The sequence below is a fragment of the Sprattus sprattus genome (genome assembly GCF_963457725.1).
Source record: "Sprattus sprattus genome assembly, chromosome: 9".
In the NCBI taxonomy this organism is placed as follows: Eukaryota; Metazoa; Chordata; class Actinopteri; order Clupeiformes; family Clupeidae; genus Sprattus; species Sprattus sprattus.
The window spans coordinates 16,250,909-16,365,908 of NC_137928.1; the positions used below are offsets into that span (position 1 = coordinate 16,250,909).

The 115,000-nt window shown below is 43.0% G+C and overlaps 6 protein-coding genes and 2 long non-coding RNA genes across 9 annotated transcripts in view; 2 read left to right on the forward strand and 6 right to left on the reverse strand.

Moving 5' to 3' along the window:
• sptbn4b (spectrin, beta, non-erythrocytic 4b) overlaps positions 1 to 7,242 on the reverse strand; it is a gene marked incomplete at both ends in the record, with an annotated part of 75,309 nt that extends 68,067 nt beyond the window's left edge. Inside the window, 3 exons of the mRNA XM_080844978.1 lie at positions 4,416 to 4,589; positions 5,209 to 5,360; positions 7,098 to 7,242. Coding sequence (XP_080701104.1) covers positions 4,416 to 4,589; positions 5,209 to 5,360; positions 7,098 to 7,242 — 471 coding nt within the window. The remainder of the gene's footprint in view (positions 1 to 4,415; positions 4,590 to 5,208; positions 5,361 to 7,097) is intronic.
• Positions 7,243 to 20,770: 13,528 nt separating this feature from the next.
• On the forward strand, positions 20,771 to 24,580 carry blvrb (biliverdin reductase B). The gene is made up of 5 exons (XM_080844328.1): positions 20,771 to 20,946; positions 22,181 to 22,342; positions 23,293 to 23,382; positions 23,602 to 23,733; positions 23,975 to 24,580. The coding sequence occupies exons 1-5, from the start codon at positions 20,862 to 20,864 to the stop codon at positions 24,127 to 24,129; spliced, it is 624 nt and encodes a 207-aa protein (XP_080700454.1). The 5' UTR covers positions 20,771 to 20,861; the 3' UTR covers positions 24,130 to 24,580.
• Positions 24,581 to 26,303: 1,723 nt separating this feature from the next.
• sertad3 (SERTA domain containing 3) lies at positions 26,304 to 27,149 on the forward strand (the record flags this gene model as incomplete). Its single annotated transcript, XM_080845274.1, has 1 exon — positions 26,304 to 27,149. The coding sequence occupies one exon, from the start codon at positions 26,304 to 26,306 to the stop codon at positions 27,147 to 27,149; it is 846 nt and encodes a 281-aa protein (XP_080701400.1).
• Positions 27,150 to 30,773: 3,624 nt separating this feature from the next.
• Positions 30,774 to 40,720, reverse strand: kcnk6 (potassium channel, subfamily K, member 6). Its single transcript, XM_080844459.1, has 3 exons — positions 40,386 to 40,720; positions 36,326 to 36,721; positions 30,774 to 32,049 (listed from the first exon to the last, which is right to left on the reverse strand). Exons 1-3 carry the CDS (start codon positions 40,699 to 40,701, stop codon positions 31,823 to 31,825), a joined length of 939 nt encoding a protein of 312 aa, XP_080700585.1. The 5' UTR covers positions 40,702 to 40,720; the 3' UTR covers positions 30,774 to 31,822.
• A 1,687-nt stretch (positions 40,721 to 42,407) lies between these two features.
• Positions 42,408 to 44,529, reverse strand: LOC308370048. The gene is made up of 3 exons (XR_013968771.1): positions 44,421 to 44,529; positions 43,335 to 43,458; positions 42,408 to 42,858 (listed from the first exon to the last, which is right to left on the reverse strand). It is a non-coding gene; the product is annotated as an uncharacterized lncRNA (long non-coding RNA).
• Positions 44,530 to 51,886: 7,357 nt separating this feature from the next.
• On the reverse strand, positions 51,887 to 81,258 carry prx (periaxin). Its single transcript, XM_080845145.1, has 7 exons — positions 81,113 to 81,258; positions 71,333 to 71,388; positions 70,634 to 70,741; positions 68,819 to 68,944; positions 67,963 to 68,119; positions 67,553 to 67,746; positions 51,887 to 67,433 (listed from the first exon to the last, which is right to left on the reverse strand). Exons 4-7 carry the CDS (start codon positions 68,849 to 68,851, stop codon positions 52,935 to 52,937), a joined length of 14,883 nt encoding a protein of 4,960 aa, XP_080701271.1. The 5' UTR covers positions 68,852 to 68,944; positions 70,634 to 70,741; positions 71,333 to 71,388; positions 81,113 to 81,258; the 3' UTR covers positions 51,887 to 52,934.
• A 4,941-nt stretch (positions 81,259 to 86,199) lies between these two features.
• LOC308369757 lies at positions 86,200 to 89,598 on the reverse strand. Of its 2 annotated transcripts, none has more exons than XR_013968763.1 (4): positions 89,563 to 89,598; positions 87,939 to 88,173; positions 87,356 to 87,487; positions 86,200 to 86,673 (listed from the first exon to the last, which is right to left on the reverse strand). It is a non-coding gene; the product is annotated as an uncharacterized lncRNA (long non-coding RNA). The 2 variants fall into 2 exon arrangements; XR_013968764.1 differs by having other exon boundaries at positions 87,939 to 88,170; positions 89,563 to 89,575.
• Positions 89,599 to 92,847: 3,249 nt separating this feature from the next.
• pld3 (phospholipase D family member 3) lies at positions 92,848 to 102,813 on the reverse strand. Its single transcript, XM_080845395.1, has 12 exons — positions 102,691 to 102,813; positions 100,040 to 100,120; positions 99,767 to 99,817; positions 99,098 to 99,249; positions 97,609 to 97,789; positions 97,067 to 97,184; positions 96,590 to 96,717; positions 96,004 to 96,201; positions 95,349 to 95,488; positions 94,871 to 95,033; positions 94,499 to 94,598; positions 92,848 to 94,379 (listed from the first exon to the last, which is right to left on the reverse strand). Exons 2-12 carry the CDS (start codon positions 100,064 to 100,066, stop codon positions 94,180 to 94,182), a joined length of 1,458 nt encoding a protein of 485 aa, XP_080701521.1. The 5' UTR covers positions 100,067 to 100,120; positions 102,691 to 102,813; the 3' UTR covers positions 92,848 to 94,179.
• Between the last annotated feature and the right edge of the window lie 12,187 nt (positions 102,814 to 115,000).

The following is a 115,000-nucleotide window of genomic DNA, read 5'->3' on the forward strand; positions in this document are numbered from 1 at the left end:
TCCAGATACACTTGCGCAGTTTTTGAAGGAACACGGCTGGTAAATTGTTCCAAACATCTTAGAGAACTAACCACAGATCTTCTGTGGATGTAGGCTTCCTAAAATTCTTCTGTCTCTTCATGTAAACCCAGACAGACTCGATGATGTAGAGATTAGGGCTCTGTGGGGGTCATACCATCACTTGCAGGACTTTCTGTTCTTCTTTAAGCTGAAGATAGTTGTTAATGACATTGGCTGTATGTTTGGGGTTATGTTCCTGCTGCAGAATACATTTGGTGCCAATCATACGCCTCCCTGATGGTATTGCATGATGGATTAGTATCTGCCTGTATTTCTCAGCATTGAGGACACCATTCATCCTGACCAAATCTCCAACTCCACTTGCAGAAATGCAGCCCCAAACTGGAAAGGAACCTCTACCATGCTTCACTGTTGCCTGCAGACTCTCATTATTGTACCTCTCTCCAGCCTCCAGCGAACAAACTGCCTTCTTCTACAGCCAAATATTTCTAATTTTGACTCATCAGTCCAGAGCACCTTCTGCCATGTTTCTGCACCCTAGTTTCTATGTTTACGTGCTTAGTTCAGTCACTTGGCCTTGTTTCCTTGTCGGGGTAGAGCTTTTTGGCTGCAACTCTTCCATGAAGACCACTTCTGGCCAGACTTCCCCGGACAGTAAATGTCTGTACCTGGGTGCCACTGGTTTCTGCCAGTTCTGAGCTGATGCCACTGCTTGAAATCTTCCGATTTCGAAGGTAAATAAGCTTGATGTGTTTTTCATCAGCTGCATTAAGTTTCCTTGGCTGAACACTGCGTCTACGATCCTCAACGTCTTCTTCAAAAGAGCTGGAACTGCACATTTTGAAACCCCTGTCTGCTTTGAAATCTTTGTCTGGGAGAGTCCCTGCTGATGCAGTATAACTACGTTGTGTCTTGTTGCTGTGCTCAGTCTTACCATGTAAATGGATAAAAAATAAACATTTATTGTTTACATTTTTCAAAGCATTCTTAGTTCATAGCATTTTTTCACACCTGCCTAAAACTTTTGCACAGTACTGTATTTATTACTGGTTGTAATTTCCCTGTACATCCTGCTGGTATCACTGATGATCCCAGTAAGAAGCCCCTGTTAGGAAGCCCTTACGACTAGGTCGGAGCACATATAAATCTGCAAATGTTTACAACTGCTACTTAAGAACTATATGCAACTCTGAACAAGTCTACCTGCAGCTCTGATCGTGCCTACTATTATGCTCAAAACGACTCCGGTGGGACTCATACTTAGACTATGTCCTGGTCCGAACGTGCCAACTAATGGCTCAAAAGCCACTCTGGTGGGACTCGAACCCACAACCTTTGAATTGCTACAACATATTCTTAGAAGTCCAATGCGCTATCCATTGCGCCACGGAGCCCATACTATTATCTGACTTTCACCCTGAAACACACACGCACGCACGCGCGCACGCACGCACGCACCTCCAATACACAAAACAAAAGAGCTGGATTTTTGTGTCAGCTTCTATGCAGACCTTCCCCTGATTGAAGTACAGCAAAGACCAGAAGGAGGGGACGGCACCCATACCTGGAAGCGGAGAATGATGGTCCACATAAGGCCAAGGGTCAGGCGGTGGTTGCCGTCGACAATGTTGTGGGATCCATAGTTTATTTATATTTGGAGTGAGTTTAAACTATTTTAATTATTTTAAAAAGCTAAAAGGCAAGGTGATTGATTACAATATAATATAATAAAGGATGAGAACATAACTATTGCAATAACACTGATATATTTATTACTGGTTGTAATTCCCTGTACATCCTGCTGGTATCACTGATGATCCCAGTAAGAAACCCCTGTTAGGAAGCCCTTAGGACAACATACATCTACAAACGTTTCCAAGTGCTACTTAAGAAGTATATGCAACTCTGAACAAGTCTACCTGCAGCTCTGAATGTGCCTACTATTATGCTGAAAAGCGACTCTGGTGGGACTTGAACCCACAACCTTTGAATTGCTACAACAGTTTCTTAGAAGTCCAATGCGCTATCCATTGCGCCACGGAGCCAACGCACGCCTTGTACTTAGACTATGTGCAGTTCTCAACGTGCCAACTAATGGCTCAAAAGCGACTCGAACCCACAACCTTTGAATTGCTACAACAGATTCTTAGAAGTCCAATCGATATCCATTGCGCCACGGAGCCAACGCACGCCTTATACTTAGACTATCTCCTGGTCCGAACGTGCCAACTAATGGCTCAAAAGCGACTCCGGTGGGACTCGAACCCACAACCTTTGAATTGCTACAACAGATTCCTAGAAGTCCAATGCGCTATCCATTGCGCCACGGAGCCCATACTAACTTTGGACTTTGACCCTCGAACACGCACGCACTCACGCAAGGACACACCTCCAAAACAAGAAAAGAGCTAGATTTTTGTGTCAGCTTCTCTGCAGACCTTCCCCTGATTGAAGTACAGCAAAGACCAGAAGGAGGGGACGGCACCCATACCTGGAAGCGGAGGATGATAGTCCACATAAGGCCAAGGGTCAGGCGGTGGTTGCCGTCGACAATGTCGTGGGATCCATAGTATATTTATATTTGGAGTGAGTTTAAACTATTTTAATTCTTTTAAAAAGCTAAAAGGCAAGGTGATTGATTACAATATAAAATAATAAAGGATGAGAACATACCTATTGCAAAAACACTGATATATTTATTACTGGTTGTAATTTCCCTGTACATCCTGCTGGTATCACTGATGATGCCAGTAAGAAGCCCCTGTTAGGAAGCCCTTAGGACAACGTCGGAGTACACATACATCTACAAACGTTTCCAAGTGCTACTTAAGAACTATATGCAACTCTGAACAAGTCTACCTGCAGCCCTGAACGTGCCTACTATTATGCTGAAAAGCGACTCTGGTGGGACTTGAACACACAACCTTTGAATTGCTACAACAGTTTCTTAGAAGTCCAATGCGCTATCCATTGCGCCAGGAGCCAACGCAAGCCTTGTACTTAGACTATGCGCAGTTCTCAACGTGCCAACTAATGGCTCAAAAGCGACTCGAACCCACAACCTTTGAATTGCTACAATAGATTCTTAGAAGTCCAATCGATATCCATTGCGCCACGGAGCCAACGCACGCCTTATACTTAGACTATCTCCTGGTCCGAACGTGCCAACTAATGGCTCAAAAGCGCCTACGGTGGGACTCGAACCCACAACCTTTGAATTGCTACAACAGATTCCTAGAAGTCCAATGCGCTATCCATTGCGCCAAGGAGCCCATACTAACTTTGGACTTTGACCCTGGAACACGCACGCACTCACGCAAGGACACACCTCCAAAACAAGAAAAGAGCTAGATTTTTGTGTCAGCTTCTCTGCAGACCTTCCCCTGATTGAAGTACAGCAAAGACCAGAAGGAGGGGACGGCACCCATACCTGGAAGCGGAGGATGATGGTCCACATAAGGCCAAGGGTCAGGCGGTGGTTGCCGTCGACAATGTCGTGGGATCCATAGTATATTTATATTTGGAGTGAGTTTAAACTATTTTAAGTCTTTTAAAAAGCTAAAAGGCAAGGTGATTGATTACAATATAAAATAATAAAGGATGAGAACATACCTATTGCAAAAACACTGATATATTTCTTACTGGTTGTAATTTCCCTGTACATCCTGCTGGTATCACTGATGATGCCAGTAAGAAGCCCCTGTTAGGAAGCCCTTAGGACAACGTCGGAGTACACATACATCTACAAACGTTTCCAAGTGCTACTTAAGAACTATATGCAACTCTGAACAAGTCTACCTGCAGCTCTGAACGTGCCTACTATTATGCTGAAAAGCGACTATGGTGGGACTTGAACCCACAACCTTTGAATTGCTACAACAGTTTATTAGAAGTCCAATGCGCTATCCATTGCGCCACGGAGCCAACGCAAGCCTTGTACTTAGACTATGTGCAGTTCTCAACGTGCCAACTAATGGCTCAAAAGCGACTCGAACCCACAACCTTTGAATTGCTACAACAGATTCTTAGAAGTCCAATCGATATCCATTGCGCCACGGAGCCAACGCACGCCTTATACTTAGACTATCTCCTGGTCCGAACGTGCCAACTAATGGCTCAAAAGCGACTCCGGTGGGACTCGAACCCACAACCTTTGAATTACTACAACAGATTCCTAGAAGTCCAATGCGCTATCCATTGCGCCACGGAGCCCATACTAACTTTGGACTTTGATCCTGAAACACGCACGCACTCACTCATACACTCATGCACGCACGCACGCAAGGACACACCTCCAAAACAAGAAAAGAGCTAGATTTTTGTGTCAGCTTCTCTGCAGACCTTCCCCTGACTGAAGTACAGCAAAGACCAGAAGGAGGGGACGGCACCCATACCTGGAAGCGGAGGATGATGGTCCACATAAGGCCAAGGGTCAGGCGGTGGTTTCCGTCGACGATGTCGTGGGAGCCGACGTTCTCAAGGTGGACCCGCTGTTCTTTGAGGAACTGCAGAGCTTTGTCCACGTTCTCCAGGCAGTGGATACGCATGCGGCCGCGAGTGGGCCGTGGCTGATGGAACACAGGAGAAGGGGAACCGTTAGAGTTCTATAGATCCTCACAGTGTTACTCCTTCAGGAGTCCTGCAGACTTGATATGATCCCTGTTTGGATTTGCCTTGTCCTGTGCATGGGAAGTGTATGCTGATTCAGCCTTTTTGAAGCTATGAGCATGTCGCTTAGGACAAAACCGTATTGCTCCACCTATTAACTATTGATAATCTATTGATAACTAACTGATTGCTCTACCTAGCACTTATTGATAACCTATTGATAACTACCAGATGCAACTTCATGGCATTTTGTAAGGGTACCCAAAGGATGTTTATGTTGTACATGTGTGTGTGTGTGTGTGTGTGTGTGTGTGTGTGTGTGTGTGTGTGTGTGTGTGTGTGTGTGTATGTGTGTGTGTGTATGTGTGTGTGTGTTTGTGTTTGTGTGTCTTAAGTGTATACATATGTGTGTATATTAAGTGTGTGTATACTGTATATGTATATGTGTGTGTGTGTGTGTGTGTGTGTGTGTGTGTGTGTGTGAGTGAGTGTGAGTGTGTGTGTGTGTGTGTGTGTGTGTGTGTGTGTGTGTGTGTGTGTATATTAAGTGCAATATGTGTATTAAGTGCAGTGACCAACCAGCATTTCTCCCGACAGCACCTCCAGGAGCCTGGTGAGCATGTAGCCGTCTCTCAGGTCATTGTACAGGTCAGCGATCCTGCAGGACACCCGCGCCAGGTGGGAGTTCACCCACTTAGTGAAGGTCTTCTTCTGCACTGCGTCTCTCTCATCTGCGCAGACAGAGTAATTGTAATTTATTTTTTCAAGACAGGAACAGTGCACAATAAAATATGAATCTTGTACAACAAGAGAATATGCATTGTGCCAGGTTCTAGCAGATGGCCTTTTTCCAGATTGCTATTTTCCACCTGTAGTCCCTGGACAAGAGTGATGGTGCACTCAGCAAATAGACATCTCAGAATCAGAATCAAGTTTATTGGCCACGTTTTTTAAGTCAGTTTGCACAAACAGTGAATTTGACTCCGGGTTAAGTGGCTGTCAGTGAACAACACAACATAACACAATACAACACAACAGCACAAAATATGTTGATCTGATTTGATCTTCTGGGACTGAGTTTGTGAGGATTAATGGGTTGACTAACCACTCATGATTTCCTCACATGCTAACCTCACATGCTAACTTGCTGTTCCACTGCAAACTATTCCAAAGTTAAAAAAATGTGAGCTGTGACACTGAGTGTAAAAGAGAAGAACTGCACATCTGGTTAGTTAGGGTTGAGGTGTATATACATTTTATAAAATTGAATTGAATTGAATTGAATTGAATTGAATTGAATTGAATTGAATTGAATTGAATTGAATTGAATTGAATTGAATTGAATTGAATTGAACTGAACTTAATTGAATTGAATTGAATTGAATTGAATTGAATTGAATTGAATTGAATTGAATTGAATTGAATTGAATTGAATTTAAAAACCTCCATAACGTATCCAACCCATTTTTTAATGCACATTTTCTCTATGCGAATATTTAATCCTGGTTGGAAACGTGTGCGATGCGCATTAACTTCCCCAATGCGCATAGAAATTCGCAAGAGGGAGGTGGTTTAACAAGTTATTCAAATTTAGTTAAAGTGCTTAACGTATATGGAAACAGTTTATTTGAGCGATTCACGTAATTTGTATTTATATTTATATTTGGAGTTGGATTGTAGACTACATCATGTTGCAGTGAGAGACAACCGTGCTGCTGGCTGCGCCGAATGTGATGTTCCTCTACTGCTTCTCAAACTGCCAGCTAATATACCACACCTCATGCAGCATGCAGTTGCTGTTTTATACTAGTATAATATATCTATGGTTACTGTGTGTTGTTTCCCCTCATTGCCCATGGACACCTAGTTTATTGTAGGCTAACCGATGAACTTGATTTACGTGCAAACTTTAAAGGTATATTGTTTAACTGTAGCCTACTTCATACAAAACTCTATGGCCAGTAGTCTTGCTTATGCAAAAAGTATTCTGCGCATGTTGCAAGTTTATAAAGTGCTATAGCACTGCGCTCGTCTGTGGGGACAGGCTTTCAGCAGCAAACACTTGCAGGCGACACAGCAGGGCCTATCAGTTGCCACAATTCTTCGAATCCTGACCTGGTTAGCCTGAAGTTTTCTACTCACCACTGATAGTGAAGTGGGCCTTCACCAAATTAAATAACTCCCTAGACCGCGCTCGTTCCCAGATGTACGGAGGTCTGTGTGGGTATGGAATTCGCTGCTATAGTGCGTAAAATATGTAATCTTTCTATGCCTCCTTCTAGCAGCTGCTCTTAAATGTACAGTTGACAAATCCTGTTTTCAAAAGAAAATGTTCCTGCACCTAAAACAACAAGGTTTACTTTGATTGAGCGAGTGTTTAGATAACACACTCTTATCATCCTATGTGTGCCTTCTCTTTTGCACCCCACATTTCTACCCCCCTGATCTACACCACTGTTCTTTCCCACCTGCTAGCGCTTTGATGCGGGAGCACTCAAAGAGCTTGGAGCTGGTGGTCTCAGCCTCCCAGTGTCCTGTGCTGACGGGACGATTGTTATTGTTGAGCTGCCGCTGGGCCTCCGCATTGTCCAGGTCCGTGGAGGCATTGGCCATGTCGCCGGATTCCCCGCTTCACCCTGCAGGACAGACCAGGAGAGGGGGAGAAAGGGGGGATATGGAGAGAAAGGAGAGAGATGAAAGGAGGACAAAAGGAGAAGGAGAGGTGAGAGGGAGACGGGGACAGGAGGGTTATTAGAGTGCTGGACTTTTTGAGTTCAGCTGGGTTGTTCAATCGCAATCTCTCAAGGACATAAACAGTTGTATTCACAAAAGCACTTCACTAGATTCATCACCTTGTTCTTTTTACACAGTGCCCTGGTGCCAACAAAAGAACATTTATCTCTGAGGACTTGCGTCCCTCACATGCCCTTTAACCTTCACATAAAACAACTCACACGGCAGCGATTTAATTAAATGCACAACAAATGGCCTACTCTGAGCCAAAGGTGTGTGAATCAATGAGGTGCATCACTGCACCACCTCTTTTTAAATTTCCCTTGTATTCATGAACCTGATGCCCCACAAAAACTGCAAAGAAAACTGAATTCTTACATTCTCATTCTAGAACCAGGAGCAATGCCCTACATTCTAACTGAGTCCAGACTGAGGATATTATTTACATTAATCGACTCCTACATTTCAGACCCCCCTTTCTGTTTTGGTGGTCTCCTCCCCTCTCCATTCCAAGCCTTGGAGCAGTTTTCTTTGTTTATCATCTAATGACTTCAGGGAAATATTCATTCCTATTTATTCCTTAATAATCAGTAGACAACAGGAGAACAACCACAGCTATGAAACTCATTGTCTTTTCAAAGACAATTCTGTATAGTTCCATGTGTCTGTCTGTCTGTTTCATTCAAATGTATTTCTTTCATTGTCCACAGATCCCCCCGACTCTACCCTTCCCCCACTCGGGTACCCCTTCACTGCCTCTGGGGTTCCCCTCCCATCCCCCAACATTGGGCAGACAGATACACTCATCTGGCCAGCACGCTTGGGTTTCTATACAATACATTCACCCATTCACCAATACCCTCATACACGCCTTCACCAATACACTCATACACTCATACATTCATTCACCCATACACTCATACACACATACACAATTCACCCTTACACCCATACACCCTTACACTCATACACTCATACATGCCTTCACCAATACACTCATACATTCATTCACCCATACACACATACACAATTCACCCTTACACCCATACACCCATACACTCATACACTCATACACACAGGCACTCACAGACACAGATCCATCCATGGATCGTACATACTTAGTCTTAGAGAGTCAAAGAATAAGATATATCCTAATTCCCTTGTATTTCGCCAGTTGTATTTGATGGTATTTGACACAGCTTGAAATATGAAATCTACAAATGGCCTTGTTGTGTGATTATGACAATACCGAAGCACCAAAATGCCTTAGTGCTTCACCAATATTACACACTTGTGTAACACTTACACACTACTAACCCCTACCTTAAGAACATCATGGAGCATGTATTTATATAACAAGAACAAGAACACTGCACTAATTAATTAATTAAGCATTAAGTACATGATACCCAAGGCTACGTGAAATAAAGTCAGACACCTGTAGTAGTAATGCAATAATCACACACACAGACGAGGGCTGAGCTTGGAGAAACACATGGCTAAGGCACATCTGATGTGCATATGTCAGAATTCACAGAATAACATATGCGCTACAAATGTACGCCACGGCAGCGATTTCATTGTGGACTCAAAGCAAATGTCAGAGTAGCCTCTCAGACAAGCAGAGCAGCCAGAGAAAGAGAGATAGAGAGAGAGAGAGGAGAGATGAAGAGAGAGAAGTGGAGAGAGAGATGGAGAGAGAGAGGAGAGATGGAGAGAGAGAGGAGGAGAGATGGAGAGAGAGGAGAGATGGAAAGAGTCAGGAGGAGAGAGAGAGATGAGGAGAGAGAGAGAGGAGAAGAGATGGAGAGAGAGAGGACGAGAGATGGAGGGAGAGAGCTGAGAGAGAGAGGAGGAGAGGTGGAGGGAGAGAGGAGGAGAGATGGAGGGAGAGAGCTGAGAGAAAAGCATGCGCTTTGTTCAAGCCCTTTGGGATCGTCTCAGCTCTCTGATAAAGTTTTTTCAACAGAACTCTAAGAAAAACACTAATTTGAGAACATTTAGTCACTACATCAAAAGCAGGACGCCTGTTTATGCCCCAAACTCTACATCTCCCAACTAGGTTGTTAAATAACAGAGCTTTAGCAATGTTAGCTGATCAGAGACTGAGGCACAGTCTATGAGGGACCGCTGCATTGTTCCAGATATTCTCAGCTCTACTGTTTTCAACTGAGGTTGTACTTTGTGTTGTGACTTATCCTGCTTGAGACAAATATCATGTTACTGTGTGATCGTATCATTTAAGTCAGCGAGTGTAACATTGTGTATGCCTCTTTGCAGACATATACGTGCAAGGTGTGCATGGGTGTGTATGTTTGTCAGTGTGTGTGTCTCTGTGTATGTACTTGTGTGAGTGTATGCATGTGCTTGTGCTTGTGCCTGTGCTTGTGCGAGTCTGAAGAAGAGAGGGTGTGTAGTGAAGCATGAATATGATATTCCACAGCTCAACGCGTTCTGGTGGGTTCAATCTCATCCCCCCACATCACTCGGGGAGATGGGGAGGCACCACAGATGTCAGGGGATTTGGACCAGATCAAGTTCAGACGCGGGCCAGTCCCGGCTGCTGTGTGCCCCAGCTGTGCTAGACGAGCTTGAGAGGAGCAGGGGGATTCCCATCATCAGCTCCGTGCCCCGAGGAGCTTTAGCAGGGTGGCGGAGACCTTTCTCCAGTAGAGTCCACCACAGTAGTACATAGCGATCTTATCAGCCGGGCATACATTCATGCAAACACACGCACACACACAGAGGCTATGTCTCACACACACACACAGACTATGTCCTACACACTCAAACACACACACACAGATGCAGAAACACAGATACACACACACACAAAAGGACATGGATGCACATGTCGCTATTCATACGCGTAGGGAAGATAGGTCCCAGATAGAGGCTGACTATGGAATGGATCTGGTCTTAGTCTGGTCCTGGTCTGGCCCTGATCTGGTTTTAGGCTGGTCCTGGTCTAGCCCTGATCTGGTCTCAGGCTGGTCCTGGTCTGGCCCTGATCTGGTTTTAGGCTGGTCCTGGTCTAGCCCTGATCTGGTCTCAGGCTGGTCCTGGTCTGGCCCTGATCTGGTCTTAGTCTGGCTCTGTTCTAGCCCATCTGATCTAGACTCAGCTGCTACTGTGGCTCCAGGTGGCAGGGTGTTTTCATTTCGCTGGGCAGTGGTGATACTGATTCCACTTAACACCTTTCTTCAAACCCATCATCTCTGAACGAGGAAGGAAAACACAGACACACACACACACACACACACACACACACACACACACACACACACACACACACACACACACACACACACACACACACACACACACACACACACACAAACCCAACAGCTCTGAAGGAGGAAGGAAAACACAGTTTGTCCTTCATCTGCTGCCCTTATCAAGCCTCCCCTTTTCTATTCTTTTTTTAAACCCATCTGGCACCTGGTGTCTGCTTGTGTGACAGGGCGTTTGGCTTGAGGTTGCCTATGACATGTGATGTGGCCTGTTTAGGGATAAACAAACACAGCTGTCCATGAAGCAGTCCGCCTCTGGCTTTCGCACAAGGGAGAGGAGAGGGACGGTAAGTACAGAATTATCGCGGTTCGGCCTGCGGGTATATTCCTGGCCACATGCCCTGGTGGGAAGACATGACGGCTAAGGGTGAACCCAGAAAGTAGCTTATTGTTGAATGGTTTTGGTTCTGATTCCTGGACTTGGACCTGACAGATCGGGTCTATGCTTAGCTGATACCAAGGAGAGAACTATGATGCTCGTATAGCTCACTGCTGAAGCAACTTTTGATAAAAGACTGTGGTTCAAAGCAATTGCTATAGTTTTACATTTCAGTTCTACGCAATCAATATAGATATCACTACCATTCATTGTTCCTTCAATTGTACCTTCCACATGACCTAATGCATGTAAATGTAGGTGTATTTGTGTAGGTAAGTGTTATAATTACATTTTGTTAATTATACAATTAAGTATAATTACAATTGGTATCATATAATATTGTAAAGTAATGTACTTGTGCATTAATCACACAATAGATCTAATTTATAACTAAAATTGAAGTTCAGTGGGGTTTGGAACAGAGCTCTATCAAACAACTGGAACTAAGATCTCATGATCAGAAGAGCAGTAGTTCCACAGAGGAATCTCAAGGCTTTTTATCTTTAAGTGACTGTCTGGTGCAAGGAACCCTGTCCGTTTCCCAGTGATAAAACCAGCGTTGTGTGTCAGCTCAGAGTTTAATCCCATGAATCTCCTCTGGGTAAAAATCACTTGTCTTTACGTGACTGTGATCATGAAAAGTCACTACCATTGATGAGTGACTCACTCTTCCCAAGGGTCAGTACAAAGTCAGCATGAAAATCTGCTCAAGGTTTCATATACTTCTTTTCAGAATTAAAGCAGTTCCTTTGAATCTATACGAAGCACGTAAATATGGGTGTGTTGGCCAAGAAGTTGTTCACTTTAACTTTTCAAACACTTGAATATGCATTGATGGTTTGTGCAATCAGATAAACACACACACACACACACACAAAGAAACACACACACACACACACACACACACACACACATGCAGAAGCAGACTTACACCACTGACTATCAGCCCTGATAATCTCACAATAAATAGTTTGTAGCTATAACTCCCACCCATAGGGTACGAACGGGGGTGATGTCTTTGCCCTTGCTCTCTGCACACTCTTGAAGTGTTCACACGCTCATCCCGTGTGTGTGTGGAGAAGAGGACCTGAGGGAGGACATGCCATGCCACATTAATCTGACTTTCAGTTTGCTCGCCTGAAGGATAAGAAGTCATCTCTGCACCAAATAGTCTCCTCTTTCTCCTGTGATTCTGCCACCAATCTGTCGTGTTACTGAGTGAAACCTGCACCTCTCGATCTCCGATCCGCCGGGTTGTTTTGATGTTGAAGTTGTAAGCAACTCACATTACCAATGTAATCAAGATGGGGAAACAGAAGAGTAACATGAGTGACCTGCAGCAATGGCTGCCTTGAGCAAAGAACATTCATATTTCAAAGGAGGTCTTGTATTGATTAGAGCCATGTTGTACGCTCAGCACACACAAAAAGGTGCATATGAGTAGCCCACTAGCTCTGGAAATTACATTTGGTTGAGCTCTTGCCGTAAGCAAGGGGATCAGCTGTGTCTGGATGTGGGAATGTGTTGAAAGGGACATAAAAGATATTTTTAAAAGAGGCTATTTTTGGGCTTGTCATTTGTTTAATAGTCTACAGTCTAACAGGATGCAACTAGCAGTGGGGCTTTATGTTTGCTGAGGTGCTCACATGCACACTTTAACGTAAATCCATCTGAATCGATTACTTTTCTCATTCTAGCTGCAGTTACAATGTCTGTGTGTATCAAAATGTGAGGCTCCAATAACTGCATTTTAATTGTATTTCAAAAAATATAAATCAAATGAAATAAATAATGTTACAGAATGGACAACCAAAGCATTTTACCTAAATGCCATTTTCCAGCATAATCATAAAATATGCCAGACATATGTGAGAGGGGGGCCAACATATGATGTGTAGGCCTGTTATTGCCCCAGCTTACATGTAGAAAACAGGCACTCATAACACAGTCTGCATACATACGGTTACACGCAAGATAAGACTGCTAATGGTAAGACTGTTAATGGTTAATGGTGTTTCATAAAATCAGATGAACACCAAAAATAAAAGCCGTTTGAGGCAAAGGAGACAAGCGAGTACATGTTTTAGTCGGACTTGAATTAGCAAGCTATGTGTCAGGTCAATTGAAGTTAGCCGGACACAACAAATAAATGTAGGTATCAAATGATATAAGAACCATGGACAGCAGCGTGCGTCTGACGTCACAGTACGCATCTGCTTTGATATTGATCGTTTGTGTCATTCAAGACTGCACACATCCGTAAAGCTATCCCATTCTGACATATCTGGAAACGCGATGGCCTGTAACAACCAATAAAGGTGCTATTTCAAGTTACAGGCGTCGTTTCGCTGTCGTTATGGTTCACCGGCGGGTTTTCCCACAAGCTAAAGCATCAAAAGCTCAATAACCGGCATCAACAGTAACTGCATTTTTACCAAAGACTAACAAGCTATCTACTATGTATGAAGTAAAGATACCAACGCTTCGTAAATTAGTGATTTACTTTTACAAAGTCTATGATTCACACCTCAATGATTTATAAAGATTGGCTTCAATGCGCTGTCTTTCTCACCTTAAAATGACATATGACCCGTCCTATTTCTGCCGAGTCGTCAACCTGAACGTATGTCAGACCACCGTGGATAACGTGCTTGCCTGCCTTGCGCTTATTACTTTGCCATGGCCTGTAGGTGTTTGCTAGACTTATGTTCGGGTGAGGCACACATTTTGGACAAGACACCGGCCAAAAATACGCAGTGACAGTAAATGACTAAGCCTTGCTAAGTCATTACCGCAAATGAGTGAAAGGGTTGTATTTATTCTACTTACACTGCAGACACAATGAAATGATGTACTACGATGGTATGTCCAGGTGACCGTTATTCAATACTATAGCATAGTCGCAACGACAGCACAATCTATCAGAATCCTTTGCTCGAGTAGCCTTGGCTAACCTATGTCTGCAACTACAAACATTAGCTTAGAACTGATTCCGTGATATCAAAGATTGAGACTAATCCTTAGTTAATACCTTGCCTACATGACAACTAAATAAACTTTTGACAAGTAGACCTCTTACTTTCCCAGCACAGGGCTTTTAAAGCAACTTCATCCCACACCCGTCAGACCTGCGGTGAGCATTTATGAAAATTAAATGTTGCGGAGTGATGGGACTAGTGCAGCATGTCAGAACGCAAATGGTAAACATCTTAACAGTATGTCAGGTCTTTTTCATACATCACACCGCCGTAATCATTACAATGCAAAGAAAAAAACAAGCTGCTCTTCGAAAGAAAGACATAACTGACATATCAACAAAGGCATGTGCAAATGCAAAGGGAATATCAGCAGAAAGCACGGTCGAGGGATGACTGCAGTAGCCTAGCCTATGCAGGCCTCTGCTGTTCCCACGGTGAAAAGCTTTGCAACAAAATGCACGGCCAGACTGATACCGAATTATATTTTGAGATGATGGCATGCAGGTTGTAACCTTACCTTCACCCCCAGTGCCAAAGGATGACGGTTTTCCCCCAAGAGAGACGCCTTGAGACAATCGCCGGGTGACTGATCAATGACCCAAAGAAAGAATTACGAAATGCAGGCTCGCGCCGCTTCTTATTTCCTCGCTGGCATAGTTCGGTCACTGTATTCGCTCGTACTCGGTAAATGGAATCTGTACAAAAAAAATAGGCTAAAGCGAATACAATGGCGGGTGTCTTATAATATCAGTGTCAATCCACTGTCGGGAGCACTGAAATCACGTCAGGTACGTGAAGGGTGTCTCTGCGTCCCGCTTTTGTCGGTGGCTTGATCAGATATCGCAGCCGGTGCGTTCGGATATCCCGTCCACCCGATACGCGCTCCCATTCCCTGCGTTCTCAATGATGCTGGAGAAAATTCGGCAGCAATATGATGGGGGTGTCTACCTCCTTTTCATTGGGTAGAGTGTCAGAGAGAGAAACAGAGAGAGGGGGAGTGGAGATGCGCTCTGCAACCGTGCGGGCTAATTCCCCCTCGCCCCCCACCACTCCCTTTCCCCCCTTTGGTTATGATATGGGATGGAATAATACGACCACTATGATTGGCTATTTAATGGTATATTTAGAATAATGAAAGCCAAACTATGGCAATTCTACACCTCAGTTAATAGTGTGCAGTGGCTTTCACTCATCAGTTTAGTTTGGAGATTTGATTGAGGGTTCAACTCCTGGGGTTCTGAGTCCTGATATGCTACCTAAAGTATACACGTGTGTAAGTGAAACTACATAACCACCTTTGAAGTTTTTCAGTGTCAAGATGCCATCAAGAGATCATCAATCAACTATCAAATATTGGACACTGAGATTAATAAACATGCATTTATTTTGTTTGGAATGAACTATGACGTAGATACTAACAAGATCATGATGCTACCACATTACCACAGTGATGTATATGAATCCATCCATCCCTTATGAATGTACATGTAAAATATCAGCAGACAATGCCAATACATTTAAAAAAAAAAAAAAAAAATGGGGATTTTATTACCATGGGAGATGATTGATGACTTTATGAGCTTTATTAATTTGTAAAAAGGCCATAAATGCTATTCATGCCATAGCCAATAGCTCTTTATATGTAATACATTTCAGACAGCTGCAAATGAATCCCATTTGCACGTTGCAACATCCACTTGATCTCCAAACACCCTGCATACCTTCCACATACGTACTGTATGTAGGCTACTTTTGATTCAAGGGAATCTCGTTGTGCTGTGTGTACTCACTGGCCCACCATATAGCCTGTATTCAACCCTAAACCAAAGGGACTTCATCTTTTCATCAGCATCATTTTCCAAAACATTTCGCAAGAGGACCACATCAATGGAATTTACCAGTACATTTCCACAAATCTTTTTTTAAGGCCCTCTTAATTGTCCCTAAAACTGATATATTATCCGTTTATCCATCTCTCCTCTAGATATCCACTGTGTGGGGATTCTATAATGCTGTAGGCTGCATCTCCTCATTCACTTGGATGCATAGTGGTGACATGTGTCCCTCTACCATGTCAGTGCGATGAATGTCATGAGAAGTGCAATTTTCAGGCTTTCTCGTTCCTCAGCATGGACTGGAGGTATCTGACTCCATGTGTCTTAGGGATGCTTATGGTTTGAAATCGTATGGACGATTATGGTTTGGAGTGCCTGAAGAAGGGTTTCAGGTGATGGCCGTTCAGTCAGCTGCATGTAACACTACAATAGCTGCAGGCAGCTTACTCTAGCTTACGTACATGTCTCTCCCTTGTACGTCACTTTGGATAAAAGCATCTGCTAAATGACTAAATATACATGTAAATGTAAATGTATCATGTCTGCTGAGGGCCGCTGCACTCACACCCCAGCTACAGACTGTTTCCCCTCCCCCCTCTGGAAGGCGCTAAAGGGTCACTACGGTGATAGCCTCATAGACATGTATATATGTCTATGGATAGCCTCCCCACCCCCACACACACCTCCCCCTGTGACTGTACTTCCCCCCTCCACCCTGGCTTGACTGCCACACACCCTCCTCCAGCCACTGAACATTTGCACTGTGCTTTCCCCTCCACACTGGCTTGACTGCCACACACCCTCCTCCAGCCACTGAACATTTGCACCAGAATGTCTTTTTTTACTACTGTATATTACTGTATTTACTGTATTAATCGTACTTACACCATACAATACTCTTAAACATTATATTACTACTACCTCATTTACTTAATTTCACTTATTACCACCACTAATACTTGCACCTGCACTTTTCATATACTTCTCATATCTACACTTCTTACCTAAATTGCTGCTAGTCCCAGTTCTGTTCATATTACATATCCATTTCTTACTATATATCATCTTATTTATTCACTTATTCCACCTTACATATGCACATACTCTGCACTTTTATTGCTATTTTGCACTTCTGATTGGATGCTAAACTGCAATTCGTTCACTTAGTACTTGTAAAAAAAGTTGTATCTAATCTAATCAGTTACTAGGCCTATGTGCACTAACAAGAGATGACTACTTTAACATTGCTATCTTATAAAACATATGTGCATCAAATTGTGTGATACTGCCTATCCAACAAATTAAGTTTAACTACAGGTATTTATATTTTAGGGAGGGAAAATATTTGAGGAGAAATTATATATTTTCATAAACAGGCTATGGAAGAAGGGAGGTTGAGGAACTTGTGCGCCCTTCTCCTCTACGGATAGCCTGTATTGGGAGGAGTCTGTTTCAAGAGCGAACAGCAGGCAAGGCCTGGGGCACGTTCAATGTGAAAATCATAGAAATATATCTATATACAGTGGGGAAAAAAAGTATTTGAACCCCTTGCGACTTCACAAGTTTGCCCACTTGCAAAGAAATGTGTGATCTATAATTGTAATGGTAGGTGTATATTAACAGTGAGAACCAGAATATCAACAAAAAAATCCAGAAAAATGCATTTTATAACATTTATGACTTTATTTGCATTTGATGCAAAAAATAAGTATTTGAACCCCCAAAACTGACTGACAAAAATGACTTAGTACTTGGTGGAATAAACCTTATTGGCAAGCACAGACGTCAGACGTTTCTTGTAGTTGGTCACCAGGTTTACAAACATCTCAGGAGGGATTTTGGTCTACTCCTCTTTCCAGATCCTCTCCAAATCTTTAAGGTTGTGTTTTCAATGGGAGGGAATGACGGAATGAGGTTCAAGCCCAATATTCCACGTTACATGGCCCCATCCATAGTCCCCTTGATGCGGTGGAGTCGTCCTGTACCCTTGGCAGAGAAACAGCCCCAAAGCATAATGTTTCCACCTCCATGCTTGATGGTGGGTATGATGTACTCTTGGGGTCATATTCAGCATTCCCCCCCCTCTGTCAAACACGGCAAGTCGAGTTGATGCCAAAGAGCTTGATTTTGGTATCATCTGACCACATTCTGTCTCCTAATCCTCCCTAGAATCATTCAAGTGTGCAATGGTGAACTTCAGATGGCACTATACATGCGCTTCCTTGAGCAGGGGGACCTTGCGAGTGCTGCAGTACTTCAAAATATTACGGCGTGGTGTGTTGCCAATGGTTTTCTTGGTGACTCTGGTCCCAGCTGCCTTGAGATCATTCACAAGCTCCCCCTGTGTAGTTCTGGGGTTATTCTGCACCTTTCGAATGATCACTGATTCCGCACGAGGGGATATCTTGCATGGAGCCCCAGACCTAGAGCGGGTGACAGTTGTTTGGTGTTGCTTCCATTTATGAATAATCGCACCAATAGTTATCTGCTTCTCACCAAGCTGCTTGCCGGTGGTTTTGTAGCCTATTCCAGCCTTGTGCAGGTCTACAATCTTATCTCTGACGTCCTTGGACAGCTCTTTGGTCTTGCCCATGGTGTTGAGGTTGAAGGTGTGAAGTACGATTCTTTGGACAGGTTTCTTTTATACACCAGTTGAGATCAGGTATACCTTGTTAGACATAATGAGGACTAATCTGTGTGCTTTTTGGGCACATAACTGGCCATTGGGAGACTGAATTCTTGCTGTTTGCTTGGGGGTTCAAATACTTATTTTTTGCATCAAATGCAAATAAAGTCATAAATCTTAAAAAATGCAGTTTTTTGGATTTATTTGTTGATATTCTGTTTCTCACTGTTAAAATACACCTACCATTAAAATTCTAGATCACACATTTCTTTGCAAGTGGCCAAACTTGCGAAGTCGGCAGGGGTTCAAATACTTATTTTCCCCACTGTATATCTATATATGTCTATGGTGAAAATGGTGTGCACCATTTCCACCGTTTTGCTACAGTTTCCGGGTTGAACTAGTCAGAATATGAGTCTGATACTGCTCCACTGAGCTGTGATTATGGTGCGTGTTTCAACGAACTAGGAAAGAAAATGCCTCTTCGCTCAATTGGATACCTAGAACCAATCAGAGCAATGTAGTATGACCATCTGATACATTAAACTTTTACCGGATCCCGTAGGAAGAACGGCAAAAACATATTTTCGATCGACAAATGCCTTAATCGCGTTTCTATGTTCCTCTTTCAAAATGAATGCGCTGTCAATATCTGTGAGATATGCATGCTCACGTTATACTTATTAGCAGCGAGGCTAACTATGTGTTTCAATGGATTTTTGGTCTAAGCGTTAGCAATAACCTAACAATAATGGTCTGAAGAGCTTCAGTTAAGACCTGCAATACTCTGCAACATTCGTGTTGCACATACGCAACTAACTGAGTCAACGTAGACATAAAAAAAGTCGTGTAGATAGCTTAATTCACATAAAATATTTCCCACTAACAGGCTCCCGAGACGCCGCCAGCTTGGTACCATTTCGAATCTACCGTTAATTCAACTTAAGCCATCTGTCCATCATCGTATAAAGCCCGCCATGACAATTTGATTGGCTAGATCCGTTTCGTATCTGTGATAATTTCTCCCCAACGGAGCAGTGCCTGACCGAACTTCCAGACCAAAAATGTTGTGGGCGGGGTTTGGTCTGGTATCCAGGCTAGGGTTGAACGGCATGTTTCCTCGAAACGGTGTGCAAAGGCCTTTGAGGTACGTTTTCTCTACTTAAGTGGGTGTGGCAGAGGTACAACCCAATCAGCAGCGACATGTTACTAGGGCCAATATAGGCAACACATCACTGTATTAAAAAGGCAGTTGGATCCAACTAGGATCAAAGTCAAAGTTTACAAATGCAAATAAGATTTAAAAAACAAAAAGAACACGTAGCCAATTTAAACTGATTTAATCAGGCTCCGAAAATTCTCTGAAAAGTACGCAAAGAATGGCCACCTCAGATGGGCTTGTATAGTACAACAGTGTGTTTAACCAACCACTTTTTCCGTTTAAAGTGTAATCTAAAGATGTTCATCCCATGTGTCTATGGCTCAATCCCAACTCTGAGCCTAACTCCACCCACTGCACAATTTTGAAAAATGCAAATGGAAATGGAAATGAGCCCTAGTGACTAGTGACTGTTTTGCGGCAGAGATATTGACACACACACACTCTGAATTTTATCTCTGCATTTTACCCATCCAGGGTAGTGATACACACAGTGAAGCACACAGTGAAGCACACTAACCCGGAGCAGTGAGCTGCTTTTGAGCGCCCCGGGAGCAGTGATTGGGGTTAGGTGCCTTGCTCAAGGGCACCTCAGCTGTGGATGTGGGCATGGGAGAGCAGTGCTCTACCACTTCCCCCGCCCACATTTTTCCTACTGGTCGAACCGGCCACCCTCCGGTTACCAGCCCGAAACCCTAACCAGTAGGCCACGGCTGCCCCAAGGCAAAGCTGGCAAGGTACTGAGGAGCGGGGGGAAAGGGTTAACTATAATGAGTCTTGAATATCGTGGCATGTAGCAGATGGTGAGATGTACCAAATGGTTGATTCTACGTCAGCATCGGCTTTGCAAGTTTCAGGATGATTTGACGGAATGTTGCTAGGAAGAGCCATTTCAACCAATAAAATGCTGATTTTTTTTTTTTTTTACAAAAATGCCACTTCTGTCATTATTAACAGCCGCATTGATGTGTTTCTTCACAGTTCAGTCTCCTCATTTAGTTTACAGTTTAAGAAAAAAAAAAAACATTTTACAGTGCACTTACGCTTTAAATAAGCGTTTTGTCGGGGCTGAACGCAGGAGTCGATCACGCCCCCCGGTAGTTCTGCGTTAAAGATACATGCTCTGACCTTAGATAACCACAATCGACCGAAAGCTACTGCAACAAACAACCGACTCTTTCAGTTGGTTTAGTCATCAAGTAGGCTACGAGACTTCAGATTTCGAAAACATGTCTGGCTCGATTAAGAATGTTGCAATATTTGGAGCTACGGGAATGACTGGACTGGCGACCTTACCGCAAGCGGTTGCTGCAGGTAGGGCTTCGATGCAGTGTTGTCACATCGCTCCTGTTCTGAAATAATGGCATATATAAATGCCGTGAAATTCGTTAAATTGTTACAACTGACTGAATGTTATGCTCGTTTGCCATTTTCGGTGAACACCCAACGTATGTTACTACCGATGTAGGTCTTTTGTTATGTTTTGGGCCAGAAGATTGTACAACGACGTAGCCATGTAACTAGCGACAATACCAACAACTTGATTATTGCCAAGCAATGATGAAAGACTACTGCAGCATTCCCCACATCTGGACACAAAATGCGGTATAAAGATGATATAAATGAAATAATTATACAAAGGTAACATGAAAAGCAACGCTTTAGCCTGAGATCTAGATGAGCCCGATCCGTTGCATTCCTCCTTTACTACAGTCACAAGGCATCAACGAAGCTATCTAGTCATGGTTGTAGTCATTTTCTGCTGAGTCACTGATCTTGATAGCGCGCTGCATTGTGAGCGATAAACTGCTGACAGTCCTTTATCATCCTTTCCAGGAAGGGTGGGCACTCAGTCCAACATCTGAGCCTTCGTTCCTTTTGCAACTTGAAAAATTCCTGATTTTAACCATTTCGTACATATAATCTACATTATTTAGTTATAGAGCAGGGGATTTTACTTTATAAGACTAATTAATTAGTAGCATATTTTGACAACTGCTAACACATGTTCTTTAAGCTCAGCATCCAACAAATAAACAAATAAAGACTTGATGATTATGAGTTAAGATTCCTCTATTCTCAGTGACCTCCACTAATCTTATATTTGACATACTCTGTACGCTCTGTATTGTTTGTTCTTGCATGTATACTGATCATACTCTGCAGCCTCTTACTGTACTAAAAACTGCTTGCAGCTTTCACTGTCCTCAGACTGACCTCACCCATTCAGTTGTCTTAATCTATCTTTCTGGGACAGTAGAAGGTTTGAAAATTCATTGGAACTACCAAAGTAGTCCTCCGTTTGATACAATATTATTTCGGATTGCTTTAACAAGTAATTGATTTTGAAATACTATTTCTCTAATTCAGGTTTTGGGGAGTCGTCAAGAGTAATATATTTCTAAAAGAAAGATACCTCCCCTTCATTTCTTTAGTATTTTCCCATTGAAATACATCAACCTGGATACGCAGGGCTCACACTGAGGCCCAGAGACCCGAGTGTGACCCGTTTCTGACCCCAGTCATGTCTGTGCTTCCTCTTTTGAAGAGTACAATGTAACCGTTCTGGTGCGTGACACGGCCAGACTCCCTGCCGACCATAAGGCCTCCAGAGTGGTGGTGGGCGACGTTCTGAACAAAGATGACGTGAAGAAGACCATGGAGGGCCAGGATGCAGTCATCATCATACTGGGAACCAGGAATGATCTCGGTAAGTCTGCCTGTCTCTCATAACGCCACAGGTTTCAGCCACCATACCTGGTATAGTTCGGCCCTGGTAACACAGGATAGGATAAACAATTATTCTATAGGTTTAGCCTGCGGTGGTGAAACAAGTTGCTTGAATCATTTTGGAAATTCGCAATAGACCCCTAAGAACATTGTAAAAACTTGAGAACAGAATGACTGAAGGATGTTCTGTGCTGCTGGTGTATGTAGGCCAGTGGTTCTAAGTGTGGGCCAGACCAGACCAGGAAAAAACGGAACGAGAACCCTAAACAACTCTGGTCAAATTGAGTATGATAGTGCTCTTACAGCATAGTAGCCTGTAAATAACCTATTTGCCGATGAGATTATAGCCTACTTTTTTATATATAAGATGGTCAGTACTATTTAGCCTACACATTACAAGGGAAAGCCTAATTATTCATACAACGGAGATGGGTCTTACATGAACCAATCCAAAGAATGCAATAATACATAGCCAATCATAAAAACCTATTTGATCCGGCCTGATTTGAGGTGTTTCAATTAAAAGCTCTGATAAAATAAACAAATGTTTAAAGTATGATGAACTATAATTATAATTTATTATTTTATTGTATTATTTAAATATTGTATTTAAATGAACGACCCATTGAATCGTAGTTACAATGTTTAAGAAATTAAAGGTAAAGTTCAAGAAAAGTTGTTAATCAAAAACAGGTAATAGGTTATATCATTATTCATTGCAAATTGTGTTGGGTGGGGGGGTATTGACAGGGGGCATTGTGACAGGGGCCTGCCATGAAAAGTTTGGGGACCACTGAATAATAGGCTAACAGGTGCAGTTGCATTTTAACCTACACCACAACATGTCCTCAAGAGGGCAGCAAACAACATATTTTGGTGCATTAATGTATTCAGGGCGTAAAATACTGAATGCTGTTTTTGTGGCTAAAGGTCCAACTACAATGATGTCTGAGGGGACGAGAATCATCCTAGAAACCATGAAAGCCAGAGGGATCCGTAAAGTCATTGGATGCATGTCAGGTACAGTGTTGTCTTAAAACAAAAAAAAATGGCATGACCTTGCATTAGAAACAAATTATATGGTAGAACCCTTAGAACCCTGCTCCACCAGTTGAGTTACAGAGCAGTACAGAATGTGTGTTGACTGATCATGTGTGTATTTAATTTTGACTTTTTCAATTGAAGTGTTTTGTATAATTTTAGTATTCAAATGAAAACTCTGCTCTCCTCATCCTCCAGCATTCCTCCTGTGGGACCGGTCCAAAGTTCCCCCTCGTATGGTCCCTGTCACTGAGGACCATGACAGGATGTACACAGTCCTGAAACAATCTGGCTTGGATTATGTGGCAGTGATGCCGCCACACATTGCCGGTGAGGGGATAATTGGTGACTGTTTCAGGACTAATATTATCAGCTGAAAGATACATCATTTACTGTTGCTATTTAAAATGAAAAAAAAGTGTATGCTCTAAATTTTAGTGTATGCTCTAAATGTATGGTCATGAAAATGGGTGCCCTTGTAATAAAACATTATTTACAATTAAGGTGGGTTTATACATGAGATGTGTGGTTTACAGTTTTCTTATAGTAGTGTCCTTTTCTCTCCCCTTAGACAACCACCCCCTGACTGAAAAGTACACAGTCACCGAGAACATGCTGAAGGGAAGGGTCATCTCCAAACACGACCTCGGCCACTTCTTTGTCAAGTGCCTCGCCACTTCAGACTGGGATGGAAAGACTGTCGGTCTCAGTGGGGAATACAGTTAAACTCTGACATGTTTTGAACACATTTTTTATATAGTTTGAGTTTTTTTTGTGCACAAAGTTACTGAGCCTTACTTATCCATAAAATTAGGTACATTTCTTAAAGATAAAATAATGAATAGAGTTAAGGTTAAATACAGAAATACAATGGCCATAGTCTGGATCGGTAACGCTGTATTGTATACACTTTCCTTCTAGTAGATTGATATGTATTTGACAATTTGAAAGACTGAAGTAGCAAAAGCTGACTTGTGCTTACCACATTACACATTACAAGAGAACGTGGCTTTGGTATAGTTTTTATGCTTTTGCCTATTGGGGTTTGCTAGTTATTTGATTTGGATCAGTATCAAGGCCTCTGCTCAACTTATTATTGTTCAATGATCTTGATATTTTTGTATTAAAACAAATGTTGTTATTAAATCATATTTGAAATAAAAACATCTTTCTCAACATCTTTCAGCCAATAGGCCTAGATAATAGGTTATTTTAGGTAGGCTGCTATTTTGGCAGCTATTTAAACCTATTTAAATTAAATATTAAACTCAACAAACAGAACCTCTTGTTTGTTTGGTGATTGTAATTACATGGACCTTAATCTAAATTTCAAAGGGAAATGATTAATCGTATCAAACCAGATAGATAGCACTAAAAAAAACTACAATTCCCATTAACCCCCGCTTTACAAACACGCCTGCTCTCTGCATTCCTCAACTTGAATCACCAGGAGGCGGGAAGTAAGGAAGATCATGTGTATTTTGAAGCAACTTGCCTTCGTCAGCTACAACTTTTTTACCTCAGTATTTCATAGGGGGTTTACATATTTTACCGACGGTTCATTTTTAGATGTCTGGTTCTTTTCCTGAACGATCGAATTCAAAGTGTAATCTCAAAGTCGAAGACGAGGATTCCTCTACACTGACCAGTAGGTAAACTTTAGGCTAATTTTCCGTCCATCTATGTTAGCTATCGCTGCCTAACTAAATCATGTTACCCGAGGAAATAATGGTACTCCGACTGGAGCATAACTTTTATTTTTGTAAGATTACTTTCAGGCACACTTTTAAGATCTTTGATGTCTGTTTTAATATAGGAGGCAGTGTTTGGGATAACCTGCGGCAAATTACGAGACAACAAGTTTAGCAAGCTAACGTCCGACTACATACCATTAGCTATTTTTGCCGGGAAATAACACTGTTAAGAATGAAACACTAGAGCAGACTCGTCTCTGAGGTTTACCCTTCACATTTAGGTAGTTATGATTTCCTTCCTTAATCTCTTTCTTTATACAGAAATTAAAAGATAATTGACTGAAATACAGTTTGAATGTTACTGTCCATACTTGAGAACAACTTGTATAATGGTAAAGCATTCCGTCGCTGTTTCTCAGATGGGTAGTAAGGTAACAGGATGCCCGTCTGCAGCCTCTCACCTCAAACCAACCATTTAGATGCTCTTATATTTACCAATATTGCCATGGCGAAAACCAAAGGTGAATGGGTGCTTCCAGCCATGGTGCCAATCTTAAAATGCTACCAGGATGTGGTGTAGTTCCTTCTGTTGAAGCACATATATGTGCACAAATTATGCTTCGATTAACGCTGAAGGCCTTATGCAACAATATAAAGGCAGTAAGGAGGTTAAAGAAATACTGAATTAGATGCCAAATCATGCTACTGTGTTCCAACGATCTAGAAATAACTGCTTTATGCTGAGAAATATTTACCAAGCTTTTTGCCTTCAATTACGAGACCAACCTCTTTGCTACCACACTAAAATGATCTTTCCTCCACACTGAGACTGAATGAGGTCGAAATTGGTCTATGGCCATGCCGTTTTTCTCCGTCGGGATGTAAATACCACCTGCCCAACGCCACATCCTCAGAATCATTGCTTTTTTAGTACGCTCAGCTTCCATAGATACTTCAAAACATCAGGTGCTCCTTTATAGATACGATAAGGTAGTCCATTAGGTCCAGGAACCTCTTGCCGCCTGGTCATCTCTCCAACTGCGTGCCAGTAACATTAGTTCCACATGCCTCTGCTTGTCAGTATGAACACTTTGAAAATGCTTCTCCGGGTTTTTCTTTCCTATACATTTACATAAATTAGAGTTTTAATAAAAAAATGTGTTTTACTTTTTTGTCAGTAACCCTTTTATCTTTTCCAGGTACAAGATGACTGCCAAAGGTGTGAAGAGGAAGTTCCCAACAGAACCAGAGGAAATGGGCCCGGTGTGGGAGCACCAGCGGCAGTCTGTGCTCGACATTTCCCTTGAGAAGTTCCAGCACGACCTCACTCTGGTGGAGCCCAGCCTGCGACGCTCCGTGCTGATCGCCAACACGCTGCGCCAGATTCAGTCCGAGGAGCCGGTGCCGAGTCCTCATGACCCGGTCATCCCACTCAAGACCCCACCTTCTCCGGTCCAGCAATCAGTTTTACAAAGCAGCTTCAGCCACCTTGGGCCCGTCCAGTCCTTTCCCACGGCAGTCGCCTGTCCGTCGTTGACTGATGATAGCACAGATGACTGGATGTCCACGTCTTCCGAAGACGAATTCTCCCTGTCCACAGCCATCTCCTCCATCCTAAGGGAGCTGGACGGAGATGGCAGCCAAAACAGCAGCCAACCCTCTCTGACCCTGCAGAGGACACCCCTTGGGTCCATTGAAAATCTCCCTGTAGGTTTGGATTCCGGGCCCAGGCAGAAGCCTTGGAGGGCTGGGCAGAGAGGAGAGGAGTGCTGGAGAGGTCTTGAAGGTATTCCTCTGGGCGGTGTTGGTGTCACACGTCAAACTTCCTTACACGATGCTGCCCTTGACAGCCTCTTCTTGGATGTGGATATGTCTGTGTTTGACAGGGAGATGGGTTCGCTCGGGGCGCGGGCCTTCTCGACAGTGGCCAGCGAGGAGCTGGTGAAATATCTGCCTTCACTCTCAGGGACCAGCTCCACTGGGCTCTCCAGTCAGGGCGTGAAAGACTTGCACGAACTTGAGCACATCATGGAGATACTAGTCGAGTCCTGAGATGGGTGTTGTGATTTTAAAAACAACTTGTGGGGGAAATGTCAGGTATAATAGAGCCATACATCATCTACACCGTCTGTATTTGTTCTACTACTCTTTTGTATGTACAGCACTAAGAAATATGCACTGTTTGAGTGCAGAACTATTGAAATACTGCTGTGAGTTCAGTGAATATCCATCTAGATTCCTACACAGATGTTATAAGTATATGACAATTTATGGAACATGACTGCATGGAAATATTATTTGAGAGGTTACGAGCACAATATGAATTTATTTTGTAATATAACTAACCCATTGTGAACTGAAAGGGTCAGAAACATCATCTGGAGTTAATTTGGAAGTGGTAGGGAAAAGGGCCCAGAAGTGAAGTGAAGTGAAGTGTGTGTGTGTGTGTGTGTGTGTGTGTGTGTGTGTGTGTGTGTGTTCTGCTTATGGCTCTCTGTGTTTGTGCTACAGCGCTTCAAACGCTCCAAACTGGGAGGAGAAATGCATGGAGCTCTAGTAAGCTTAAAGGTTTGTCCGCATCAAAGAACTATAACAGTAGTTTTTATTTTAAGTGTCATATCTCTAATCGTTGAATTGAACAAGACTGGTGTGTATGAGGACGGCCATAAGAGGGCAGAGTTACAGACATGGTGTTCAAATGCAATGCGATGTGGAAAGTGTTTCCCAGTTTTAAACACCAAATTGGAATTGGCATTTTGTTTTTTTTACTTTGGAACCGTTACATGACATACCTCTTGTTTTGACTGCCTGTAGTTTACAGTGAATGTTGAGCTGTGAATTTTTCACCATTAGTCTTCTTGTGTTAATCCTACCTCACTAGTGCCACCAGTCCAATGTGCTCTCTCTGGTCAACCTACTAAGGATTGTTTTCACACAACTATGGTCACCATTGATTTCGGGAGGGGGGGGGGGGTTACGGGAAGAGTCCAAAAGTTGTAGTAGTCAAAGCAACATTTTCTTTGAGCTGCACAACTAGTCTTTTGCAACGACCTTCACAAAAATGTTTGAACTGTTCTTGTGTTCCTATGTGTAAACATATATGTTTGACTTTCTAATATGATGTAGAGATTACATACAATATACAATGTTGTAGCAAAGGCCCTCTGTACGGGGTCTCTTTAAACATGTTAGCATTTCATCTTGAAATATTTAAATTCTTGACATTAGACAAACATTAGTGTTTTTTTTATTTGCTAATGCAGAAGCATTCTTTTATATCCAGCCTGGCAATGACGGATTATTAAGAGTATCTATTTGAGTTGACCTGGCTTTTATTTAAAGTTTATTTAGCCTTATCCATGTTTTTTGATATTTCTATGTTTTACATTATTGTTAATTTGAAAACATCACATATTCCATGTTGGCCTAATGATAATGTCCTGTTTATTCCCGGGTTTGGCTGTGAGGTTTTGCCAATGCACTTTGCTCTGTGATGTGACGATTGGGTAATTTTAGATTGAAAAAGGAAAAAGAAAATCTACAAAATCATAAATGGTAATGAATAAATGGTTGTTTATGGTGCTGAAATAACTAAAATATGTAGCCTACTTGAAATTATAATTACAGTAAATTGTTGAGATTTAATGTGAAGGGTAAGGAGGCCATTTTTGTTTTCTTGTAGTTAACCAAGTTTAACTTGGTATACAGTGCAACTAAAGTGAAAAACTGTAAGCGGTCAGGTCGCATCTTTAATACAAACTCACTCTGCTGCTCCTAGAAGACGCGGGGGAGGGAAGTGGAAGAAGAACAACATTACAAACTAATGTAAACACACGGCTGCCCAGAGGGTGCTGCTCACGAGTTACACTGTGTGTCTTGGCTGCCTACAGATGGACACTTCTGTGTGTGCAGCTGTAGCCGCCGACGCCACCTATGAGGACATAGGCGACATCTTACTGAATTATGTCTATGCAAATACTAATGTTCTGGTTGCAACATGTTCATAATAAAGTTTATAATGGACCGTACACATGCTTTGTGCTCGATTGTTTTGAACCTTGTGTGTTGCCATAACAGTAACTCAAGATGTTGGGCCAACTGATAACATAAACAAAAAATGAGTCCATCATTGACAATACAGATGAAACTCATGAAACCTAAAGCAGTAGGTGTTTTGAATTGAATATTGATTGATATATTTTAGATTATTTCATGATTATAGCACTGAATGTTTTACTAGATTTTACTCCAAAGTATTATTGGGGAAGACTCCTGTCCATGCCACAAGCCACTCAGGCTATTCACTAGATAGATAGTTGTGACTTCCAGAGAATGAAACCATTCAAGGACAGATCCAAATGTGCCTTTGATCAAGATTCAATTCAATTTTATATAGCGCCATAACAATACAATTGCCAACTTCTAGTTGAAGTCAAATTATAGGGAGAAAGTTCAAACTAATTTTCACTTTGGACCTGTCTAGTCTAGTTTTGTGAGCATTTCTGTATTGGTCTTCCTTTAAATTTGGAAAATGTAGTCTGTATGTGAGCACATGTGGTGAACATCATTTTTAACTTCAAGAATTAAAAACTGCACAAAAACATAATGTACATACAGCGAGTGTGCAAGATTGGTGGAAAGCTACACTCATTTTAACTAGAACTTGGTCATTGTTCCCATATAGCAGTGAAAGTTCAGTGCGGGTGGTAAATTAATTTCTAGAATAACAGCAGGGACGCCTTTTAACATGCCAGACATCACTCACCCAATGCCTCGACTTTCTCAAAGGAAACAAGTGTCTACATATGGCAGGGTTGTCGTTTTCAAGTCCATGTTATTTTGTATTTTTATGCTAAACTAAAAGATGTTCAAAGAAATGCCAATACAAGTTGTTTACAATAATTACTTTTTTTATTTTATGAGTACAATGGCGTACATAAAAGTACAATGAGTACAATGGCGTACATTTCTTTTTGCATAGTTAAATTGAGACTCAAGTGACAAGTATGATCTACCCCACTCCTTTTAAAATATACCCATCAAGCACCCTTTTATGTCCTATTAAACAAAACAACTACATTCAGGAACACAACTTCATGTATAATTTAAAGATAACATGGTAATTGTATCAAACATCAAAATTGCACTGGCATCGGTCACTGGCAGATGACAACGAGGGCAGATTTAATCATGCTCCACCGCCAAGACTACAGCCTCAGGTCTCTCTGATGTGGGATATGTAACAGGTAGCGAGCATCACAGGGGTCCCTCAAGGATTTCCCTGTGACCATCCACGCACAGAGAAGAAAAGGCTCACATGGTATGAGGAGTTGAATAGTTCACTACCCCTACACTTTGTGACGTGGGTCTACATGTGGAAAAAGATCTTGAGGCTACTTATGTGCAAGTCAGTTATGTCACTGTTTATATTTACACACACATACATATATATATACATATATATATATATATATATATATATATATACATATATATACATATATATATATATATATACATATATATATATATATACATATATATATATACATATATATATATACATATATATATATACATATATATATATACATATATATATATATATATATATATATATATATATATATATATCCAGCAAAATATATATCATCCTATTTTAGTTATTCAAGACAGAAAAAGAGGATAGAACTAAGAAACTGACAGGAAGACTAGTATAATGTCGGTGGACCGACTGCAGTCTCGAGAACTGCTGGTTGTTCAGTTGCAGATGAGGTCACAGATGGCAGTGAGTTACATGGAAGGGCGGCGACAAATTACCCAATCAAATGACATGTGACTGGAGGGAGGGGGGAAAAAAACAGAAAAAGAGCACAACATGGGCCTGAAAAAAATATCAGGAAAATGGAAAACTAAACAAAAGTGCTTTTTCTGCAATTGCCAAAAGTCCCAAGGAGAGGGTGGAGATGGAGTTCAGCCTCAACATACAAGCTCCTGAGAGCTTTTCCATGGGGCCAGAGACCTGATCCAGATTTAATATTGTTGACATTTGGGCGACATGCTCTGGTAAACAGCTTATGGAAATCACCAGAGTACACAAGAACTCAAATGATACAACAGCGATGTCATTGCATAAGGACTCCACAAAGACAGACTTCATTACTAAATAACACAACAACACCACACTGGCAGGCTCTGATGTCCTTGGATACAAAATTAATCAAAATAAATAGCAATTTGAAGTCCAGTAACACAAAGAGGAGTGGTCAGGAAGACCGAATGTTCAAGGAGACAGGAGAGGGTCACTTCTGGCGTCAACCCTACAAACCTCCCCAAAGAACCTCTTCAAAGTAAATACAGAATAATCACTCTGGCTTTGAAGAATGCCGTCTGGCTTTACACACCACCACCCCACGCCACTTCTGCAAGGCAGGGTCATGTTTGCATACAACCCTACAGCAGTTCTGGGCCATATGCTTTCTGGTTTGAGTACTGCAATTACACTGGACTCTTCTCACTCATATCTGATTTTACACAAACCCTCAAAACCAGCTAGCCGGTCCAGTCCAAAAAACAAATATCCACAATCACCATGCCTCAGTCAACATGTTTGATCCACTTTGAGATGTTCTGTGGAGTCAAGCCTACCTTCCCTGACCAATATCACAACAAAACAAAAATAAACAAAATAGGGCGGAGGCGCTAAATGAGTACAAAAGAGTCCTTCATCTGCCAATGGAGTTGTAGGAGACTTGAGAGCTCGGGTCCAGGGGCTTGGTGGCCTCTCGAGTGTCCTGCTCTTCGGCCTTCTCAATGATGGGCTCCTTGTCCTCCGCCAGGTCTTCATCGCAGCTGGGTAGGTGGAAGAACGCTGTGAGGCCGTGGATGTCGGCCAGCTTGTGGAACGTGCGCAGAACAAGGAACATCACCATCAAACCGACGAAGAGGTAGACTGCAAGAGACAAAACAGGGCGTCTTAAAAGGCATTCATTCTGATAAGTAAATTCATATGCGTAAGATACAACCAGCAGACTGCAAGAGAGGAAACGTTTTCCTGCACAACAGGATTTTTATGATATGGTAGCTAATTTAACCTTTAAAAACAAACAAAAAAACATGTTGAACCAGCTTTGGAATAATGCCCTTATCCCTTGGAAGTAATGAGGGAAAACCAAATATGAAGGGTCACTAACCTCAGGTTCGTGAGCATGTAGAGCAGGTCAATAAGAGTCGCTTTCCTTGATGAAAGAGGACAAACCTACGCTCATCTGAAATGAGGCCTTGGTGAGGGTGAATTAAAACCTTGTTTTCTAACATGAATTGTCCTCATTTTCAGCTTTTCATGTAACAGTAAACAGCCGATAATCAGGTATTGTAAACAAGGTATTGTTCTTTAAAAAGAAAAGCCTGAGTCCTATCATTCGGTAAGATACATAAATTGGATTAAGTGCTTTGCTAAACAGGTCACTAAACAGACTGTTCTTTTCTCAGTTTCTCCCCCCTTTTCATCACCAAGTGATGGCCCAACATCAGAAAGGCTATATACTCAAATAACCTTGAAAGTTCTCACACTATAATAGGCCACAGTGCACAGTGGGACAATCTTATACAGCTTTTGTAGCTAGATACCAATCCATTTAAGCAACCTACACCCTTTAGGCAACACCTTCAAACGAGGAAGTTGCTGACTGTGGACCAGATCGACACCAGATAAGGACTAGGACTACTACTCAGTTCTTAACTGCAAGAACTCGTGGGCCATTTTGGGGCGACCCAGACCTTTGTGCATGCAGCGAACACGGGAGCCCACCCCTGCAGGACCCCTTTCTAAGGATGCTCTCAGGGGAGAAACCTGGCTAGGTACTCCTGTGCGGCCCTGAAACTGCTGGGTGGTGCTTGTAGTAATTGTGATGGTGCTGCTGGAGAACAGAAAAAAAATTCTGTAGTGCTTGGAACTGACATCAAAGAGCAAAGGAAAGCGTAGGTCTGGTAGTTCCTGCACTAAACTTTGGAGAACGCCATCATTATTCTGTAATGCTTTTCAGCCACTTTAAAGTCCCATGTGTTTCTGCAGTGGGAAGGCGCCTACATGTTGGCATCTTACTGCACCAGGATCTGTTCGAGCACAAAGTTAAGCCAAGCCGAATACCACAGGAGTGAATAAACTCGATGACTAATAGAGCATGACTCATTGGGCCATATCTTCCCAGCTGCTTAAACACGGAGGCTGTAAATCTCCCTGCGCCCCCGGAGAACAGGACCTCATTTCAGGGAGTTGAGGCCAGCCTGAGCAAATAAAAACATACATGCCATAAACTGGTCAAAAATCGAATGACAGGAATGTATCCTTTACTAAAGAAACACATATTGATCATTGTTCATCAGCCTGTTAATGTTTCACAACAACATACGATTTTGAAGTCAAAAACGTAATGTTTGCTTGTTGAAGAGATGACCAGGCCTTTGGAATTACATTCCACCATACATTAACTAAGTATCCAAATCATTTGCATTTGCATTTATGACAAAAAAAACATTTGACTCAAGGTCTTATTTAAATGGTCAAAAATTCACATAAAAAAGTTGGACGGCAACCCAGCTAATCATTCAGAAACAGACCCTAGAGTTTTTACAGAGATATTTCTGCAAGACTGTAGGGATGTTGCATGCGATACAGTTTTTATGGCAGTCATCTGGCAAACATGTTTACTTCAAAAACTCTCCAGCTTAGGTTTATGTGGAGGAGGCCCAGAGGTGAAAAAGGCTGTATACTTAAAAAAAAAAAAGGTGTGAATTTTCTCTCCAGGAAGATGAGTTATGCCACAGCTCCCTGCCCCAAGCGCACGCCCATACATGCACGGCTAGACATAGAAAGAAGGAAGTGTGAAACTTCACACAAGCCACAGTTTCCCTAATGCACTTCAGTACTGACCAATCATTGCCCTCAGCACAGGGAGTTGGGAGGTCATAATCACACTACCATTTTTATTTATGTGCTGCCCTTCTGGCAAGAGCCCAAGGTGCTTTCCAGAGCTCTTGCAAGAGACAAAGATAAGGTAGAATGGTAAAAGGAGAAGTAGAAATAAACCCTATAATTAAAAAAATGTAAAACCTGTCCAAATGAAACAGACAGCTAATGCATTGAAATGGCAGAATGCCAAATGTAATGACTGGTAATATTTGCCCAGTGCCAGCGACGTCAGATGGCAGTTTAAAAAAAAAAAGGGTGTGTCGCAACAAAGTCATCTACCCTAGTGAGGTCAGCGATAAAAGCTCAGTCATTGTCCTCAAATGAACAGTGAGCAAAAAAAAAGAAAAACGGAAACTGCTGCTCTCAAGAGAAATCTATCCTGGAATTTTAACGAAGTGGATCTTTATCACGAAAGCTTCACGACTCCGGGTTGCCGTCAAAGTTGACCGGACCATGTTTTGGCCATTAAACAACATTCCATCTTCATCCCAGAATGGCATCCAGAGCAAACTGGTTACTCAACTCACCGACCTAGGATTTTCCCAACCCACCGGTCACTGGATCAGGAACCTTCTGACCAACTTCACAGAGAGCACTGAGTAGAGCAGCCAACATACTGAAAGACCCAACCCACCCTGGACAATATCGGTTTTACCTTCTGCTTTTGGGCATATGCTTCAGGCCCATCACAGCACGGTTAACAGCCTCAGGAACAGCTTCTGACCCAGGGTCATATGACAACTGAACAAATACTGACACAAACCTGTGAGACTATCTGCACGACTCTTACAGTAACTTCTACAAACTGATGTTTACATTGTAACTGCTCCCTTTATAGATTCCTGTCTGCACTATCTGTATACAAGGCCACTGCATCCCAACAAATATGCATCATTCTCAAGTGCAATCTGGCAGCTGCTTTCTCATAGTTTCGTTTTGTTTTATACCTTGTTTTTATAGGTTGAACCAATTTTTACATTTCATATTTTTGAGTTGCTACTGCACGCAATAAAAGGGATCTATCTAACCATCTAAGGAATGAAGAAACGTTCTGAAAATGATAACATCTTGAAAAAGGTCTCGGTAAGCTAGTGTTTTATTGCGTTGAAATCATGTGGGCACCCACAGGCCTCTGTAAGCAAGTTCCATTGTACATCCAGGAGGAGGAGACTCCTCTCTGTTGTTTTTCTGTGAGCCTGAGCACATAATCAATCCGTGACAAAGAATGTCAATGTTATTAAATTATAACACCAGCGGCTGGACAGCGGCGAGCAAGAGGGAGGGAATAAGAGAGGTTTGTTTTCAAATCAGTCTCATGTGTTGTAGCTTTAAAGCCAAGAGTTTCACAGTCGAGTGTTTTCCATTCAGTCAATTTCCAGAAGCGCCACACTACAGGAAGTGAGAAGGGACAGACAATATCAGCCGTCCGCTATAAAGCGTTTCATGTAGTTTTGTTTTTGAAAGACATATTTGAGGGGCCTAAATAGGTTTCACTTCAGCATTGGGTCCCATTCCCACGCTTTTAAAACAAGTAGATTGCATGCAACAGCAAAACTAAAATACTCTGGCATAAATCTTTTTTTTTGGTTCGTTTTGCCGTAAACCTGCCAACCTCCAAACTCAATATCGGTAGGTCAGAGACCCACACAGCCACCCAATCGCAGTCACTCATGCTTTTAATATTAAATAATTTGACAGTAGCTTAAAATGGAAATATACCTAGCACGCATGATCAAACTCTGTCAATTAGCATGTTTAATGGGTTGGAAACTATTCTAAAATCAGTCCAATGTCTCATTAAGGGAGAGCTCAAAACAGAAAGCCGCACAACTGAGTGGTGCTTTGTTAAGTTATGGAAGGTTTTAGCAGGAAAGCTGGGCTTGTTGACGTCAAATCTCACCGCTATTCAAGAGTAAACTCTCCAAAGTCACACCTTAATACGTGCTCTTGTTTTCAAAGTGTTAAGTAACATATGGCCTAAACTACAGACACTACCACTAAATAAAGGCTTCCCTTGACAATCACAAGTGGATGGGACATGTCGGTACAGCCTAGTAGGGACACTTTAGGAGAAATACAGTGTTCGTCTGCTTTCAGATATAATGCTACAATCAATAGGCTTGCTTTGTTTGACGGTGAAAAATAGGGGCCTGAATACATACCCTCATCCTTAATTATAAAGGGAACACAACTGGAAGAGAAGTCTGTGGCTGAAGCACAAGCCAGTGTTTCAAGGTTATGGCCATGACTCACTCACCCATCACAAAGATCTTGTAGAGGGCCCTGTTCTCCTGTCTCGGCTGCTCAGCTGGGACAAAGTCTCCCAGGCCGATGGTGCAGAGCGATATGAAGCAGAAGTAGAAGCCGTCCAGGAAGGACCAGTTGGCCTCGATGGTGCTGAAGACTAGCGCGGGCACGGCAAAGAAGCAGAGTACCACCAGGATCAGCAGCAGGCCGAAGTGCACGGTGCTGGCTAGCCGCGGCTGCATGCCCGCATGATTCTGCAGCACCTTCAGGGGCCAGTAGGTCAGCACGTGCATGAGGCGATGGACGCAGGCGGCCAGGACCATCATGGTGAAGGGAACACCCAGCAGAGCGTAGAGGATGGAGAAGGCCTTGCCCCCGTCTGACAGGGGCGTGGTATGGCCATATCCTGGTAGATAAAAGACAGAAAGCAAAGGGGAGAGAGAGAAAGAAAGAAAGAAAGAAAGAAAGAAAGAAAGAGGGTATTTAATTTCAACATGAACACATTCACAAACAGATGACCTCAGTTCACATACAAAAGCACACATAAGCCTTGAGCCAACATCAGAGTACTCATGCCTGTTCAGCATTGTCTATGGATTATCAGTGAATATAAACAGATGGACACGCTTGTAAAACAAGACATCTTATGCGTCTACCAGAACAACAGAGTCCCTATGTTTACCATTTCTCGATTTTAGTTTGCCTGTCTATTCATGGGACTTCTACTCTGTGATGATTATCTGCTAATGCTTTATGGGGAAAAAGTACCCACCTGCATCTTCATCTGTCAACAATTTCTAGGTAGGGGACAGTAAAACTGAACTGAAACAAGGCTAACAATAATTGAATAGTGCATCAACAATAAAATAAGACCATCCTGAGACAAAATGTTTGTCCTCACCCCCCGCCTCCTCCTCACTAGATCAGAAATCGTATCTTTAACCCTAGGGTAATACTGAGGTAACAGTTTGACGCCCACACCTTCATGATGCAAGCTTGTGCACTGATAGTTTATGCAGGCATTTGTACATCAAAGAAAGTTCTGCTTCTGGGCACGAGTTACATGGTTGGTTGGTTGTTTGATTAAACAATTAATTTAGGTATAAATCTGTTGAAGTATTTGGAGTATTGTTACTAATCCAAATCATGAGGGAGTTTTCACATGTGCTCTTTTAAGTTCGGTTAAATAGGACTAAGGTTCGTTTTCAGTCGCACTTCAGTGCGGACCAAAAGAACCGCACCTACAGTAGACCTTTGAGAGGAGGTGGACTCTGTCTGGTCACAAACAAACAATGGAGTGGTATGTTTGGGGTGGGATCCTGATCTGACTCACCTGCTCGGTTACGCTGGGGTTCTAGATGCATCAACTGCACCAAATAGCCCACAGTTTATCCCCAGAATAATTACAAAGTGAATGAATTAATTAATATTGAATGCCAGTGCCAGATATGAACCTAATAGGCTGTTGAAGTAAAAGCTTAATTCTTTCACATCACTCACAATTTGTACGCTATGCTATCGGGGAAATAAGTGAAAGAAGCCCCCAACATTTTTTATAGAAAATGGAGCTTTTGCTGCCACAACTTGCACTGCAGAAATTGCTAGAATGTCTGTTGAAACATTAAACTCATCTCAGCAAGATGTAGCCTAAGCTAAGCCTATATATTTTTTGTTTCAGAAGTTGCAAATGTATTCCATTAGACAAATTTGTTAAGCTATTAAATCCAATATTTAGGGCCAATCGCATGTTCTCATCCAAGGCCTGAATAAATACAGGCCTATTGACCTACAAAAACAACATTTGTTTCTCATGGAATGTAAGTGAGCAAAGCACTCTTTCACAGGCTCAAAATCACATACCCTGTTAACATCATAAGGTAGTTTCGAAGGGATATGGCTAGAACAAACCATTGGATAAGTTCGGCCGGGCTCTGCCCATTTAATGCCTTTAACGCATGCTCATTTTTTGGTGAAATCCTGATCGAGCACTGCCATTTCCGCCAGCCGTTTGTCGTCAAAATAGGGCCTTGGGGTGAAATAGGCCTCCATCTTACATAAAAGGAACATTAATACTTCCCTCCATTATAATCACATTTTCTACACGAGTGGGACTCAACACAGCCATGTGTTTCCATGTTTGCCAACTGATTGTGACTTGTTCTGGTTTCTTGTGAGAAATAAGTCAAAACAAATCAACGGTTTTTGAGTTTAGTATAGCTTTAGGGGGGCTTGTCTCCAGAGAGTCTTTAAGACAACAAAGCTCTTTCTGTTGGGAACAGAAAACAACCCCCGTCTGCATTTACAATATTCAACTGGAGTCCCCCCCACCCCCACCCCGTCCATTTCTTTGATTTGTTTCCGTCTCTGTCAGAACAAAGGAGAGCCTTATCGATATTCCTTACCCATAAGGACTGCTCTGTTTTCTGTTGTTTATTGAATTAAGAGTCTGTGCCACTTTTTTAAGTCTAAAAATAAAGTCAAACTCTGCCGATCTTGCTTATGCTGTTTGAGGCAGTATTGTCATGACAATAACACAACATGACCTGACAGTACTAGACACGGGTCTTATAACTACAAATCCATTCTAATTCATCTTGCCATCATGCACAGTATTTCACTATTCTATTTAGGTCGCACACAAAACCTTAATGGCAAAATATATATATATATGGACAGCGAACAGGGGAATTTCTGTACTGCTAACAGGTAGAGCCTATTTTGCAACGTGCTCCCAAAAAAACTCTGTGTTTGAGTCATAGCAAGTCAGGTCTTTACTTCCTCTTGCACTCCAAACACTTCGCTCACTATGGTTTGCTTCATGCAAATTACTTTCAGTGTGACCGCTCACACAAATAAGCTTGGCTTCAAAAGACAACTCAGTCCAAAAGACATAGATAAGCTTACGCCATGCTCATTCACTACCTAACCAAGAGATGGTCAACACACAGTCTCAATACAATTACATGTCACTCAAATGTTGCACTTCACAGGCAATTGTTACACATAACAGGCATACCCCTTACTCCTTTAAGCCTGTGTGTAAGTTTTAACGGTTTGTCTCTATGGATTCCTCTTTGTGCTAATAACTTTAATTAGTCTCACTGAACTGTATAAATACATCTCAAAAGTAGTCTATCAGTCAATTTGACTGGCCGTCATTTTTTACTTAATCCTGACCAGTAGATGATTAAGTAGGTATAAGTGTTCCGTTTTGCATTACACCCATGGAAGTGTGGGTCTGGAGCACCTGGGTACTTTTTTTTTTATTTTTTTTTTACTTTTTTACTTTTAACAGGCAATATCCTTTTCTACATTGCCGACGTCTTATGAGGTAACCGAAAGAGACGTTTAACTTGCACAGGTAGCTCAACGTGTTGGAATGACAAATATTCCCTCATATAGAATCTAAAAATTGAGATGGTTCCGCTACAACTGCAAATATTTAATTTCACAGGTACTTTACAACCAGCATTGTTTTTTTTATTTATTTTTTATGGCGCATTGTTGGAATTGCAGGTCAGCAATTACAAATAGGCTAATGTCCAGGTGCGACTCGATAAAGTATCTTAACGCAGTCACCTTGATAAAACGACAACGTGGCGCAGTGAGCGTTTCCCCTTTGCCTGGAAAAACTAACTACCTTCTAATTAGGCTACATACACCTAAGCTATGACATAAACTTCGACTTTAACATGTAATACACAAACAATATGAAAAGGTCGGTAAAACCCAAAGTCTGTATGGAAGATAGACTGCCCAAACAAGCAACACCAGTGATTGATTTAAGCAGCTCATTCAGCACAGCCAATGAGAGCGGTAGCTCCGTCTGAAGTTTTCCGACCTCCTTCTGATGTAGCCTAAAGTTAGGCTACTTCTCTGACTTAAAATGAAAATGTCCAACAAAGTAAAAACTCAACTTGTTTTAACACATCAGTTATCGACTTTGTGTAGGTAATACTATATTGTTATACGCCCACAAGAATATTTGAAGATAGTGGAACAGTTCATCTTACATGCTATGGCTTTGAAAGCTGATAAAAAAAATAAACTTTTGGTAAATTATTACGCACCTACTGTCGTCACCAAAGTGTTCGCGAAGAACAAAGACGAGGCCAGATCCCAATTTGAATGGCCTGAACCATTTCGGAGTACTGAAACACCGTACTTATTGGCCTTCAAAACTCTTTCCAAAAAGACGTCCAACTGCGATGCGTTGATGCAACTCTGGTTGAGAAATTGCTGTTTGAGAGACGTCAAGTCAGTTCTCAGCTGCTCCTCCACCGGTCCTTCGACGTAAGAGAAAACAAGTGCTCCAAAAAGCAGGTAAGAGATGTAGAATATAACAATCCCCGCTACGAGAATGCAAGTTCTAATCAGCGGGGACATCGCTAGCCCTGTGCGTGCTCCTACATGTACTCAAATATATCAGTGACTCTCCTCACTCGCAGCTTTGTGAAGAGGACAACTTTAATTGAACTCCACCTTCTCGCGATCCTCCACCCACAGAGAAATGCTGGCCAGGAAATAAGGTCGCAACTGGGTCACGAGGAAAGTAAAAGTCCTCGGTGGTTTGAGAAATGAGTGTAATGTAGGAATGCAATAGTGATTGTAGAGTAGTCCTCCTATGGTTTATTTTATACAGAATGTTGACTCTGGTTGGGTTGTGCATACAGCAGTACTGTTAGGCTGCCAGTGATGCTTATGTCGTCACTCTGGAGTTTTTTTTTCTCAGATGTGCTCATGAAAACGGAATAATTTGTAGCCGAGATAAATCCACTGTAAAACAGTGACCGAGGGAAACGTGTTGCTGAAAGTAAGTCGAGATTATTGCAGTGGAAACGTTCATGTGGTGTAGCGGAGAAAACTTAATCACATGCTCTCACAGACAAAAAATAGAAAAAAATTGCCGGAGGAAATAATAGTCTGCATTAGTCAGCATTTCTGCAGAATAATCACTTTTCATAGATGATTGTATTTATTCTTCCTCCTGACTCTAGTTCTCTGTACAGTCATCCTATGGTTAAGTAACATGGCCATGTGAGGTCCTTGCACTTCTGTTCAAACAATGCCTGCTATCTGAAAACAGGGCACTACACAGCAGGAGTCATCCACTGTAAATGTTACAAATATTCCCTTTCACGTCTTAGCTTTCACACCTCAAGTTTCACATCTGATCTCTCACAAATTCCCTTGAGTTTTTCTAAGAAATATTTAGGCAAGTGCTTAAACTGAAAGGGGTCTGAGGTCCCTTTTGAGGGTCACACTTTGTGACTGACTCATCTTGTAAGACATTGGTCTCATCTCTTATTCATCAATCAAGTAGGCCACATAGGTGCTCATAAAAAGTTTAATAATCCCAAATGAAACTTCAGCAAGACAATGAAAGGAAAATAGGAATATCATTTGGTCAAAGATGACAAACTGTAAACTACGTGGCCACATAACACTTTCCGCTGTTTCAACATCAATAACAAGCCTAATTTAAAATGTTCAAAGTTGCCCTTCAAACAACCCAGAAAATATGATTTTTTTTGTTCATTGGTGAATTAATGTAAAAATATAACACAAACACTTGAGAGTTCAATAATCCACACTACATGGCACTGCAGACATTCACATAGGGACAGGAGATCATCGGACTCTTGGGGGGATCATGAATGCTTTTCTGTTCACATCTTCTGCACAGACACACAGCGTTCCTGTGTGTCTTAAATCTTTGTCCTCATAGGGCATCGAATTAAATTCAAGCATGTTGATAAAACTGCGATAAAAGGAAGTCCTCCATACTTTCACAAATATACAGTAAGAATGTTTCAAGATTGCAATGGAAAACATGAGCCTGACAGTTGGCTCTTATACAAGATGTTATGAGTGAAATGAGGTGCTGCTCCTTAAAAAGCTCTATCGAAAAATACTTCTCCTTTCTTTATTAAGATACATCTATCACTAAGTGTTGAGTGCTTAAGGTGTCGATGCAAGAGACAGTAGCACCTACATAGCAGTTCATGGTGAATCTGTCCCAGATCAGGGCCCGAACTGGGCCAGATAAACCAGTTGTCTAGTTTGGCACTGACACATTATTAAATCCAGGTATGAATTAAGGGATGACTGAAAAATTCAGTTATTATTTCTAAGTAGAAATATATCAAATGGTAGCATTGCACTGTTAGGATTCGACGTCTTTTGTGAGAGATGAGTAGAAGGATTCAGAATTGAAAAAGACTTAGAAGCCCAAATCAGAATAGTCATGAGCCCTGTAAAACAAACAAACTAACCAACACACGGGACAGCATCTCAACATTTTCTTTCTGTCTTTCATCAACAATTTACGGCCCACATGGTGTGTGATGTTTGAGGGGGCCTTGCGGTAACAAACAGAGAAAGGAAGTGTGTCAGGCAGAGTTGCATTGTGGAAATTTAAGCCAGAAGGTTCCTGTTCAGGTCATATGACAGCCTCCTCTTGCTGACCAGTGAGGACTGCAGGCTCACCACATGATGTCCGGCAGTGAGGTCATGACCTTGCGCCAGGTCCCTTGGATGTGCCTGGACAGAGAATGAAAATAATGATAATAATTTGATTATTTAATATGACAAAAATACAATTTTAATTAATAATTGTAGTTTTCTGATGAGAGCACAAAGGTCCTTACGGTGATGGCAAGATAAAACAAATATAAAAAACAAGTACAAAAATAAACATCTAACTAAATAAAAATGGACAAAATTGACTAAAAAAGGTCCGTAAAGTAAAAGTAAAGAATAGTAGCAAAGAATAGGAATAGAATATAATGATTGTATACTTTGTTCTGTGATGATCATAATTCATAAAATTTGTTAATGTGTTTTCACTTCTATATTGCAAACGATTAGCACTGTAGTTTGACTCATGTTTCATGAATGAATGCGCACACTGTTATGTAATCGGATGGAATGTGTAATTAGGCACTTCATCTCCCAAACACCCACAGGACGCTGTGGCCGTTTGTGGAAAACCAACAAAAATAAAGGCAGACACCTACTGTAAGATGTCCGTCCACCTGTAGTGATGTCAGGAGATGCTTCCAGGAAGGAGATTCCGTCCGTTTGTGCTTCAGGCCAAACATTTTGTTCAAGTCTTGGAAGCCGTCCAGCAAGCTCCTCTCCCTAACAAGCAAGCAAGGCAGAGTGAATAATGTGCAATGCCACAGCACTCAAATGTACCCTATCAAAACACCTTTAAGTATTTAGATAGGTGCAAAGATAATGTCAGGCTCCGAAACAAATCTCGCCCTGTTGCTGCCCGGACCTGGTCTCAGTTTGGTCCATGGTCTAGTCAGCGCTAGATCCATTTCAGGGTCTATTGCTATCTCAGTGTAACATGGTGCATGTGTTCAATTTCATGCCAACTGCAAAACATTCACTTGGCGGTCTGCTCCCTCTGCCCCCTCTGAATGGCTTGGTTGTTGTGAGATCCTGACAGTTCCTCATATCCACCACTAGAGGGAGAAGTGCTCTGGTTTTACAGCGAGTTAGAGCGAGAGAGCAAGAAACGTCCTCAGCAGTACATACACATTCAACTCCAAAGGTTTTCAGTCTGCCATGTGCAAGCGCAAATTTCTAGAATCTACAAACAAAGAGCATACGGACACACACACATCAGCACGAATACACACACACACCCACATATGCATACACACTCACGCAAAGATCTGTTGAATCAATTATTTATTTGTAGGCTTCAGGCACAGGGATCTTTGCAACAGTTAATTATCCTGTGTGCAATCTGTCTTTCTGTGTGCAAATAATTTCAATCTTGTTTACATATCCAAAGTTATTTATGGAAATCCCACATTTTAGAGTTGCACTATGGAAATGCAACCGCACAAAGCATGTGTGATGCCTGAGCTTCCGTATGACCTTGAAAAAGCAATCCAAGACCAAGAGGATTACGCACAGGACACGCTTTTGCTATGGAAGTGATGCAGATATCTGCTTTGATTGTCTGACCCTACACTCATATAACCATTAAGCCCATCCCTTTGATATACAGATTTTGCATTCTGCAGAGTCCTGCCCAAGATCTGCACAGCAAACACGTGCTCGTATTCTCTTTTCTTCTCACATACCCATAATCCTCAGGGGCGGTCTTCTGTTCTGCAGCTCCCCGCAGGAGCTGTTTCAGTGTCGGAATTCCAATGGAGTCAAAGGTCGTGTTCGGCACAGGTGGGAAGGCCTCTAGAAACACTTTTGGCTGCACGGAACGGAACACAGAGGCGACAAATAAGAATACATCAGCCACCAAGGTATGTCAGTTTTCACATCAATCCAGTAAAATAACCTTCACAATATCAGCACACTTCTCCACCTCACAACGAAGTGCAAGTTGAAACAGAATATGAATCTATGACTATTAAAACATCAATAATGGCCGTAATACACTGTTAACGTTCACTGCACCATCTATTTGTTATTAACATTTTTGAAATGTAAGGAAATTCAGTGAAATACACCAGGCTTTGAATTTGGAAATTCAGTGACATATAACAGGCTTTGAACAACATGATATCATTATGTCAATTAAATGAGCTTGCTGAACCAGTTATCTGCCTAAGGTACTGTAATGAGCCATCCACGCTAACTTTGATGACCACTGTTACTATAATGATATGAGAGTGCAAACTGCCCAGCTATAAGGGAAATCTCTCAGAAATGTTATTCATGTTTTAATGTGATGTTGTAAAATTTGATTCATTCTGATTGGCTGTCAGTTTTTTATCGTTCACACAATCGATCTGAAAGTGATGTACAACAACATCAGTCATCATGTAGTTATTGTAATAGAGCGTGGTGTGTTCGTTATGAGCTTGAGTGAAATTTAAAACCATAGTATTTACAGTTATAGCTATCTTTGGCAGTGTAGGTGCGCCTCTATTCTCTTGTTCTCTTTATTTGTCACATACCCACTTATCGTGAGCAGTGAGATTCAACCTCTGCATTGGACTTAACCTATACTTAGGAGCAATGAGCACAAACACACACACAGACACACTTACAGACACACACACACATACACACACACTCAGACACACACATACTTGGACACATACACACACACACACTAGGAGCAGTGAGCAGTGGGCAGCAGCAATGTAGGTGGGGGTTGGGTGCCTTGCGCCAGGGCAATTCCGTCATGGACACTGTGGGTTCACTCACCCTCCCCGCATTTTTCCTGGAACTGAAATGTAACTGACCTGGCTCAAGCAGCTAACAGGACCAGACCAGACCTGGTTCTGATCCGGCAGAGCCACACAATTTTACATCAGCAGCTGACAGGTCCAGACCAGACCTGGTTTTGATCCGTCAGAGCTACACCATTTAACATAAGCAACTGACAGGACCAAACCAGACCAAACCAGCACCATTTAACATCAGCATTTGTTAGCTGCTGTCTGGGGCTATATTGTTGAGGGATCTTGACATGAGAGATCATGGGTTAGATCATGGGTTAATGGACCAGGAAGTACCTGACCTCGCCTCCCCGGTAATTCAGTTTCAGTAGTCTGTGCATTTAGCGCTATCAGTTTTCTTATACTGTAAACAAGGAGGAAACCATTCCCATGACAACCATTAAATGCTTAAGCTTATTTGGAATTTAAAAAAAATCTTCTTTGCCAATCTAACATTACAGCTTGTGAATTACAGCTCGATACACTTCATTATTTAAATTGGACAAAACTGAAGAATTTTTTTAATATGCCTCATTTCAGATGTTCTCACTCCTTCCAACTAGCATGAAATGGAAATTATTCAACTTCAAAGCAGTCTTCAATTTATCACATCTAAAAATTTTAATTGAACAAACAAAACAAGCTGACAAAACTTTCAGCCAGCAGTGCAGTCCTCATGCCTCCCCACAGAAAGACACATTGAAACCAAGGAAACATGAAGGGGGGGAAAAACTACTGGTAGCTTACTGCATTAAAATCATCTGCCTTGTCCTCGATGGCAATCTGAGGCCACCATGGTCCAGATGCTATCTCCTCCCCATGACCCTGACCGCCTCCTTCCTGGGTGAAGGCAACCCATGAGTCATCAGACTGGTGGGATGGACTGGCTGTCCAATCAGATTGGTTGGATGGGCCGTCTGTCCAATCAGATTGCCAGGATGGCATGTCACCTTTGTCTGCATGTTCAGTGACAGTAGACAAAGAAGACAACATAGAGTAACAGCAAACATGAGTTCCTATTGTGTATTATTACTATTATTTGTGTGTATTATTAAATGCAATTTTACAAGGTGCAAATGCTTATACAGGAAGATTTCAACAATGGTCAAGTTGTCAAATGATTATTGGTTTGGGAAATCATGCGCATCTGTGGATAGTAATTACACTGTGTAAGGTCTGCACAAAACTCATTGTGACAGGTCATTATTCAGTGTTAATCTCTCATTTGGAAATAGAGTGCACCTCATTGGTTCTGAATACTGAGCAACAACAGAAAAACGTGTCAGCTTAATTGAATCACTACCTGTCTCTTAAGGCACGCTGCAGATAATAATAATTTGGGTAATAATCATTTGCTTATCATTAGAGACAGAGGGAGACACAGAGAGAATGAATAATTGTGTAGGGATATAAAGTCAGAGTGTGGGAGTTTGTGTGTGTGTGTGTGTGTGTGTGTGTGTGTGTGTGTGTGTGTGTGTGTGTGTGTGTGTGTGTGTGTGTGTGTGTGTGTGTGTGTGTGTGTGTGTGTGTGTGTGTGTGTGAGTGTGTCCGTGTGTGTATGTGTGCATCTATGTAAGAGGATCTGTGACTCATCACAGATCATGACAGCTCTTCTTGTAGATGCTGAATCAGTGTGTGCTGTTTGCTTCTTGTCGATGCTGAATCAGTGTTTGCTGTTTGCCTGCCTGTGATGAGTTTCAGTAGGCTGTGAGAAGCTCATCCTTGTCCCTGAGGTCTTGCTTAAGCCTCTGTCTCAGTTCAGCACAGTGCCCTGCGGCGGGGGCTAACACAGGCTTACACCTCAGTTCTGCCCATGCCAGAGTGGCATTACTGCGGGAGCTCTCAATAATTAATACCTTCACATGAGTTCTGGCTGGGGGTTGGGGCGCGGCAGGGAGAGGGGTTGGGGGGGTGGGGGTTAGGTTAGTGTGGGGAGGGGGCTGGGGGTGGGGCTTTTAAGAATTCAGGTCAAAGTAGACAGGCTAAAATATGTCATAAGCTGTTGGAACCGCACGCCTGTCGGCTAGCGAAAATGCAAACAAAAGGGTGGCCCCCTTCTCTGTCACGTTCTACGTTTCCTAGACGAGTTGATTTTGAGGTGAAGTGCCAGACGGTCGTCTAATTATAGCCCCCCCCCCCTTCTTCCAGTCTGGCAGAAAGTAATGTAAAAAGGCTTCCTGAAGTACCTGCCTTTTTAACTGCCCTAGTTTTTCTGTGTCTCTACATTTAGTGTCTGTGTGTGTTTGTGCTAGTGTACAATCCTGCCGGAGAGATTTAGGATCAGCTTAGAGACGCAAGCTGAAAAGACTTACCAGAAAACTCCACTTTCCCACAAGACACTTGGTGGAGCTCGGCGAAGCCGTCCTCCCAGGCCAGGGCCTCACCTGCCTGCATGAACCCCCCAAACTCATCCTCTTCACCCTCTTGCCCCCCTCCACCTCCTCCTTCTTCTCCTCCTCCTCTTCCTCCGATGATCTCGCCGTCTGTGGCCACTGTGTCTGCTCTGTGGGTCTCGGCCGCTGGTTTCCCTGGCTGCCCCTCGCTCCGCAGCTCAGCTTTAGCCTCTGCCCTGGCCACACCTCCGGCCTCCGCCTGCTCCCTCCTTGGGCCTGGGAGGCCCGTTACCATGGCTCCCGGGGGGGCAGGATTAGGGTGAGCATGAGCGACAGCAGAAGCCGCAGTGGTGGCGGCAGCGGTGGCGGCGGCAGGAGCTGTAACAACAGGAGCGGCACTGGTCGTTGCTGTGCTGCTTGCCGTGTGAGCTGTCCAAAGGAGATTGTTATCGGTTGATCTAATCCCAGAATTCCTCTGTTCCTCACTGCTTCCTTCTCCTCCTCCTCCTCCTCCTCCTCCTCCTCCTCCTTCCTTGGCAAGTGGAAAGGTTTTGAGAGCTCTTGCTGAGCGCTGTCCCTCTTTCCCATGATCCTCTGCTGCGTGAGCCTCATCTGGATTCTGCCCAGATCTGGCCTCCACGTTCACCACCCCCTGTGGTGCCCCTTCCTTCTCCGTCTGAGGAGACGCACAGAGGAGATTTAATTTGGGGTGATTCTCAACTCTGCCATCTAGCTCCTCTTCTCGTTCAGAGTCCTTTTCCGCACACAGATGGCCATAAGGGGGCTTTATATCTGACAAGGACAGCCTATTAAGATCCAGTATTTCTTCTTCTGATTTATCTATGAGCCCTGGCTCAGGCAGGTCTTTACTGTTTGTGAAACCTGTATCTAAGTCCTTACAACAGCAGTGTTGATTATCTAGACCCAACTCAGTCCAACAGCGTCTCTCTGGGCTGAGGTTCCTGACCCATCTACTGGACAGAACCTCCTCAGCTGGATCTGTATCTCTCAACTTTGTTGTGTGATCTTTTTCCTTCGCATTACACACTGTGTCTCCAGTTCTATTTGAGGTCTTAATGCTCTTTTCCTTGGCCTCCCCTAAGCTGTTGTGAAGAGAGGTGTTTTTCTCCTCTTTGTTAGGGGGCTCTTTAAAATGGCTGATTTGGAGACTGGACTCAGTGGTATCTCTGTTGGCCACCTCTTTAGACTCAGATCCAGTGGTGCAGTCACTCCAGGTCCTTTTCGGGTCGGCTTTAACTCTTCGGGAGCAGTGCTCGGCACATGGGACGTTAATGATGTCCACGTTCTCCTTCGCCAGCGTGGCCGTGTCATGTAAACTGTTCGGTCTAGACACTGGCCTCACGGGCCCTCGTCTGTCTTTAGTCCTGCTGTTCCCTCGCTGTGCAGACCCTCGGGTTTGTTTCCTCCCGTGAACGTTCAACCGTGCGCTCACACAGTTGCTTTTGGCTCCGTCCTGCCGCTGCTGCTGCTGCTGCTGCTGCTGCTGCTGCTGCTGCTGCTGGCTCTCGTCCAGCTTGTGGAGGCTGTTATCGTGCTCCTGCCTGCCTGGAGCCGCCTCAGTGCTCACTGCGAATGAGGCGGCGGAGTTGCTCAGCTTCCGCCACTTCTTCGCTGGCCTGGGCTTTACCCGAAATACTTCTCCGTCACACTGTCCATTCTGAACCGTGCTTTTTGCTCCAGAAGCCTCTTTTGACCCTACTACCGTTTCTCGCAACCAGCTGCCTACCAGGGTGGCGCGGGACGGAGGTGCCTGGCCTGTGGGGCCGCCCCGGTTGGCACCACTGACCGCACACACGTAGTTGCGGCCCTCGGCCTTCAGTAGCAGGCATCGCGTCTGCGTCTGTCGCCCCCCCTCTGAGGCCTTCAGGGTCGCCACGGTAACCAGTGCACCCAGGCCTGCTTGTCCGCCCCCCACCATTCTCGTAGGGCCCGTCGCGGCCGTCCTGGCAGTCAGGGGCACCCCTGGACCCTGACCCGACCCACTGCTTTGTTGGCACGACTTGGCGAGGTGGTGATGTAACGGGGCCGAGCCGCCCCTGGCCTTGGCGCTCATCCCGCTCCTGGCCCACGCCCTCAGAGTCTTGATAAGAGACATGTCGCCGAACTCGAGGGGGCTGGCGAACGGCACGCCGCTCTTCCCGCTGTCCTGGAGGATGGCGCGGTCCAGACACGGGTAGTTGTTGTTGTTGTTCTGCTGAAGCATCGCTCTAGCAGCTTCAGAGGCAGGTAAACTCTCAGGATCACTGGATCAGAGGCTGTGGATTGGAAAAAAAGATGATCACCTGTTGTAGTTTATTTCTTCTTGTCAGTCAAAGACAACAACAAGTTTATGTTCCCCCGCACATACAGGGTGTCCTCATGCACAAACAAGCACATGTGTGATTTTACACAGTGTATTTATATGGAACTTCTAATCTGGTTAAATTCAATTAAATTATTTCCAAGTATATCAGAGAAATTTCATAGAGCTATTAAATGTAAGATCATAACCAGTATGATATGTCGAATGTATACAATTCAACTGTTTAACTAACTAGTCCAATAACCAATCCCCGATTATGACCAAATTAGTAAAACCTCCACACAGCCCACACCACCAGGACTCTTCTGGAGAGAAGAATGGAGTACTGCATTGAGGATAACCTCTGCTCTTGCAGCTCATAAATGTAAGACAGCTATGTTTTCAGCAGCGGCTATTGAAACACAACGACAAAGCCAAAGAGTCAGTTATGCGGTTGAATTTTACTAGACTGGTAGTACGGAACCAGAGGGATGATTCGTTTATAGATGCCATCCAGCACTCTTACCTGGCCAGTGCGTTGTAAGTCGTGATCTCGATCCGCGTAAATGTCACACAGGATGATGGACTATTTAAATCGCAGTGCGTAATGAGGACGTCGACTGCCTCGCGAGAAAATACACATTGCTCCCATGTTCTCCTTCAGTATCCAAAAACACACTCGGCCCCCCAAGAATACGTATTCGCCATTGTAACGTTATCATTTCACACAAAGATTAAAGACGTAAAATGGTGCCTCTTGGACCTCACTGATGTGAGAGCGTATATTTCCCCCTTCTCCCAGCGGTGGTTCGGTGGTTTGACAGCGCTCCTTGTCAGTTCTCCAGCGTAATATAACAGCCCAGTAGACGCATCGCCTCTGCAATAGCGTGCGTGCCTCTCGACAGTCCAATAGTAGGCTGCCTATTTAAACTGAACCCCCGTATCCGCCCTCCTCCTCCTCTTGCTCTCTTTCTCACACACACAGCACGCTCTCTAATACACACATACGCACTTCACCCATCATCATCACCGCCAACGCGCTGGCACGTTCGAGAATCAAAGCGAATCGTGGCTGGTTTGTATTGTTCCGTTCTGGTAGCCTACACCAGCTTTTGTAGCAGTAAAACACACATTATCACGCAGAAGTGAAGTCTGTGGTTTTGTATCTCTGTATTTTATCACCTGCACTGTAAGATTGACGAATGACTTACGGAGCTTTAACCGTGAGATGCGTTCATACGCACTATATTAGAGGGCATTATATTTATTCTCAACAGGTGAAAACAAAATATTGTGCGTTGAACTATCAGCGTCACGCAAGTAATCAATGGTGAATCAGTCATTCCATCAATATAAAAAATGCTTAATGTTAACTCAAATGGCTGTTGTCTTTATTTGGAGGTCAAACGGACTACCCTATCCTTTAGAGGGCGCTAGCGTGTCACTGTATAGTTTTTCATCACCTTACAGTCGTTGGCTTACTGATATAGAAACACGTAGACTACATTGCAAATGTGTAAGGATTTTTAGGTTACATGTGAGGCACCCTTCCAGGTTGGACAACCTTCCAATCGATTTGACTTTGTAATAGGCTACATATCTGGAAAATAAGTGGAATAGCCAAATAAAATCTAACTTTTGCTTCTTCTGAAATGTCATTGTGATGAATTATTATGCTGTGTTTATTGTATGTTTATTCTTGCAGGAAAAATAGGGATTCATGACAATCATTATCAGTGTCAATATGTAATATATTTTATTAATTTCCTTGTAAATTATAACATTCGCTCAAATGCCATTTGAACAATAATTTACTCTAAAACCTGCATTCAAAAGAGGCATACAGACCGAGAAAGGCATGCTACTTTGCACACTTGTAAAAAGTGTTCTATACACATAAATAAGGTTCAATCAGAATGACCTGATCCATTATTATTACCTAATACTCATTCCCAACACAGGGGTAAAACCAGGATAATAAATTCACCATAAAACAGAAATAATATTTCCACATCTAATTAATGTAACAAAAAATGAAAGCATTTGTTTTGAGGACAGCTGAAATCCTATAGTCTAAACTGAACATTCCAGCAAAAGAAATGTGCGTGTTTAAAAAACACTTTTCCCAAACAACAAACCCTAACAGGATCTTTTTACATTACGAAAAATATTAACAATTTAAGTCCTGAACACTATCTTGACTTTTAAGGCCTCATCTGTACAGTGGATTCATACAAATTTAACCAATCCTCTGAATTAAACTAAGGTCAATTCAGATGCTGACAGAGTTCAAATAAAATAATAATAAATACAAGCAAAAAAAGGTTATATTCCATATCAAGGCACCAAGGAAAGGCACAAGAGCACACTGCTTTTAAAATATCAAAAGGTTAAATGACTTATCATGCTAAGAATACTTTGCAATCCACCCATCTATATAGTTTTTATCTACAAAAATAGTATACTTGTGAATGGGTTTGATTGCTAACATTCATTGCAATTAATGCAATCAGAATCAGAACAAAAAAGCATTTATGATAAATAACATAATTTAATTGTGGGCTACTCTTGGAACAAAAAACCGATGGGTTGATTATTGAATGAATGGATGAATATGTGCGTGTGTGTGTGTAAGAGAATGTTAACTATATACTTTATATTCTGATTTGATCAACAACAAAAGTACAAATGACAGTGATCAAAATAGAAAATAAACAATGACAATACAAAACATGTCAATAAAAAACACTGACAATTTTCCACATATCACCTCGTGCCTCAGTAATCCCAAGATATTTGTGAACTACTTCCTTTTTCAGTTGTTGACTCCACTGTAGACTCTGCCTGTGTTTGTTTTGAAGACTTTGATGTCACCACCGTTATGGTTTCCTCCTCAGTTGTTGTGACGATGAGCTCCTCCTTTAGCCTGCCTTGTGAAGTGAACTGCAGTTGAGGCATCTGGACATGAAAACCGCCTGAGGCTTCGTCACCAAAATGATGAGGTGAGGATCTGCTGTCATGTGAGAACCCCCTCGCTGTTGTGACGATTAGCTCCTCCTTAAGCCTGCCCGGTGAGGTCATCTGCATTCGAGGCATCTGAACATGAAAGCCACCTGACGCCATGTCGGCAGAATGCTGAGGCGAGGACCTGCTGCCACATGGGGAACCCTCAGGTGTCATCGGAAGCAGTCCAGCAGATTGAGGGTTTAGGGTTCCTTTAGGGACTTCATACCAAGTTTCCCCTGCTCTTTCATACACTTGTTCTGTGCTGTACCCCATGGATGATTCGTGTTGCATTTGCTGAACTGAGACAAACCTCGTGGAAGACGTCTGGGGCGGTGGAGACTCTGAGCTTTCTCTTTCTGCTAGCATTTCTGTCCTGGCTGTAGAGTACACCAAAGTGGCATCAGTCTCTCCCTCTGTCTTCTCAGTTTTCTTTGTGAAGCCTGAAAATGTAGTTTTGCCTGATATCCCCATGCTTTGTCTGTCCGACTCTTTATTGACCAACGTGGTGTACACCTTAAGGTCCTCCTCCTCAGATGTGTGTTTTGAATAGGGTGATGTGAACTGAAGTTTTGGCATTTTCAGCTTGACGAATTTCGAAACATCTTTTTCACTGTTAAGGCCTGCCACCTCATCTCTCCCTGCGTCAGAGGTGTTGGAGGTCACGTCAAATGAGCCAGACTTTCCTGGCGAGAGCACAACTTTGGGCATTTTCATTTTGCCAGCTTTTGACTTCTCATCTCCCGCCACTTCCTCTTCACCCCCTGCCTTTCCCTTGAAACGAGACTTCCCAAAAACCCCTTTCACTTTAATCTCGGGCATCTTAATTTGACCCTCTTCAATATGTCCCCTTTCTTCTTCCTCTGACAAACCACTTGATACATTAGAACTGTCTGCCTCAGGGTTCACTAAAACAAAAACAGCTTTTGTCACTTTTGGCATTTTCGGACCTTCATAATCAATCTCTGGGTCTGACACAGAAAAACCTTTCGCGTCAGTGTGTTTTACACTAATATCGGCCCCCTCAGGTGAGGAAATGGAGGGCAAAGCCCCTCCATATTTAGGAAATTTGACTTTGCCTCCCTTACTTCTGTGTGCCTCAAAATCTCCAGCAATACCGGGTGAGGTTCCAATGTCAGTGCCGAGTTCTGGTGTAGAGTCTTTGTTCATTTTTGTCTTCTTGATTTTAAATCGTCCGCTTATTCCCTCCTCCTCTTCCTTCTCTGGTTTGACATCAATCTCTGAACTTGTTTTTTTCTTTTTTGGCATGCCAATGTTGAATTTTGTGCCTTTCATTTTTGGCCCTTTCACTTTGCCTTGGGGCACAGAAGGATTAAGTTCTATGCCAGGTAATTCCTTGTGCTCCTTTTTTCTGTCACCTTTCTGCAATCCAATATTAAGCTCCAGGTCACCTTTGGGGGCTTGGATGTCAATTGTTGGCATTTTGAGTTTTAAGCCTCTGTGCTCTCCATCTTTGCTTACAGAAGCCTCTTCCCCTCCACTTAGTTCACCTTGTTTCTGCTTCCCCAATGTTATGTCTAGATCAGGTCTTGGGAGAGTGGGCACCTCAACAGAGGGCATTGTACATTTTAATTTTCCGCCCTCTACGCCCAGTTCTACTCCTGGTATTTTAATGTCGGCAGATTTTCCTTTTGGAAGTGAAATATCCACCTTTGGCATCTTAATGTCTGGCCTTTTGACTTTCCCGCCCTGTCCTTCAATCTCCAAATTTGCATCCATCTGACCGGATTTCCCCTTTGGGAGAGATACATCAAGCGTTGGCATAGTAATATTTGGCATCTTGAATTTCCCTCCCTCTCCTTTTACTTCTACCTCGGGTGCCTCAACGTACCCTGTGTGTCCTCTGGGAAGTGATATGTCAACAACAGGCATCTTAACACTGGGCAACTTGAATTTCCCTCCATCTCCTTTGACTTCTACATCTGGTGCATTAACGTCCACAGATTTTCCTTTCGGGAGTGATACATCAACGCTTGGCATCTTCATATGTGGCATTTTAAATTGTCCACCCTGTCCCTCAAGTTCAAATTCTTGTGTATTAATATCACTGGATTTTCCTTTTGGAATAGATATGTCTATTGTTGGCATTTTAATATTAGGAATCTTAATTTTTCCACCCTCTCCTTCAACCTCTGCTCCAGCATCTCCCAATCTTCCTTTTGGAAGTGATATGTCCACTGATGGCACTTTAATTTTTGGCATCTTGAATTTGTTTTGTCCTTCTCCTCCCTCTATGTTCAGATGTGTGCCTGATTCAGATGATGCCTCGTGTTTCAGTTTGGGCGGGGCAACATCCAGATCAACTTTAGGTAAAGATATATCAATGGTGGGCATTTTTGGTATTTTCAATGTACCCTCATAGCCTCTAATATCTGCCTCAGACACATCTACCTCAGTCTTGGGGAGCAGAACTTCATGTTCTGGCGTTTTCGATGATGGCAAGGATATCTCAAGAGATGGCATTTTAATGTCTGCCTCTCTTTCCTTTTTCCCTCCTGGACCAGTGACTTTAATCTCCACATCCTTCTTAGAGGATCCAAAAAAAGGCATTTTAATTTTAGGTTTTTTCATTTTTCCTTTTAATTTTATATCATGGTCTACTGCAGCTGATGGAGAGCTACCCTCAACATACACCTCTGGTGTTGCACCACGCCCTTCCAAGTAGATATCTCCACTTTTGGATTTTCCACTAAATTTGGGGAGGGAAAACTTTGGCATTTTCAGGGTAACGTCAGGAACATCAAAACTGCCACCAGAGGATGGTCTACCCCCTTCAGCCTTCAGAAGTTCAATGTCCTCTCTGTCATTGCATTTTGATTTTGAAAGACCAAAGTCAACTTTGGGTGCAGATATATTAACTGTAGGTATCTTCACATTTGGAAGCTTGATGGTGCTACTTGCATGTCCGTCAGCAGTTGTATTTGGGGATATAAATCCAGCGCTTTTGTCAAGTGAGCCATCCACTCCAAACCTGGCCTCCCCAGAGGGAAGTGCAATGTCCACACTTGGTATTTTAACATTTCCTCCTTTAATTCCAGGTTCTTGTAAGGTAGCCGAGCCTGCAGTGAAGGGTGTGTTTGGCAATGATATATCTAATGTGGGCATTTTAAACTTTCCACCTTTCATTTCTACATCCAGATTTCCATCCCCTTTGCCAGTCCCTTTTGGGAGAGAAATATCTATTGATGGCATATGGAACTTCCCACCTCTTTTGTCAGGGCCTTCAATATCAATTTGACCTTCTGGAGTTTTCAGTTTAGGGAGTGAAATGTCGAATGTGGGCATCTTTAATTTCCCTCCTGCTTTGACATCTACATCTCCCTCTGCACTCCCTTTAGGAAGTTTGATATCTATTGATGGCATGTTAAACTTTCCACCCTTTAGTTCAGGCCCTTCTATATCAATTTTTCCTTCTGGAGATTTGAATTTTGGAAGGGACATATCAAATGTCGGCATCTTGAACTTTCCACATTTCACTTTTCCGTCCATATCAGCATCTCCCTCAACACTACCTTTAGGAAGTGAAATATCAATTGTTGGCAGACTGATCTTCCCTGCTTCAACCTCTGGTCCTTCAATGTTTATTCCACCCTCTGGCTTTTTCATTTTCGGTAGTGAGATATCAACTGTGGGCATTTTCAATTTTCCACCTTTAGCTTTGCCATCAATATTGCCATCATAACTCCCCTTTGGGAGAGATATGTCTATGGTAGGCATGTTCATCTTGCCACCTTTCATGTTTGGCCCCTCAACATCAATTCCACGCTCTGGAGATTTCATTTTTGGAAGGGACACATCAAAAGTGGGCATCCTAATTTTGCCACCTTTTGCCTTTGAATCCACATCAACATCTCCTTCTAAATGTCCTTTTGGAAGAGAGATATCTATTGATGGCATGTTAAACTTTCCACCTTTAACTTCAGGGCCTTCAACATCAATTTTACCTTCAGAGGATTTTAATTTTGGAAGGGACATATCAAATGTTGGCATCTTGAATTTGCCTCCTTTTCCTTCAGCATGCGCATCAAGATCTCCCTCAACACTACCTTTGGGAAGTGAAATATCAATTGTTGGCAGACTGATTTTCCCTCCTTCAACCTCTGGTCCTTCAATGTTTATTCCACCCTCTAGCTTTTTCATTTTCGGTAGTGAGATATCAATTGTTGGCATTTTTAGCTTTCCACCCTTAACTTTGCCATCAATATTGCCATCAGTGCTCCCCTTTGGAAGAGATATGTCTATGGTAGGAATGTTCATCTTGCCATCTTTCATATTCGGCCCCTCGATTTCGAGTTTACCCTCTGGAGATTTCATGTTTGGAAGGGAAACATCAAAAGTGGGCATCTTGAACTTGCCACCTTTTGCCTTTGCATCCACATCAAGATCTCCTTCTAAATGTCCTTTTGGAAGAGAAATATCTTTTGATGGCATGTTGAACTTTCCACCCTTGAACTCAGGGCCTTCAAAATCAATTCCACCCTCTGGAGATTTCATTTTTGGAAGGGAAACATCAAAAGTTGGCATTTTGAATCTTCTTCCCTTTGCATCCACATCAAGATCTCCTTCTAAATGTCCCTTTGGAAGAGAGATATCTATCGATGGCATGTTAAACTTTCCACCTTTTACTTCAGGGCCTTCAACATCAATTTTACCTTCAGAGGATTTGAATTTTGGAAGGGACATATCAAATGTTGGCATCTTGAATTTGCCTCCTTTTCCTTCAGCATTTGCATCAAGATCTCCTTCAACACTACCTTTGGGAAGTGAGATGTCAATTGATGGCATGTTAAACTTTCCTCCCTTTACCTCAGGGCCTTCAACATCAATGTGACCTTTTGGAGTTTTAAATTTGGGAAGGGAGACATCAAATGTGGGCATCTTGAACTTGCCACCTTTTGCCTTTGCATCCACATCAACATCTCCTTCTAAATGTCCTTTTGGAAGAGACATATCTATTGATGGCATGTTGAACTTTCCACCCTTGAACTCAGGGCCTTCAACATCAATTCCACCCTCTGGAGATTTCATTTTTGGAAGGGAAACATCAAAAGTGGGCATCTTGAACTTGCTACCTTTTGCCTTTGCGTCCACATCAAGATCTCCTACTAAATGTCCTTTTGGAAGAGAAATATCTATTGAAGGCATGTTGAACTTTCCACCCTTGAACTCAGGGCCTTCAACATCAATTACACCCTCTGGAGATTTCATTTTTGGAAGGGAAACATCAAATGTTGGCATTTTGAATTTTCTTCCCTTTGCATCCACATCAAGATCTCCTTCTAAATGTCCCTTTGGAAGAGAGATATCTATCGATGGCATGTTAAACTTTCCACCTTTTACTTCAGGGCCTTCGACATCAATTTTACCTTCAGAGGATTTGAATTTTGGAAGAGACATATCAAATGTTGGCATCTTGAATTTGTCTCCTTTTCCTTCAGCATTCGCATCAAGATCTCCTTCAACACTACCTTTGGGAAGTGAGATGTCAATTGATGGCATGTTAAACTTTCCTCCCTTTACCTCAGGGCCTTCAACATCAATGTGACCTTTAGGAGTTTTAAATTTGGGAAGGGAGACTTCAAATGTGGGCATCTTTAATTTGCCACCTTTTGCCTTTGCATCCTTATCAAGATTTCCTTCTAAATGTCCTTTTGGAAGAGAAATATCTATTGATGGCGTGTTGAACTTTCCACCCTTGAAATCAGGGCCTTCAACATCAATTCCACCCTCTGGAGTTTTCAGTTTTGGGAGGGAAACATCAAATGTGGGCATTTTGAATTTTCCTCCTTTCATGTTGGCGTCCATTTCCACATCTCCTGCACTCCCTTTTGGAAGTGAGATGTCAATAGATGGCATGTTAAACTTTCCTCCCTTTGCCTCAGGGCCTTCAACATCAATGTGACCTTTAGGAGTTTTACATTTTTGAAGGGACATATCAAACGTCGGCATCTTGAACTTTCCACCTTTCACTTTTCCTTCCATATCATCATCTCCCTCAACACTACCTTTGGGAAGAGAAATATCAATTGTTGGCAGACTGATCTTCCCTCCTTCAACCTCTGGTCCTTCAATGTTTATTCCACCCTCTGGCTTTTTCATTTTTGGTAGTGAGATATCAATTGTTGGCATTTTTAGCTTTCCACCCTTAACTTTGCCATCAATATTGCCATCAGTGCTCGCCTTTGGAAGAGATATGTCAATGGTAGGCATGTTCATCTTGCCACCTTTTATTTTCGGCCCTTCAATTTCGAGTTTACCCTCTGGAGATTTCATTTTTGGAAGGGAAACATCAAAAGTGGGCATCTTCAATTTGCCACCTTTTGCCTTTGCATCCACATCAAGATCTCCTTCGAAATGTCCTTTTGGTAGAGAGATATCTATTGATGGCATGTTGAACTTTCCACCCTTGAACTCAGGGCCTTTAACATCACTTCCACCCTCAGGAGATTTCATTTTTGGAAGGGAAACATCAAAAGTGGGCATCTTGAATTTGCCACCTTTTGCCTTTGCATCCACATCAAGATCTCCTTCTACATGTCCTTTTGGAAGAGAAATATCTATTGATGGCATGTGGAACTTTCCACCCTTGAACTCAGGGCCTTCAACATCAATTCCACCCTCTGGAGATTTCATTTTTGGAAGGGACACATCGAAAGTGGGCATCTTGAATTTGCCACCTTTTGCCTTTGCATCCACATCAAGATCTCCTTCTAAACGTCCCTTTGGAAGAGAGATATCTATTGATGGCATGTTAAACCTTCCACCTTTTAATTCAGGGCCTTCAACATCAATTTTACCTTCAGAGGATTTTAATTTGGGAAGGGACATATCAAATGTGGGCATCTTGAACTTGCCTCCTTTTCCTTCAGCATTCACATCAAGATCTCCCTCAACACTACCTTTGGGAAGAGAAATATCAATTGTTGGCAGACTGATCTTCCCTCCTTCAACCTCTGGTCCTTCAATGTTTATTCCACCCTCTGGCTTTTTCATTTTCGGTAGTGAGATATCAATTGTTGGCATTTTTAGCTTTCCACTCTTAACTTTGCCATCAATATTGCCATCAGTGCTCCCCTTTGGAAGAGATATGTCTATGGTAGGCATGTTCATCTTGCCACCTTTCATTTTCGGCCCCTCAATTTCGAGTTTACCCTCTGGAGATTTCATTTTTGGAAGGGAAACATCAAAAGTGGGCATCTTGAATTTGCCACCTTTTGCCTTTCCATCAACATCAAGATCTCCTTCTAAATATCCTTTTGGAAGTGAGATGTCTATTGATGGCATGTTGAACTTCCCACCCTTGAACTCAGGGCCTTCAACATCGATTCCACCCTCTGGAGATTTCATTTTGGGAAGGGAAACATCAAAAGTGGGCATCTTGAACTTGCCACCTTTTGCCTTTGCATCCACATCAAGATCTCCTTCAACACTACCTTTTGGAAGTGAAATGTCAATGGATGGCATGTTAAACTCTCCTCCCTTTACCTCAGGGCATTCAACATCTATGTGACCTTTAGGAGTTTTAAATTTGGGAAGGGACATATCAAATGTGGGCATCTTGAACTTTCCACCTTTGACTTTTCCTTCAGCATTTGCATCAAGGTCTCCCTCAACACTACCTTTTGGAAGTGACATATCAATTGTTGGCAGACTGATCTTCCCTCCTTCAACCTCTGGTCCTTCAATGTTTATTCCACCCTCTGGCTTTTTCATTTTCGGTAGTGAAATATCGAATGTTGGCATTTTTAGTTTTCCACCCTTAACTTTGCCATCAATATTGCCATCAGTACTCCCCTTTGGAAGAGATATGTCTATGGTAGGCATGTTTATCTTGCCACCTTTCAGTTTCGGCCCCTCAATGTCAATTCCACCCTCTGGAGATTTCATGTTTGGAAGGGAAACATCAAAAGTGGGCATCTTGAATTTGCCACCTTTTGCCTTTCCATCCACATCAAGATCTCCTTCTAAATGTCCCTTTGGAAGAGAGATATCTATCGATGGCATGTTGAACTTTCCACCTTTTACTTCAGGGCCTTCAACATCAATTTTACCTTCAGAGGATTTGAATTTTGGAAGAGACATATCAAATGTTGGCATCTTGAATTTGCCTCCTTTTCCTTCAGAATTCGCATCAAGATCAGCCTCAACACTACCTTTTGGAAGTGAGATGTCTATTGATGGCATGTTGAACTTTCCACCCTTGAACTCAGGGCCTTCAACATCAATTCCACCCTCTGGAGATTTCATTTTTGGAAGGGAAACATCAAAAGTGGGCATCTTGAATTTGCCACCTTTTGCCTTTGCATCCACATCAAGATCTCCTTCTAAATGTCCCTTTGGAAGAGAGATATCTATCGATGGCATGTTAAACTTTCCACCTTTTACTTCAGGGCCTTCAACATCAATTTTACCTTCAGAGGATTTGAATTTTGGAAGAGACATATCAAATGTTGGCATCTTGAATGTGCCTCCTTTTCCTTCAGAATTTGCATCAAGATCTCCCTCAACACTACCTTTTGGAAGTGAGATGTCAATTGATGGCATGTTAAACTTTCCTCCCTTGAATTCAGGGCCTTCGACATTAAACTTTCCCTCTGGTGATTTCAATTTAGGAAGGGAAACATCAAAATTCTGCATCTTGAACTTTCCACCTTTAGCTTTTCCCTCCAAATCAACATCTACCTCAGCACTACCTGTAGGTAGACAAATATCAGTTTTTGGCATGCAGATCTTGCCTCCTTCAACCTTGGGCCCTTTAATATTTATCTCCCCTTCTCGCTTTTTCATTTTTGGCAGTGAAAAATCGATTTTTGGCATCTTGAATTTTCCGCCTTTTTTCTTGGCATTGCCTTCAACACTCCCCTTTGGGAGAGATATGTCTAGAGATGGCATGTTTATCTTGCCACCTTTAACTTCAGGTCCCTCAATGAACTTGCTACCTTTTATTTTTGCATCCACATCAAGATCTCCTTCTAAATGTCCTTTTGGAAGAGAGATATCTATTGATGGCATGTTGAACTTCCCACCCTTGACTTCAGGGCCTTCAACATCAATTCCACCCTCTGGAGATTTCATTTTAGGTAGGGAAACATCAAAAGTGGGCATCTTGAACTTGCCACCTTTTGCCTTTGCATCCACATCAAGATCTCCTTCTAAATGTCCTTTTGGAAGAGAGATATCTATTGATGGCATGTTGAATTTCCCACCCTTGACTTCAGGGCCTTCAATATTGACATCTGGAGATTTTAGTTTTGGGAGGGAAACATCAAATGTGGGCATCTTGAATTTTCCTCCTCTTACCTTGCCATCTGCATCAACATCTCCCTCCGCACTCCCCTTTGGAAGAGAAAAATCAATAGATGGCATGTTAAATTGTCCACCCTTGACGTCAGGGCCTTCTATATTAATCTTTCCCTCTGGAGATTTTAGGCTTGGAAGAGAAACATCAAATGTGGGCATCTTGAATTTCCCTCCTTTTGTCTTGGCATCCACATCAACATCTCCTTCTAAATGTCCTTTTGGAAGAGAGATATCTATTGATGGCATGTTGAACTTTCCACCCTTGAACTCAGGGCCTTCAACATCAATTCCACCCTCTGGAGATTTCATTTTTGGAAGGGAAACATCAAAAGTGGGCATCTTGAACTTGCCACCTTTTGCCTTTGCATCCACATCAAGATCTCCTTCTAAATGTTCTTTTGGAAGAGAGATATCTATTGATGGCATGTTGAACTTTCCACCCTTGAACTCAGGGCCTTCAACATCAATTCCACCCTCTGGAGATTTCATTTTTGGAAGGGAAACATCAAAAGTGGGCATCTTGAACTTGCCACCTTTTGCCTTTGCATCCACATCAAGATCTCCTTCTAAATGTCCTTTTGGAAGAGAGATATCTATTGATGGCATGTTGAACTTTCCACCTTTGAACTCAGGGCCTTCAACATCAATTCCACCCTCAGGAGATTTCATTTTTGGAAGGGAAACATCAAATGTGGGCATCTTGAACTTGCCACCTTTTGCCTTTGCATCCACATCAAGATCTCCTTCTAAATGTCCTTTTGGAAGAGAGATATCTATTGATGGCATGTGGAATTTCCCACCCTTGACGTCAGGGCCTTCCATATTAATCTTTCCCTCTGGAGATTTTAGGCTTGGAAGAGAAACATCAAATGTGGGCATCTTGAATTTCCCTCCTTTTGTCTTGGCTTCAATATCACCTTCAAGACCACCTTTTGGGAGAGATATGTCTACGGTAGGCATGTTCATTTTGCCACCCTTCATTTCAGGCCCCTCAACCTCAATCCCACCTTCTGGAGATTTCATTTTTGGAAGAGAAACATCAAAAGTGGGCATCTTGAATTTGCCACCTTTAGCCTTAGCATCCACATCAAGATCTCCTTCTAATTGTCCTTTTGGAAGAGAAATATCTATTGATGGCATGTGGAACTTGCCACCCTTCATTTCAGGGCCTTCAACATCAATTCCACCCTCTGGAGATTTCATTTTTGGAAGAGAAACATCAAATGTGGGCATTTTGAATTTGCCACCTTTTGTCTTGGCAGGTACATCAACATCTCCTGTAATATAACCTTTTGGAAGTGAAATATCTAAAGATGGCATGTTGAATTTCCCACCCTTGACTTCAGGGCCTTCAATTTCTCCCTCTGGAGATTTTAGTTTTGGGAGGGAAACATCAAATGTGGGCATCTTGAATTTTCCTCCTCTTACCTTGCCATCTGCATCAACATCTCCCTCCACACTCCCCTTTGGAAGAGAAAAATCAATAGATGGCATGTTAAACTTTCCACCCTTGACGTCAGGGCCTTCCATATTAATCTTTCCCTCTGGAGATTTTAGGCTTGGAAGAGAAACATCAAATGTGGGCATCTTGAATTTCCCTCCTTTTGTCTTGGCTTCAATATCACCTTCAAGACCCCCTTTGGGGAGAGATATGTCTACGGTAGGCATGTTCATTTTGCCACCCTTCATTTCAGGCCCCTCAACCTCAATCACACCTTCTGGAGATTTCATTTTTGGAAGAGAAACATCAAAAGTGGGCATCTTGAATTCGCCACCTTTAGCCTTTGCATCCACATCAAGATCTCCTTCTAATTGTCCTTTTGGAAGAGAAATATCTATTGATGGCATGTGGAACTTGCCACCCTTCATTTCAGGGCCTTCAACATCAATTCCACCCTCTGGAGATTTCATTTTTGGAAGAGAAACATCAAATGTGGGCATCTTGAATTTGCCACCTTTTGCCTTGGCAGGTACATCAACATCTCCTTTAATATAACCTTTTGGAAGTGAAATATCTAAAGATGGCATGTTGAATTTCCCACCCTTGACTTCAGGGCCTTCAATTTCTCCCTCTGGAGATTTTAGTTTTGGGAGGGAAACATCAAATGTGGGCATCTTGAATTTTCCTCCTCTTACCTTGCCATCTGCATCAATATCTCCCTCCGCACTCCCCTTTGGAAGAGAAAAATCAATAGATGGCATGTTAAACTTTCCACCCTTGATGTCAGGGCCTTCCATATTAATCTTTCCCTCTGGAGATTTTAGGCTTGGAAGAGAAACATCAAATGTGGGCATCTTGAATTTCCCTCCTTTTGTCTTGGCTTCAATATCACCTTCAAGACCACCCTTTGGGAGAGATATGTCTATGGTAGGCATGTTCATTTTGCCACCCTTCATTTCAGGCCCCTCAACCTCAATCCCACCTTCTGGAGATTTCATTTTTGGTAGAGAAACATCAAATGCTGGCATCTTGAATTTGCCACCTTTGGCCTTGGTATTCACATCAATATCTCCTTCAATTTTACCTTTGGGAAGTGAAATGTCAATTGATGGCATGTGAAACTTCCCACCCTTGAGTTCAGGTCCTTCAACCTCAACATCGCCTTCTGTAGATTTCATACTTGGAAGAGAAACATCAAAGGTTGGCATCTTGAATTTTCCCCCTTTCATTTTCCCCTCCATATCAACATCTCCTTCAGCACTGTGTTTGGGAAGTGAAATGTCAATTGTTGGCATGCTGATATTTCCTCCTTTCACCTCCGACCCACTAATGTTCATATCACCCTCTGGCATTTTTATTTTAGGTAGTGTAATGTCAACTGTGGGCATTTTAAACTTCCCCCCTTTAGAAGTGGCATCAAAATCACCCTCAATACTCCCCTTTGGAAGAGATATATCTATAGATGGCATGTTAATCTTGCCACCTTTCATTTCACGTCCCTCAACCTCAATCCCACCCTCTGGAGATTTCATTTTTGGAAGAGAAACGTCAAAAGTGGGCATCTTGAATTTGCCACCTTTAGCCTTCGCATCCACATCAAGATCTCCTTCTAAATGTCCTTTTGGAAGAGAGATATCTATTGATGGCATGTGGAACTTCCCACCCTTCATTTCAGGGCCTTCAACATCAATTCCACCCTCTGGAGATTTCATTTTAGGTAGGGAAACATCAAAAGTGGGCATCTTGAATTTCCCTCCTTTTGTCTTGGCTTCAATATCACCTTCAAGACCACCCTTTGGGAGAGATATGTCTACGGTAGGCATGTTAATCTTGCCACCTTTCATTTCAGGCCCCTCAACCTCAATCCCACCTTCTGGAGATTTCATTTTTGGTAGAGAAACATCAAATGTGGGCATCTTGAATTTTCCTCCTTTCATGTTGGCATCCATTTCCATATCTCCTACACTCCCCTTTGGAAGAGAGATATCTACTGATGGCATGTTAAACTTTTCACCTTTGACTTCAGGACCTTCAACCTCAATTCCACCCTCTGGAGTTTTTATTTTTGGAAGGGAAACATCAAATGTGGGCATCTTGAACTTTCCTCCTTTTGCTTTGAAATCCACATCAACATCTCCTTCTGAATGTTCTTTTGGGAGAGAGATATCTTTTGATGGAATGTGGAACTTGCCTCCTTTCACGTTTGGCCCCTTCATATCACATTTTGGCATTTTGAATTTCCCTCCTTTTCCTTTTTGACCATCAATCTTAATGTCTCCCTCTTCTGAGATGTCAAATGATGGCATGTGAAATTTTCCTCCTTTTACGCCAGGGCCCTCCACATCGGAAGTTAAAGTAGGAAGAGCAACATCTATTGTAGGCATCTTGATTTTTCCTCCAGCACTTGATTCAACGTCATAATCTCCTCCAGCTCTCCCCTTTGGGAGTGAAATATCTATTTGGGGAATCTTCGGTTCAGAAATATCCAAATCTGGGAGGTTTATCTTTCCAGTACCTTCAGGTAGTTTGGGAATGGAAATGTCCAATTGTGGAGCTTTTATTTTAGCCCCTGTCAAAAATGTCCCATCTATCTCATCACCTTCTCTTTCACCTGAATCAGCTTCCAATGATGGCAGGGATATGTCCACATCGGGCTGTGGGACAGAGATATCAATATTGGGTAGCTTCATCCCTGACAGTCGTGTGTTGGCTTCTCCATCATGTCCCGCGAGTGTCAGTTCTCCCTGAGCCTTAGCCTTCCCACTGGAAACCCCCATGTCCACCGCTGGCATTTTGACTTTCGTTTTGTCTGAACCCTCAATATTAGCTGCTCCGTCTATCTCATCAGAGTGCCGAGACAGTCTGACCTTGGGCAGCTTTAGCTTTGGCATCCTCAGCTTGGCCCCAGAGCTTGAGTCTGGCGCAGAGGTGCCCGCTCCTCCCTTTCCAGATGGCAAGCCGACAGACATTTCTGCCTCAGGGGGGCTGACTGTCACCACCGCTGCAGACGACCCAGAACCAGATACCTTGAATTTTCCCGTGGGGAGTTTAAATTCCAGTGTGTCCTGCGACGAAGGGCGTTCTGCCTTTGTTTTTTTGGTTTTAGGGATCGTTATGCCAAACCTTTCCCCCTTTCCCTTTGCTTTGATCTTATCTCCAGAGACGTCTGCCTCACTGTGTGGTGCTGCAGCATCAATGCCAACATGCCCCACCCCTCCAGCTTCGTTCTTGACTCTCATTCGGGGAAACCTTATCTTGCTCTGCTTCCTGCCCATGGATGTCGCCCCTTGTGCCTTCCCCGCTCCCTCTGCTGCAGCCTTGCCCCCTTTCTTCAGCTTGAACTTTGGAAATGAAAATTCCACATCAACAGGATTCAGATCCAGCCTGCCCGGAGATCCCTCGATATCAACGTCTGCCCCAGTTTTCACCTGTTTGTTCTCCTTTAGCCTTTTTAATCCAAATCGTCCTCCCCTTTTTTTCTTTGCCTTGAAGGGTTTGATGCTTTTGACACTCTGTAAGAAATGTATACACAAGTTCTAGTCAAACCCTTGTATTTATTGATGTCAACAATAACAACAATAACAAAACAAAAAAAATAAAGCCAAGCATGTAGTTAAGCACTTCAGTGTACCATTTTGGGCAATTTGGGTTTGGGTCCTTTGAGGTCAACACTGGTTGCCCCTGGATACACAGTGACATCATTGCGAGGTATCGTCCGCTTCAGGAAGAAAGAGACTTTATAAGGTTCTGCACACTGCAAAATCTTGAGCGCATCCTCATATCTCACATTGTCGAAGTAGACTCTAGCACTGAGCAGCTGATCACCTGTGGGAAGAGAGAGCTATTAACAACAATCTTTCAAAATAGAGGGTGGCTCACTTTGGGAGACACCTTAAGGTTATTATTTTTCTTCATATTTTAATTTCTTCCTTCAATGTTCCTTTGATCAAACTGGAACTTTTTCACATTGTCTTTTATAACCATAATCGTTATTGTTTTTTTCCTGGTACAGTTTATCAGACATGCTAACTTTGTATTTACCTTGCTGGAGGCTCAAATGTTTAGCTGCCGGAGAATCCCTCAGAACTTCCTTGACAAAGATACCAGTCTCTCCACCGATCACACTGTATCCACTGGCTCCTGCTTCAGCTTCCGTTTCCACAACGACCTCAACCAGCTCAGAGGTTGGCTTCTCCTCCTACGGATGGTCATAGACACATGCCACATCAAATGCAGCTGTCCTAACACTTTAAGTTTAATAAGTTAGTCTTAACTTGTAGCGTCCTACATTAACTAAGATAACACAGTGATATCAAATTTGATTTCAATTTTGGTCCTTGGTGGCATGTGATATTACATTTTTTATTTATTTATATATATTGAGCTATACCCTAGAACTAGGCTTAAAGGTATGTTCTAGAACTATGCTTAAAGGTATGTTCTAGAACTATGCTTAAAGGTATGTCCTAGAGCTTTGCTTAAAGGTACGAAACACAATTGCGGACTTCTTGACTAACCCACCAAATGGTTCAGGTCAAAGATGCTGTCGGTGATGTTAAAATTACCAGCTAACTTCAGGTTGACTTAGCCACCAATCAGGAAGGAATGTGACTGATTCCTCTGACTTTTTATGACACGGAAGGTTAACTATGGAGTATTCAAGAAAGCATCTACGGGCTCTATCTTTATGAGAAAGCATCTACATGTTCTTTCTATATGAGACTGTGAAGACAGCTATAGATACAACAGCAGTAACATTTAGTAGCACATTTTCTTGAGGAGCTCTGTCTCTCCCAGTGGCATGCTATGGTGATCAGGTATTCCTTAAACTGTTCTGATGAGGATTTTTTATAGCTATATGCTATCTCTATATTTTCTGTTTCTATTTTTTCCATACCTCTGTGGCACTTTTCTGGGGTGGACTGTCCATTTCTGTTTGGGTAGAATGAGACGTCTCTCTCAGTTGGCTTCTCTTCAGACTCAGCACCTGTTTCAGCTCTGCATGGAGTTTCTCTTTCTGTACCTGAAACTCAGGTGAGAAAAGGATGGTTATAGCAGCTTCAGTGTGGGATTTCTCAAGCCACCCTTGATGTAGCTGACATCATTGACAGTGTTCGTATCACAGTAAGGCCCTTGTATCCACAGGGGATATGTTTCCAGACTTACTGCGGAGAGCTGAAACCACAGATAGTTATGAACACTATATATAACTGTTGTTTTGTGGTAACTGTTGTTTTTCTGGTACACACATACCTATGTTGAAGTTTAAAAGGCATACCATTTTCTTTCTTTCTGTATCAAGTCTAGAATCGTATATTTTCACTTCTCTTTTGCTTTGAATAACTGCCAACTTCACTTGAGCGCTTTGTGGGGTACATATCAATTCTTTACCTTCCTGCCTTTCTTTCAAAGCCCCTCGTTTTGATAAAACCGTGAGGAAGGAGGGCAATGAGGATGGTGGAATCAGGGACAGACATACATGAGAAATGAGATGTGCTTAAAGACATGAGTAATGAGTTAAAGACAGTGTGATGGTGCGGAAAGGAATTTTCCTCTTAATATTTTCAGGCTGCAGTGAACCATGGATAACTGAAACAGTGGATATCAAATCAGTGGATACTGTCAGTGGATTTATGCATTTTGCATTTATGTGTTTTGCATTACTTCACAATACGATGTCCAATTATCTTAAATGGTGATTACAATTAAACCAATCAAAGCTTTATGGAAGAGAGCCACTGAAAAAAGCTCCACTTTGGTCTCATCAGACCACAGAACCTTCTTCCACTTGACCATGAAGTCTCCCACATGCCTTTTGGCGAACTCTAGTCGATCTTCGATATGAGTTTTTTTCAACAGTGGCTCTCTTCCATAAAGCTTTGATTGGTGAAGAACCCGGGCAAAAGTCGTTGTATGCAGAGTCTCTTAGTCATAGGTGTCTTGATGGCCTCTCTCACTAGTCTCCTTATTGCACAGTCACTGCGTTTGTGAGGACGGCCTGCTCTAGCCAGATTTACACATGTGCCATATTCCTTCCATTTCTTGATGATGGATTTAACAGAATTCCTGGGGCTGTTTAGTGCCTTGGACATTTTTTTGTGTCCTTCCCCTGACTTAAACTTTTCAATAACCTCTTCTCTGAGTTGCTTGGAGTGATCTTTGGTTTTCATGGTGTAACGGTAGTCAGGAATACTGATTACCAGATACTTCCGTTATACTACAATCACTTGAGACACATTCACTGCACACTGATCCCCATTTCACTAATTGTGAGACTTCTAGCACCAATTGGCTGGAGCTCTGTTGAATTATAGTCACGTTAAAGGGGGTGAATACTTATATTGAATCACTTATTTTTCATGTATTAATCTAGTGTTATGTAGTGTGATGTGTCTAAGGATGTGTTTGTATGTATTAGTCTAGTGTTGTGTAGTGTGATGTGTCTATTGATGTGTTTGTATGTATTAGTCTAGTGTTGTGTAGTGTGATGTGTCTATGGATGTGTTTGTATGTATTAATCTAGTGTTGTGTAGTGTGATGTGTCTATGGATGTGTTTGTATGTATTAGTCTAGTGTTGTGTAGTGTGATGTGTCTATTGATGTGTTTGTATGTATTAATCTAGTGTTGTGTAGTGTGATGTGTCTATGGATGTGTATGTATGTATTTGTCTAGTGTTGTAGTGTGGCGGCCGTCTGTATGTCAGAGACTCACCACTCTCTCTGGGCTCTCCTGCTCCTCAGCACAGAGGCTGTGGTGGGGACTGAGGTGGGGGACAGATGGAGGCCTGTCTGAGGGGGGAGACCGTCTTTTGTCTTTTACCTGTACGGGCAGGTAGAGGTTTGGTTAAGTAAAGTTGTATAGTACAAACACTATAAAACAGAAATCATAAGTTTATAAGTAAAGGAAGTCACATTAAGTAGACCTTTGCATAATTTCAATATTAGAGGTCAATAGCCACACATAAAATGCATATAAATTAAAGGGCTATAGTTTCAAATTAAGGACAACTTAAAACACAATAAAAGGTTTTGTATGGACCGTAGAAACATGTAAGACCAATGCAAGTATAATTTAAGGAATTGGAGGGATGGTTGGTTTCTGAGAGAACTGGAATGTTGTACAATACATTATTATACAAACTGATAAATGGTTTGTCAGATTTGGTCTGCTTTGTTTTCACTGTAATCATAAGTAGAAATTCAGGGACTGGTTTTCAGTTGAAGGACCCCCTGGTTAAGGGGACAACTGAAATACAGGTCATCTGAAGACACTGGGAGTTGAACAGTTGGTCCTTAAAGGTATGCAACCTTAACCAGGGTGTTTTGGCAGATATAAGTGTCATGCACACATGCACATTACTGTAATGATGAATATCACTGAAAAGCTCAGGCTTTTCCTGTTGATACTTACAGCTGGTTCTCTTGTCTGTGAAAAAGCATGACTCTCTTCCAATTCTCTGTCAGAGTCTGAAAACACAACAGATTCACATCCTTATTAGTCTCCTGGCCCAGGCAGCTTCATAACAGCAATCTCAACAGCCCCAACGAGTTTACCAACGGGAGATACAGCAGACTAGACACCTCCTGAACACTTATACTATACTTTAATACTAGCACTTAAGTATAACACTATCAGAAATAACAAAACAAAAACAAGCACCGGTACATTGATCATATTATAGAGGTAAGGAAGTTTCCCTCACACCTGATGTCCTGCTGTAAATATAATCAGACCTGTATAATCAGATCAACACCCTTCCTGTTCACTCATTACTTAAAGGACCCTGAATGATTTATCCAGACGGTTCGGCTCTTAAATACCAATGAGCTCCTGCTCAGGCACACGCTCACCGCTTCTCACCTTGACATCTGCTCCGCCATGTGTGCTCATAGAGAGTAAACACTCAAGGGCAGAACACAAGCAGCCAGGCCTAATTCAAAAAGAGAATGGAATCCTGGGGGTCTATTTCCTGCACCGTGTAATATGTTTGTTTGTTTATATTATTATAATATTATATTATTTTATTCATATTATTTATATTATATTACTATGACTATTAGAATTATTGTATTATAGTTTGTTTCTTGTTTCCTGCACCGTGTAATGTGTGTGTTTATATTATTATCATATTATATTATATTATATTATATTATATTATATTATATTATATTATATTATATTATATTATATTATGTTATATTACATTATATTATATTATATTATATTATGTTATATTATATTATATTCTATTATGTTATATTATATTATATTATATTATATTATATTATGTTATGTTATATTATATTATGTTATGTTATATTATATTATATTATATTATATTATATTATATTATATTATATTATATTATATTATATTATTTATATTGAATTATTTATATTATGTTATATTATATTACTTTTATTATTATTGTATTATAGTTTGTTTCTTAAGATGAGCCAGCACATGGAGACGAATGACGTAAATCACTGTATCACTGACTGATACCCACAGTCTTGGGTGAACTAGAATGGCACTTTCAACATTCTTTCCGTGATCAGTTTCCCCTCTTGACACATATATGAATTTACTGAGTGGAGAGAGAGAGACGAAAAGATAGAGGGAGAGAGGGATAGAGAAAAAGGGACAGAAAGAGAGGGATGCCTGTCTTTACTTAGATAAGGGAGGGAGAGAGGGACAGAGAAAGAGGGAGAGAAGGAAAGATGCCTGTCTTTACTGAGATGAGAGAAGGAGAGAAAGAGAGAGGAAAGAGGGACAGAGAAAGAGGGGGAAAAGGGAAGATGCCTGTCTTTACTGAGATGAGAGAAGGAGAGAAGGGGGGATATGTCTGTCTTTACTGAGAGGAGAGAGGGAGAGAAAGAGGGAGAGAAGGGGGGATATGTCTGTCTTTACTGAGAGGAGAGAGGGAGAGAAAAAGAGAGAAAAGGGGGGATATGCCTGTTCAGTCCACTGCACTGTGGTCTGGGGGTTGCGGTCCCGGGGAATAGGATGGGGGTGGGGGGCGGCGGGTTGAAGGAATTCAAACACCCCACCCTCCTGGTGGCACAAGATCAGGTTTCTATCAGGCATGGAGAGCCTGTACAGTATTCCATGTCAGCGCACCCCTCATTCCGCACCAGGCTGAGGTGTCCGATGTCCCGGCAAGAGACTCACAAGAACACATTACTGGCAGCGCGGTGGCACGTGGGTCGAGCCTGCTGACACCTTTCTGTGGCCGCCTGCACAGACAACAACCTGCTGAGCAGAGTGGCGCAAACACTGATCAAAAGATAAACATGTTTCTCCGCCAAACACTGATCAAAAGATAAACATGTTTCTCCGCTGCCTGACGGAAGAGTGTTTGAGCAGGTTGGAAGGATGTGTGAGAATGGACCAGTATCTCCAGTTAAATTCACATAAAGCATAGGACTGAAGTGACTCTTGAAAATGAAACGTTTTTTAGGAAAAAAAAATCAAAGGGCTCAAAGTCATTTGCTTGCTGTGAATTTTATAGATATATTTAGAGATCTATGGTTTAGTGGATTCTTGATAGTGAGCTTATTCTTGTTAAAGGTGCTGAATTCCTGGGAAAGGAATTTTACAAAAGGTATTCTGGGTATGTCAGGAATATTTTGGAGATAACTTCAGAGTTCAGAGACATTACTTACATAAAGATCCACAATTCTATCTGATTGGTTATCCTTTTAATCCTCCCCCAGGTGCTCCACGCTCTGTGCCGATTGATTTCAGTTTATCTTGGATCATTATTGCCAAGAAACTAGTTTATAGCTCTACATCCGCGAGCTTATCTGCCATGGCACCTGACAAGCGGGGGACTTGCTAAAGAGCCAAGAGATTTATGCAGACTAGGATTGCTCGGTCAGCGACACTCTTGCACATTCTAATTCACAACACACTATAGGGTAGTGCACAAAAACAGCTCACACTACACACTACATACTACACACTACACACTCATCACAATGCACAATGCATAGACCTATTATGACTTTTCACATAGTTCAGGGGAACAGAGCTATTCTCCTCCAGTCTTGTTTGTCAGTGTAGAGTAACAGCCACTGGGATAGCTCAAAGCGGAGGGGGGCAGAGAGGGCTTTGATGGCCAGCACTCACGCCCTCTGTGAGTGAAGGGGACAGCTGCGGTGCTGCGCTGTGCTGCGCTGCCCAGAGCAGAGAGGGTGTGTGTGTGTGGGAGGGTGGGTCGGGGGAATGTTCTCCTCATAGCTGAACCTGAGTGCTTTATATAGTGCCTGGCCCTGACCCACATCTGTGCCGCCCGCTGCTGTGCTTTCTGTCCTGCTTAAAAGGCAGGCATCCACATCAGCAGGCTGGATGTGTTAACGTTGTGGCCCTAATCTGGTGCAAGTCTGGGCAGATCTTTCTCCAAATCAGCTACTACTAGCATTAGCAATTTAATTAGAATTAGAATTGCTAGTATGGAACACCCACTTGCCTCTGCATTTGCTCCATCTGTGAGCAGTGAACTCACACAAACAGACACACACACACAATAGGAATAATGAGGACACACACACACACTAGGACCAATGAGCACACATTAGGACCAATGAGCAGACACACACACAATAGGACCAATGAGCACACACACACACACACACACACACACTCGGAACAATAAGCAGACACACACACACTAGGACCAATGAGCACACACACACACTCATTAGGACCAATGAGCACACACACACACACTACGACCAATAAGCAGACACACACACACTAGGACCAAGGAGCAAACACACACACAAACACACACACACACTAGGACCAAGGAGCAAACACACACACACACACACACTAGGACCAATGAGCGCACACACACACACACACACACATTAGGACCAATGAGCACACACACACACACACTAGGACCAATAAGCTCACACAAACGCTTGGAGCAGTAAGGGTCAGGTGCCCAGGCAGGAGTAAGGGTCAGGTGCCCAGGCAGGAGTTGGGGTCAGGTGCCCAGGCAGCAGTAAGGGTCAGGTGCCCAGGCAGGAGTAGGGGTCAGGTGCCCAGCCCAGGGGCACCTCAGCTGATACTGCAGGAGGGGAAAGCACTGTTCATTCACTCACCCCACCCACATTTTCCCCAGGGAATCGAACCGGAGACCTTTCAGTCACGAGCCTGCTTCTCTAAACTTCTAGTCCCCGTGTTAGTTTGCCGTGGTACCTAAATCCAGCCCTGATCTGGAGGCCTTCATCATGCCAGAGTAGAGAGTTACTAGGGCGAGGCCATTCTATGTCATTAATAGGGTAGTAAACAGGCAGTGCTCGTAAGCAGCTGGATGTGGAAATGAGTCTGGCCCAGATGTGATTCAGGGGCCAGATCACAAATATTTAGTTTTAAATGATTCAGGTATGTCTTGTTCGGAAAGCGATCACCAAATGGATCTTGGGCCTCATGTACAAGCGTGTATACACAAAAACATACACTTTCACGCTTACTGTCTTGATACGGATGTATCAAGAGTGTTTTGGACAATTATCTGTGTAGCAAAACTAAAATCCTGTTTGAGGTTTGCCTGGTGAACACCTGCACAGCAGCTGACTTTGAAGTGGATCTTCGCCTGACCCGGTACATGGCTGGGCCAAAATGCTATCTAGATAAAGACCAGAATGTGTGAGTGGCAAAAAAAAAAACCTTGTACACCCAGGAATTTGTTGTTGCTAACCCTTAAAAAATCCCTCTAAAATCTATATTTCTTCAAATTCACTTGTTTTGTGAAAGTGGGTATTTTGTAACGTCGGTAACGTCAGCTTAATATAATACACAGATCTCAGCACTAAGTTACTCTTGCTGCAGCAAAAGCTTTGTGCTCTTTGGAATTCAGGCTGGACCTACTGGCCTGTGACCTATACACTATGACCTGTCAGAGAAAAGGGTCAGCATAAGTGGCTTATATAAGTGCATTGTCTTTCTCATAATTAATAGACAGACTCACTTGTCCTGTTTAAAAAATTGCATTACAAAATATTAAGTTATGTATTGAAGTGTGGTGGGCTCATTGAGTGTATTTTACTCCTGGAGTCTCTCATAGCTGAGGTCATTCATATATCCCAGCCCAGACATTACCATAGCCTTGTGCGTTTGCCAGAATTACATTTGTGCACTATTGGATTAGATAACAAGTGCAGAGACACACACACACAAACACAGACACACACACACACACACACACACACACACACACACACACACACACACACATACAGAGAAAAAGAGTGTGTGGTGTGTGTGTGTGTGTGTGTGTGTGTGTATGTGTGTGGGTGTCTCTGTGTGTGTGTGTGTGTTTGTGTGAGAAAGAGAGAGTGAATGTTTAACTCTGGTCTCAGAGCACTCAAATGGGTCTGATTCCTCTGGGAAGGTCTCGCTGGCTTAAGAAGAACGAGGAATGTGTAGCTTAACTCTGCCTATTTTTGGCCGAGGCTCTATTCCAGCACTGAGTAAACTCTACAAGCATGACGAAAAAAACACTGAAACGCAACCCTACTTCATTCATATAAGCATATAAACACCACTTCCATGTTTGTATTCTCCAATTAAAAATGTGCTTCCAAACGCCCTGGTGCTACATTAAACAATGCACTTCCTATGTGTCCACTATCACTGTCCAGGAGCACTGTCTCGTGTCATACATACTTAAACATTGGGGGCTCACAGATAGGGCGCAGTAGACACCACAGAGAGAGCCTGTAGGCTTAATGTAGTAGCCGCTGATTCAATAGAGTCACAAGACCATTAAAGCACCTCTGGGGAGGTGGAGGTCCCCTGTCCAATGTGGTCATTTGTGGTCCCACTGCATTATCCAATCAGATCAGACCAGAATTAGAAGTTAAAGAATGGACATTCCTTTGCCTATCAATGCCATGATCTGTGTCAAACCAGGAATAGGAGTTAAGCAATAGGAATAGTTAATAAAGTGATGGGGGTATCTGATTTCTTCTTCTATTGATCGTTCCATAGCTGTTTAAATCAATTACAGGCATAAGATGTATTTTAGTGTTTTTTTTAGCTCCCATTGTAATGAAGGTCATCGATGTCAATTGGGTTCCCCGTGAGCATTCTGCTCGTTCAGATATGAAGGGGGAGAGGGTCAGTAAAGGTAAATCAGTTTAAGCAGCGTGGTTTAGTCTTAATCTTAATCACAGATCCTGAGGTCTTCATTTGAGGCAGTTTTGATGTCAGTGACCATACACTTTTATGTTGAAAACAACCAAGAAGACTGTCAAAGAAGATTTGATCAATAATGCAGATGGAAGCAGTTGCTGTTTGCAACCAGCACATCATTCAAGCTATCAGAGATGGTCTCTGAAATGAATGGATGGTCTGTTTTATGAACAAAAAAATACTCAATCGAGCAAATTTACCGGTGTTTGGACCATTTGTTAAATAGGGTTTCAACTAGCGGTACTTTGCTGAGACTGAAAATATGTTATAGTGCAGACAACAGGAATTGCATATTAAATGGACATTTTAGTGGTCAGTAATTTTCCCACACTTAATCAAATTAAAAGATGCCCAAGACTTAATAACATTATGAAGACATTTCCCCTCTGCTTCAGTGGAGTATTGTGAAGCCGTTGATTTGCAGATTGTGGAGGATGGATTGTGGATCCACAGTCGGAGAGGACTGATGATTTATCCATATTTATCCACCCGACTCTAAAAAAAACAGAAAGTCCACAACCTTGCTATGCTGCTGGACACTGATTTGGAAAAGCTCTTGAAAACTCTGAATGCCTTTCCAAAACAACCTCACAACAGCCCCTTTGTAAAGGTCAGTGCTAGCTGGTTGTGAATTCACCTTGTTTATGTGAAGACAATGAGGGGAAAGACCTCCTCGGAATAGCTGGCATTCCCAGGCAAGAGCCCTGAGACCCAGTAGCACCCACAGGTTGACCTGTAGCATAGCGTTAACTAGCATATGACCACACTGTTTAACACGGGACGCTCACACCAGAGGTGTGACTACCACTAGAAAATCAGATAAGTCACACACAATCTGTACAGTCTTACTGTATAGATTGTGTGTGAGTATTACACGTTATATGTATTGTCACAAACAATATGACTGTTTCTGTCAAAGTAGCCTATAGGAAGTAAAATTGGCTTTTGAAAAAAAGCATGTCAGCTGTGACTGCAAGTCCAAGTCAGAGCAGACACTACTGAGAAATGAGAGATATGTTACCGGATCCCCTCTTTTGGTGGAGTCATCTCGGTGAAGCACCCAGAACAGGAGGCTGTTGTGTGTTGTCTTTGTCAGTGATGGAAATAATTCCTCATGACTTCTGGCTGGACTGAGTTGTGACAGATGCTGCATGGGAAAGCTCAGTCGCCTCATGGTAGAGGCTATAGAGGAGACATCCAGCTGTGTCCACACGCCTCCGAAGAGAGGACCTCAGTGTGATGCAGCAAAGAGGCAGATGTCTGGGAATGTAGTGATCTGTTCCCTTCTCTCTCTCTCTCTCTCTCTCTCTCTCTTTCTCTCTCTGTCTCTCTCTGTCTCTCTACCACTTCCTCTCTGCCTCTCCTTTGTCTCTCTCTTACCCTCTCTCTGTCTCTCTCCCTCTCCCTCTTTGTCTCCTCTCTCTTTCACTCATGAAAAAAACTTCTTGTCAGGGGAAAAGCACCGATGGAGAATATTGCCCCTCCCATGGGTCTGATCCGCCCGTCAGGAAATGCCTTTAGATAAACAGGAAACTGAGACTGTTTTTCTATCAAAATAGATATCTTAACACTGAAACTCGTCACAAACATCTTCTGCTCCACAAGTGTTTTGTCTTTGCTAAATGTGCTACCAATCGCTAAACAAAACTGATTGCTTCTTAAAAGATTGACATGTTCTGACAGGTCAGAAGATAGAGAAAAACCTATTCGATGCTAATGCTTTCTTGTTATTCAGATAGTGAACTATCATGAAATCTCCATGTGTCTGTTAAAATGAACCATGTAGTTTACTGGTCTGACTAAAAACATACCTGATAACTACTCGACAGAATACTTTAACTTGATCCTCTCTCCCACACCATAAAGCACCTGTGACAGATACTACAGGAAAGCTATGTGTTGCCACTTGCCACCCTCTCTTTCTTCAGTTCAGTGGCCGCATATGTGGGTGCTTACATAGTCTGAATATATTCTGGTTTAGGCAAGTTGAATAGCTCCCTGATCTAACACAATGTGTATATCAGGAATACTATGCAGTGGTGGGATAACATTTCTGCAGTAGTAATTACCACTATGCATTGACATCCACTTTAAATCCTTGTATGAGTGCGTACGTCCCTGGGCAGTGCTATTTCAACACTCTGGCCAGGCTTTTGAGCGGGAGCGGGGGTCACTATGAGGCGTTCTTCAATGGCATCACTGGCTATCTTTAGCCCATCAACACGGCTGGTTTCTCAACCTTCAGGACCGCCGCCCGGTTTTCAGTCATCCCCCTCTCCCCTTGACTATCTCCAGCTCGGGAATTATAGTATCCCGTTAACGTGTCTGATGACCAAGCCTCAGGAGGAATGCCACAGCGATCACTCACAAACACACACACACACACACACACACACAAACTCACACACACAAACTCACACACATACACACACACACAAATAACTTACCAAAACAGATAACTACACATCTAGACTCATCCTGGAGATATATTCAGGGGTTCTGAATATTATGGCTGAGATATGTCTGCAAAACTAATGAGTGATGAGATCTGAAGAGTTTGAAACATTCATTGGAACCATTTATTAAACTCTTTACTTCCACCCTCTAATCAGTCCTTGTCTGAAGCAAGCATCTTTACCACAAAAGTGTTACAAAGCTCTGCATTTACAATCTCACCTTCTCTGAAACCCGTTGGGTAAATTCCTGGTTACAGCTGATCAGTGAGCTCCATCAAGCTATACTCATTCAGAGCCCACTGAACACATGAAAGATTCTGTAAATGCCGTGCTAAATTTGGCTTCAGCATCAACAAACATCATCTTAACTTTCAAGTATGAGCTGCCATTCTCCTGTCAGCCGTAACTGACGTATTATATAACTCTTACATAATTTGATTGCGTCAATAATGTGCTCCATGAACAAAAATGTGTCATCATTCCACTGTGACATATTTGTCCCAAATTATTTGAACATTACGTAATCCCTTTGAAGGACACTCTGTCTTTATCATCTTTATCCTCACAGTCATTTGTGCAGCAAACTTGCTTTCGCGAAAGGAATACTTTCACTCTGCTTTCACACCACACTTAAAATACACCTCAGTGTCTTCTCCGTGCACCGTGCACCGTGCCCTTCACTTTAGCAGAGCGTGCCGCTAGCTGAAGCTAGCCCTCCACAGCACAGGACAGACAGATCCCATGACCCACAGCCAACAGCTGTTGTGTAAAATAAATACAGGGAGTTGGAAATAAAAATACACGTGCACGCACACACACACACACACACCTCACTGATGGAATCTGGACCAGCTAGACGTTGTATGCTAAAGCTCCAGCACACATGGTACTCCTGCGCTCTCGAAACAAGGTGTCGAGGCTTTCCTGTGTTATGAATGAATTGCAAAGCTGACAGTAGGTGCCCAGTCCTGCTGTGAGCTCCCTACCATCATGGCTAGATAACGTAGCATTTAGGGCTTACTTGTGGCAGGTTACAAAGGTCGAGGATTAAGTTTCATAAGCAATGAAGGCAAGCCAAGATTATGGAATGGGGACATCCTACCTTCATCATAAGCGATCAGACAACTCAACTTTGAGCAATGATGACAGAGTGGAATAACTTGAGCTGTTTCTTCATTCAGTATAACACATATTGTAATGGTATCATACAGACAGATGTCTGAGCCCTAGAAATCCATACATATTAATAAAAAGGATCACGCACTACAGTATTTTAATGTTATGCCTCAAGACAACTACTGTCTCTACAAAGTGACACAGACAACAGCCACTAGATCCACTCAAAGAGACCCTCAAAGATGTCCACTAATGCCCCCCTAGATGCCCCCCACCCCCCATCCCCCACCGACACCCCTGTCCACACCACACCCCTCTCCTACCTGTCTCACAACACCCACCGTCCACACAACACCCCTCTCCTACCTGCCTCACAACACCCACCGTCCACACAACACCCCTCTCGTACCTGTCTTTTGCCCAGTTTCTCTTCCCAGCTCTCACTGAGCTCTCGTCTCCAGCGTCAGTGTTTTGAATCTGCGGTTTAAATCTGTGGTTCCACTCATCGACTCGTCCACTCTTATTCCTCTCCCCCCCAGTGTACAGGCAGACTAACCCCAGACTGGGCTCTCACTTAGCTGGGACACCTAAACAAGTGCCATGACATCCCCGGGGGAGGCGGTTAGTGAGCCAATTGGTCGAGCCGCAGGGGGATGCCCCATATATGGTGTGCCGAGAGGTGGGGCAGGAGTCGGGGAGTGGGGGCAGAAGGTGGGGCAGGAGCCGAGGAGCGGAGGGCGGGTTTGGAAAAGCCCAGACTTGGACTGGACTAGTGTCTCTGTGTTTGAGTAAGTGTATGAGAGAGGATGCACACACACACTCTCACTCTCTCTTGCATATGCACACACGACCTCTCTCTCTCTCTCTCTCTCTCTCTCACACACACACACAAACTAAAACAAACAAAAACAACTCTATACATGCCTCAGGTAATCCACAAGTGGCGCTTTGCTGAAGTCTCCAGCCATTGTTTACCTCCTCTGCTGACTCAGAGTAGTGACAGCTGAATACCAAAAGAAAAAGATAAAAATGGATAAAAACAGAGACGAACCTCAGCTGCAGACCCTCTGCACTGCAGACGAATGCCTTCACGGGGCTATTTTTAGTCCAAAGAGACCAAAAATTGCTGTGTTATTTTTGGAGAAAAATCATGAGGCACTTCTGGACACCAGCAGCTGTTGTTTTGAGCCTAACACCTGTATAGTTTTTTTTCTTCTTCTGCACACACGCCACTGCGTTCCCGAACTCGTCTCATCTCCAGGGCGTGTTCGATCAGGTTCCACGGGGTGTGGGGAGGGGGGTGGGCACGGTTCCCGGTAGGGTGGGGGTCGTAGGGTGGGGGTGAATTGCGGGGGTGGGGGCGGATGAAACCCAAAGCTCCTGGGGTTGTGCCCAACGTTGCGATGTCTGTCCTGTTCCTGATCACAGGGTACTGGACTGCAGGTGGCAGCGCCAAGCCATGGCCAGTGCTGCGAATGGAATTCCAGATCTCGTCCAGGCCGGAGTGTTTGTGTGCGTCCGCTGCCAGGTGTTTGCGTTGTGCTTATTCTGCCCATCTGCCTGCCAGGCACAAAAAGAGGGATTTAACCGGGAAGGCAGTAGAAGGCAGGCTGGAACCCACCCTGGAAAGTGGGTGACGGGGCAGTTTAGGTGAGGCTGGGGGGTGGCATGAGGTTAGGTGGGAGAGGGCGGGGGAGGGGGGGGGGGGGGGGTGTTGCTGGACGGTTTGGCAAACATGGGGGTGTCCTGGCGGGCAGAGCAACCCCCTGTCGTCAGCAGATAATCAGGCCAAGAAAATAATGCCGAGGGTATGACTGGGTTAGGCCGCTCAGATGAGATGTGGAGAGCAACACGCGAGGGAGGAGGCAGCAACACCCCAAAAGTAGTTTTAAATGGCACAGGACATGGTGTTGAATTAGTTATACCAGTACCTGCGGAACTTCAGAAGAATGTCAGCCTTGTCACTCTCTTGTCCTCATACCTAAAGAAAGAGCGAGTAGCGCTTAACCATGCCAGGTCTTCATCTGCCTTGTCTATTCAGCTTCACCCCCAGAGAAGACAGAGAAAAGACAATTCTAAACCCACTCATTGTGGCTGCAGTGTGCTAGAGATGCTAGCACCAAAACAATTATACTGTCCAGCCATTTTGTTTATGAACATCTGCTGCTGAGAAATGGCAAATCAAAGCAAGTAAAGTGATTCACTGAAAATACTGTAGCAAGAAGGGGACAAAAACAGGTGAGGAGAGGAACTTGAAGCCTCATCCTTCCTGTTCTCGTCCCAGGAGTTGAACCTGTGCTTGGGAAGGAAACAGACCACTGGAGATAAGCCACTAGGAGGGCCATCCTTGTGATAAGGGGTGCACTACATCCACTGTCAACCCAAACCATCTCCCATTGTTTCCCTCTGATTCTTCATCTTACTCATCAGTGTATGTTTGTAGTCAAAACAAGAACACCAAGAGGAAAAGACAGGGAGAGGGAGGGAGGGAGAGAGAGAGAAAAAGAGAGAGAGGAGGGAGGGAGAGAGAAAAAAAGAGAGACAGGAAGGGAAAGAGAGAGGGAGGCAGAGAGAGAGGAAGATAAAGAGAGAGGGAGGGGGAGAAAGAGAGGAAGAAAAAAGAGAGAGAAGATGTTGAGAAACAGGCGATAAGTTACATGAAGAGAAAGGGCCAGAGAGATAGAGACAGCAAGTGTGTGTGTGTTAGTGTGTGTGTGTGTGTGTGTGTGAGAGAGAGAGAGAGAGCGAGACAGAGAGAGAGACAGAGACAGAGAAAGTAAAGCAAGAGAGAGCAGGAGTAAGATGAATGATAGATCTTGTGCTGCCTAATGAAGATGTGTGAGAAATGTTCTCAACTTCCCCTAAGACCACACTCATCCCTGAACACAACAAGGTGGTGGTGATACTAGACATAGCACATGTCTGAAACAAACACACATACTCACAAACACTACAGAGCAAACAGGGCATGTGTTGTAAGAGATTAAATCTGAACCTGAAATATGCTAATTGATGCAGTATTTTATCAAAGGGCCAGCTTTGTTGCCATATCTGGTAAATTAAAACACTTCACACCTTTGCAAAGGCATGAAATGAAATGCCATTGCGATTAAAACCAAATAACAGCCTTCCTTTCAGGTTTGGTGAAAAATATACCACACAAACTCCTGTATTCGTTGTGTAACAAAAGCTGTTTAAAGCTAAATAGTTTCCATTTTGAGACCTATTATGTAGAGTTATGACATTTTATTTTGATGGGAAACCTGTCATTCCCACAAAGAAATAATAGTAAGCATCACTAAGCACGTGTTCTGCGACACACAAGATAGTCCTTCAACCCAATTAAATATTGTCAATGAAATATTATAATCTTAAAATAACAGCAATTTAACAAATATTTAACAAACCTGAAACAAAATTGTCAACTATGTTTAACCTCACCTACCTGTCAACTAGTGCCTAACCTGACACATATCTACATGTAAACTATAACCTCAACCCCAAAATCTTAGTCTATATCTATTCTTCATTGGAAGCAGGTGGTAAGATGATTGTTTATGAAAAGAAAATAAACACCATGAAAGTAAAATGTTCCCCTCCATTGGTGCCCCCCACCGCCACCCCCATCCCCCCCCCCCCCACCCCCCCACCCTAAGTTCTCCACAAACCTGCACTGGAGGAAGGTGTCCAGGTGACTCTGAATATCCCACGCAGGCAGTCACACATGGTCTTGTGTGGACTCAGGACAAACACACACACACTCACACACGACACGCAGAGAACACCTCAGGACGACAACAAAGAACAACAAAACGACAACAAAAGAGAGTTGGGGTGGGGACTAAAGGAGTCAGATGCCTGCGAAAAATCAAAACAAGATGGACAGGCTCTCGTAAGTCAACCCCTTCTGTCAAAGGAGTGGTAGCGGACCAGCTACCAGCTAGCATGTGGGGAGAAAGAGAGGGTCTCGGGTTTAGAAAAAAGGGCAGAGAGAGAGAGAGAGATAGAGAGAGAATGAGAGAAAGAGGAGGGAACAGAAACAGATAGGGATGGAGGGAGAGAAAGAGAGTGAGAGAGAGAGAGAGGGCAAGAGAGAGGGGCGACATAAGGGAGACAGGATAGAATGCTGTATTAGCTCAACCTACGTGTCAGCAGTTTGGGGCCTCCACACTAAAGCCCGTCCTTTGTCCAGCGGTGGGACAGCTTTAGCGCCGGAGCAGCAGGGCCTTGTTATGGGGGCTTAGGGCGCGCTGGCCAGCAGACCTCCTGGCCGACCCAGCGCAGACTCACCCACAATGTCATCAAAAGAAGAAAAACACGTTTGCTCACAGCCACCCCCCGTCACAAACACAGCAACAAGGGGGTGCGGAGCAACAGCGGTGACATGATTCCACAGCTCCATGTCCATGTGGCTCATCAGCCCGTTGAATCATCATGTGTTCAGAAGTGGTGCACGAACGAATAGTGAAAAAAAAAATTTGAGGAGATGAAGTTTTAGCCATACTTAAAAGACAGAGACCAGCCAATCAGAGACCATACATTGTAAAGAGATGTAAGATGTTCTATAGCCATAATGTATAGTTATATAGGTTTGACAGCACATCCACCTGTCTGTAGTACTTCTGTGGAAGCAGCATGTGAAACCCAGCACATCACCACCACACAGGTGTTGAGGCCTTTGTGAGCAGGCCCTGACAGATCAGTCAGGTCGGGCCACACTTTGATCGTGCAGGTGTGAGGTTGGTGGAGTGGGGAGGGGAGGGGGTGCAAGCAAGGCAAAGCCCTTGTCCAAAAACCCACTCTATGAGGGCAGAGATCTCTCACTAATGGGGACCTGGTGCCAGCTTGAGTAGTGATTAAGACCAGTGACAGCACATAGTCAGGGCTCGACTGTTTGTTTCCAGTCACACAGAGAGTTGGCATTGGGTGTCTCACTGGCTGACTGACTGCAGAAATGTGAGAGGCTGACAGTTGACATTTACTCACAGTCTAATCTGATTCTCCAGATGCACCTGCTTGGGGACTTGAAGACATCAGAAGCAATATCTGTGTATGATTGGGTAACAATGAGCAGAACACTTTAGATGATTTGGACGTACATATTCGCACAGAAAGCATGAGAAAGGAGAAAAAGTTTTATTACCCCACTTGTAGGTGTAGAAGGTTTGCTCAGACCTTAAGATTACTTTTCCCAAATATGGGGTATAGGGGCAAGTTCTGTTTTTAAGAACAGGGTTAAAACTTTGTGAGACTTCACCTTCTATTGTCTGTTGCTATGAGCTCAATCCAATATTGATGGGTTATTTAAAGAAACATTACTAACCAAATTAGCTGTTGCTCAGCCACCGTGAGACTGTTTGTAACCCAACCGAGCCGGACCGCTGTAATGTATTACTGGATAACTCAATTAGCCATAGAAATGTCAGGGAAAACGGTGTAATTTAATGTGAAAGTCTGTCACACCAGAGGAAGACAAACAAGGAAGAGACTCTGGTGAAGGAGACGATTTATTTCAAACCACCAGAGGACAGTTTGCCATAACACAGGGAAAGGACCTGCTGAGGAGCAACAATACATCAAGCAAGTCCTCCTCACAACAACATGACATATATAGGAGAGGTGAAAGACACAGAATGTACCGGCTTGAGATATTCTTTGATTCTATCATTAATAGTAATTGATTTAATTTCTCAAACTGAAGTCAATTCTGTCCAAGATGGTCATTTGTAAATTAGCTGAAATAATGTGTGTTTGTCCACGTATGCTTCTGGTTCATATCTGTAGTGAATCAGTGTCTGTATAAGTGAAGGCTGTCTTCTGCAATGGCCCATAGATCTTGCAGATCTGGCTCAGATTGACGCTTGTGAAGAGGATGTGCTGATCTCTGACATCAGGCGTTGTCCTCTTTTATCAGTCATTTCTTCAGAGAACAAAGTAAGTCTTGATGCCTTTGAAATAACCACAGAGGTGCTGAAAACAGAATAAAACATGGTTTGTTATATCTTTACTGAAATAGCTGCAGCTTGAACAACAAACAAAACCCAAACAAACAAACCTAGACTTGAACATACGCAGCAGACAGTGGCTGATATCAATCTGGATCAAATCTCATTACCACATTACAAGCAATTTGGAAGAGGGTACCAACCCAATCCCACCCACTCTCTCACTCTCCCGTGGGTGAGGTGCGTACATGCAGACAGACACACGCACAAACACAAACACACGCACACACACTAACACACACACACCACACTATGGGGCCTGGTTTGAGGGTGGTAACATGGGCTGCAAACCAGAAACCAGGTTGCATCCTTATAACTGCCCTCATCACAAGGCCCTTCAGGTGTTGTAGTGAAGACCCCAAAACCCCAGGACGAGGTCCGTGAGGAACAGAGGGGACATCCACAGAACTGCTGTCCGCACCCTCGTCACCAGGCCTACCCACTGCCAGGGCAGGCTGGTAATTAAAGCGCAGTTTAAAGTCAGACACATAAACAAAGTCCTTAAAACTCTGTATAGTATTTCTTTAATGATCTTTATTGTTCCTGAGTCCATGCAACAGCCATGAATGTTTATGTAAATCCTTCAGGAGTCTTAAGTAGAATCAGACACAGACACACACACACGCACAAACAGACACGACTTATACCTCCAAGCTGAAGACATAGTGGGAAGTTCCACTCATCTGTTGCTTAGTGTAAACACAGCGATCATAATTTCCTCCATCTCAGACTGACGTGAGGCTGGAACAGGCTGTCATCACCATACTGATGCTGCTGTGCTGTGGAAGAGTCACACGGTTACCAAAAATAGCCTAAAACAATTACAAAGTTCTTAATCACCACAGCAAACTGTTTCCATCACAACACACTACACTCATCAGAGGCCTTACAATGAAACAGAAGCTTGCCATCAGATTTGTCTCTAAATTTGGCAAAAGCGATATCATACAGTATTATAATTAATTAAAGACCTATTCATTAGTAACAGTGTGTTTGTGTACACCAGATGACCATTTACATAAAAGCTGTTCAATGTCGCTACTGGCATCAGAAAAAAATACAAACTTTTGGCAGATTTGTTGACTTATTTATTATCATTACTTAACTTGTATGACATATGTTTGTATGATAAGGTTGTACTTAAGATAACGAATTTTCCATCAAGGATTCATGAAGGATTCTATCCTATTCCATAGCCTACAAAGACTGTTTCTTCACTGGTATACTCACTTCCTGTTACATCATCTTGTCCTGGCATGGCATTATGTCCATGCCATCATGGGTTAAAGGGCAGAGAGGGGAGTATGCCATGCTCCTCTAAACAACTCTGCCCTTAACTCAGGACATCCTGGTCCTGCAGGGGCTTCCGCTCAGGCCCACCCTTTGGTGTGGATGGCCATCCCCCTGGGCAGGCAGGGCGTCACCTCCAGTCTGTTCACATGAAGCATGTGAGGGCTGGGTGCTGCTACATTGCATTCACCCCCACAGAGGAAGAAAGAGGAGGAAGAAGTGAATGTTGAGACCACAGACACCTGGTTGTTATGATTTTAATTCAACTTAAAATGCCAACTTAAATGCATGTTGTTTTGATAGGACTGATAATTGTATTTCACTGACATCATTGTATTATTATTATTATTAAGCAAACGGAATGCTTATGAAGAGCTATAGACGTTACAACGGATCAACAAAATGTATTTCAAATCTAGTCTAAGTATAGTAGCTTAGCAGTATAAGAGGAATACCGCAACGGAAGGAACAGAAAATAAAAGAAAACGGAAAGAAAGAAGCAGCGTTTCTACTTTGCGCTCCTCCTCCTGGACCAGGCAGTAGTATCGCCCCCTTGTGTTGAGTACTCGCTACAGTAACAAAGGATTATTATGTCTTATTGCTACCTCGAGGCAACATTAAACAGTTCAAGACAAAGGACACATAAACGTCTGTTAAACTAGGATGTTTGAGTGTATCAGACAGGTACTGATTTTCAGATTTTTAAGGAAGCCTATTTTAAAGAAAATAAATGACAAAGACATTACTGAATTGAACTATTTGACCCTAGAACACTTGAAGAGATGTGTATTCATTGCAATTACCTTCTTACCGAGATGTAATCTATTGTTCAGTCTTACTCGGCCTATTGAACAACATGCAGTATTGCATTTTAACGTTCCACTATATGACATTAAAAGCAAAACGTTTGACTACCACCCCACCCTACCCCTTCGAAAGAACAGTTACAACCGTAGTGGCACTGTTAAAATCATTTGTTACAACGAAACTAATTAGTTTCTCCTGTTGCCTATTTAACATGGAAGTGTACATTTGGCTTACGCCCGTAATATGTCGGTAATTACCGTGCACGAAACAAAATAGAACTGTTACGATAGGCATATAAGAATTTCTAGGAACAAATCAATTTTCAAGGACAATATAACATATCTGATTTCCCATAAAGAGTTCTGATTTAAAATGCTAAATCTACGACAAGTTCCCCTCTAACTGGGTGATTCCATGGGGAAAAAAGGTCAAACTAGTCGATTATAGCTTGGATAAACTAATCAACAATTGGTGCTGAAAAATGACCGGAAAGGATGCTGATTTAAAAAGAAACGCTACAAGTATCAGAATTATGTGGATAACACCAAAATGAAACTTTCGGTGAGAACTCAAGTTCATTGGACAAAGAACCGCTATACTACAGAAAATAAGACCATTACCTACGCTCTAGTCTAACCATAAACAATATGCAATGTATCAGCGCATTGCCTTATCAGTCTGTAAGGTATACCGTTGCAAATATATTTGTAAATATATCTTAAAACTAAAGTAACACAGTGTTCTAAGACCTACTTACCGCCATCTTTCGCTCCTTCTGGAAGCTCTGTCTGCGTGCTCGCCCCTCCTTTAGCCAGCTGGGCCGTAATATAAAAGACAATTGGCGGGCGGGCAGTGGAATCGCCTTTTTTGGATGTGGTGCTGAAAATAACTGGCTATAATTAGGCTGCTATAGACACGTTGTATAGACAACACAAGTGTACGCTCTGACAACATGAGATATATTGTGGGTGATATTATAATGGTATTGAACATAGAGATGACCTATTATTATAGCCTATTACAGTCATCAAGAGCATACATTTGTGTTTTCTGTATTTATTTCACTTATGACGGGGTAATTTTACCTGTCCGGTACGGAACATATGTTTTTTACATAAAAGTTGCTCCTCCTAAATTGCGCCGATACATTTTGACAAAGAACCCATGATGGAACGCTGATAATTGTTACATCTAGCGTTCTTCTAATATGGAACAATTCTGTGATGTTTATTATTGAATTAAATCTTGCTTAGACTACATGTTTACGACTGTCTCACAAAAATGTCAGACATTTATTCTGAAACAGAGGTTTACCACGTTTTGGACATTGTTGGGAGAGGAACTTTTGGTAAAGTGGCAAAATGTTGGAGGGGAAGCGACGGAGAATTGGTTGCGGTAAAAATTATGAAGACCGATGTCCACAAAAGTCGTGTAATTAAGAATGAATTGAAACTTATATCCGTCCTTTCCACTGTAAATTTAGAAAGGAGTCACATCGTAAAATTCTTTGAGGCTTTTCCTGGCCAGGGTTCTCATTACCTGGTATTTGAGCTGTTGGAGAAGAATCTGTATCAGCTTCAAAAAGAGAATGGATTTAGACCATTAGCCACTCGCAATATTCGGACGATAACTTATCAAGTACTTAGAGCTCTTGCTAAACTAAAGGAGTTAGCAATCATTCACGCTGATCTAAAACCAGAGAATGTCATGATCGTGGATCAGTTTCGCCATCCCTTCCGTGTCAAGGTGATCGACTTCGGTTCAGCAAGTCTTTTCAACGAAGTCCGTTTTGTAAGAGAGCCATACATCCAGTCAAGGTATAGGCCTTAAGTGTTTTAGCTACTGAGATTAATAGTTTGAGTTTTTTTTAATAACTTAAGATATGCACAGTTAATTTTGTGACAAGACTAAGTAAGTTTACTTTTTGTGTCCAACCAGATTCTACCGATCACCAGAAATACTTCTTGGACTTCCATTCTGTGAAAAGGTGGATATGTGGTCCCTTGGCTGTATAATAGCAGAGCTTTTTCTTGGCTGGCCTCTTTACCCTGGAGAGTCAGAATATGACCAAGTGCGCTACATTTGTGAAACCCAGGGAACTCCACACACCCATCTCCTCAATTCAGCTTGTAAGGTCCATCAATTTTTCAACCTCATGAATAACAGCCGTGGAGCACCTAAATGGCAGCTAAAGTCACCTGGTTCACTTGCCAAAGGCGGAGTCGCCAAGTCCACGCAGAAAGAGGGTTCTACTGAGCGACGGAAGTACATCTTCAGCTCTCTTGATGAACTTGAGTCTGTAGACATTCCTCAAACAGATGAGGGATTTCGTAATGAGGAGATAGCTGCAGATATTGTGGACCGACACTGCATGGTGGAACTCCTGAAGCGAACGCTAACCTTGGACTCGCACCAGAGGATCAACCCCAGCTCAGCTCTGCGCCATCACTTTGTCACCATGCACCACTTACGTGCTGCACAGGAGTACAAGCACTACTACGAAATGTCTCGTAGATGTCTGCAGGAGGCAGTGACCCCAACCAGAACCTCTGGTGGAGATGGAGCAAGATCACACCGTCTCCAAACAGAGACACAGCCCCAACCTCAACCGAGGGCTGCTTACCAGCCTCAACGCACAGCGGGGAAACAGGAACATCAGTTTCACAGTGGGAGCTGTCAGGCCGCCTTTGCTGGAAAGATTGCTGCTAACAACTGTGGTGCAACTTCCGCAGTACACAGCCAGCACAATCTGGTCTACAACCAAGTCCGCAAGACCACACAGCAGCTGGACGATCTGTGCATCGTGGATGAGCAGGACATTGAAATCTCTTCAGAGGAGTCTGGTCAAGCCTATCACACTCCTGATGGAGAGGTCACCGACCTGGACAAATGCCCAGCACCTAACAAGAGCACAGATGGAGAAGAGGGTGCTGCGGGTTACTCTATTTTAACTGGGACTCACAGGGAAAGATCCCTGGGCAAGTCCATATTGTCATACATCAGTAACTTCTGTGGGAATCAGCCAACAGTTAAGCCCCTTCATGACGCCACTCCTGGGCCTTGCAGACCACAGGATAAGGATTGTCAAGAGGGATCCCTGAATCAGCTGTTGTTGCTGTCCTCTCAAGACCCCATGGGTGAGCAGGATGCGATCCCACCACAGGACTTCCTGGCAGAAGCCCAGGACTTTTTACTTGAAGATATGGTCACCCAGGACATTCTAACCCAAGTTCTTACTCAGAGTATTGCAGAAGGCCAAGATGGTGAAGAACACATGCCCCAAGACATGGTGAACGATCAGGGTGTGAACTTAGGAGCTGCCTATCCTACATTCAGGGACCAAGCTGTACAGGCTGGTGGCGAATATGTCCTCCAGGTAAGGAAGCACAAAATAGCATGTTAGTTATTTCAGTAATTTCAGCCTAGACCATTCATAAAAAGAATGTCATTGGTGGTTAGCTTATTAGTATTCATTACTTATATTAATTCGACCCATTATCTTATCATTAGTGCTTCACTCTAACACTTGAACATTCTCCATTTCCAGTACGTCCCATATGAGGCTGAGGCCCATCCGTATCAGTGGCCCGATCCTAACAGCTGGATGTCCGAAGCACAGATGCCTCCCTTCCGTACCTATGGCCCGTCTTCCTGCAATGGACAGAGCTCACACGACTACCTGCACTACTGAGGATCGCAACGATGCAGCACACACTTGAACACACACACAGGCCAAAGACACCATTGGGCCCCCCCTCTGCCTCGGGTTCCTCCCTTTGGTTATGCTGCCACAGCTTTGCACAAGATTATGTGGATGCTCTGCCTGTCCCCATCCTGTATGGATGCACCTGGCTATTTGCAATTTATAATGATGGTAAAGATTTATGAAAGTTGGTGTTATGGAATTTAATGTGTATTTATTAAACTATATATATATATAAATATGAGGTTATTTGCCAAAGCTGATGTTTTCAGGAAGTGGAAGACTGTTCTAAATAATGTAAATAACAATAATAATTTCAACAGACCCATTTATTTTAAATACAAAACTGTGATAACTCCAACAGGTTTGTTAAAAATGAACAAATGTCAGACTCAAGATTCAGATTCAATATTAAAATAACAAGAAAAAACCCTAAAATATTGTTTTTAATACCCATAGTGAGTTGTTTGGCAAAAAAAATAAAAAAAATAGAGTAACAGCTGTGATTCATTATTCTGACTTATCTACAATGTGGAAGCTAAAGAACTTTTTTCAGTTGATGAATCTGATGAACCAAACCCACAAACAAACAAAACAGGCAAATAAAACTACCCACACCCTGTTCACAAGTTTCCTGAGATTAAATCAATGATTTGCCATCGACCAAGTATCTGGATCAATCACGTAAGAGAAAGTGTACATGTCCATTTCAGAGGTTTGGATGTTTGAAGCGTTAAGAGTCCATGCCAAAAAGGTAATACCGAAGGTTTTGCAAATATAACAATATAATCCAGTTGATGCATCATAAAACACTGTTTGTTGTAGAGATACCAATGAGTGGATTTGTAAAATCTATGTACCTTAACCTTCTTAGAAAAATCTAATTGTGCAAAGTAAAAAGTAAAAAAAGTTTAGTCTGTTCATTCTTAAAAAAAAAAAATCATGTTCCAAAACATTTATCCCAATACCATACAGGGCCCCTGTATGACTTGGTATACATCTGTGCCACAATCGCAAATCCATAGTCCAGTATATTCTTATTAGTGCATTCATCATAGAAAATTGCTAAAGCCCACAGAGTTGTACCATTCAACTATCAAAGATATGAAAAGATTGGCCAGAAGCCCAAACTGAGCAGCAGGAGGCCATTGCATGTCAAGCAGAAACAGAGGAAGGAGAGAAACCCCTGACCCTGACTCCTAGTATATTCAGCTAATCATAGTCTACACAAGATGCATAGACCTGCTTCACTAGCAGATTAGCTTTAGTGGCATAGTGGAATTTTGACCAACTCTGCTCTTCGACTTGGACACACTGAATGCTTCCTAACGGATTATCCAGCATAGGATTCACTTCTGTTCTCCCAACCCACACAACAGAACAAGGAAGGGTTGACATATTCACTGCAGAGGTGGACCTGCAAGGGCAACATTAGGGTACCAAATGCTATCGCCACAACCTAGCGCAATTAAAAACATTTGGCAACAATATCACACGATTAGATTTCCCTATTAAGACAACATAGATGATGCTGGTTCTTAGAGGTTGTGTGTTAAAAGAAAAACAGATATTAAAAAAAATAACTCCCTTTGGGAATCAATCAGGCCAAGTGTAGAGCTGCCTTGTGTGGCTTGACAAGCCTGATGAGTGAGGAGGGGAGAGGGGGCAGCATTAGGCAATATGGCACAGGTCTGTCCGGTCCGCGGTACTGTGCTTCAGCAGGGTACTGTATGGAGACTCCCAGTCCCTTTCGAACACAGCCTGGAGCTGCTGCTGGACCGACTGCTCCTCAGACTGGGCCTGGGTCTGATTCACCACCAGTGCTGATCCTGCCGTGTTCACGAAGTAGTCCCCGGACCAGTTAGAGGTTCCTGCACAACCAGGGCGACATTTAATACTGGTAAATGCTGGACAATGTTAAAATTGCTTTTTATGTATCAACATATTTCTTTTGACTTTTACAGATTAACAGTACAAATACTGTACATACCAATGTAAGCCACTTTATCAGTGACCATGTACTTGTTGTGATTGACCCTGGCATAGGGAATATGTTTCTGCTTTGGTGTGGCAGGCACATTGAAGATTTTCTGTATGACAGATCAAGGCGATAATGAATGTACAGTGAAGACAGTTAATGCACATCCATTAAAAGTTGTGAAGAAAGTAAGTTTATGTAAAAAGCACATTTTAAAACAAACCAAATCTAACCCAAGTGCTGTACATGTCCAGGTAAAGACACTGAACATCTGACGGTCATGGAAAAAACGAAAGAAAGAAAGAACAAACAAAGAGAAAGACAGAAAAGAAACAGAAAGAGAGGTCTTCATCTGTGTGCTGGGTGTTCGTGCAGGTTACTCACCACCTGGATATCCAGGGTCTTGGGGTCCTGCACGGACGCAAGGGAACGCAGGAAGGGGAACATCATGGGGGAGGTGCTGCCCCAGCAGCTGATCAGGAGGCGCACGTGCACCTTACGCTCGTACGCCGCACGACGCAGCTGCGTGTCGATGTCCGCCCAGTAGCTGAGGGTGAGGAGAGAACAGAGGTCAAAGGTTAGCTACTGTCGGCTCGTCCAGAGGAGGTCTGAAATGCTGTTATACCATCAACAGCTGACAAGTGCGGTCGCATTAGCTGACAACTTTCTACGGGATGGAATTGAAGTTATAGAGGCATATCAAATATCATGGGGTCACAGCTCTGCTATGTGACATTTCCCCCAGTTTTCAGAAGATTAAACTCTAAATCCAAATGCTACATACACCGTCAAGTAGGGGTTATTTGGGGAATACCAAGAAGAAATCACTTTGGGGTTAAAGGTCACACTGAGGGTCTCTCACCGTTTGGGGTGGGAGAACTCCATGGTGGGCAGGTAGTTCATGACGGCGATGTAGACGAACTGCTGCGCGTCTCCAATGACAGTGAGGATGGAGTCCAGGTCCCCAGTCCTGCCCTCTGCACAGAAGGAGGGTGGGGAACTCTGCAACACAAACACAGAGGTCGTCTGAGCTCGGAGCAAGACGGTGAGGGTGTATGCCTATACCAGTTAAAAAGCTGTGAGTGATCTATTTTTGCAAAAAAAAAAAAAAAAAGTTCTAACACAGAGTTCTAACACAAACACAGTTTGAAAACAGCAATTTGTTTTGCAAGAATAGCTAATTGGCCATCTGAGCTTGGAGCAGGACGCTAAGGGCACAGCCTATATACCTTCACCAGAGAGGAAGTTATGAGATTTAATTAGCTATTGTTGTGGCATAAATATAATCGATCTATGCTTTGAACTGAATTTTTAGCCTCCATCTTGCTCCACTGCATGCTTTTAGTTCTACGACAGAACACAATTTGGCTCTTGCTCAAGTTTACTTTGGAGGGGTATTTACAAGCTATCTACACATAAACATTAAAGCAGGACTACAGGAGTTATTGAATTAATATTGCATTTGATTGAATTTATATATGAATTCAAAACATTTCATTGTCTCTGGCATCCCCTACCGAGAAGTAGACAAGCGAATCTGTTCCGTTGAGCTGTAGCTCCATGGGCGTGTCTTTGTTGTAGGCGGTGTTGTAGTCACTGGGCCACGGAGAGGGGATGCTCGCCGACTCACCCATGTACCAGTACGCCTCAAAGATCTTGCCCAGGTCTTCTGCCAAACAGCCACAGTCATACACCACTGCACCCAGTTCCTTCACCTGCTCAAACAGCAGTCACACATGAAGAGGGATTATGAAAACACATCAATATTAGTAGAAGCCAAAATAAGGCCTTGACACAGACAACACAGGCCTTGTCAACAACTTTAGAAGGATTCCATTTAGTTATCATCATCATCATTGTGGCATCAAGCAGGGTAAAGCTAGGGCCAATTAATTTGTTATCAGCAAATGTAAAAAAAAAAATTAAAAAAAAAGTTCAAATCCTGGTGAAGAAATTGCTTGTTTTTGGTCCAGCAGCCTACAGACTGCAGCCTGCTTTCAGCTCTGAGCTAATGACACGCTTCAGATGGTCAACTTAAAAACTTGTGGATCTTTATTCTCCGCACAAGGACTTCCCACTCCAGGTTATCAGTTTGACACTTACCTGCGTGAGAGATCTCCAGTCCATGTTAGCGCTGCCGATGTAGATATGCTTCTTATCCACCACCCAGAACTTAGTGTGCAACACGCCTGTGGTCAGCGCTTTCATGTTCACATTCCGCACCAGGGCACCTGGGAATCAGAAGTCATTTACACAGGGCATGCTGGGTATTGTAGGCAATCTGAACGGACCTTTTTGTAATTCTTTTCAATGTGGTGCTTGACATAAATGTATGAACAGTAACTTTCCAAAACATTCCACAATTCTGGAGTCACATTTAGAGGATCTGAATCTGAAACTCTTACTGGCTTTTTCAGGTATTGAGATTATTCATGAGAATAACTCCACAACAAGCCGGAAGTAATGTGTGGTATGACAGATATAGTTTAGAACAATTGTACAAATACAGAAGTTGTGCAGGAATGTAACACTGGAAATGGTTCACAAACAAATGGACCTAGGATAATCGGCCCCCTTTACCTGAGCTGATGAGAAACTCGAGGTTCTCCTTCGGTTGAGATCCTGTGGGAGTACTGACGGCAATACGGACTGGCAGAGTACCAGATAGCTTACCCAGTTCCTCTAGGATGTCCTCACCCTGGGGGAAAAGTCAACACCAGATGAATAATAATAACAGTCTTTTAGTAAAGTAATCGTGTTTTTTCAAAATTGTTTGTGGATAATGGCAAAAAAACAACCCGGCCCCCCCTGAGCTGAGAGAGCACACCCATATGTATTGAACTTGTAGAACTGAAAAAAATCCGTTCCTTGACAAGGAAACAAAAATATGTACAGTGAAGTCACAGACCAAGCAAGAACCCTTTATCCTATGCTATCATAGTGCCATTTAGGGCAAAATGGTTACATAGGCTTTACCGAGGTTCTTTGGACGTTTGTTGTTACAATATTGGCATTTTCATGAGAAAACCAAGCTGGCAAAAACATTTTAATAAAAATAGTATCCACATTTTGGTTGACCCAATTAAACAGCCAGCACTCCTTTATGGAGTTCACAGTCTCACCGGTTTGGCTGAGGGCTCCTTGGTTCTCGTGTCGTTGTTGGTCATGGTCCAGTAGAAGGAGGCGATGTCCAGGCTGCTCTCAGCCCCTTGGATCAGTCGGAGCCAGGTGTCGTAGATGGAGGGGTGCGTCACACTAGAGTTGAACTCCAACCCCTCTGGGATGCTCTCCACCAAAGAGATCCTACAGCCAGAGCAAAGACCAACCCTAGCATTACTGCATGACACACCAAAGAGCTACATGTGGTCCCGCTCAAACGCAGACATTTTCATTATTTTATTGTTTTACAACTTGGCCTCATGCAGTCCACCACTACACAGGTGACTGACTGCCTGACTGACTGACTGACTGACTGCCATCAACCACCAAAACCAGAAGTCTCCAAGTCCCAGGCAGAGTGCATCCTTGAGAAAGCAGAACCAATATAAAGAGGCAGGAACTGCTGTGCACCTGCCGTGGTTGATCTTGCGGCAGACGTGGCATTCAGTCAGCCACCACATTTCTGATAGGTTAGTCAATATTTCACAGGTCACAACACTGACATCCTGAAATATATGCTCAGACTGTTGTTCCACACAGCCAGTGTTGGAGTGGAGTACATGTATTTAAACTAGTAGCTTAATTACATTTCGCAATATCTTGCTGGTAGTCAAACTATATTATACTATATTTGCATAGTGATTAAAGTAATTCAATTACTTTTTTGGCATTTTACGAAGTAGTTTGAACTGCTTTTTCTAAGTCGCTTTAGTTAACCAACCAAGACTTCTCTGTAGAGTAGCTTTGCTGTAGCACAACTTCATCCTGTGTGAAGTAGTTAGCAGATTGCAAAGCTATGCTTTCATAGCTCATAGCTTGATAGCTTGCCCAACACGGCTCATAGCATAGCACTGTGGTTTGTATTGTTTCCCCATTGAAAACCATGCTGACGTTAATCCAGATAGCAATGCAATGGGTTGTGGTGTAGAACCAGCCCTCATCTTGCATGGAGTCACCCCAAATCAGGGCATCATCTGTTCTGAAGTGAGCTGCTATTCGGGTATTTAAATCTAGCCACATTTATTAATGCTTTCAAAAACACTTTTGTTCTGCAACATACACCGACTGACTGCCCGTGAGTCGTTAATCATTACAGTGAAATGTCTTAACTCAAAGAAATAATAACATCAGCCCTTTAAGTGCATCACATAACAACATCAGCCCTTTAAGTGTATCTCGGCAATTTGTCACATAACTTCAAACACTCAATGAGTCACAATGTGCCTGCACCGAATCACACTCAGTGATTGATGTGTATTTACACGTACAACAATGCGTAGGTGGTGGGCAAGAAGCATCGCAATCGAAACACGCCGTCTTATAAACGACACAAACATGAACCACGCACATATCAAAACCCATGTTATGCATCGAGCCAGGGAATGGAGAGGCGCTGAGACACTGCTGCCTCTGTGATTCTCCTTTTCTCTCTTTTCTTGTCTGCCATCGTACCTGCACGGGTCGGAGCAGGAGCGAGGCAGGACGAGTCTGGGGCTTGTAGTTTCTTTGGAGGCGGGCAGACCCGGCACCAGCAGGGCCTGGATGAAGAGGAGGGCCAGCAGCACCGTGGTCAGGCTGGTGAAGAGCAGGAGGCACCTGAAATACTGAGCACAAAGGAAGGGAGGGGGGAAGGAAGAAAGGAAGGAGGAGAGGAAGGGGTGAGAGTGATGGATAAAGAGAGATAGAAGTGAAGTGAGGTAAGTGACGTGTAGAAGTGTAATGATGGAGAAACAGAGAGAGAAGGATAAACAGAGAGAAACACAGAGATGGAGAGGAAGAGAGCAAGACAGAGAGGGGGGGGGGGGGGGGTCATATAAATATGAAACCAGTGGTACTCTTCTGCTGCTGGGAAACCAAGAAGTTTACTGCAATGTCATAAATCTCTGTAGGTTTCTGAGACACGTCTTTGTGACATGAACCCTTTCCCGCCATGGCTAAGGACTTCCCTTTTAAAGTCCTGTTTCTCTAAAAGCTTTCTGCACTACAAAATAACTTTTCCAACCAAAAGCTTACACTTTACACACACAATTGATGATGACAGTACTGGCCTGAACCTCTCTTGCTAGGAATGTTTATGACTGTGGCCTTTAGATATTTAAAAACAAGATATAAAACAATTACCGTCTGTGACTTAGCGAGTCCCTCTCCCCTGACCGACTCCACATCGGACATCTTTTGGAAGAACCAGGAAGAAAAAGGGAAAATAGAAACTGAATGACCAGATGTTGAGTACAACTAAATACCTCAATCTCAAAAACTCCAAGGACCCACAGAGCAACTCATCATTTCAGATGTTAATCATTGTGGGTGTAAATAGATGCAAAGCCTTAACCCACTGAAAGAGGTTGTATGTGTTGTGTCAGGAGTACAGTCAGGCTTTTCTGAATAGTTTACCTTCTCATATGCAACGTCAGAGCTCATCCTTGTGGTCGTGACTAGCAGTTCATAAGACCTTCACATCGGCGAGAAGCAGCTCTGGAAAAGAGGAGGAGGCCAGAGCCCTCAGGGTGAGATTCAGTACGTTAGGAGCACCTTACTGCGTGTTTCTTTGTGTTCTGTCAGTCTGAACAGCACCTTACATGCAACTCCAGCTGTATGTAGTGTCCCTTTGCATTTGTGTGTGTGTGTGTGTGTGTGTGTGTGTGTGTGTGTGTGTGTGTGTGTGTGTGTGTGTGTGTGTGTGTGTGTGTGTGTGTGTTTGTGTGGGGCCATGGTCGCCCCTACGTGAGCCTGATATTTCTACAGTCATGGGGGGCGTGGCCTCTCTATAATGGGGAACATACTGGCAGGCAGCAGGTCCTCTGCAGACATAGAGGGACTGGTGGCTGTTGACCGTGCCTCTCTCTCTCTCCAACACACACACTCTCTCCCGCTCTCAAACTCAAACCCACCCACACACACACACACACACACACACTCTCTCTCTCTCTCTCTCTCTCTCTAACACTCACTCTCTCTCTCTCAAACCCACACACTCTCTCTCTCTCTCTCTCCAACACACACACTCTCTCTTTCATTCTCAAACCCACACACTCTCTCTCTCCAACACACACACACACTCTCTCTCTCTCTCTCTCAAACCAACACACACACTCTCTCTCTCTCTCTCTCTCTCTCTCTCTCTCTCTCTCTCTCTCTATCAATCAATCACACACACACTCTCAAACACACACTCTTTCTCTCAAACACACACACTCTCTCTCTCTCAAAGACACACACTCTCTCTCAAAGGCACACTCTCTCCAACTCACTCACTCTGTCTGTCTCTCTCCAACACACACACTTTCTCAAACGCACTTTCTCAGTCTCTCCCTCTCCAACTCACTCTCTCTGTCTGTCTGTGTGTCTCTCTTTCTCAAACCCACTCACTCTGTCTGGCGGTCTCTCCCTCTCAAACCCACTCTCTCTGTCGGCCTCTCCCTTACAAACTCTGTCTGTCTGTCTGTCTATCTGTCTCTTTCAAACTCTCTCTTTCACTGTCTGTCTCTCCCTTTCAAATTCACTCTCTGTCTGTCTGTCTGTCTGTCTGTCTGTCCCTTTCAAACTCAGTGTGTCGATCAATTTCTCTGTCTGTCTGTCTCTTTCTCTCAAACACATTCCTTAAGTATCTCCCTCTAATACTCAATCCAATTCAAAGTAATTTCATTAGCATTCTGTTTATGACTAATATGGTTGTCAATGCCATTATTCAGAATTATATAACATTTAATTTTATTTAATTATTAATATAATGTACCAGCAATGAACAATTAGAAAAAAACATCACCCCTCTCTTTCTCTATCCCTCTTTCTATTCCTGTTCTACTTGTTTCGTCTCTGTGCTGTGGCTAGTGATTTGCCGTTGGGTTAAGGGGAAACACATCACATGAGTCACATCAACTGATCCCAAAAAGACACAGTGAATCTGATCTCGTGCTGGGCCTTCCGGAGAGAATGCTGAATAGTATGATACGTCTGCTACATAGACCAGCATTTCTCTTCAGCAATTATGTCTTTCTTTTAACCATCTTTTCCAACACAATCAAATAGTCACAAAATAATATGAGTAACAAATAATAATTGTAAGACTTTCAGAACAGCTCAGTACTATTTAGAATCCTTTGTAGGAACTATGCTGTGGCCTTGGTGCCACTGGAATGAGGTCCAGCACAATAACAGTGAAGTTTTTGGAAGGACAAATGCTCCATTTAGAGAGGCAAATTCAATTGTGGGAGCTTGAATTCATGTGCTGCACTTTGCACAAAAACACGCCGGTCTATGGGCAACCTTTCTTTCTGTAAACACAAAGCCAGTTATCAAATAGAAATACTGACAAGGACAAGTAAAGTAGCCTATTTTTAGTTCCTGCTTGTGTGTGTGTGTGTGTGTGTGTGTGTGTGTGTGTGTGTGTGTGTGTGTGACAGTGAAGTAGAGACAAAGAGTGGGTTCAAAACCAACATTTTCAGACAACCCTTGGTAGAGCATTCAAAGCCAAATGCTTGGTTTAGATTCAATGTAAACACACACAAAAAAAACGTGATAGAGTCAGCAGTCACTGATGTTCCTCATTGCATTGGATTCTAGCCCACTGCATCAAATCCATACCACTTGACTACTGATGACACGTCTGCCGTCATATTGGATAACATCAAATAGAGAATACATTTATATTTATAAATAAGGCTTAGTGGGCCTAGACCTACAGTCTTTCCATGACGCCTACAACAAACAGCATTAAATGCTGGCTTTTTTACTGACACATATGGTTGCTGGTGCTTGATTAAAGGGAGTCCTACTTAAATTGTGTACGCATTGTGTAGACTTACAACAAAGGTTAATGGTGAGATTGACTTTGCAGTCTGAACAGGTAGAGTCGTGAGGTAAAGAAGCATTAGCCTAGTTCTCCATGTCTCTCACTAAACTAATTAGAATGCTGGCTTGGCTGATTAAAAAGAACGATATTGGAAAAGGCGCAGTGGCTTGTTTGTTTGTTTCAATCAAAACAGACCAAAACAATGGCAAAAACTATATTGGGGAGCACGTTTCAAAGACAAATGACAACATACCTAGAAGGAGCGTTGCAGTCAGATCTCAGCTGGTCATTAACAAACCGTTTGAAATGTAGATTTACGTTTTTCGAGCGGCTTCGTTTCCACTTCAGCAGCACTAAAAGCTTGGTGTTTGGCAAGAGTTCCTTCTACGGTTAGCCTACGCCGAGCAGCTTGGTCATGTGATTACTCTTGCTCGTGCGGCCTATAGGAGCGCAGGACGCATCTGACGCATACTGCTTTCAACCATTTCAACAGAAAGACCTCTGTGTGACGGTCGGCCTGCTGAAAGGAGTAACCTACAGTGTGCTAATTTGGCCAGCAGAGGACGCCATAGGATAGTCTATTCAGAACAGAGACAAAGAGTCGACTATGCGGGATTTCTAGTGATTAGCCCAAACCTATGCTGGGTCGAATTAAGTTAGTGAAAACCAGCTTTAGTAGGCCTACTTCAAAACAAAAGTTATGTGTCGGTTTCAGCTGTAACCGAATATATACTACAATACGTAAGTAGGCAAAGAATATAGACAACCTAGGCTATACTGAAAAATGAATTAAATGGCAACTCAGTAGCCCTTTTCTTTTCGGAGCATTTAACAGTAGGCCTAGGATGTATTTTAGAATCACCAAACCACACCTTGGCATATTCACAGGCGAATCTAGCCTACTTGTAAAAAAAAAAAAAAACTATAGAAGGCTGCATAAGAAGAATAAAATACATTTTCCATTATCTTAAGAAAAAAGAGGTAGACCTGCTGTTAAAAACCGAACAATGTTTATAATCAATATCTATAACGGCAACACAATCAGTTAGCAGTTGTTCTAATAATAACTCGGTATGCTATTTTAAACCATCTCAAAAACACAACAGGCCGTTTATACGTTGGCCTGGCCATGCATAAACTTTTTACGCTCAGTAGGCTAACTGAATTCATAAACGTCTGAAACGATGGCAACGTAAGAAGGGAGTGATCTGTCAGTTAAAGGGCGAGTCTTTCAGAGTCAGGAACCGTCGCTACTCCTCCAGGATATGGTCAGGTGTGTAGAACTAGTGCGTGAAAAACTGGCCCGGATATCCAAGCACCTTGCAAAGCAGGCATTAAGTATCACATCCCTCTCTGTCCAACGTCGTTTTCCGACCGACACACAGAGAAGGTATAATTAATGAACAACAAATAGGACCTGTAGGAACGAATCTGGCCACATTACAGAAAAAATACAGCCTAATTTGTCCAGTTAGTTAGTTCAGCACTAGACTACATGTAAAAAATTAACGGAATATATTTATGCTAAGGGGGCATGTTATGTAGCCTAAACGAATTTAAGTAGCATATCACTAGTGCCTCTGACTTCATTGTGTTGTCAGTTTTATTTCACTTAATAAAGATAGCCTATACTAAATCGATTCTAAACTGAAATTTCATCCTAGTGCGTTGGATTTCGGGCTGCGGTCGGGTAGTCGAACCTACCGTCTTTTCCTAATGACTTTTCCTTGACCTCGATGGAAAAAGTCCTGAGGTCAAGGAAATATGTGAAGTAGAATTAATAAAGATTTAGGAATCCGACTATAGGTGAATGTTAGTGACGTGAGCCATGTATATCGGTTGTTGATTGGGCAGCTGCTGCTGCAAGGACTTCTGGGGCAGTAGCTACTATCTCCTTTCCTTTTGTGAAGGATAGACCTGTGTACTCGATGCGAAATGAGATACAAAAGGAAACACTAATTCACCTTTCATAAACGTTAAGAGAATTGAACCAGCCCTCATCATGGCTTCCACTCAGAGGCTTCCAGGTCATTTTACTCAGTTAGAACTCTTTCTAAGCCAAAAATACCATAAAGGGCCTAGGTAAACTGTCTGAATGCAATGGCCTGTAAATGACAAGCAGGTCATAGGTGGTAGGGCAAGTGTTCTAATGAAAAAGTGTAAAACGTGATGTCAGAAACGCCATGCTTAATGAATTCTTCACATGTTTTTTATAAATGTCTTCTCTGCTGTGTGTTCAGTTTGGGAAAGTCCTCAGTTTAGAGCCTTGCCACATGGTGCCAGCATGGTGTGTCCAAGCAGTCTTATTGATTATTTAACAGTGTGTTTGGAAGACACAGTCAACCAATGTGGTTTTGTAGCTTACATGTGACAACTGCGAACAGCCAGCAAGTAGATATGGGATACGGCTATGCATACCCCCTTCCAGGTATTTCACAACAGTTTTCACCTACACACTTACACACACACAGACATACAGACAGACAGACATACACACACACACACACACACAGACACACACACAGATATACTCTATCTGTCTACCTACATACTTTACTACTTACTACTGTAGATCTACTTAAAGCAAACATGACTTTCACTCTATCTCCCTCTCTATTTCCCTCTCTCTCTCTCTCTTTCTCTCAGACATACACACGTCACTTAAATTGTCTCAACCTCCCTTATGCTAATCAAACAATGGCTACTCTCAGCACCAACTCCAGCACCAGCACTGCTTGATTGAAATTAAATAAGTGGTTCATATTTTTTGTTGTATTTCCAAATCATCATCGACCATGCTTTTGCCGGGGGGTTCACTCAGTCACAATGGGGCACTCTGTGACCGTTTGACTGCACACGCTGTGAAGTCCCCCCCCCCCCGCATGTAGGGAATTGAACAAGCAAATCATATAAGCAGTGGTGTTGACAGAGTTTGACGAAAACCCCAGCACTGCCTAGGCTTTTGTTGTACCTGTCAGACATGGACAAAGTGCTACCTTTCACCTTTTCTGGACTCCTCTGTCATTGTGACTAGCAGACAGAAAATGAAAATGGCCTGTGTTTATTGCCCGGTGAAACACGGAAGCTTGGGGTGGACAGCGTGAGACATGCCACATAAGAACACAGCATTCAGGATTTTGCGAGATGCCCGACTGCCTTGGAACGAAGCCGAGGATGGATCTGGCCCAACGGTCGGCTAAATTGGAGCCGGACCCGGACCCGATCCAAAGGCTTTCCTGGAGACCACTATCAACTGGTCCCGCTCAATGACTGATTAGAAGTCGTGTAGATAAGAGGGGGGGGGGGGGGGGGGGAGAGAATTGGCAATACTAACAGGTGCCTGCATATGTCAGGGAAAGGGATTTAGAGGCTGACCGATACCCAATCACGTTCTCATGGAAAAACAAGGACATAAAACAGGCAGGCAGAGGTGTAATGAATGGTGAATTCAACACAAGTGAACAATGTGTGTGTGTGTGTGCATGTGTGTGTGTGTGTGCGTGTGTGGTTATATATATAATTACATTTAAGTTTATTCAGAGTGACAGTGGGCAATTCAATATTAAACATTTCTTAATAAAATGTAAATGTACCAAATTTAGCCACGAGGTTAGTAAGTCAATATAGAGTATAGTGCAGTTAGTGTCTGTGTGGTTGTTTGTATATCAGATTGGCTGTATCTTTGTGTGTGTACAGTATGTATCCATGTGTGTGTGTGAGTGTGTGTGTGTGTGCATCGCAGTTCCTATGGAGATTTACCTCATATACCTATATCGACGGTATATGTACCTCAAGAACATATTTCCTTTTTTACAGCACTGACTAACTGTCTCAGGCCAGATCATATAAACATAAAACTGATCTGCTTTCATCTATGCCTGCTACAGTCTACAACAGGCTATTCTCTCCTTCTATGGTTTCCTTTAATGAGCATCATGGACATCAAATCTGTGCAGTAATCTTGTGTGATATGCGTCCCTGATAAGTGAATGGTCACATATATTATCTTGTGCCCCTGCAATACAGATGTTAGTCAACAATGGCACATATTGGATATTTTTATTTACAGTGTGTCCTATATGTTGGGAAAAAGTTTTACTGGTTTCACATTGAGTGGTCAAAGGTTTTATGGGTATATGCATACACAGAGACACAGAGACACACGCACACACACACACACACACACACACACACACACACACACACACACACACACACACACACACACAGACATAGAGAGAGAGAGAGATACACAAGTGAGCACTCATAGAAAGACAGACACACGCACACACATGCGCACACACACACACACACACACAGACATACAGAGAGCGAGAGAGAGATAGAGATACACAAGTGAGCACACATGGAAAGACAGACATACACACACACACACACACACACACACACACACACACATATACTTTGTCTGTCCTGGAAGTGATCTGATCCAGCTGAGTTGAGAGCATTGTGAGAGATTTAAGAGGCCCAGATCCCTGTGTTATTGGGCTGGGTGTGTGCACTGTGGCATCATGGGATTGACACACCCATTTGTGTACACACAGTCTCCAGACTCCTCACCCGCCTCTCCAGGACTGTGCCTAGCCTGTCCAACCCAGAGACCCGTCAGAATGAGGTCGAGTTGCCAGAAACAAAACACATTAGCGGCCTACAGTATTTGATCAGTATGTGTGCTCCCTTGGAATCAATGTCAGTACTTTTGTCTGGAATTTGTGGCACTTTCCTCAACATGTTGAGCTACCAGACTAACCTTCTTCTACATAAGGGACAACTGCAGTCTCACATTATTTAAGGGAAAGAATCCTTGTAAGACTGTGAAGGAAGGCTCAGCAGGAGATAGCAGGCAGCTGACTGATTCACAGATTAATTTCCTTACGGTCCAGACTTGTAGTCCACATGGAAAAGGTCTACAAAATATGTAACCAGAATGTACAATAGGTGTGCACAGGTGACAGGTGAGATGTTGTTGGTAAAGAGGTTAGTGTTGCTGCCTTCTAAGCGGTCAACATGGGTTTGTTTCCCAAAGTGCATATACATTTCATAATGTCCCTTAGCATGCAAGCTAGGGACATATAAAACATGCCTTTATTTATGTTACAGTATATGAAAGGGGGTATAAATATGCGTGTTATCACACTGTTATCGATATACTTTATATAAATGAGCATACGTATATGATTTTTACAGACTTTTTCCATATGGGTGGCCATCTTGGAAACCCAGGACCTCAGCATCTCGGTCATTTTGTTTTTGGCAACTGGACTAAACTGTCCAGACAGTAGCTGCCCCTTTAGCAGATTTGCCCCAGCATACGGGTACATCCAATGAAACCTCAGCAGCTATCTAGCTGAGTGATTGATGAACGGTCAGAGTAAGCAATTAACTTGAGAACAGGGAAGCAGCGTGAGTTAAACACCCTACTCCATCCAAAACAATCAAAACAGGAATTCGAAAAAAATTAAACAACAACAGAATGCATTGAAAGTGAAAAAAGAAATGCAATAAGTTGCTTTTATTTCCAACATATATGGCCTTTGGTCTTGAGCACCCCAACCCACGCCCAACCGTTTTTTTTTTTTTTTTGTCATAGTTTGTACCTAGCGACCCAGGGCTCTGCGAGTGGGTGAGAGGGGAACACAGAACAGTTTGTCCCCCAGGTCAAGGCTGGCAGATAACGCCTTGAACTGAAGAGAGAGAAGGGTTCAGAGAGATACCAACAAGAATAGAAAGAGAAAATTGGGAATACATATACAGTATGTATCTTTGTGTTCATGTGTTTTACTTTGGCAGGGCAAAAGCTCTTGCGTAGCAGTAAAGCTCAACAAAATCTAATTGAAATTGAAAATTGAGAAAGAGAAAGAGATGTACAAAGATAGACAACCAAAGAGAGATCAATAGATAGATAGATGGGGGTCATATCACAAAAAGAGAGCAAGAAATAGATTTCGAGCGAGGGAGGGAGAGAGATATGAGTTGGAGATGGAGATGGAGAAATCGAGAAGGTTAAACAGAGAAACATGGGGGTCATCTCATAGAAAGTCAGAGAGAGTGATAGAAAGAGAGGGTTAAAGAAAGAGAAGGGGTGGTAGTAGGAAGGGGTTTAAGGGCCTGTAAGGTCTTTCTGGGGCGGGGGTGGGGGTGGATATATGAGGGGACAGAGAGATCCCAGGTAACTTATTAGCCAATCCGGTCGAATGGGCCCAGTTAGTGGGAAAGAGAACGCGGACTGGAATCTATTGATCCAGACCTAATGCCTCACTCGCCATGACACCTTACTGGAACACACGCAGACAGCATGGGCTTTTTTTCAAACACACACACACACACACACATACACACATGTGACTGTTCGGGCGTCTAGTTATTTAGGCTATCAGTGCTCGGATGCAAATGACACATTTAAATGAGTTCGTAGCTCAAAGAACTCTGACAAAATGTTGATGAAGTGATTAGTTGGAAAGTTGAATGTAGACTTTCTAGCGCTGTTTGTGAGTGGTAATTGCCTGCAATATAATGTTGAACTTCCCATGCCTCCCCATGGTAGTGAAGCTCTTGGAGTCATACTTCCAAAAGCAGAGATCCCAGGGGTAATGCAGAGCAGCATGGTTTAGTTTTGTTGGGCTGTCACTTCAGACACAAGTAGTTAATTGAATTAGAAAATGGACAATAAACAAACCAAGATGAGAGGTGAGTCTCTCTCCCTCTCTCTCTCTCCCCCCCCCCCCCCCCCCCCCTCAGAGACACAGCCTTCTCATCCTTATCAGCTCTTCCCTCCACTCACCTCATCGGTAGCAGCCAGAACCACTCAACCGCGGCGGCACAGGGTAATTCTCTCTCTCTATCTCTCAACCTCCTCGCTGTCTGTCTGGCTAATGCACACTATTCTCCCTCCGCCCCCCCTGACCCACCTCTTGTTTGGTTTGCTCCGCGCCTGGCTGGCCAGCTTGGGCCTTATCTGTGTGGTTGTCCTTGGCCCCCTCCACCTGTAGCAGCAGACCAGGGCACACCAGAGCAGTTTACTCATTAACCAGGACTTCCTCTTATCCAGAGCAGTGAGCAGGCCACTGGTAGAGGCCACAGCAGCCTGACCAGAGCACTGTAGAGGACAGAGGAGGAGACACACACACACACACACACACACACACACAGCAGCCTGACCAGAGCACTGTAGAGGACAGAGGACGAGACATACACACACACACACACACACACACACACACACGCACACACACACAGCAGCCTGACCAGAGCACTGTAGAGGACAGAGGAGGAGATGACAAGAGAAGAAAAGGAGAGAAACCATTTTGCATGGGGAAGACAGAGTCAGACACAGACACAATGTCCAGTGTTGGGCATTGCACAGAACACAGGCACACACACACACCTGCGCAAGCACACACACACACACACTCTCACACACACACACTCACACACACACACACACCCACACACACAAATAATGGCGAGTGTTCTTCTTGGGACAAAACATATCACATATAACTGCTGTCTCAGATACCTGTAAATTCCAGTTGCATCTTATCAGGCACTGAGAATAAATGCTTAAAGCAACAGTGTGCAGGAACTGACCACTTTTTGAGGTATGATTTCATAGGCACCTTCTGTTGATATCCTCTTGAAATTCATTTTGATGATAAATGGGAGAATATGCAAACTCCACACAGAAAGGCCCGGGAGATAGCCCACCTGAGCACTGAAGGTCTGGGGAGGACCTTGTCTGGGAATTCCCCGCCACCTTCACTGCATTTCATTTGCTCAGTTAGTCTGGCGAGGCGGCTATACCAATTTAGTTCAGCATTGTAAGGATCCTTGGAGCCAATCACAAACTGGCTATTGGCTACCTTGCACGCCATTGGCGGATTTAAACTAACCACGTCTACGTAACAAAATAGGTGTGTTTTAGTTTATTCCGTTTACATGAGCACTAGAATAACCAGACAGTCTAACTACAAAACCCGATAATAATCTGTTTTTATAGTGTGCATCTAAACGCTCTCAATGATTAAATTGAAAACGTGATGCAAAGACCGTCACCTGTATCGTTGGTCTGATTGGGTAAAGGAGTGTCCAATTACGTGACTGAAGTGGACCGCCATTGCGTAGTTCGCCAGACTAACTGAGCAAATTAAATGCAGTGAAGGTGGCGGGGAATTCCCAGACAAGGGAGGACCTGCCCCCCGAGCCAACAGCGCCCGATGCGAAATCGAACCCATGACCTTCTTGCTGCGAGGCGCCAGTGCAAGCAGTGCAAGCACTCGAGCCACTGTGCCACGTGTCACTTAAAGTACTTCTACAAAGTACTACTATCACCAACTATATCGCCAAACGTCACCCGTTAGCATTCTTGCAAGCTTTTATCAATGTTAACTGTGCTGTTGTTCGTGTTTGTATGGTTTTAGTGCATGCCTTTAAGGCAGTTAGCATGCTAGTTTTAGTGCATGCCTTTAAGGTAGTTAGCATGCTAGTTTTAGTCCTGCTGTCTTCCAGTCACATTTTGTGGTTTGGCTATGCTAGGAACCTGACCATAATGGCAGTCCCTGATTTATCTCTCATCCAGCTCTGATCTTGTCCTAATTCATGAGTTACCGTTCATCGGGGATGTGCAGACTAGTTCTCTCTCTTCTCAGCGGTACCATAAGGCATAGTATAGGGTCACTGCACGGCCAATGTGCGTCTGACTCATCGCTACGTAAATGCTAGCTATGTCAAATCCATAGGTATTTTTTCAAAGGCCTTATAAGAATTCCGGAATCCAGTCATGTTTTGTGATCTTACTAGGAACCTGACCTATATTCAACCTCCTGTAGGCCTGATCCTCACCAAAGTCACCTGTTGTTTGGGGACGTGCACAGGCGTTTTCTCTCTGGAGAGATTTCATAAGAGTCATTGCACAGCCTCGGCCCCCATGTTTGTTTTTCTCTGACACTAGTGCGCCTGTGGTGGAGTGTCATGACGTGATTCCTGACAACTTCTGAGAAAAAAATCCTTCTCCTTCCTGTCCCCCGTACTTTCCCCTCTTTTCTGGTTGCTAGCGGCAGCGTCCCCACGCCGTGGCCGGAATGCCGTTCTTGCTTTTGGTTTAGCCGAAAGGGTTCATTAATCCAGAATCCTTCATCTTAGGTGCTCCAAGCTTCCTGGTTGTTGGTGGTTGGAGGGGGGTGCTGACCAATCATTAATTCAAATGGAATGTGACCACTTTATCTGTTGGCATAGCGCCATGGGCCTGTTCTGGGACCAGAGGAGGGAAACACAAATCTTTATCAGCAAGCAGCAGTGGACAAAGCATGTACAGAATTTCACAACCTAGAGACCTACTAAAAAAGAACTTGCTAGTCACACAGTCAGGAGAGGGACTTGCTTAAACGCTTCAATACAGAAATGGAATGCCCTGAGACTGTTGTTGTGTGCTAACCTGTGTAAAGAAAATTGAAGTTTAGTTCCAAGAAATAAAGGCTGGGTGATAAAATGTTCCATACCTTTTCTCTCTCTCTCTCTCTCTCTTTCTCTCTCCCTCTCTTGCTGTCTTTTTGTTCCTACCTCTATCCCCTCCCTCTTTCCCTCTATCCTCCACGCTTTACCTCTCTCTCTCTCTCTCTCCCTCTCTCTCCCTCTCCCTCTCTCCCTCTCTCCCCCTGTATTTTCTAACACCTGTGAGTCCTGCTCTGAGAGAGCTAGGGGGGAACCAGTATTTCCAAACACAGTCCTGTCTGCCAGGCCGTGCTTGTCAGTTGGCCATCAGTAAGACAATGTGGCAAGTCTGCGAGTCTCTCTGGAGCCGTGTTTACGTCGGCGTGCTGGAATCCTCATTCCTCACTCTGCTCCGTGTGTCACCTCTGACCAACACTTGATCCCCGGCCAAACTGCCAGTGTTGTCTCAGGGCTCGCTCTAGCTCTCCCCCTCTCCCTCTCCCTCTCTCTCCCCGTTTACTCTTTCCCTCTCTCTCCCCCTCTCCTTCTCTCGCCCCCCGTTTTCTCTCTCCCTCTCTCTTCCCTCTCTCTTGCTCTCTCTTGCTCTCTCTCCCCCCTTTTGCTCTCTACCTCTCTCTTCTCTTTCTCTTACTCTCCCCCTTTCCCCCCTTCGGCTCTCTCCCTCCCTCTCCCCCTTTCTCTTTCTTCCTCTTTCTTCTCACTCACTCTCCTTCAACATGTATCTGTCTCCTGTTTTCTCCCTCTCTCCTCCTCTCTCCCCCCTGCTTGTGATGGAGACTGACCCGCTGTGTAGACCCCTGAATGGATCGGACGTCTGGATTCAGTGCAGAGTCAAGTGGCTTTGTGGACACAGATGATTTTCAATTAATGTATGCGAGTAAGAGGACATGGTGTAAATACACAATATGACTTGAGCCCTTTTTATAGTGTCCCTGGAACATAATTTGCTTGTGAGTGAGGGTGAACGTGCACTATGAGAATGTCTGTGGTGATTTCTGCTCTGTTGTGTAAAGGAGAAAACTCAACCATAGGGTCATACAGTTTGTTGGATGTTTTGTACCATAACAAAACAAAACTTTACACAACAGTTTTAAGCATAGTGTCAATTCGAAATATATATGATTTTTTTTAAATGGACCAGACCCTAGGCTATTTTTGAAGACATGATACAAATCTTAATATGTATAATTTGTTTTTGCACAAAGCTTAACTGCATCGCTATGCTACTGTTTTAAATGGATTAAGGGATTAAGATATGTTTATGGAAGTGTAGTTATGTAAGATATAATTTCAGCAAATGTAAGATTTCTAAAGTAAAGTCTTTGATTGACTTAACAGCACTAGTACAACAGAAATCACTGATAAGACAGCCTAATCCAAGTCCGTGCCATAAAGTCTAAAACTTTATTCCTTTGTCTGCTGTTATATTTCGGCTATCAATGAGGCGGTGGCTGCCATAATGATTTTATTGCACAGCAATTGTTTCCTTCCTGCAACAACTACGTCAGTGTTAGTCAATGAAATGGTAAATGATTATTGGATATACTAGTCAAAACAACGTTGTGCATTGCTTCTAGGAATGTAAGCTGTTGGCATGGTGAAAAAAAATGCTAGACTCTGAGACTCAAAACACGGGCAACATGGTCATGCTGCATGCTGCACAGTCCTAGTTAAAACATGTATTTCCTATAGAGTATTTGGCCAGAGCGACGTGTGTATGTGTGTAGTGGATCTCTATGTATCAAGTGAATCAACTCAAAATACTGCTACTTCATATCCTAAGTACCCTTCATGTTCCATGTACTCCTTGTTCTGTTTTGTACCACTTTATTGGAGTTAATGTTAATGTGAGGCATAATTAACAAAAATAACTAAATTCAGATGGATAATGTTCTGTGCTAACACAGAGGTCATCGCTATAAGGTCACTGGTGCCATCACCAATAGTTCTGATGAGCCATTATGTACCAGGTACTCTATGTTCTATATGTGGAAGGGAGTTTTTAATGCTGCACACACTGATGCTAAACGCCATTTGTAAAACATAATCAGAAGGGTTGTGTTCTGTGCTACAGCAAAGGTGTTAAAGAGGAAGCAAATATCAGGAACTAATTGGTCATCCCAACAAATTAACCATCTACCTCCTTTTACATCGTGAAGAATTGCACTACAGCCAGTAGATGGATGAATACTATTTCACACAAAGCACTCAACCAGTGCATTGTCAGAGATAACAAGCAGGAGGTTCTGCATTGAATAAGATATAGGAACAATGAGAATCTTTGGGTTGAGGATGAGATGGAGTACTGATCTTAAAGGTGTGTGTGTGTGTGTGTTGGTGAGGGTGGGGGGGGGGGGAGATAATCTCCAGGTGGACCCTCCCCAAAAAAGCACAACCTCTCTGCTGCTCTCTAGGTGGTCCTCCCCTCACCATTGTCTCGTGGACCACTCCACCTTCTGTCCTCCGAGCTCCGTGACCGGGGGGGGCTGCCATACCTGATTCACCACCACCACCTGTGTGTGTGTGTGAGTGACCTGACTGTTTATGCCAGGGCTAGGATTAGCTGGTCTCTAACACCCCCCACCCCCCCATACCCCCCCCCCCCCCCCCCCCACACTTTGCCTTCCCCAACTATCAGTGGTGACAGCCCGCCCCACACAGTGACTTCTAGCTGATCCCATTAAAAGCAATCAGCCTGGTGTTTGCTTAGGTATAAAAGCCTTGGAGTATCCCTCTGTGTGTCCCCCCCACCCCCCACTAACACCCAACACCCCCAGCTATCCATCAGTTCCACCTTTGCTCCTACAGGGTGTAGTTTGGCTATTAGCTCACAAACAGAGTTAAGAACCAGACTAGTGTTGGCTGCGAAATTCCACGTTCTTACAAAGAATCTTGTCTTCTGTGACTGCGTAACTGACTAACACATTCCTGGGTGTTTTTTTTTTATTACTTTTTAACCATTTTCATTGTGTTGGGCCCAAAAGTTTGAGACTGACAGTTGTGATACAGGCTAAAATACAGGCAAATATGCAAATAACTGTTGGTTTGGTTAATATATAACATATATTTTTTTTATCTTAGATCATCTTTTTTAA

Excerpts from the sequence above, each read along its gene's own strand:
- blvrb (XM_080844328.1), top strand. The coding sequence starts at position 20,862 with ATGTCTGGCTCGATTAAGAATGTTGCAATATTTGGAGCTACGGGAATG. Across the intron at positions 20,947-22,180 it reads ACCGCAAGCGGTTGCTGCAG|AGTACAATGTAACCGTTCTG; the intron begins GTAGGGCTTCGA and ends CCTCTTTTGAAG. Across the intron at positions 23,734-23,974 it reads GATGCCGCCACACATTGCCG|ACAACCACCCCCTGACTGAA; the intron begins GTGAGGGGATAA and ends CTCTCCCCTTAG.
- kcnk6 (XM_080844459.1), bottom strand. The coding sequence starts at position 40,701 with ATGTCCCCGCTGATTAGAACTTGCATTCTCGTAGCGGGGATTGTTATA. Across the intron at positions 36,722-40,385 it reads CACTTTGGTGACGACAGTAG|GATATGGCCATACCACGCCC; the intron begins GTGCGTAATAAT and ends TTTATCTACCAG. Across the intron at positions 32,050-36,325 it reads CTACAAGATCTTTGTGATGG|TCTACCTCTTCGTCGGTTTG; the intron begins GTGAGTGAGTCA and ends TGTCTCTTGCAG.
- prx (XM_080845145.1), bottom strand. The coding sequence starts at position 68,851 with ATGGACAGTCCACCCCAGAAAAGTGCCACAGAG. Across the intron at positions 68,120-68,818 it reads CCCAGAAAAGTGCCACAGAG|GAGGAGAAGCCAACCTCTGA; the intron begins GTATGGAAAAAA and ends GACCATCCGTAG. Across the intron at positions 67,747-67,962 it reads ACATTTGAGCCTCCAGCAAG|GTGATCAGCTGCTCAGTGCT; the intron begins GTAAATACAAAG and ends CTCTTCCCACAG.
- pld3 (XM_080845395.1), bottom strand. The coding sequence starts at position 100,066 with ATGAGCTCTGACGTTGCATATGAGAAG. Across the intron at positions 99,818-100,039 it reads CTGACGTTGCATATGAGAAG|ATGTCCGATGTGGAGTCGGT; the intron begins GTAAACTATTCA and ends TTCTTCCAAAAG. Across the intron at positions 95,489-96,003 it reads ATTCGCTTGTCTACTTCTCG|AGTTCCCCACCCTCCTTCTG; the intron begins GTAGGGGATGCC and ends TTTGTGTTGCAG.